The 102,689-nt window shown below is 38.7% G+C and overlaps 3 protein-coding genes and 1 long non-coding RNA gene across 13 annotated transcripts; 1 reads left to right on the plus strand and 3 right to left on the minus strand.

Moving 5' to 3' along the window:
- Positions 1-12,160: 12,160 nt before the first annotated feature.
- On the minus strand, positions 12,161-13,962 carry LOC104610625 (BTB/POZ domain with WD40/YVTN repeat-like protein). The gene has a single exon (XM_010277333.2). The coding sequence runs from the start codon at positions 13,714-13,716 to the stop codon at positions 12,301-12,303; it is 1,416 nt and encodes a 471-aa protein (XP_010275635.1). The 5' UTR covers positions 13,717-13,962; the 3' UTR covers positions 12,161-12,300.
- Positions 13,963-19,975: 6,013 nt separating this feature from the next.
- ORC5 (origin recognition complex protein 5) lies at positions 19,976-36,574 on the minus strand. Of its 9 annotated transcripts, none has more exons than XR_737457.3 (7): positions 36,144-36,574; positions 34,811-35,666; positions 34,283-34,702; positions 33,555-33,870; positions 33,355-33,413; positions 33,143-33,221; positions 19,976-20,253 (listed from the first exon to the last, which is right to left on the minus strand). XR_737457.3 is itself a non-coding variant. In XM_088890773.1 (7 exons), exons 2-5 carry the CDS (start codon positions 35,644-35,646, stop codon positions 33,363-33,365), a joined length of 1,623 nt encoding a protein of 540 aa, XP_088746899.1. In that variant the 5' UTR covers positions 35,647-35,666; positions 36,144-36,574; the 3' UTR covers positions 19,976-20,253; positions 33,143-33,178; positions 33,355-33,362. The 9 variants fall into 9 exon arrangements, 4 of the variants coding, with proteins under 4 accessions (XP_088746899.1, XP_010275639.1, XP_010275638.1 ...); XR_737459.3 differs by having other exon boundaries at positions 33,143-33,178; positions 33,270-33,413; XM_088890773.1 differs by having other exon boundaries at positions 33,143-33,178.
- A 704-nt stretch (positions 36,575-37,278) lies between these two features.
- On the plus strand, positions 37,279-53,728 carry LOC109115708 (uncharacterized). Of its 2 annotated transcripts, none has more exons than XR_016077740.1 (3): positions 37,279-37,457; positions 37,810-37,850; positions 52,943-53,728. It is a non-coding gene; the product is annotated as an uncharacterized LOC109115708 (long non-coding RNA). The 2 variants fall into 2 exon arrangements; XR_016077741.1 differs by lacking the exon at positions 52,943-53,728 and adding an exon at positions 38,690-39,054.
- A 37,921-nt stretch (positions 53,729-91,649) lies between these two features.
- LOC104610627 (uncharacterized) lies at positions 91,650-96,422 on the minus strand. The gene is made up of 2 exons (XM_010277339.3): positions 95,512-96,422; positions 91,650-93,421 (listed from the first exon to the last, which is right to left on the minus strand). The coding sequence occupies exons 1-2, from the start codon at positions 95,602-95,604 to the stop codon at positions 92,150-92,152; spliced, it is 1,365 nt and encodes a 454-aa protein (XP_010275641.1). The 5' UTR covers positions 95,605-96,422; the 3' UTR covers positions 91,650-92,149.
- Between the last annotated feature and the right edge of the window lie 6,267 nt (positions 96,423-102,689).

Below are 102,689 nucleotides of genomic sequence, written 5' to 3' on the forward strand. Positions count from 1 at the left end.
GTAAAAGTGCTTTCGTAAAAGTGCTTTTATAAAAGTACTTCTATAAAAGTTCTTTTTTGTAAAAGTGCTTTCGTGTAAAAGCACTTTCATAAAAGTGCTTTTATGTAAAAGTACTTTTATGAAAGTATTTTCGTAAAAGTACTTTTGTAAAAATGCTTTTATTAAAGTGCTTTCGTAAAAATACTTTCATAAAGGTACTTTTGTAAAAGTGCTTTCATAAAAATACTTTTGTAAAAATGCTCTTATTAAAGTGCTTTCGCAAAAGTACTTTCACAAAGGTACTTTTGTAAAAGTGCTTTCGTAAAAGTATTTTTGTAAAAGTGCTTTCGTAAAAGTATTTTTATAAAAGTGCTTTCATTAAAGTATTTTTATAAAAATACTTTTGTGAAAGTACTTTCATAAAAGTGATTTTGTGTCGGTTTAAGTTTTGATTGGTTTCAAATTGGAGAAGAGTTTGGCCTCATGGTCGGATTCTTAGAAATTTGTTTTAGGTCCAATTCAGACCAATAAGAATATGGACCAATCAGAAGTTCCCTGGACTTGCCTTTGGCTTTTGAATAGGATTAGGGAGCTTTTTGTTATCTTTCCCTATATTAACTTCTCTTTTGTTTCTCGGAACTTTAATGTACCAGCCCATAAGGTATCCCGGCTAGCAAAAACTCATATTTTGTCCTCTTTTTCTTTCTCTTCTTATCCAAGCGGGATACCTAGGGTAGAAGACTTTGTAAATATTGTTTCCTTATAATAATATGCATCCTTTAAAAAAAAAAAAGAATATCGACCAATTTATTTTGGATTGGCTCAATCCAATAATTATAACAAACCATTCAAATTCAATTTGATAAAGTTTGAATCGGATTGGATCCAATCCAAAACCGATCAATTGGCACCTGATGAAGGAAGATTTGGCCCGACCTCGTAATCACTCAACACGTGGCAAAGACAACAGCTCGACACAACAGCACGACCAAGGCGCGAGCTCTGAAAGAAGGAACCAGCGGTTCGAACCCCCTACAAGGAGCCCGAACTCCCCGCAAGGAGCCTGAGCTCTCTCTTAGGTCCCGAGCCTTACAAACACAAGGGGCAACAATCCAAATTGGCTGCCCCATGGCAGTTCGGGACACTCCTCTATCCGAACTCAAGACTTCACCTCGCTCACCACTCCAGCGCTTCGCTTCCAGGTCGCCGAACTGAACAACCGTACCATGCCTGACACCGAGGAAGTCCATATCCAGGGGCGGCGCACCTGACTGACTTGGGATCTGACGCTTGACAGCCGCACTTCAATGGCCACCTGCCACCGCCACCTGCCACCGCCATCTCCAGTTGCAGAGACGGCTCCGACAAAGAGAGCAGTGGCGGTTCTGCCCCAGCAGAGGTGATGACACTCGAATTGGCAGGAGCGCAGAGATAATCATACCCGACCTGACAGAAGTTTAGGAGTGAGTGCGCGGAGTGGTTATAAAAGGCTCCCTACCCCCCAAGAACAAGGTATGTGAACTTTGCGCCATCTAGTTTTATCTTGCCTTTGAGAGAATACTAACTTGAGCTTCGGAGCAATCTCACCGGGTTCCTCCCCGGAGATTCCCCACTTTCTTCTCCGTTTCAGGCCCCCTGTTGCTCCAGTCAGAGACAAGGTCGTTGACAACTAGGACCGATCGGATTGCGCACCATCAATTGGCGCCATCTGTGGGAAACACTTCTCAAAGCCTTTCTCTAAAACTCTCATAACCACCTTTTTTCCAAAAAACCCCAACACCCATGGCTTCTTCCAGCAATGCCAGACGTAGCACGAAGATGAACGCCCCGGGGAGCAACTTCAAGTCCCCGCGGTGTGCATCGGGCAGTTCACCATCCCCCTTCCGGTGGATGGGATCCCCAGCCTGAATGCGCCACGAGTAGTGGCGCCAGTGAACCTTCCCATCGTGAACGTCCCCCTTCCTCTCCCTGTCGAGACAACTTTTACCGAACCAACTGCTATCCCCCTGGCGACTAGTCAGAGCCAGTTTGACGACCTGATGCAGTGCATGCGGGCAATGCAAGCCCAAATGCAGTAGTTCCAGCAGCACCAAGTACTGCACCACCTCTCTCAATATCACTATCAGCAGCAGTTTCCCCAACTGCCTATGAACCAACCGCAGCTTCCACCTCGGCACCCTACTCCAAAGCCGGTTAAGGCTTCCCCTCAAGGTGGACACCATCACCGAGGAGAAGCCTCCCAACTTCAAAACCCCCCTAACAGCCAAGCCTCATCCCCGGGCCGAAGGGAAAGAAAAATCACCCCCGCCTCGCAGCTCGCAGGCGGGTCGGGAACCTCGCCCACAAAGTCAGCACCTCGGCGCTCCAAGCCTGAGCTCCCGCTCAAAGACTACCAACATTTCGGGCCCATCGAGCTCGGCAACACAGAGGCCAGCAGCGCCAGTACCAGGCCTACTCAGCAATGAAGGCGCCGGCGAAGTCGCCGAACTGCCACTCGTGTCCTGCCCAAGCTCAGAAGTAAAGAAGAGACAAGCTCAAACGAGGTAAAAGCTGCCCCTATTCTCTCAGTTCCTTCCCCCCTCTCATCAGAACTCCTTGCAGTCCCCATGCCCAGAGACTTCAAACTCCCCCCTTTAGACAAGTATGATGGGTCCTTCGACCCCAACGACCACGTCGATGCCTTCCAATCCCAAATGCACCTAGCAAGGGCCAGTGAGTCGTGCATGTGCGTGGCCTTCACCACCACTTTCAGGGGGATGGCCCGCACCTGGTACAGGAACCTGGCCCCCGGGTCAATAAGAAGCTGGACCCTGTTCGTGCAGGTCTTCACCGCACACTTCGTTACCAGCAAGCGGTGCTCCAGAATCGAGGAAAGCATCTTCGGAGTGGTTCAGAGGGAAGGAGAGTCCATCCGGGGCTACATCGAGCGGTTCAATGATGCGTGTTTGCAGATACCGCGACTGGACCCCGCGGTACAGCTCACGGCAGCCAAGAGAGGTGTAACACACAAGGAGTTCAAATGGCACATGGTAGCCAGCCAGCCTGCGACCGTGGCCGAATTCCTCAAGTTCGCGGATAAGTTCATGAGAACAAAGGAAGAGATCAACCAAAGAACCGAAGGCGGGGTCGAGAAAAGGAAAAGAGAAGGCGAGCCCTCCAACCCAGATGACAGAAGAAAAAACCCGTCCTGGGAGGCGAAGCCAAGCCAGCCATCCCGAGTTCCCTTAGCAGCTCGGACGGACTACACACCCTTAAACACGAGGCGGACTGAGATCTTGATGACGATCAAAGACGCCCCCATACGTAAAATGGCCACCTCGCCTAAAGGGGAACCCAAACGAGAGAAATAAAAATGTGTACTGTAGTTTCCATAGAGATCACGGTCATAGTACCGAACAGTGTAATAATCTCCGGGATGAGATAGAGGGACTCATCCGTTGCGGGTACTTGAGAAATTTTGTACAGCATAATAATAATAATAATAAGACAGACCGGCAAGGGGAGCACAGAAAGGATGCTCCCGAATCCAGCAGCAAGCCAGCCGAACCATCGCAAAGACAGCCTCCGGAAGAGAGGCCAGTTCGGGGAACCATCCATGTAATAGTGGGAGGTTTGGTGGTAGCAGGTTGTACTTCGGCGGCGGCCCGAACGTCAGTTCGCGAAGCAGCCCGAGAAGAACAGAACCCTCCAAAGAGGACGAAGACAGAAGAACCAATCTTCTTCACGGAAGACGATGCGCGAGGTGTCCACTACCCCCACGATGACGCGCTTGTCATAAAACTAAGGATCAGCGACTTCGAAGTCAGGTGCATACTTATGGATTCAGGTAGCTCGGCAAACATCCTCTTTAAGTCGGCATTTGACCAGCTTCTGTTGTAGAGAAGCAAGTTGAAGCCCGCGAATACTCCTCTGGTGGGCTTCAGCGGAGAGGAAGCCAGGCCCCTTGGGAAAGTAATAGTACCTGTGGAAGTCGGCACATGGTCTTGTGCTGTGAGACTCAACCACGATTTCCTGGTGGTCGCAACCCCCTCCCCCTACAATGCCATAATAGGGTGGCCAATTATGCATGTCCTACGGGCAGTGGTCTCTACCTACTATTTGGCAATGAATTTCCCTACAGACTTCAGTGTGGGGGTAGCGCAGGGCGACTAGCTTGAGTCCCGCAAGTGTTATGTTGCCGCCCTGAAGGGAAAAACCAAGGCGGCCGACGACCTCGAGCTGGAGCGGCCTACGGAGCAGGGCGAGGAACGAGCTTCGCCCACAAAGGAAACGGTCGCAATCCCGACTTCGGCTACGGACCCGGCTCGAACGTTACAGATCGGTGCTTCCGTCAAGGAGCCTCTACGAACCAAACTGGTGAGTTTCTTACTTCAAAATTTAGATATTTTTGCATGGTCCGCGGCCGATATGCCCGGTATTAACCCCAGCCTTATAACTCACAAACTTAATACTGACCCTGTAGTCAGACCCATTAGACAGAAGAAACGCAACTTAGCCCTGGAGCGCTGGAGGGCGGTCGACGAGGAGGTCGAAAAACTCCTCGCAGCAGACTTCATAAGGGAAGTTCATTACCCGAGCAGGGTAGCCAACCCAGTGCTGGTGAAAAAGGCAAACGGCAAGTGGCGCATGTGCGTCGACTACATCGACCTGAACCAAGCTTGCCCAAAAGACTGCTTCCCCCTCCCCAGAATTGACCGCCTAGTGGACGCGACCTCGGGCATGAGTTGCTAATCTTCTTGGATGCCTACTCGGGCTACAACCAAATCAGGATGGACCAGTCCGACGAAGAAAAAACCAGCTTCATAACCGAGTTCGGCCTGTATTGCTACAAGGTCATGCCCTTCGGACTGAAGAATGCTGGGGCGACCTTCCAAAGACTTGTGAATAAGCTGTTTCGGCCCTTAAATGGTATGAAAATAGAATGTTATGTAGACGACATGGTCGTCAAAACACAGGTTTCACAGGAATTAATACAACACTTAGATTCTGTCTTCCAAATTCTGCGTCAATTTAACATGAAACTGAACCCAAACAAATGTGTCTTCGGTGTTACCTCGGGTAAGTTCCTAGGGTACATTGTCAACCGGCGCGGTATTGAGGCCAACCCAGACAAGATAAAGGCCATCCTAGATATGAGACCACCCCGAAAAGTAAAAGAGGTTCAGAGGCTAAATGGTTGTATAGTCGCTCTGAGCCGCTTCATGTCCAAATCGGCAGACCGTGTCTGCCTTTCTTTAAGGCAATCAAAGGCAAAGGGTTCGAATGGACCCGAGACTGCCAGCTCGCGTTCGACGAGCTAAAAGGCTACCTCGCTAGTGTGCCAGTCTTAGCCAGGCCCGAGGAGGGCGAGGTCTTAGAATTGTACCTCTCGGCAAGCGACGAGGTGGTCAGTTCGGTACTAATAAAAGAAGTAGATCGGGTCCAACGATCCATCTATTATGTTAGTAAAATTCTGTAGGGAGCAGAGACGAGATACCCACAGATAGAAAAGCAAGCATACGCACTAATAATCGCAGCTCGGAAACTTCGCCCATATTTCCAAGCTCACACTGTCATCGTCTTGACTGACAAACCTCTGAGGCAAGTCCTACTCAAGCCCGAGGTTTTAGGTTGGCTGACGAAGTGGGCAATCGAGCTCAGCGAGTACGACCTCCAGTATAAGCCGCGAACTTCTATTAAGGCCGAAGCCTTGGCAGATTTTATCGCCGAGTGCACGTTCAGCCTCGAAGTCCCTAGGCAGGTTGAGCTCGAGATCCCCAGTTTGGGTGAGCCTGGAGCTCCCAAGCCAATAGAGTCGGAACCCTATGAAGTAGCAGCCAGTGTGGCATCTCTCCTGGTTAGGCCAAACGCGAACTGGGATGAGGAGCCCTAGATCCTTCACATAGATGGCTCCTCGAACCAGCAGGGCTGCGGGGCTGGAATAGTGCTACACGGCCCGGGTGGCACGAAATTGGAATACGCACTACGCTTTGAGTTCGCGGCATCCAACAACGAGGCGGAGTATGAGGCATTGATAGCCGGGCTGAACCTAGCGCAAAAGGTAAGAGAAAAACACATAGTTATCTGCAGTGATTCCCAGCTTGTGGTTAACCAGGTTACGGGCGAATACGAAGCACGCGAGCTGACTATGATCGCCTACTTGGCAAAAGTAAAGGAGGTTCTGCTCAACTTCCAATCACACTTCATCAAGCAAATCCCGAGGTCAGAGAACACTGAGGCCGACGCCCTGTTCCGGTTAGCCAGCACGAGTCACAACACCATGAGAACTATGTACATAGAGGACTTACCTCGGCCTAGCATTCTCGGTGGGGCAGAGGAGGTCACTCCCGTCCTTGAAGCAGAGTTGAGCTGGATTGACCCACTTGCGAGCTTTTTGCTAGATGGAACCCTCCCTGCGGACCGCAATGCAGCCAGGAGGGTGCAGCGCCAGGCAGCCAAATACGTCATAATAGACGAACGACTGTACCGACAGTCCTACACGCTCCCCTACCTGCGTTGCTTGCGACCTGCCGAAGCCCAGCTCGTACTCCGCGACACTCATGAAGGTCTGTGTGGCGGACACTTGGGAGGCAGGCCCTCGCCCAAAAGGCACTTCGACAAGGGTACTACTGGCCAACGATGAAGGCAGAGGCTATCGAGCTCGTCAGAAAATGCGACTTGTGTCAGAAGCATGCCAATATCCACCATCAACCTGCCGCCGACCTCAAGTACCTCACTAGTCCATGGCCCTTTGCGCAATGGGGCATCGACTTCCTGGATCCATTCTCGCCAGCAACAGGTGGGAGGAAGTTCCTAGTGGTGGCGGTAGATTACTTCACAAAGTGGATAGAAGCTGAACCTCTGGCAGTAGTTACAACCCGAAACGTACAAAACTTCTTTTGGAAGAATATAGTATGTCGCTTCGGGTTACCTCGGGTACTGATCTCCGACAATGGCAAGCAGTTCGAGGATATCAAGTTTCAGGAATGGTGCCAAGATATGGGAATTCGACAGAACTTCACATCGGTCGCACACCCACAGGCAAACGGTCAGACAGAAGTAATGAACAAAGCTATCCTCCGCGGACTGAAAGCACGACTAGATCGAGCTAAAGGGTTGTGGGCGGACGAGCTACCAAGTGTTCTATGGGCTCACTGAACCACAAAAAAAACCGCCACAGGAGAAACTCCCTTTAACCTCACCTACGGCACTGAAGCGGTAATCCCAGCGGAGATCGAAATACCTACACTACGACTAGAAGCATACGACGATCAAACAAACGGAGATGAGTTGCGTACCAACCTTGACCTACTGGACGAGGTAAGAGACCTCGCATACATCCGAACCACAGCTTACCAGCAAAAGGTAGCTCGGTACTACAACGCCAGAGTAAAAAAGTGGAACTTCCGCGTCGGCAACCTGGTTCTCCGTAAGATCATGGCACCCGAGCCCGGTGTGGGCAAACTCGGACCGAATTGGGAAGGGCCCTACCGAGTAAAGAGAGTGCTCGGGGGGGCATACGAGCTCGAAACTTTAGAGGGCAAACAAGTACCCCGAGCTTGGAACGTCGTTAACTTGAGACGATATTACCTATAGATCACCAAGCGAAGTGGATTAAGTCACTACTAGAGCCAAAGGGCTAGAACGTCGAATTAACAAGGACCTCGGCATGGATAAGCAAAGGCAAAAGATGCAAACTAAAATCTCAGGCAAAGTGCCAACAATGAACTAATAGGGGCATCGACATATGGTCAGTTCGGCAATACGGCCAGTTCGGAGGAAAGAGCAACCAACACTTAATCAAAAGAAAATCATTCCATTACAAAATACTTTGTGTACATTTCAAAAAAAAATATATATATATATATACATATACATTTCACAGGCCCGGAGCCACTTCTTCATCATCAAAAGGCACTTCAACGATACCCGAAGGTCCTGCCTCGCCCTCGGAATCCGGCTCACCGTCAGCGGCGTCGGCCATCTCCTAAGTAATGCGCGAAGTGGATATGGCACTAATATCGAGCTCGGGGTACGTATTCCGGATCATCCACCGGCTTAGTTTAAAGCCCCTTCTGTACGAGTCCACCATCAGGTCATCAAAGCTCGACGAGGCGATGTATTCATCGACGGCCTTCTTCTTGGCATCTTCAATACCTTGAGAAAAGATCTGTGTCCTCTCAATAATATCCTCCTGAAGGTATTCAACCTGATGCTGCAAATCCAGCCTCAGGTCCGCCATGTGCTTCACTACAACTCCCATGGCCTCGGCATCTCTCTGAGACCTCGCCTGCCTGGCCTGTGTAGCGCGAGAAGCTGCCTCAGCAGCTCGGGAAGCCGCCTCAGTAGCATGGAAAGCCTCGAGCTCCTTTCCACTTGGGCCGCCAAGGCATGGATAGAAGAATTCACCTACCAAAAGGAAAGAACAAATGATCAAAAGAACAACAAAAAAGATGAAAACAAAGAGCCCGACAAGAAATTTGACTTACCACCATGGCATGAGTGGCAGCACGACAAGCTACCTGGTTCAAAGGAAGCTCGGTCCATGCCGCGACCTCCTCAGGATAGATGGCCTCCCTACTCTTCTGAAGAGCGTGGTTCGAAGACAACACGCTCCTGAACTCGCCTTGGGCTCTCGAGCCTGAGGGCCCAGCTCGCATATAAGCTGGCTCAGAGTAAGCAGGAGCCCCCATGTAAGTAGCCTCGGCATAAGGGGCCCCTGCCGCTTCATGTACTGGAGGGGCCATCTCGGGCTCCCTGGGCGGATCCACTGATGGGTAGTCTGGTACCTCGGGCTCTGCATCTCGGGGCAGCTCGGCACGAGTTCGTTTGCGACTCGCTTCCTCCTCTTCATGCCGTGAAACAGGTGCCCACCACGAGTCTTCTCTGAGTTCATCACACCTGCAAAAAGAGCTTGGCATCAGAAAAGAAAAAAAACGAAAGAACAGAGCAAAACAAAAGACAAACCTCTGAGTAAGGAACCTACCCGAACTCAGACCAGCCTCAATGAGCTTGGCCTCCGTCAGATAATGATGGCATTTTAGCTCCGGAGGCCCTTCGCCGTCTCCTTATCAAGCGTAACACCAGCGTCAGGGGCAGCCATCCCCCACCCGGTTTGGAACGGCCACCCCAGTGCACTTCGCACCCCGAAGTAGTCCCGTTTCCATGTTGGGACCTTGTTGGGAAGTTCGTGTAGAAACTTAAAACCCGGGCGAGGAGACAGGTAATACGCCCGCCTACGCCCGAGAAGGGGACCCACTTGTTTCTTAAGCATTAAAATGGAGGAGAAGATCTCCAGGTCTAAAGGCAAGACCTGTTCGCAAAATAGGGAGATTGTCCCCACCAAGTTACGAATGGAGTTCGGGTGAAGCTGGCCGACAGTAACGCCGAAGTGGTTCATTACCTCGACAAAGAGGGGGTGGAAAGGAAGGTGCAACCCAGCAACGAGCTGCTCTCGGAATATCACGATCTCATCAGGACCGTGTTCCCAAGGGAAAATGCCCGAGGGTATGAAGTAGGTGTACTCCCTAGGCAAGTTGAACTAGGTAATAAGGGAATGAAGCCCCTCAAGCGTCATGGTCGAAGGCCCAAACTTGTCCAACGTCCGACCTCGACGAGAGGAGGACGCCAAACTACCCGAGGCGACTCGGCCTACGGGTTTGAACTCTTCCTCGAGTTCTACCTCAGATTCACTAAGACTGTCGGGGGATGCAACTCGGTTCATAGAACCTGCATCCGACCCCCTTGAAGAACTGTCTGAGCTATCCGAGCTAGACATTGGAAGGAGAATAAGGATTACAAGAAAGTACTCACCCGGAAAAAAGCAAATGGACTACGGGAATGTGAACGCGAGCTAGAGGCTTAGACGCGAGCTGAAACTGGGATGCGTGCTCAAGAAGGAAAACGCAAGACAATGACAGCGACTGGGGTCCCCCACTATTTATACCCACAATAACCGAGAATCAACGGCTCAGATCAAAGACAATCCAATGGCCCGCAGTCGCGCTGACCACACATCTCAAATACCGAGACGTGACTGGCCGCACGTCTCCTGAGACCGAGACGTGATTGGCCGCATGTCTTTCCGAAACTGCAAGAACGCCAGCGCACGTCTCCTCGCATTAAAGGCGGTAGCAGCGCGTTTTTTCAAATTTGAAAAGACGCTCGTTGTCACATCTTCTAGCGGCGCACTTTTTGAATTTTGAAATAAGCGCGCGCCGTCACATCTGTCAGCATTTTTAGACAGATTGGCGCGTTTCCTGTCTTTTTGGCGCTCGAGAAACCCAAAAAAATCCTGACGAACGCGCACTTCGTGCTATTAGTCAAAACCAGTTCGAAGTACGGGACAAATCCACTCGCCACCTCGCCAACTCCTCGCGCCAGGGAAAGTTCCTTAGCACGAGGAGTGGGGGGCAATTGATGAAGGAAGATTTGGCCCGACCTCGTAATCACTCAACACATGGCAAAGACAACAGCACGACCAAGGCGCGAGCTCCAAAAGGAGGAACCAGCGGTCCGAACCCCCTACAAGGAGCCCGAACTCCCCACAAGGAGCCCGAGCTCTCCCTTAGGCCCTGAGCCTTACAAATACATGGGGCAACAACCCGAACTGGCCTGCCCCATGGCCGTTCGGGACACTCCTCTATCCGAACTCAAGACTTCACCTCGCTCACCACTCCAGCGCTTCGCCTCCAGGACGCCGAACTGAACAACCGTACCATGCGTGACACTGAGGAAGTCCGTATCCAGGGGCGGCGCACCTAACTGACTTGGGATCTGACGCTTGACAGCCGCACTTCAACGGCCACTTGCCACCGCCACCTACCACCGCCATCTCCAGTTGCAAAGACGGCTCCGAGCAGTGGCGGTTCTGCCCCAGCAGAGGTGATGACATTCGAACTGGCAGGAGCACAGAGATAATCATACCCGACCAGACAGAAGTTTAGGAGTGAGTGCGCGAAGTGGTTATAAAAAGCTCCCTACCCCCCAAGAACAAGGTATGTGAACTTTGCGCCATCTGGCTTTATCTTGCCTTTGAGAGAATACTAACTTGAGTTTCGGAGCAATCTCACCGGGTTCTTTCCCGGAGATTCCCCACCTTCTTCTCCGTTTCAGGCCCCCTGTTGCTCCAGTCAGAGGCAAGATCGTTGACAGCTAGGACCGGCCGGATTGCGCACCATCAGCACCCGTGCTTAAGAGATTTAAAAAAATCATGATGAATTTAAGAAAAGTCATGATGAATTTTAAATAATAACCCTTTTTTATATTACATATTACACGAGGAAGGGATGGCCCTAGAATAAAGCAGGGTGCATGATATCCATTGACCTTACCACGGAAATCCCACATTACGTGGATTTGATCCCACACCTCTTTGTTCAGGGACATTTATTGATAATGATGGGCATGTTAGATGGGGTTCTAGTGTTTAAACATAGAAAAACTCGTGTTATATTGTTTTACGTGGATTCAAAATTTAACTATATTGTATTAGAGAACTCATCATTATACTTCACACAAACAAATTTAGAGAATAAAATCTAAAGCAACACTAAATCAGAATTTACGCTCAGCATATTTGGACTCCAATACATTTACACCAATGCAAATGAAATTTACACTGAAACTTCAGAATTCTGCATGATCATGCACACAAGATGTTGTGTCAAGGCTCTTCAATTAGGCCCAATTGATTCAATTGGCTAATCACCCACCATACAGAGAGATTTTGTTCCCAACCATGAATTGCTGTATCATGGTAAAACTGCTTAACCTAACAAAAAATTGACAGAAAACTATGGCCCACCGAATTGAAATCAATCCACATCAATTTACCAAATACCTAAAATCGAATTCAACGACAAAAGTAGTGGCAATAATCCATACCCTTTCTTACGTATGCCCAGGAAGATTGCCATAGAACTTGTTTGTAATTTGTAATTAATTAGGTTATGTTTGGTTTGAAGGAAAAAGGTAGGAAAAAGAAGGGAAAGACAGAGAAACTTATACAAGGTTTATAAGCCTATCTTTCCTTTCGTTTTCTTTCTCTACCTTTTCCTGCAAATAATAAAAGGTGAGTACAAAATGAGCGCAAATTTATTGCACCATTCTTAATTTCGTCCGAGTTTTGAACGAGATTTTAGATCTAACCAGACGGAGTCCATAAGAAAGAAAAAGATCGAGCAATAAACGCATAGGTATCTTTCTCTACCAGACCAAAGAACTAAAAAGCTTGCAGTTGCAGAATAGATAGAATTGGCACAATTTTTTTAACATTACATTGTTGCGATCTTTCTCTCTCTATTGTACAATGAATTCTATACAAGAGCAAGACAAATAATTTCAGAATCCCCTGACTGAACTCTGCCAAACCTCAACAGATTGTTGATCCTTCCTTGTAACAACCATCCTGTTACCCCCAAATGCGAGGTTTGTTATCTTACATCCTCCCACGTCCTTGACTCTACCCATTAAATTTCTCCTGAAAACTCTCCCCCTCAACCCATCTTCACTACTTGTTGGAGAACCCATTAGAACCTCTGACCAGAGCTCTACATCCCCTCCTTTACTGCAAAATACCTGATTTCCATGGCTTTCAATCTTACAGCCAAAACCTTCTTTCTTCCCACTGTTCCCCTTTCTTGCATCACCAAGGCAAACCCATGGATTATCGGCATTAAGCTTCCTCATGTCTGCAAAGAACACCTCGCCGGAATTCACACCGACCTTAAAAATTGCAGAGAGAGCATCCGAGACCGTTACATCAGAAAAACAGTCCATCTTCTCCTTCAGTTCCCAAACAACATTGCCGGACCTGATATCCCACAATCTGATGTTACCCAACACCCCAGAAGGCCCTCCATGAGATCCCGATGCCATAAGCATATTGAGACTCGAAACCCACCTCAGTTTGGTCGCCGGGATCGCGGAGTCGATTTCAGCACCATAGATTTCGCAGCGGGCAATTTCCACGACAGGACAAAAACTCCCATGTATATCAAAAACCATGATGGAACTCGAGTTTCGACGGCCGGACTCGAAGCTTGTAAATAAAAAATCGGGAGAAGAACCAATAGCCTGAACCGTGGAACTGGACATGGTCGAATTCTCCCAATTTAAGGTTTCTCTAATAAAACCCCTGTCAAGGTCCAGAATCTGCAGGCCTGAGAAGTCGGTGGCACCGGCCGCGGCGACAGACTGCGAAAGCGCAAGGAGGGAGTCGATAGCGGTGAACTGTGTAAGGATCGTGGATTTCCGACGGAGTGACCAGTCAAATGACGTGATTTTGCTACCGTGAGATACGTGAACGGATCCATAAGGGGTGGTAGAGATGGCAGAGGGGGAATCCCTACCATTGAGAGGCAAAATCAGTGATTTTTCGAGATTGAAGGCTTCGAATTGAGAGGGATTGGATTGAGAGGACACAAGGAGGCTCTCGAGGCCGTAGAATTGGGCTTCAAAGATGAGGTCCTGAAGATCAAAAGCCTTGGCTTTGGAAGGGAGATTACCAGTCCTGAGAAGGGAGAGAAGGATGGAAAAGATCTCAGGGTCTCTGTCTATGAAAGGAACATCCGGCCGAGAAAGAGATGAGGGATTGGAAAGCTTCGAGAGGAGTGAACCGGAACCAGCTTGGGCCAGGGTTTGTTTGGTGGTCTGGAAGAGTTGCCCACCGACATCAATGGTGATGATACTCGATTCTGGTTTCTTCTGGATGAACACATTCGACGAAGGAAGGATGTCGTCTACAAAAGGAGGCATCCCTAACTAAGCACCGAAAAAGGAAAACCCCCTCCGATGAAAAGAAAAACGGAAAGCCGTCGAGAAAGCAAAGGGATGCGTTTTTTCAGGAGCTTCTCGCCAGTAACTCGTCACCGATCACCGACGGGCCGCGATCTCCGAATTTGTGGTTGTCTCTGTTGTTTTTAAGTAAAACTAGGACAGGCTCCGATCTTGAAGCTGAAGGTTGGTTGAGATCGGGTGGGGGTGGGGGAAAGGTCTTCTAGAAGGTCAAAGTTTTGTGGTCATCTAAAGGTCAAAGAAAATTGTGAAGCCTGGTTTCCCAGCGCCGCCCGATCTGGACCAGTTGGAACACAAACAAACGACACTATTTTCGATTTTCGTCATGTGTTAAGAATGTCTCGTTGTGCACGTATGCCCTGAGTTCACATCTGCGCCCGCCCCACTGCATGCCGACCATGTATTTGGAATATCTCCCGATGACAAAGTATGGGAGATGTTCCCAATGCACGCTCACGCTGAAAGGGGCGCATGTGGGTCGCTCATGTGATCTTGTATGGTCTTGGGGTGTGTTTGTCTGATGGGTCACTCATTTTTGCTTAATCGCTTGTACGGTTTGTATCTGTTTGCCTATAAGCAGATTTCTTGAGTCCCAAGGCTATTTCTTGATTAATACTTAGGGTTCGTTTGGTTTGTAGTTGGAATCGGAATCGAAATCAGAATGACCCATTCTTATAGTCTGTTTGGTTCAGACAGGAATGGGATTTCATTCCCAAGGGAGGGGCAAGGAATGACCATTCCCTCAAATGGAGAATGCCATTCCAGCAGGAATGGGAATGGGATTCCAATTCTGCCCAATCAAACAGTTGGAATCGGAACGGGCTATTTCGATTTAGATTCCATACCCCTATTCCCACAAACCAAACAGGGTCTTAGTTTTCACATGAGATGTGGGAAGTTTAGGGCACCTGATCCACCCCGATCTTAAGACCCATTTATCAAAACTATATAGGGTTTGGGTTTTGGCCACATGTAGGGGTGGCCACAATCCGAGCTATTCACAAGCTGTCGAGCTCGGCTGGTATCAATCGAGCTTCGAGCCCAATTTATAGGCTCGATTAATAAATGAGCCGAGCTCGAACAACTCGTGAAAATAATATATATAATAAAAATATTATAATTCTTAATTTTTTAATATCAAATAAAAAATATTTTTATATATAATTTTTTTATTTTTATAAAACATTTTTTTTTGAAATTGAACTCGAGCCAAACCGATCTCGAGCTTATGAGTTTTTGGCTCAAGCCGAGCTCGAGCTCAAGCCTTATACAACAGTGGCGAGCCGAGCTCGAGCCCCATATTATTCGGCTCGACTCGGCTCTAATCCACCCCTAGCCACAGGGTATCTGGTATCCAAATCTAATTATAAACTTCATATATATTATTAAATATGTTTTATAAGAAATAATATGGATAGTAAAGAGGATGGAGAGAGTATTCAAACCCTTGCCATTATATCCCATTATAGGCATCTTTAGCATTGGCCTATAGGTGTTCAAAAACCAAAAAATTCAACCAAGGCGATGTTTGGCATTGATGCCGTTTTCTGAGAAAATGGCGCCACATCGGTGCCACATTAGAAAAAGTTCTTCAAAAAATGGCCTTTTATTTGGCATCGTTTTTTGAGAAAAAACATTGCTCTAGACCACACCTTGAAAATATGGAAAGTGTGGTCTAAAGAAAAGCCAAATTCAATGTTTTCTTAGAAAACAGCCCGTGCAATGACGTGACATTTCACGTCAATGTGGCATCAATGTGACATCATCTTAAGCGTTGGATAATATAGACCAATGCTGAAAACAGTTATACAACACTAGTACCAAACAAAACCAGTGTTGTTTTCCCAAAAAACAGCCTATGTGGCAACATTGATGCCAAACAAAAAATGAGTCATTTTCTGAGAAAATGGTGCAATAGATCCTCATGCATACAGCACCTTTTTCTCAGAAAACATCTCTGAAGCAACGATATCAATGCCAAAAACCTACCAAATCAAGGAAAACAAACCAAAAAATCCGATTAACCAAACTGATTAGTTCGATTTTGGTTTGGTATTTTTTTAAAAGCTGAAGGCACCAATTTGATTTTTGGATAACCTATAAGAAAAACCGGTCGTTAATCAATCCAACCAGTATAAATAATTTTATAATATTATATTACAAATATAAAAAAACTGAAAATAGAACCAATCAATTAACCGATTGATTCAGTTTGGTTTTGATTTTGGAACAATGCAAAAACCAAAGGGCCTGTTCGGTTTAAAAAATATGCCCACAATTTCGTTAAACCCCTATTGGCCTACCACACCATTTCTACTTGATACTTTAAGAGGGCTATCACATTTTACTTGTGTGATGTAAAACCGGGTGCAAGGTTCTAAGTATCAAAAAATGCAAAAAATATTGAACATGCAATTTAAAGAAACATATCTATACACTTAGGATATGCATGGATATGACAAAAAAAAAAAAGATACACATGGGTACAGATCTAATAACTCAACTATATAAAATCTACAACTCTAATAATTCTATACATAAGAAAATGTATAAAGTGTAATTTTACCATAAAAAAGGTAAGTGTAAATTATCAAAATATCCCAAGGAAACGTTGCCTATGCATAATTTAACAAACTAATATTATAAATCTCATTAATGATCATGTAAAAAGTTAAAAATTTTAAATAAACTAAGTTTAATAAATAATTGTAATATGTCATAATAAAAATATTTCGTCCAAAAAAATCTCTTAAGGCTCAGTTTGGAAGGAGTACAAATACAAATTTATAAAGTACAAAATCTTATATTTTGTATGTATTTGCACTATATATATTTGTATTTGTACTCCTTCCAAACTGAGCATAAATAGATAATTGAAATTATAGAGGCAAAAACATTTAGAGATGATTGATTATGGCCCGAACCCGAGTATTTGTAGATATAATATGGTTGCTTTTCATTGCTAATTTAATAAGATATCATGCAATGGTCTAATGGTTAGAATAAGATTCAAGTAAGCAACCTAGGTTCAAATCCTTCTAACATCTTAGTTTTATAGAGGACTGATTTAAGGTAGACTTGAATGGAAATAACTAAGCCAAATGATAATCGTATGAGACGGGTTTAATAGATTTGGGAAAGGACGAATTTTGAAATTTGGGAGGAAAAATTAAAGGGTTTCTAGCATACAAGGGCAACTTTTGGGATTTAATATCAATAAAAGTAATATATTTAAAAAAAAACAAAAATAAGTTAACTTTTTAAAAATAATATCAATAAAGGGCAAAAATACTGTTCATCTTCTTCTTCTTGCCACTAGAGCCGCTATCCACCGTCCGTCGTCTCCGCCTCCGGCAACGTTGCCGGTGGTGGCTGGAGGCAGAGGTGGTGGCGGCAGGGCTGGTGGTTTCTCTGTCCAACGCCGCCACCTCCACCCACCTCCACCTCCGCCTCCGACAACATTGCCGGAGATGGGTGGAGACAGGTGGCGCGGCAACTGGCAGAGGAATGACCGCCACCTCTGCCTATTTGGGGTTTATTGATATTAAACATCAAAAGTTGCCCTTATATGCTATTACCCCAAAATTAAATGGGTTTGGGATCAAGGGTACTTCAACGTGTTTGGGAATGGGATGGGCAATTTTCATGAGTACCCTACTCATTGACCGTTGCCATCCCTACTTTTCAGCATTTTGTATTTTGTAATAAAAAAAAGTTATTGATTAATTGCCTTTAGTTCATCTTTTTATATCAAATATAGGGGTTCGGAAAAACTTACAACTACTCAACTAGGATCATAAAGGTGGTAACCAACAAGTAGGTTTTCATCAAAATTCATTGAGAGTTATGATTGGTTGAAGCCTTTCAAGAACCATGTCTTTCCGGAATCATAGATTTTCCCCTCGTATAAATGAGTTTTGTAAAATTCCCATAAATAGGCAAAGTTAAAATTGATTTTTTCTTAATTTTCAACCATTTCCGACGAAAGATAAATAAAATAAACAATAATTATCTTATAACTAAACCGAGTGGAAGGTGTTTAAGTAGGGGTGTAAACGGTATTCGAGTATCCAATTTCGAATTCGATATCCGATGTAAACGAATCAAATTCAGATTATTCGATTAATTTAATGGTCGAATTCAAATTAAGAATAAATACCGATTAATTTATCAAATCAAATTCAAATATAAGTTGATCCGATTCAATAAATATTCAAATTCGATTAAATATAAATATAATATATATTATAATATAAAATAGATATAAATATATTATAATATAAGATTTGGTGTCATATACATTAAATACTAAGGTGTAAGAGTATTATCAAGACAATTAAAGATGTACAACCCTTTCAGAAAACTAACATAAACCAATAAATGATTCAACATTCAATTGATTTTTATATTATTTTTTTCATCGAGACATGCATAATCCCTCTGTCTTCATCGAACCTCTCCCCACAGTCCATTTATTTTCACTGTTTCACAAGACTTTTCTTCTCCTCTTCTCCTAACCCGCAACCTTTCACTTTTACTAACTTTTCTTCTCCCCATCTTCTAACCTGCAACTATGTTTCTCCCCATGTCCGTCTCATCTCCCTCTCCCTTGGTCGTAGTCGTGTTATCATTTTATATTTTTACTATTTTAAATTTGCAATCATAGATTCAGAGGTAGAAGAGAAAAAAAAAAGAAAAGAGCACCGGATTTCGTCAAAGACAAATGAGTTTCATGGCGTTCTTCTAACTTCTTCCATTCAAATATCAACTTTCTCTATTACTTCTTTATATATCTTTTTTATTTTTTTCTTCTTATTCTAGTCTTTTAAGGCTTTTTCTATTTTACTCATAGGCCACAGCAAAGGGGTTTCTTCTTGCGTAATCTAATTTCTAGATTTAGGATTTTTAATATTTATAGAATCACTCAAATTCGAATCGATTTGGATATTCGATATTTTAATCGAAATCGAATTCGGTTGGAATTTCTGAATATCCGATCGATTTCGAATTGAATTCGAATCAATTATTTTGTAATCGGAATCGAATTCGAACATGGCCTGATTCGATTCGAATTCACTCTGTTTAGAAGCCTATGTTTAAGGGTATAGATCCATGGTTTTTTATTCCAAAAGTACCCCTAACTTTTTTGTATAAAAAACAAAATTGATCAAATAGAAAAAAATATAATGATCGTCCCTGTTTTACTAGGGCAAAATGGCACTTTTGTTTTTAGTTTCTTTTAATTAATTTATTTGAATGGATGTGAGGGTTAAGACTGCCATTTCCACTTTTACCCTACATGTAATATCACCATCACCTCTTCCCATTTTAGGATGCCTATCATGCCTTAATGAAGTTATTATGTAATATCTAATCTGCCAAGTACGTCTATTTATAGGGAGTTTAAATCCGCTGACTACAACACCGCAGTCGCACATTGGAAGCATCTCCCATTAATGAAGATATATGGAGTATGTGGCAATGATTCTGCGGTCAGCGATGTGTTGTGATCAGCAGATCCGGGCTCATTTATGGGTCATAAAATATTAGATGAGTGTGAGTTTATTCGGTTTATGTTTTCTAGTGAACAGTTTAAATGATTTGATCGGATTACAGTTGATCCCTCGTGAGAGATCGGATCTGCTCCTCACAAATTGCGTCTCACACCAATCTCATAGCTCATCGCAGCCGTGCGTTGAGAACATCTCCCGTACACGATGTTATCATTCATGGAAAGATGTTCCGAACGCACAGCTGCGATGCACAGTGAGGATGGTGCTAGAGCAGGTCAGAACTTCCGCCAACTGTGTTACCCATGCTGTTGCTAAAGCAGGTCGGAATCCGTCCTTTCAATTTAACGAGGCGCTACCTCTTCGGTGATCAAGTGCTCTGTGTTCAGAATCAGAAGGCCCTTTTTAAGTCTGCAAAGAGACCTCTGGTTTTTCTCGTCTGTAGTGTTTTTCTGTTGCTGTTTATTTTTTTCTTTGGTGCTGTCATGCTGTGTGGTGTTTTTTGTATTGTTTCCTGTGTTGCTTGATGAATGTTTTTTCCACCAAAAAAATTACAGGAAACAAGGGGGTCAATAGAGTGCAGTGTTCAACAAAATTCTCATAATCAATCATTTGACTTGATATCAAGGGGTCAATGGGTCAGGCGTTGGAAAATGTGTGTTTTGCCACATTAGGAAAAATATAGTTAAATGGAACTAGTCTATTTGAAGTTGAGAAGAAATCTGGTAATAACTTGGGCACGGCGACGCATACTAGGAAGTAGAGATCTGTTTTAAACTTTTGATCAATAGTCTTCAATGGGAAATAGGTACAGGAGATGATCAATTTCTGAACTGACAATTGGATCTCTAGAGAACCTCCACTGACATGAATCCAACCCTAAAACAGGGGGGTGGGCCGGTGGGGGTATCAATCTAGATCTCAAAGTAAATGAAGTAATTGACCCTCCACAAAACCACGGAGATTATAGGCTGTAGAACATCGGTTCCTACAAAATATAATTAATGAAATCAAAGCTAATGCCAATTACCGTATCTGAGAAGATTGATATGGTGGGGTGCTGATATGAAGGGCAAATTTACAATAAAATCAGCTAACCAAGTAGCAGTTAGTTCTTCCGAACAGAATGATAGAAGTAAATTCACTAAAAAATATGGAGTCTCAAATGTTATCTAAAATACAGATTTTCTTGTGGCAACTAATAACCAAAAAATTCCAAATCAAAGAAATGAGATCAAGGCACAAACATTGACCCAGAATGCAAAATAATATGTGGAGATATTGAAGATGCCCATATATTTATAAAATGCATGATAGGAAGATATGTTTGGAAGGCAGTGAGCTTGAGTTTCCCAGGCCCTAGAGAATCTGGCAATGGAATAATTGATTGGTGGAGCATGAAGAATGATGAACACGTTCAGAGAAGTATGATTGACTGCTAAGAATGAGCATCCTTCTTGCTATGGGGATTATGACAAGGAATGAGACGTACTCTTTTTTTTTAATCAAATAAGATTACCTTGAGAACAAACTAATCCAGACTCCAATAATAATTCAATATAGCAAAGCAAATGTTGACTAGATTTAGTGAATACACAAGTGCGAATGATTATAGGGTCAATGGAAATAAGCAAATGCTGATCAAATGAAAGCCACGAAAAAAAAAAAAAACTCGTGACCTAAAAATCAACTTTGATGCTTCAATAAACATGTGCATCAGTAGAGATCAACAAGGTATATAGACACATTCAACAGAATTTACAGGAGTAACATCAATTGATGTGGTTGAAGCTTGGGCATTGGGAGAAGCATATATGATGGCAAAGAGACCAATAACAATAACATTGTGATGATGTCTGTTGGAAAGATTATTTCCCCTTAGAATTTAGAGAACCTTACTAGTGACTGTCATGACATGGTACACAATCAAGGATTCCAAGTTAGCTACAACCACATCTTTAGGGAAGTCAATCAAAGGACTGACTGATTCTCTAAAGCTACAACCAAGTTTTTTTTTTTTTTTGATAAAAAATCTGCCCCCAAGTTTATGTAGCCCTTCTTTCTAAATGAAATTTAAAAAAAAATAGAACTGGTTGAAGGATGTTGTAGAAACCTCTTACCTTTTGCACTATTTTGGGGCATGTACATGGAAAGAAATATGCAGATATTTTGACACGAACAGTACATCCATGGAGGATTACTTGGGAGAAGAGATTGTTGATACAATGGAGTCTGTTCCAATCAACAAAGCAGTGGGCAAAGAGGAGAGAAGGAGAAGAGAAGGGGAGAAGAGAGAAAACTCAAACTCATACTGGCGGCGCCAGTATTTTTATTATATATACTAGGGTGACCGTACAACTTAAAGAGGAAGAAAAAGACCAAAATGCCCCTTGTGGCCTACACCAAATATTACATCACTCCCCCTCAAGTTGGGGCATAGATGTCAATCATCCCTAACTTGTCTCATAGATCATAATGGCGCAAGGAATTCAATCCCTTAGTAAAGACATCTGCAAGTTGTTCCTTTGAGCTGATGTAAGGGGTGCAAACTTCTCCTTTCTCAAGCTTCTCTCTGATAAAATGCTTATCAATTTCAATATGCTTGGTTCTATCATAGAGAACTGGATTTGCAACAATGTTGATAGCTGCTTTGTTGTCACAATAGAGTGACATAGGGTCTTTAGCTTGGAAACCCAATTCACTTAAAAGGTCTTGATCCACAGTAGCTCTGCAACTCCATGTGACATGAGCTTATATTTTGCCTTTGCATTGGATCGGGCAGCCACACTGTTTCCTACTCTTCCAAGTAACAACATTTCCCCCAACAAAGGTACAGTAACCACTCGTGGATTTCCTGTCATCTATCGAGCCAACCCAATCAACATCAATGTAAATCTCAACTTTCATATGCCCATGTTTCTTGAACAATAGGCCTGTCCCTGGGAATTTCTTCAGATATCTTAGTACCCTGTCTACCGCTTCCAGATGTGCTACCTTAGGAGCATGCATAAACTGGCTGAGAACCCCCACAGCATATGCTATGTCAGGCCTAGTCATGGATAAATAGAGCAGTCTCCCCACAAGCCTTTGGTACTGCTTTGGATCCTCCAAAAGTTCACCACCACAGTCCCCAAGTTTATGATTCACATCTATAGGAGTGTCGGCAGGTTTGGCACCAAGTTTTCCTGTATCTTTCAGGAGATCTAGGGTGTACTTCCTTTGAGAGATGAAGATGCCCTGTTGGGAGCGAGCCACTTCAATTCCAAGGAAGTAGCGCAATGGACCTAGATCCTTCACCTCAAACTGTGTAGCTAGGAACCTTTTTAACCTTTGTATCTCTGAGACCTAGTCACCGGTAATGACAATATCATCCACAAACTATTTTCCCTTGTTCCTTCTTCACAAAGAGCGTGTGATCAGATTGGCATTGCCTAAACCTCATTTGTTGAACTACCTGATGAAATCTGCTAAACCAAGCCCTTGGTGATTGTTTTAGGTCGTATAAGGACTTCTTTAATTTGAACACTTTTTGCTCTTTACCCTTAGTTCAAAAACCAGGAGGTTTAGTTATGTATACTTCCTCTTCCAAATCCCCATTCAAGAAGGCATTTTTAATGTCTAGTTGATGAAGCTCCCAATCAAGGTTTGCCGCCAAAGAGATAAGAACCCGAATAGAATTCATTTTTCTACAGGCACAAAAGTCTCAACATACTCAACACCATACACTTGTGTAAAACCCTTTGCAACCAATCTAGCCTTGTATCTCTCAACTGTGCCATTTGCCTTGTGTTTTACAGAGAACACCCCATTTGCACCCTACAGGTTCCTTTCCCTCGGGAAGATCCACTAGCTCCCATGTGCCGTTTTTGTGGAGGGCATTGATTTCTTCCTTCATAGCCTCTGTCCACTTAAGAGAAAGGAGAGCATCTGTGACACTTTTAGAAACTGCGACATTATCAATTTTAGATAGAAAAGCACAAAATGAAGGTGAGACATTTTCAAAGGATAAGAATTGAGCCATAGGATGGTGTGTAGTGCATGATCTAACCCCCTACATTTTTGCAATAGGAAGGTCTAGATCACAATTTGAAGTGTCAATGTCAATGGGTTCAAGAGTTTCAATAAGAATAACAGTACTTGGGTGAGGGCATTGATTCAGTTCCTGGGAGTCCAAAGGCATTGTTGTGTAGTCTCAGGCTGTCCCTTGACTATTGAACTCTGTTGGCCTTGACTTTTATAACGTTGTCTCCAAAAAACACGAAATGGAGGAGGGTCAGGTGGGGAAGGCAACAAGACTGGAGTCTGTTTCTGTTTCTCCTCACCAAGATTCTCCCCCTGAGGGAAAACAGAAAAGGGAACATTTTCAAAGAATGAGACACCCATAGAGACAAAATATTTCCTTGAGACTGGATCAAAACAACGATAACCATTTTGAGAAAGGGGATATCCAAGAAAAACACACTATTGAGGGCCCGGGAATAGGATCTCGTCATAGGTCGGTCCACGGGGAAAACCTCATGTTTTCCCTAGTTCCTTCCTGCTTGTGATGAACCTATCTTGGCACCTTCGGTGATTTGTCCAAGAGATCACCAACTCTCCTAACTCACTCTTGACTGAATAATTTGATATCTCATTCAATAATGGGGTCTCCTTAAATAGGAGATTACAAGAGTCCTAATCAAAGGGAGTCTCCTTGCTGAATAGGGAGACTTCCAGTTTTATCTTGCTAAGGATAAGATAAGCTAATCCTAATCTGATAAGCTACTAACAAGATAAGATAAGATAAGCTAATCCTAATCTGATAAGCTATTAACAAGATAAGATAAGAGATAAGAACAATAAGATAAGAACAAGCAAAATGAGCTAATCTAATCTAGATAAGGCTGCTGTTGCCGAACTGGGTAGGATGAGCATCACTGAATCCTTGCTGCTGCTGGCGGTGGGCCCGGGGCCTGTTGCTGCCGGCGGTGATGGTACGTCTTCCCGAGGAAGGCGTCCATAACATTACTCCCCTCCTGGACTACGAGCTTGTCCTCAAGCTCGAAAGCTGGATATGTGGCTTGGAACTCTGCCAATGGGATCCATGTGGCTTCTGTTGGTGGTAGATCACACCATTCCACCAAGACTTCAAGGATTCCACGATTAAAACGAGAGCGGGTGACAGTTTTAGGCTGGGGGACCAGTTTGCCATCTTTCAAGGGTGGCAGGGAGGGAACTTGGTCCGGGGGAACACCCGTAAATGGTTTCAGCAAGGAGATGTGGAAGACATCATGAATTCGGCTAGTCTCTGGCAATTCCAGCTGGTAGGCCACACTGCCAATCCGTCGCAGAACCTTGTAGGGCCCATAGTACTTAGGGGCCAGCTTCGAGGCAGCCTTGTGGCGCAAGGAGCGCTGCCGGTAGGGCTGGAGCTTCAACCAAACAAATTGTCCTAGATCGAATGATAGTTCCCGGTGGTGCTTATCATAGTGGAGCTTCATGCGGAGCTGGGCCTGTTGTAAGCGAATGCGGACGTCGGCGAGGAGGGCGTCGCGGTCCTGTAAGGAGTGATCGATTGCGTCCAAGCGAGTAGATCCAGGCTCGTAGGACAGCAAGCGGGGAGGATCCCTGCCGTAAACGACGCGAAAGGGAGTCATGCCGAGGGAGGAATGGTAGGCTGTGTTGTAGCAGTACTCGGCCCAAGGAAGCCATTCCAACCACCGTCGAGGTTGATCGCCTACGAAACAGCGGAGATACATCTCGATAGTGCGGTTAACCACTTCCGTCTGACCATCGATTTGTGGCCGGTAAGCTGATGAGTAGGCCAGGGTGGTGCCGTGTAGTCGAAATAACTCTTTCCAGAAGGCACTAGTGAAGACCGGGTCTCTATCGCTGACGATGGATTCCAGCAACCCATGTAAGCGAAAGATATGTGTAAAGAAGGCGAGGGAAACCGAAGTGGCAGTGTACGGGTGTGATAGAGGAATGAAGTGCGCATATTTAGAGAAGCGGTCGACTACCACAAAGAGAACTGATTTGCCCCCTAGCTTGGGAAGTCCCTCAATGAAGTCCATGGAGATGTCGGACCAGATTTGCGATGGGACGGAAAGGGGCTGAAGGAGGCCTACCGGGTGTAGATTTTCCCATTTGTGCTGTTGGCATGTGGAGCAATTCTGGACAAAATCTCGAATAGAAGTCTTCATACCTCGCCAATGGAAATCAGTCCGGACGCGGTATAGTGTTTTTTGAATGCCCTCGTGGGTGGAGTTATGGATGCTGGTGATGATGGTGGGAATCAACGGGCAGTCTGTTGGAAGATGGACTCGTCCCTTATACAGTACCAACCTATCGTGAAGTGACCAATCGGGGTCGGCCGTGCCGGTCTGGATCTTCTGCAGTAAGAGCGACCATTCTGGGGACTGTGGTGCTGCCTTCTTAATGTCGTCAAACAGAGAGATCCGAGGTTGGGAAATGCTACATAGAACCATCATGTCTTCTTCTCGCCTAGACAAGGCATCAGCTACGCGATTAGAGGATCCCGCCTTATATTCCACCCGGAAGTCAAACCCGAGCAGTTTGCTAACCCAATGCTGCTGAGGGGAAGTGGTGAGACGCTGCTCTAACAGGTATTTGAGGCTGTAATGATCAGTTTTGACGATGAACAACTGCCCCCACAAATACGGCCTCCAGTGCTGGATGGCTCGGGCAAGGCCGATTAGTTCGCGCTCATAGGCTGGAAGCTTCAGATGCCGGTCAGCCAATCTGCGGCTGAAGAAAGCGATCGGGTGCCCTTGCTGCTGTAGTACGGCCCCGATACCCACTCCGGAAGCATCGCACTCGACTGTAAATTCGAGGGCGAAATTAGGTAATTGCAGGACAGGGGTTGAAGACAGTGCATTTCGCAGTGACAGAAAAGCTTCATCAGCTGCGTCGTCCCACCGGAAGGAGTTTCTCTTCAACAGGTTGGTTAACGGGGCTGCCAACACTCCATAGTTCTGTACAAATTTGCGGTAGTAACCCGTTAAACCGAGGAACCCGCGTAAGGCCTTGGCGGATTGAGGTTTGGGTCATTCTGTTATAGCCTGAATCTTGGAACTATCAACTGTTACACCCCGCCCATGGATGATGTGGCCGAGGTAAAGAACCTGTCACTCCCCGAAGGAGCACTTGGACCGTTTTAGGAATAAGCTGTGTTGGCGTAGGAGTACGAAAACGGTCCTCAGATGGTGGACATGCTCTACCCATGACTTGCTGTAAACGAGGATATCATCAAAGAAAACTAAAACAAATTTGCGCAGATGGGGCTGGAATACCTCGTTCATTAGTGACTGAAATGTAGATGGTGCATTGGAGAGTCCGAATGGCATGACTAAAAATTCGAAGTGGCCATGGTGGGTGCGAAAAGCAGTCTTCTTCACGTCACCGGGAGCCATGCGAACTTGGAAATATCCGGACCTGAGGTCCAACTTAGAGAAATACTGGGCACCATGCAACTCGTCCAGTAGTTCGTCAACAACAGGAATAGGGAACTTATCTTTGATCGTCCGGTCATTGAGTTCTCTATAGTCAACACAGAACCTCCACATCCTGCTTCGCCACCAACAGAACCGGCGAAGAGAAGGGGGAGTGACTTTTGCGTATGATCCCTTGGTTCAGCATCGTTGTACATTGTTTTTCTATCTCATCCTTCTGTAAGTGAGGGTAGCGATAAGGCCTGACAACGACTGGTGCTGAACCCGCCACCAAAGGAATACGATGGTCGCAAGCTCGGGAAGGGGGAAGGCCCTTCGGTTCCTAGAACAGATCTGAAAACTCGGCGAGAAGTTTTTCCATGGCTGCTGGTTCTGTCTGGAGTGCATGAACCTGCGGTGTCTTTTCTTTAACCCTGCAACCATGCCATGAAACTTGCTTGCCATTCAGGTGGAAGGTCATGGTGAGTGCGCTGAAGTCCCACAAAATCGGGCCTAGGGTAATTAACCATTTGACCCCAAGAACAATATCGAACCCATCCAATGAGAGTACAAATAAATCAACAAGAATTAGTTCAGAATTGACCTGTACTGGGACGTCCTTACAAATCCCTGGACTGTGAACTTTTTCACCATTTGCGACGACTACCTGTAGTCGCGGCAGGAGTTCCATTGGTAGTTTTAACTGCAGGGCTGCATGTTCACTTATGAAGTTGTGTGTGCTCCATGAATCGACGAGAATGCGCACCGGCTGACCTGCGATCTGTGCCTGTAACTACATGGTCTGAGAGGTTTTAATACCGGTGATCGCATGGAGAGAGATCTCTGGTTCGAATATGACGGGTTCCCCTTCCTCCTCTTGCTCATCTATGAGAAGGCAAAAAAGCCTCTTGCATCTATGTCTTGCCGAGTAGAGGTCATCACAATTGAAGCATTGACCTCTCGCTCGGCGCTCTGCCATTTCTGCCCTGGTTAAGCGCTTGATGGGAGGAGTGACCATGTTACTGCCTGTACTTGTCACTACTCTAGAGGTGGTGGTCGTGGGAGGCTTCATTTCCCGGCTGGTAGCAGAAGAGGGGGTCGTTGCTGCTGGTCTTGGGGGCACCCACGAGTTCGGTGGACGACCCACATTAAAAATTCCGCGGCTGAGCTGCAGCTTGCGCTCAAATGCGCGGGCTAAGTTCATGGCTGTGACCAAATTTGGGGGATTCTGCATCTCGACATCCACTCGCAGGGGTTCTGCTAACCCTGCTGTGAACATATCAACTTGTTGGTCTGGTCGCACGGAGGATGCCCTCACGAGGAGGGTTTGGAACTGTCGCTGGTATTCAACAACTGTTCCGGTCTGTTTAAGGTTAATTAGCTCGCCCAGTGGGTTGCTGGTCAATGGGGGTCCGAACCGAAGAAGGCAATAGGATTTAAACTAGGGCCAACTGAGCCCGGGTTCTTCTTGCCCTAACCGATAAAACCAAAGTTGTGCTTCTTCTGTTAAATGAAAGGCGGCTAGGCTTACCTTGTCCTGGTCATTTGTCCGTTGATTCCGGAAGAACTGCTCGCAGCGATACAGCCAGCCTAGGGGGTCTCCGTTGCCGTTGTACGATGGGAACTCCAGCCTGCTGTACTTGGGGATGATGGTTACTCCATGGCCGACGGACTGTTGTTCGCCGGAAGACTCTGGCAGATCTGGCCGGCGGTCGTTAGCTGCTATCCCTCCGTCAGAGTTCCTTTCCCTGCTGGAAAGAAACATCTCCATTAGTCGTCGCAGTTCTCGCACTTCACCTTTGATCTCACGAACTTCAGAGCTGGTCTCCACGAGTTGGTGCTCGAGGTCGTGGACCCTGGAAGGTAGCTGCTCCAGATCTCCCATGACGCCTTGCTCTGATACCAAGTTGTTGAGGGCCCGGGAATAGGATCTCGTCTCGGGTCGGTCCACGGGGAAAACCTCCTGTTTTCCCTTGTTCCTTCCTGCTCGTGATGAACCTATCTTGGCACCTTCGGTGATTTGTCCAAGAGATCACCAACTCTCCTAACTCACTCTTGACTGAATAATTTGATATCTCATTCAATAATGGGGTCTCCTTAAATAGGAGATTACAAGAGTCCTAATCAAAAGGAGTCTCCTTGCTGAATAGGGAGACTTCCAGTTTTATCTTGCTAAGGATAAGATAAGCTAATCCTAATCTGATAAGCTACTAACAAGATAAGATAAGCTAAGCTAATCCTAATCTAATAAGCTATTAACAAGATAAGAGATAAGAACAATAAGATAAGAACAAGCAAAATGAGCTAATCTAATCTAGATAAGGCTATTGTTGCCGAACTGGGTAGGATGAGCATCACTGAATCCTTGCTGCTACTGGCGGTGGGCCCGGGGCCTGTTGCTGCCGACGGCAATGGTACGTCTTCCCGAGGAAGACGTCCATAACACACACATAATAGCCTTAGGATCAAGTTTACCCTGGGTAGGGAAGAGATCATGGACGAAGTACTAGCACCCAAAGACACGCATGGGTATGGGAAACAATGGAGCCTTGGGGAAGAGGAGCTGGTGAAAGGACCTATATCCCAATAACTGAGAGGGCATTCTATTGATAATATGTGGCAGTCATAACAGCATCCAACCAAAATCTTTTTGAAACTTGCATATGCAACAAGAGTCTTCAAGCAACTTCTAAGATGTGATGGCTTTTTCTCTCTGCAACCCCATTTTGTTGGGGAGTCCTTGCACATGAGCTCCTGTGAATAGATCCACAAGACGTAAAGAAGTTGGAGAGATCTCCATGAAAGTATTCCTTGGCATTGTCTGATTGAAAGACCCAAATCTCTATTTGAAATTGGGTATACCATTCGTTGAAAATCTTTCACAAGCTTAGGAACTTCTCATGAGTGCATAGGGTACACCCAAGTGAATCGTGAAAAGTCATCAATAAAAGAAATAAAGTACTTGTAGGCATTCTCAATTGGAACATTCACAGGTCCCCAAACATCAGAGTACACAATATGGAAAGGAAAATCCGATATTTTATTACGTAAAAGAAACAAGGTTCTACAATGCTTGCTTAGTTGACACACTTGACACTGAATATCATTGACAGAAACAGACTTAAATAAATCTGGAAATAAGTACTTCAAAGACTTAAAAGACATGACCCAACCGATGGTGCCACAAAAAAACTTGACTATTACTAGACTGACTCAAAGACTCTAAAACTGTAAGACCAACTTTATTCTCTAGCACATAGAGGCCATCGACCATGCTCCCTCTACCAATCGTCCTCCCGGAAGCCAAATCATGAAAAACACAAGAGTTGGGAAGGAAAGTTACTGAATAGTTCAAAGCATGTGTAATGCTACTGATGGTTAACAAATTAATAGGCATTTTTGGGACATGCAAAACATTTTGTAATGAGAGACCAAAAGGTAAAGATATAGATCCTTGACCAGCAATGGAGGAGAAGGATCCATTAGCAAGTCTCACTTTATCTTTTCCAAATAGAAGGGTATATGACTGAAACAAAGTTGACTTACCAGTCATATGGTTGGAGGCACCAGAGTCAATAATCGACGGAGACTCCGGGGGATCAGTAGTCACATGAAAAGCAGAGGTTAAGTTACCTGAGGAAGAAGCAAATGAGGTAGAAGGTGCAAGTCTAGAATTTGTTTGTCTGATAGCCCTACCATACTGCTCCAAATGGTCACAAAAGGAGCTGATAATATGTTCCTTGGGATCTGAACTAGAGGGACAATCTAGAGACTCGTGTGAGGCAAGATTGGCAAAGGTGAACTTCTTCTGATTTGGCTTCTTGTTCTATTCTGTTGTTGATTTCTTGTTGAGTTCTTATGCCCATTTCGGTTTTCCATGCAGTTCCCAACATGTCTCACGGGTGTGTCTAGACTTTTGGCAGTAAGTGCACCACAATTTATCCTTATCATCCACCTTTTTATGATCTCCCCCCTTCCTGGCTGAATTGGTATTACTTCTTACGGCTAAAGCTATGGTCTCCCCCTCAGGATGATTCATAGCAGACCTCCTACTCTCCTTAGACTGAACTAAAGCATACACCTCTTGGATAGACGAGAGATCCTTGCTGCCCAAAATCTATACCCGAATAGACTCATACATGGGGTTAAAGCCAAGAAGGAAAGTAAACACTCATTGCTGGGAGACCAACTGTTTGTAGGCCTTGGCATCTTTCTAACTTTCCCATTCAATGGTTTGGTAGTAATCTAATTCCTTCCAGACAGATGTGAGAGCAAAGTAGTAGGCTGATAAACTCTTCTCACCTTGCTTGCATGTTGAAGATTCAGCCTGCAGCTGATAAATCCATGCATAGTGTCTCTGTTCTGAGTATGTTGCCTTGGCTTGATCCCAAATTTCTTTTGCTGTCTCAGCCCACATGAAATTTTGCTTGACAGAAGGCAGCATTGAAGTCAAGAGCCAAGACATTATCATGCAATTTTCCTGGTCCCACTTATCATACTCAGCAGTACCAGCTTTAGGTTCTTTTGTCTTACCAGTTATATATCCAACCTTACCCCTGGCAGTGATGTACAGTTGCATCTCCTTGGACCAAGCTAAGTAGTTTCTGCCGTCCAAGAAGGTAATGGTCATAGGAAAGTGCAGGGTCTCATACCCACCAAACATCCCTCCTTGATGTGAGGTAGTTTCTGAAGTTGCAAACTCTTCAGAATTATTGGAGCCAAGTGAAGGCAACAGACACAAACTGATTACAGTCCTTACCCAACTAGGTAAATACAAAAAAACTGCTAAAAAACAGAGCACAGTCCTTGCTATCTCAGATTTTCGCCGACCTAAGAGGTGTCTTCTTAAGGCAATACGAACTACAAAAAACATTTAAAGAGGTTGCTACCTTCTGTCAGTCGAACTAGGTCACTTATGACCTACCAAGATTCCTCAAACATGAAGATTATTGGGTCTTCATGCCCACCAAGAGGGATAAACTCCCTTTATATCATTCGGTCAAGCAGAATAACTTAATCAGTTCTTGGTTTCAACACCAAGAACTAAAAAAAAAGGTGGTTTAAGCTTCTGTTCGTATTCAGTCCAGGGTCTCTGTAGTTTCCAACCCAAGAACAACAAAAAACGCAGGAAGAGAACACCGACCTCTTAGGGAGATTCAGTCAGTCATCCACTGGTCTCTGGGTGTCGTATGAATCAGTTGCAGTCCAAGAAGCAAGGGCAGGACAAGAACGAACAGTCTTCAAATGGAGTTCGTGTGTGTCTCTTCCACTTCTCAGTCCAGAGGAGCAGGAAAGAGTTTCGACTTGCAGGAGATGATTTACAAAGCACTGTCCTACTCTGATACCATGTTCCAATCAACAGAGCAGTGGGCGAAGAGGAGAGAAGGAGAAGAGAAGGGGAGAAGGGGAGAAGAGAGAAAGGGATTGAGAGAAAACTCAAACTCATACTGGCGGCGCCAGTATTTTTATTATATATACTAGGGCGACCATACAACTTAAAAGAGGAAGAAAAAGACCAAAATGCCCCTTGCAGCATACACCAAATATTACATCAGAGTCTAATTTTAAAAAGAGTTTCATGGTTGCTCCCTTTTGACCATTTTAGAAATCAGTTAGGGGCTGATCTCCAAGAACAAGTACAACATTGGGTGAAATATTGTAAATAACCATGTAAAGTTTTGTACCTAGGGGTGGTGCCCTTTTTCCCCTACCTTATTCAGTTAATAATCATATTACACTATTCATTGAAAGATATACAGGATACAAGTAGATTGATTTGATCAATTTAAAAGATCTGAATTATTGTCAGATTGCTTAATATGCCAGTAAAATTATGTTACATATATTTTGTGCCTTCACAAGTTTAATATTTTTCACTTTGGCTTATATCCCAAAAAAGTGCTCAACCTTCTATACTTTCTTATTTTTCTTTTTCAGCTGATTCTTTAGTCACGCAGACTTCTAACATTTTGTTTTTATATATTTTTGGGGCAATATTTTGCTCAACTCAGCTCAACAAACCCTAGAACCATCTATTTGGGGTTGAATATACAAATCCTATTCTACAATTGCACCCTATCAAAAGCCACAACTGAAGTATTCTTGGGACAATATTCTTGAGTCAAAATCAGTTTAACTTCATCTTGTTACATCCTATTGCTAGTAATGACTAATGTGTGGCATTCTGCTAAGAATGTGTTTAACATGAGCAAATATCTTTTATTTTCTTACCCTTTGGTAGGTTGGCATCTTTTACCTTCTTCGTGATATCCATCACATCAGCTGCAAGCTAGAGATTGATCAAAAAAAATACCAAGCTAGAGACAGCCAGATATCCAATCTCAGAGGTGCTCATAACCAGACAACTAAGCTTTCTAAAAATGATAATTATCGATATGAAGTGGTTTACCCATCAATAACTAGTGATAAGAGGTTTAAGTACAGTACCATGTCAGTATGTTAACCAGCATCAATTGGCACTACCTTCAATCAAGAATGGCAAAAGTCAGTGAAGCACCAAAGAATGCTGCACAAATCCAATTCAATATGGTATTAGGACAGTGTACATCATCACCTTTTCCATCTTTTCTTGATAGACAATGGGTGGAGTGAAACATTGAAAGTTAACCTAATAAAAACACATCACAATTTGTAACCACCTTGCATATCAACGTCTGTACAAGTACTTCGATAAAGGGAACCTCAAGCTCCTTGCAACCTATAGCCAGTTTTAAATAAATACAGTTAGGGAGGTGAAGATTTTCAGCCTTTTAAGTTCATAAAATTTTGTTTATACTTCAACAATGAGAAGCTGATAAAATTTTGGTTATACTTCAACATGGGAGAATGAGAGAATCACCTTCAAAGCCATTTCTTCACTCACAGTAGATCGGTACCTAGTAGAACCTTCTAATGGGCAGGTTCCACCTTTCATTATGAAATTAGCATTGCAGAGGGTAGATAATTGCAATAGAACATCAGACATAAGTCCAACATCCCCATCTTCTGCCATAACCCCACCATCTTCTCTCTGCCCTTCCTCAAGTGAACCTTCTCCCACTGATGTGAGACACTGAAATATGGCTAATAACCTCTCCAAAGGGAAAGTTCCAGGTCCTCTCATAAGCAATTCATTCTCTGTGTTTTCCTTCTTCTCCATTGATGTTTGAGAAGCCCTAAGAACAAACCATTTGAAGTAGAAATAAGATGTCATGTAGAGATTAGAAAAGCTTGATGAGCAACAAACAACTTTACAAACAAATAGCACCGAGAAAATCTTTACATCCAACACCAAAATTCCAGAATACTAAGTTCATATGCCTTCAATACCCAGGTCAATAAAAGCTCATAGGTACAGCATTTACAACAGATACAGATGTCATCTTATAATGGAATATGTGCCAAAGCAAAGGCAACTAAGAAAAATCAAATAATTATAAAATCCCTAAAAAACATTAAGTATTAGTTGATGTAGTCATTGTCCATGAACCCTGACTTGGGGTTGAACAAGTATGACACTTACAACCATATAGTACCTATTATCAGTAAACAACAATCAGGTTGTATGATGTCAGACTGAACACTTACTTTCTCTTACGCTTTCTATTATCAGAACCCCCCATTGAATCAAACAGCGCCGCATCAAGTGTAGCTGGGTTTCTTGAAGCAAGAAATGCAGAAATAAGAAGATATTTTGCGGATATAGACATGTGGAAATCAATCTCATCTAGAGCATCCTCAATTCCCAATTTTCTTATATTACCCTTCCTCCTGACTTTCTCCTTGGCCTTGACATCAACACGAGATTCATATTGAACCCTGAATATCTCATTGAGAGAAGGTGCTATGTGGGGTTGGAGGTGACTGAACAGTTTCCTCTTCATGTCTTCAGTTGGAGCAAGACCTAAATCACTTAAAGGTTCGCAATATTTTTTAAATAGTAATGGAAAAGCGGCAGATAGTTCATCAACCCGTCTAGTCATTCTACAGAAAGGCCTTAGAACAACACTGCAAGAACATAGACATATTAGTGAAGCAATACCAAAAGAAAAAAAAAACTAAAAAAATAAATAAATGAGTCAAGAATGAATGTTATGAAAAAACAAGTTTACTTACTCAAGAAAAGAGGAAAAAAGCTTGGGATTTGCCTGGTTTCTCATGAATATCTGACATAGATTGTCTTCTGTGTAATCTGGAAAGTAAACAGGAATGGGTTCTACATGACCAGTATTTGAGTAATAGGCATCAGGGGATACATTGCTGATAAATATCAGACCCACTTCAGACATCTTCAGGATATCAAAGAGGTTGAACAACAAAAGTATAATGCCAGAACTCTTGTCCCACTCTTGGATAAGTTCCAAATGATCAAAAATCAAATAAATCATCCTCCCATGTCCTGGTTTCAACAACTCCTTTGAGCTTGCTTTCTTTATAGGCTCCTTGAGATTATTTACTACATCAGTCAAGGCTTCTCGAAGAAAGTTAACAAAATCAGCAGGCCTTTCACAGCGTTTCATGCTGGAATAACCATTGCCTGCATTCCTCCTATGAAGCAACAACTGATTTAACATGGATTCAAACAAGATACGTGGACTGTAACAAGTACGACAGCTTGAATAAACAAAAGGTCGGTTGAGATGCTTGAAAACTTGAAGAACGACACTGCTTTTCCCAGTAGAAGCACCACCATAGATGAAAAGAGGAAACATGGGAGAATTCAGGGGACCTATCAACTGCAAAAGCTCAAGAACCTGAAGTCGTCTACCGGGAAAACTAGAAAGTAGAGCATCCAAGCTCATTGGCTCTTCTCCAAATGTGAGATCACTGATTATCGACGGAGGACGGGGAGCATTGACTGTTTTTGTTGCAATTGCATTACTGGAATCTGCAGTGGAAGAGGAGGATCTGGTCGTTCTCTTGGTAATTTGTGGGGTTCCCTCTTTACCCATTTCTTCAAAAAGTTCTCAATCTGTGTTGTTTGGACTGGGTGCTTAGAAACAAAATGTGAAGTAATAAACGTAACCAAAAAAGAAGCAGAATTGAAATTTTGATATCAAATATAAAGAGGCAGAAAATAAGACAAAGATCATCCATTCAGAATAGAAATTGAAGCTTTTAAGTTACTAAACTAATCAAGCATCCGGAATAAAAAGAGCAGACCAATCATAACTCCATAGACAAATCTAAACAAGAAGTCGCGGAAAGGGAGATTAGTAAATTTGTGCGGGTTTAAAAAAAAAAGTATAACATTATAAATCATGAAAACCATGGATATCTTAGCGGGAAAATTAACAAACAGTTGATGTGCCAGTTCTGCAATAATTTTTCACGTACCAGAGTCTTAGACCAAGTAGAATGTTGATATAAAGAGAAAAAAAGCAACCCTAATCCGCATTTCAAAATAAAAAGAAGAAGAAAAGAGAGTTGTAGAGAAGATTGTGTGCACCTGACAAAGAAGAAGAAAGCCGAGTATTTCCTAAATGAAGATCGAAGAATGAACAATGCCGATGCGAAGCCTTAACCCTGGAAAATCGGGTATTTTCCCGCCCTTTTCCTTTTCCAGCGAACGAATTGGGAATGTACGTTGTGTCGTCGAGACCGGATCTGCTACTCACGCAGAGCGCCTCACACCGACCTCACACGCACATCCTATCATGCATCGGGAATATATCTCGTACTTGTAAGTGATTATTCACGGGAGATGTTCCCAATGCACATGCACGGTGGATGTGCCTATGAGGCACCCTTGTGTGAGGAACAGATTCCATTCCTGTGTTGTCCGAATTTGTTTCTCACAGTTCTCCTCACACTGACCTTATGGCATGTACCAGCCAACTCCAAATCTCCTGCCCACTAGAACTCTGTCCACATCTACCCACAACACACTACCTCTGTGCATTACGAACATCACCTCGTGCATGATGCTCTCCATGTGTGACTGCAAAGCTATATAGGTAGAGGTGGGTAGAATTCTAGTGGGTAGGAGATCTAAACTTGTACCAACCACACATTGGGAACATACATCTCCTACACTCCTAAGTCCTATCTTATTATTCATGGGTGATGTTCCCAAAACATGGTGGGATGTGTCTATAAGGCTGGTGTGAGGAGCAAGTCCCAATTCGTATTTCATACCATTGCCTATGCCTGTCCCATTTGGGTTCTAAGGTCTTGATCAAGTTCTAAGTCTAGACAAATGGCCCAGGCCCACTCGTGTGGTTTTTGATCAATCAAAACAACTGAGTAAATAAACCCTCATATGCAATGAAAGTTTGATGAGTGATCAAATATATTGTCCTTTCGGCTATGTTTGGTTTGAAGGAAATGAGGGGAAGGGAAAGAAAGGAAAAAGAAAAATTTTCTCTATCCATTGTTTAGTTAATCAATGAAAAATAAGGGAAATTAATTTTTCCTTGTTTGGTTAGAGAAAAAAAAAACATATGGAAAATTAGGTAAGGTCTGTTTGATTGTTGGAAATGGCATGGGAAAAGAGGAATATTCTTAAATGATCCCCTTTTCCTGTGTTTGTTTGTTATATACAGTGTTTTGGGATGAGAAATGAGGGGATGTAGGATCCAAAAAACAAGTGAGCAATATCGCACCAAAACAATGTGACCCCAAAGGGAAAAGAGAAGGCTAAGACACGTATGAGAAAATTTATCAAGCTTTTTTAAATCAAGAACTTGACAGTCTCATCTACCTTGTAAGTGCATCCCAATGGCCATATCTTCTACAGCTTCTTTGTCCATCTCTTTGACAGGTAAGACAAGATCCATGAACAACTTACTTTGACGATTCTATTCTACCCTTTTATGGTTTTTTGGTCCATTATTCCTTCTTCCCTATCTTCATTTTTTCCCCTTAATATGGAAGCTTAATTGTTGCTTTTATTGTCTTTGACAAAGGTTTTGTCGAATTGAAACCCCATTCTTCATGAACATGTATCCATGTCCTTTTTCTTCATTTTTTCATTCATTTTAACCCATCGGTGAGATTTGGTTGCACTAGGGTTTTTGTCATTCTTTGTGGTTGCCCTACGTATGATTTCCCTTTGTAAAACTTCCAAATACACATGGTTTTCCAAATCTAACAATTTCACCTCGTTTGTGTAGATCTGTGCGAAATCCAGGAATGTGTTTGTTTTAAACTTGAGGTAATGCCCCTACTCTCTCTATCCCATTGTTTCTCATGTATTTTCATTCTATTTTGGTTGTTGTTAGTTACTAACATTTTTTTAGTCAAGATGCCATATTGTGATTTAGTTTCCAAATACGATGTCTATGATTCATGGCTTCTTTTAAATAAAATTCCTTGATAATCAACTTTAGATACCATGTTTTCTTTTCTCTATTTTTGTTTTTATTCCATCCAATCTTTGTAAAATCAATAATAATTTTTGCACAAGTTAAATATAATCTATAAAAAATACTACAATTTATTTTCTTCAATCTTTCATGAACAACAACCTAAACCAATAGCTTGAAAAAAATATTGCATTTTCTACTATTATGAATTTTTTGTTCTAATAAATTTACTGGGCTTATGTTTCGAAGCCCATCATTCTACTTTAGGCAATATTTTCTTTTTCTATGCTACCACATAATGGTCAACTACATTCATTTTCTTAACCTCTAGGAATTTCATTTGATACCCTTTAGACAGCCTAGATCATGAGATCTGAACTGCTAAATTGATATAAGAAAGTCAAGTTCAAATTGGAGATATCATATGATTAGTAATGGAAATTACCATGTTTTATTCCTTGCATTAGTAGTAGTATCTGACTCTTTGTTCTACTACAATATCTTTTTTTTTTTTTATTTTTATGCTTTTTTTCGTGTTTCAGAATCTATATTGTGAAAGACATATATCAAAAAATTTATTGTTGTGCCTAGGTTAAGTAAAAGTAGGAGCCTAGGTTACTTTCTCATTTTTCTTTTTTCATTTATAGAGTTCTAGAATATTTATGGATTGTTTCATGTTTTTGTTTAGGCAATTGCTATGATGTTAGAAGGGTATGACAATGGTGTTGGAAGAACTTTGACCAATTAGACCCTCTGCTCTCATGAATTTTGATAAATAATGGTTGAGTGATTACCATTTTTATGGTACCAATAGATTAGTTACTAGTTGTTACGGTATCATGCCTTTTTGGTATCATATTCACACTCTTTGGTTTATTGAGCCTACATAAAAGTTAAGTAAATTGTATAAGAAGTTTCTATGCAGCATACCTCAAGTCCAACTAAAATTTAGGTATTTTCCTAGCTTTTGCTCTTTGGCACTTCAAATCATATTTAACATGGCAAATTAAAGTCTTGCAATGTCATATGCCACTTTCACAACATATTGTGATGTTAACGCTTATTCAAGTATATGTTAAATTCCTTAACCTTATTTATTTAATAAGGATTAATTAATGAAGGGTCAAATGGAGGAAAAATCAGATATATGAGAATGCAAAAGAAAATAACAACCCAACCCTACCCCTGGTTGACTCAAAACTTTCTTCATTCTCAAATTTGTCATATTATCTTTTGAACTTGATGACATATTCTTTGCTTGATTCTTGAATTTTGTTATTATTCATATAAATTTCTCCATGCCCAAGTCAACCAACATACTTTCATATGATAGAAATCCTTTGATCCCACTCTACTCCAACCCTATGTTCTACTCTAAATCAGCAAGTAGGCATTTTTAAATTGCATTGTCATACATCATATTCTTTATGTTGTAAAAGGGATGGATGTATATTCATTATATATGAACAAGTAGAAGAGGTTAGTCACTTCAAAATAACAAATGGCATATAGTAAAAAATATGGCAAAATGCTAGCCACAAATCCCCTTTAGTTTTTCCGGATTAGACCCTCCACACACTATCATGGATGAGTAAAGTCAAAGGATCCTCAAACCTTTTCCATGTACCCTATTGGTTCAAGAGTACCTTCATCTAAAAAATCTTAGAATATAGCATGCCAGCAAGTTCAAAAGGATTAGTTATGGAACATTTCCCCTATAAAGGCCTTGTTACATGAATTAGTCACCAAAAAGGCAAAAAAAAAAAGTGATGAAGAGAACTGGGTTTTTTAGTTTATGTTGATCTATAAAACACAAGTTTAAATGAATTTTCTTACCATTGTCAAGGTCCTTTCTTCTTAGGTAAGCATTCATCTAAAGAATATTAAAATCAATATTAGAACCACGCATGCAACAACAATAATGCCAACAATAGCTCCAACAGATAGCCCAGTATCAGGTTGAAGTCTACAACATGAAAAATATCATTTTGAAAAATTTTTCTAGAGAGCAAGGGGGCCCAACAAGCAAATGTATATACATACTTGGTGTCATTCTAATAGCTGAGATAAGAGGTCCATAGACTATTAAGGTAAAATATTGTAATATATTATTGAAAAGGAGGGAGAGAGTTCCTCAAATTTGGTACAAGAGAAATATATAGGCCTCTACTCTACAGAAAGTGTACTTAACATTATGACTAAGGCTAGCAATCTTGACTCCAATCCATTTGATCCACCCAATCCACCCACTTTGGAACCCACCCATTCCATTGGCGGGTCAATATGGATCAAGTAACCCATTAGATCTTGACTCCAACCCATTTGATCCACCCAATCCACCCACCTTGGAACCCACCCATTCCATTGGCGGGTCAATATGGGTCAAGTAACCCATTAGGATCAGTGAAAAGGGTCATGGTGGATTGGGTCGCGTGGGTGAGGATGGGTTGGGTCTATACCCGCGAAATCTCAAAAATACAACAATTGAAGTGACTTGAACTCAAGTCTCTTAATGCGCACACATCTCATTATAAATCCAAACCACCATGTCACATCTCATTTTATGATTATAAATGAAATAAAATAGATTTTATTAACTTTCGTGCTCAAATACAATTTTACACAAAAACACTTTTACCAAAGCAATTTTATAATGTAATTTTATGAAAAGTACTTTTAAGAAAGCACTTTTACAAAAGTACTTTTACATGAACACATTTTTATAGTACTTTTTACAAAGAACTTTTACACGAAAGCAATTTATGAAAGTACTTTTATGAAAACACTTTTATGGAAGCATAAAAGCACTTTTATGAAAACACATTTACAAAATTACTTTTACACAAGCAATTTTATAAAAGTACTTTTATGAAAGCATAAAAGCACTTTTATAAAAGTACTTTTACAAAAGCACTTTTACGAAAGTACTTCTATGAAAGCACTTTTGCAAAAGTACTTTTATAAACTTTATGCATTTTCTATAGTTTTGGTATTTTTCTGCATTTTCTACAATTTTTGGGTGCTTTTATGCATTTTTTTGGTGTTTTCATGCATTTCCTGTAATTTTCTAGTTTGTTTTTACATTTTTTCTGATTTTTTTGAAAAAATTCTACATTTTTTGCAATTTTCTAGTATTTTTCTAAAATTTTCATAATTTTTTGGTATTTTCTGTATTTTTCTAAATTTCCTACAATCTTTTGGCATTTTTTTTTCATTTTCTACATTTATCTACAAATTTTGCATTTTTGGGTATACGGGTTGACATGACCCATCTTTTGTCACGTGGTAGTCTTGAGAGAGATGATTCTCTCAAAAATGTTTTTTCGAATATATGGGTCAACCCAACCCATTTCTGTCATGTGGCAGTCTTAAGAGAGATGATCTTCTCAAAATGTTTTTTTTTGGGTATACGTTACGGGTGATTATGGGTCGGGCCAAGCCGGGCTTTGCACTTATGATAAGAGCTATAGCTTAGGCCCGAGCCGGGGGTTTTGGGCCTGAAACATAAGCCCTAGCCCAGGTCTATATGGGCCTGGGCAGAGCTGGGCTTGATTTTTGGGCCAATGTCACTCATATATAAAACATTACATATCTATATATTAAATGACAAAACATGCGTATAAACTTATTTTATACATTATATAATATAAAATATTACATATAATATAAATTATACATGTCATGTTATAATATTTATATATAAAATATATAATATAATGTAAAATAACATGTATACATAATATGTATACATTATACACAAAATGTGTAAGTTTAAATATATGCGGGCCGGGCTGGGCTGAAATGATCACCCCTAGTACACGTGTTAACCTGGCCTGGTTCTTTCATGTGGCATCCATGAGAGAGATTATTCTCTAAAAAAATGTTATTTTCAAGTATATGGGTTGTCCAGACCTATTTCTGCTACATGGCAGTCTTGAGAGATGTTCCTCTCACAAATTTGTTATTTTCGGTATACGGGTCAACTCGACCCGTTTCTACCACATGACAATCTTGAGAGAGAGATGTTCCTCTTAGAAATTATTATTTCGGGTATATGCACCATCCCAACCCATTTTTGTATTTATAGGTGAGGGTAAGTGGGTCAATGTGGGTGAGGGTGGTTAAGGGTCAATATGGATGGGTTATGACCCTTTAATAAGGATTGATGATGGGTCATGGTGGGTTGGTGGGTCAATATGGGTGGTTTGGTATTCAACCCTTACCCGACCCAACCCAACCCAACCCACCCATTTTCCATCCTGACTATATCCACTATTCATTCATTTACAAAATCATTTTCCCATTGATTTACAAACACCTCTTTACTAATCCATTACTCATTCATTTCCAATTAACCACTCAAGTTCTACCCCCACCTGATTGAAGGCCCTATTCTTACACTCCAACCAAATGGTCTAGCATAGAGTTCCAACTAGCATCTACCATAATCTCTTTTCCCTTCTACTAAAAACCTATGATGGTCATCAAGCCACAACCAAAGATTGCAAGTCACCTAGTGAATAACACCAAATATGATATGAGACTAGGCACCAAATCAAGAGATGAGCAACATCTTCAACTTCATCTTGGCATAAGATACACTGATTAATAATTGCTAGCAATTTCCTAGAGGTTGATTCTATAACCATTTATCACTCCAAAAAGCAATTTCATCACCCTTACCTGGTTTGAAAATAACGTTACTCCATATCATCTAATTTGGCTTATATGTGCCCTTCCATATGCTAACCCCATAAGAGTATCTAACCTCAGTTGTGGGCCAAAATTGATTTTCCTCTCCATGTTTCCCTTGGATTATTCAACCTTAGCTTTGTTTACTTCTTTAAGAGGTTAGTTGCCCTACCCCCTTGTAATTTTAGTAAACAAAGTTGGTTTCAAACCACAAGATGCAAGTACCTCTTACCATCCAATCCATCCCAAAGGAAATCTCTTTGGATCTTTTTTTCTAAAGATTTTAGAACTGAAATAGGGGTTGTGTAAAGTGAAAAATTATAAACCATTGATAGACCCCTATTGGAAAACACCAATCCAATTTGAAATCAGGATGGGATGAAGCCTCAAGTGATGCAACATAGTCCAAGTATTTTTACCAAAAAAAGAAAGAAAAAGAAAAATAATCCAATCCTGATGTGTTGTACTTGTATGTATTTTTTTCTCATATGTTATCCATATATTAGGTGAATATAAGTAAGAATGAGGGAAAGAGAAAGGGGAATAGGGTGTTTTGTGTCCAAATTTGAGTTAGAAACCTCTAACTTTTAAAAATCTTAGATTTATAGATCGACATTTATTCCAAATTTAAGATAAAAAAGTTAAAATAAAAATTTAAGAGAATAGTACACACTTACACTTATTCATGGTTGATGATTGCTTTATTTTTCTCCTTAACTATTTTTTCCAGCATGCAAACTATATTGGCATTCTAGAATGCATCCTCTAATTTATATATTTATTTATTATCTATAAATACATGGACCGATATTTGCTTCATGCAATTGTTGGGGCTGCAAGTGCCACTGTCGCAATTACACTCTCAATGCTGCAAGAATTGTTGCAATTACACTCTTAATAGGGAATCATCGGTAAGCTTAGATATAGAATGAAGGGATTTATTAGATAGACTATATGGACAAAGAGAAATAGATTGTTATAAGCAATTAAGGGGAAAACTACAATGAAGTACACGGGAGAAGAAAAAGTGGTAGGATTCCTACACATACTAGCACACAATGTTAGGAAGAAAACAATGGGCTTTTATTTTAGTTGGTTTGGTGAGACTATGAACCACCATTTCAACAACATATTGAATGCATTGTTGAGATTGGAGGATATGTACTTGATTCAACCAAGGCCCCATTCGCTTTTCGGTAAATCACTTATCTGGATAAATGCAATTACCTGGGTAAGTTTTTCTTGGGGAACACTTATCCGGGTAAGTGGATATCCATGTTCTTTTATTTCCCAGGTAAATAAGCGCAATGACCATTTTAGCCATAAAAGTCTACTATTAAAGGGGCCATTCTTGTCTTGTTCAAGTATTGGAAACTTTCCTCCTATGTGGGAAAGTTATTTACCCACCTGGGAGATGGGTATCACTTACCCGGGTAAGTGATACTCAGGAAAATAAACTTTCCCTAGTCTCCACATAAATCTGAAAAAAGAACATGGGATTCTTGGTCAATGGGAACCAAAATCCAATTGACCAATTTTCCCCCCTCTCAAAATCCTAAAAAAGAACACCCCCAAGTGGTACTAAAACACCCCCAAAAATTAGAACCCGACTTCATTTACCATATTTCAAGGTAACATAAGTGATAATGTCTTTTGTAGCACATATACACCCATAATAATGCATAATAAAATACATAAGTCTACTAGCATGATTGTGTTGGGGAAAATAATGGCTTACACTTCCTTGTAAAAGACCCTTTTGCTAGTGTTGCTAGGTTTTGAGGTCGTAAATCTTACCCCACACAAAACATCCTTGCTACATGACTTTAATTTGTGGTTCACATATGTATTACTTGGTTGGGAAGGTACTACATCAAACTCTTACATGCTTAACAATCTTTAATGAGAAAGCATAAATTAGAGGTCCCTCAATGTATTAATAAACTCTCACAAGAGACATTTTATTTAATAGGTAAGTATGTATGTGTTTCTAACTTCTTATATTTTAGGAAAAATTCCCAATTAGTACCCTATACTTTGGGCCTAATGCCACTTTGGTCCCTAAACTTTAAAATGCGACAATTTAGTACCCAAACTTTCAAAACATGACAATCCAGTACTTGTTGTTAACTAATTGTTAACCAGCCATTAAGTAGCATTTGAAAAAGACACAAATGCCCTTTGAGTGTCATTTAATTTTCTTTATTAGCCATCCAAACATTGACAAAAAATTAACAGTCTCAAATCCTTGCCTCTTCTATTCAAGAAAGTTGGGGTCACTAGAATGTCCATTCAAACGTGACCCCAACTTTCTTGAATGGAAAAAGGCAAGGATTTAGGACTGTTAATTTTTTGTCAACGTTTAGATGGTTGATAAAGAAAATTAAATAACACTTGCAGGGCATTTGTGTCTTTTTCAAATGCCATTTAACGGCTGATTAACAACTAGTTAACAACAGGTACTAGATTGTCACGTTTTAAAAGTTTGGGTACTGAATTGTCACAGTTTAAAGTTTGGGGACCAAAGCGGCACTAGGCCCAAAGTACAGGGTACTAATCGGGAATTTTCCCTATATTTTACATAGGTAAATATTATCTTGTAGACGTAGGATTTTCATTAAAGACAAGATTCATTACACCATATCGAAACACATGATACCATCTAAAAGAATGTGGTGCACATCAACTTAAGAACCCAAAAGAACTGTTTAACCTTTGGTAGACATCACTTATAAATGTTGTCGAATGAATCTTTGGGGTATTGAAGAAATGCTTTCCAATTTTGGTATCTCAAGAATATTATCCTTTTAAGTCTCATGAAAATTGTATCTACATGTTGCATCTTACACAACCATGTCATGGGTGTAGAACCATATGATTTTATCATGCATTAGTATGACCAAGAAATAGTTGATATTGAGGATGATGTAGGAATGGATTATTTAAATGATGACAAAGCAAATAATACATAACTCTTCCAACATTCTTAGTCAGGTAGTAAAAATGAAAAATCAAGGGAAGGAATTCGTCTCAGAGATGGTAATTTCTTCATGTAGCCTAACTTTTTCTCTTTGTGATATAACTTTTATTGAACTCTTGTTGTATAACTTTTTTCTATATGCACTCTTTTTTTAAATGATTATTGATGTAGCGTGATCTGGTTGCTCCTTGCTGGAAGGCATCTCAAATGTTGAACTGCTACATGGCCGGGTCGAATTGCAAGACAAGTAGATTAGAGGTCATGGGGTACTTTACCCGGTGTGGGCACTTCGATGTTTAAGTTAGCGTGGAAGATTTGTGAGAGAGTTGATAGCTTAGAATGCCAAATTGAGAGCTAAATCGCGTGTACCTTGTAAGGCTGGAGATGATGCCTTTATATAGGCGAGCTGCCATAGGCCTCATGAAACATGTCTGACATCACATGCCCATCTAATTCGAAGTCCATTCCACACCTGAAGATGGACTCCGCGTAAGCTGATAAGGCTTATCTATGACTGTCCGATTTGGGCAGGACAAAGGCACAACCCATTGACTTGTAGTGTGATCCCGAGGAGATCAAAGACAATTGGCTTGCTTCTAGGAGGCTGTGTGGCACCTCGGTAGGTCGATGGGTGTCACAAGATGCTCGGACTCCGGTACTAGATAAGTGACCCAAGGTGCCCAAGGTGAGTTGGACTACTGACTTGGACTCTATGTGTCATCATGTCACTGGTCGGGCCAAATTATCCCTCATCAATTGCCCCCCACTCCCGAGCCTGAGGTAATCAACTCGAAGTGGGAGTTTTCGATGAGCTGGATGAATTTGGCCTGGTCTTTGGTTCAACAGAGGTCTAACCAACAGGTTAGACCAGAACAACCCCACTGGCTCGACCTTATGGGGTGAGGTCGCATTTCGGGTTTGCACGTCATGTGATCTATAAATTCTACGGACATCAAAAACACGTTCAACTGAATTCGTCCTCAGAATATGAACAGTCGCACCCTTGGGAGCCATCGGATCTGTTTGATCTGGATCGTCCATGATCGGTTAAGGCGGCTATAAGTAGGGCCCCTGGGGACCCATTTTTCTTTGTCCCATTTTGATCTCTCATGTATTCGGAGGTCATAGATCATGCTGTTGTCAGTGTCTTCAATGTCATTAGGTTGGTTTTTCTCTCTTCTTGGTAAGTCATCTTCCTTGCTCGTTTCATTTCTCTCTACTTTTCCTTCTAGTATGTCAGGTAGCGAGTCCAATGGGGAGAGGGTTGAGTCCAATCAGGCCGAGGAGGGCACCTCGGTCCGAGACTGATGAGGTTCCCATAAAAGGGCCTTGTCTTCCCATCGTCCAGTTAGGCCTAGAGAACCGGACCACTTTGGTCCTACCTAGCTGACTACCGATGCCATTTGCGGTATGGCAGCTCAATACAAAATTCTAGACACCTTTGGTTATTCTCTTCCATTCATGGTTTTCCTTGGGAGAACGAGGAGAATGAGGTCGCAGTCTTCGAAGAGGCTCTAAAGGTTGGCCTCTGCTTCCCACTTCACCCCTTCATCCCCAAGATCTTAAGCTTTTATGATATCACCCTCAGTGAATTGTATCCAAACTCTAATCGTACCCTGGTCGGTATGATTTCCCTTTTCTTCCACCTCGGCCTTCCTCTAGATATCAAAACCTTCACCACCCTCTACAAAATCAAATGAAACCCTGCCAGTAGCTCAGTCATGTTTAGCTATTACTTGTCCGACCAGCCCAGATACAAACTTCTCCACGGGTTTCCCTCTAAAGTTCTAGCTTGGAAAAGCAAATATTTTTTTGTCACCCAATCTACTAGGTGGCCCTTCCCGACACATTGGAGAAAGGGAATCAAAGTCGTTAGGGAAGAGTTGAGTGAACAAATGCAGGCCAGGATGTGTGACCTGGTAAAGCGTGAGCTGAAGCTAGATGACTTTTTAGCCAAGGAGGAGCTGATTCAAGTTGGGATGAGTCCTCTAGGATGGTCATGGTCTTGGGTACAGGTGTTTAACTTCTTTGCTTCATATTGATCTAACTAACTCTCAGTTTTCTTGTAAATGTGACATGTCAGGTGTCGCGACTCCGGGGTTCCTCACTGACATGAGGGAGAAAAAGAGGAGGAAGACGTCTCACAAGGATGCACCTTGGGCATTCATTCCTAAGCCCATTGCACTAGCCATAGTAGAAGAGGTCTCGGTGGTCGATCTTGTCGAGGAAGATTGGGCGAAAAGGCCTACGCAGGAGATCAAGGTGAACCATTTGTTTGAGGCGTACCCTTTGAAACCTAGAGCTCCAATAGTCGAGGAGGCTCCCAAGGAGAGACGGTCCATCATGGACTTTAGGACGGCCTTGATCAAAAGCAAAGAGTCCATCTTTCCCGAGGAGGTCTCCAATATGGCCGAGATGGGGCTTGCCGAGCTGGGCGCCAAAGCAATGCGCTGCGTCATAGTGGTAAGCTTCTGAACTCTTCATTATGTTGCTTTCGAGCTGCTTCCTTGTACTAAGCCAATTTCTTCTCTTTTGCAGATGAACTCTGTGGTCCACTATCTTGTAAAATAGTTTGAGCGTCATTTAGTGAGGGCTGATAATGCCAAGGCGGCAACAAATGAATATAAGTCCCAACTAGAGCAGGCTGTTGACTTCATCATAAGTTGTAAGACGAGCTGGTGTTTGAGAGGGACCTCATCAAGGAACTGGAGCTCAACAACATGAAGTTCAAGAAGGATCTCCAGGAGAAGGAAGCTGCTAAGGCTCATGCCGTCGAGGCGTTCAAGGTCTTGTCAGGCTGGTTGGAAGAGAAATGGGAGTTCGAAACTACGACCTTTTGTCAGGGCTTCAAACTCTACCGAATGTTGGTGAGGTCGGTGTGCCCCGAGCTCAACCTCGTACCCATCAAGTCTTCGGCTTGCACCAAAGAAATGTCCGACTAGGTTGATTTGGAGCTAGATTTCAAAGGGAAGACGATGACGCCAACAAGGGTGCTACGGAGGAGGAGGCCGACGTGGAGGCTGCTAGTGAGGATGCTATCGAGGAAGAAGCCACCGAGGAGGGCGCTTCTGTAGTTGCTGGAGTTGGGGACAAGGAGCCCCGTGATATTTAAAACCTTCACATCTTTTCTTGGACCCCCCTGTAAATATGTACTACACCGAGCCTCCGAGCTCGGTCTAAAGAACCTTTCCCCCTTTTTCTTCTTTTCTCTTTTCTTTTTATGATGATAACAATGTAATTTTGTCAAGCTTCAATGAATGAAACTTATTTTTTGCATACCTCACATCTATTATCTCTTTTTAGCACTTCACAAAACCTGAAACTTCAAAAAATAATCTAAGTGCAAGTTTATCCCGAGGTGCCTAGATCTCAAAGTGGCTAGACATAGTATGGGATTAACCCAAGGTATTTGTGTGTCGAGGCGACTAGGCATAGTATGGAATGTAACTCGAACTGCCTATGTGCCTACTGGGCATAATATGATATGTTACTAAACTACCTATATGCCGAAGCGACTAGGCTTTATTGATATGCCAAGGTCGTTATCATGTCGGCATAGGGGGCCTTTATGCTTAAAGTGACTTGGCATCCCCTTTAAAATGTAGTTTAGCTGACGTGTGCTCTATGCAGGGCAGTTTGATCAGGTCGTTGAGGCGGGTGGTCTTCTATACTTGGTGAAATTTTTGAACACTTGGTTGAAGTCACGAATGCTTGACTCTTGAGCTCATAGGTAGTATTTTCTTAGGTTGTCTACGTTCCAGGCACATGGCACCTGCCTCCCTTCCAACGTATTGCATTGGTCTATGGAAATGATTAAGTGATTAAAAATGGTGCCTTTACAGACAAGGAGTTGAATAAGAAAGATGTATTTTTTGCATCTGCCACTAGTGCAACACTGAATGTTGAACATGTTTTTGATGATATTGATGATGTTGAGATTTTTGGAGATCCCCAACCTTTAGGCAAGGCCATTAGAGGCAAATAATTATCCAAAAGGAAGAGTTTTAGGAAATCAAAAGTCATATGCTTCAATTGTTACTAAACAAATGCAAGACATTGTTACATATCTTAAGAAGCTCACATTTATAATTGAGAGAGGGTTTGGTTTGTTTAGCAAGGAGAAGATGTAGGTATATGTTATGAGCATAAAAGGATGTTCAGTGGCATTTCTGATGAAAGCATATGATTTCTTAATTGAATCTAAAAGTTGAGTTATAACATTTTACGAAGTGGAGCCACACCTGAGGAAGGCATTGCTTCAAATAAAGTTGGGGCCTCCATATTGAAGGGAGGAATGAAAGACTTGAACTATTAGAACTACATTTACTAACAAATTAGATACTAACTATATATGACAAAAAACTTGTTTCGATAGTTAAGCCTTTATACCCATTTTGTATATTTTCATGGGATGCATTGGCTATTTAATGGTTGTCCCTTCTTTTGCAATGGTCAATCTACTTTCTTTTGATGATCATTAAACTATACTTGTGTTAGGTGGATTGTATGGATATATTCTACATTAATGGATTTATTGGTATATGGATGATTATAAGTGCATGGAATGAACAAGTTAAACTAGTAGTGTCAGCACCCAATTTTTGCATTGTCCCCACTCCAACCCACTTCTCACACTTTCTAATGTCCGATTCGACCTCACCACTTTTTTTAGAACGTATCAAAACCATAGGGAACCAAATTTCAGCTAAAATACATTTAAATTGACAAGATTCCTTTTCGACAATAACGATTGTGCTTACACCACCACACACACCTGCCACACGATCAAACTCTGCCACATGAAGCAAATCCTTTAAACAACCAATCACATCAAATTTCAGCCTTAAATTCTTTGATTTTGTCATTCATCCATCAAAGATTCCATTTTGACATACCTAACACTACTTTACATTTCAAGCCTAAAACCAATGATTAACACAATTGTCAACCCCCAATTTCTATTCGGTTTGCCACTTGAACCCACAATTCCCGCCAAATTCCTTATCAGACCCTCCCAATCTCTTCACAACACCCTAAAACCCAAGAAACCTAACCTTTAGCCCAAAACCCTTCAAATCCATCGTTAAGTTTACTCATACCAATATAATGCCCTGATCAAGCCTTGTCTACACTTTGACCCTTAGATCAAACACCACCACCAGACTCAAGACCTCCAAAATACTTATATAACAAATTTTTAACTCAAAATTCCTCTGTTTACCCTCTCGTCAAGTGAAGATCCCATTTCAACTCCTTGATCCAAACACATCTGAGCCAATCATACCATATGATTGAGCCCTAGATACATCAAAACACTTGCCCATAAAGTTTCAACCCAAGATTCTCCCATTCACCCCTCTACCGAACCAATATTACATTTTGGGTCTTCTTGTTGACTTAAATTCCTATAATCTTGATTTCCTTGAACCAATCAGACAATATCGCCAGTTCCTAGATACTCTAAAGTACCCACCTATAAAATTTCAACCCAAAATACCCTCGTTTTCCCCTCAATCACACAAAGATTTCGTTTCAAGACCCTAGATTGACCAAACCACTACTCTTCGAGATCTGCCTGATCCGAACTCAATTGACCCAATCTAACTTCCCTAATCAACTTAGGGCGTGCAAGAGTTCTACCTTGCCAAATTTCAAATTGAAATACCCACCATTCATTTAAAAAGATTCCATTTCAGCTAATTTCATTAGCCTGTACATGCAAAACCCCTCTATGTACCTATAACCCATTTCGACCATCTAATCTTTGTCCTAGAACACCCACCATTGGATTAGAATCCCGGTTAGACCTCCTTAGATCTGGTTTGACCCAAATTTCCCAAAATTATGAAGTTACCCCTCTGAATCCCCAAAATTAGCAAATTGCCATCGTACCCTACTATTTAAACAAACCTAACTTTCTCATTCCAATAGAATTCGAAATCCTCACTGTTCATCGTCTTCCATTTCAGGCCGAATAGGGCAACAGCTGCGGTGAGCTCACTTCGATTTCCATTACGGGCCCCCTTTCTTTTACTCATCCACTCTCTTTCTTCCTCTCTTGCTTTCCTTCCTTTTTTATTTTTCTTCCTTCTTCCACTTTTTGACACTCTGCTCTTTCCCAATTGTTGTTTACTCATTCCTCTTCTACTTTTTCTCCCTTTCCTACTTCTTTTCCATTTCTTCCTCCTCTTCTTCTCGTTGTTGCCATTCAAATCATCGCCAACTCTTCATCTCTATTCTCAGTCGTCGGAAAACACTTTATAGCGGTGATACTCATTTGAATTTCTCCATTTTATTGGGTGGTTTCGTATCGTTTCTTTAGGTTTTTCTCATCCTCCACCATTTATACCAATACCGTTCACCATTTAGGCACTCCAACCCATCGTTAATCTCTACTATGCCCGCCGATTGAACAGAGCTGACTACCAAAAGCCCATTGAAGCTTCCCTATCGAGTTTGGACATGATTTGCACTGGAATCATCCCACCTCATCAATGATCTCTTCGATGCATCCCTTAGCCCGCATCACCCTCTGAAATCAATCCGCCGAACTGGCATCTCTACAGCTCTTTGGAATCTGCCTAGATATGCTACGGTCTTCTCCTTGTGTTTTGATTGTCCTTTATTTAACCATTCAAAGAGAGAAGACCGGTTAGGATTTTGTACTTAAATGCATTGCTGATAGCAATAGTGTTGGTTTCATTTTGATCTCCTTTTTCTCTCATAGAAGGTCGAATTTTGTTTGAATATGGTAGCTAATAAATCAGGCATCCTATTACATCCTTTTCTTTTAGTCATTTTGTTACATCAAATTGTTATGTTTGTTTTGCTCCAAGTTGATCTGAAGCTAAGATATGATGGGTTTTGCTAGTTAGAATCAGATTGTTATATTGCAGATTAAGTACTGTTTAGTTCTTCATTTAGGTTGTTTAGATTTGTTAGAATCGGATTATTTTTTAGCTTTTTTTTTTGGGTTTTAGCTTCATGGTGCTGAGGTGAAGGATTTCAGCTTTGCTGGTGTCGACACAAATTTCGTGCAAAATTTGGAGCACGACAAATTCAAAGAAATTTATTTTATTTTTTTACAAAAATGTAAATAGGATTCAAACTCTTTTTTTTTTCTTTTTGTAAAGAAAATCCTCTAATTCCCTTGTCTTGGACAAAATCCGAAACTGTGACTAGAACTTGCAATTATGAGAAGCAAGTAACAATTTGGTGGCAGCTTCCTTGGCTACAAGAATTTGACGAATAATGTCTTTTTTATTGCAGAAAATTGAAAGAACCCTTTTTTATCACAGGAATTTGAAGCTCCAAATTCCCCTGGTTGATGTGTAGCAATTTTAGTGCTTTGGCAATTGAAAAGTTGGAGTCTTTGTTCTTTCTTCCTTGATCTTGGTGCAATTGTCCCTTTATGGCAGAAGGCGGAAGAATTGAGGAGACGAAATATGAGAACCAAAGGGAGGTGGGGAGCTCAAGGAAGAGAGCCAAAAGAGGGCTAGAGCTTTCCTCTTGTTTTCTCCTCTGTTTATAGAAGTTTACCATTAGACGATGAGCTGGTTTAATGATTTCACATGACAATAATCACCATTTATTGCTTTCCATCTATCTTTATTGCAATTCAATTAATCACCATTTATTGCTGATTGACATGACAAATTTGATGATTCGATGATCAATTTATTAATCCCCAACATGCCTTATTAAAGTAAGTTGGTTTGATTAAGATCCCAACACTTGGAATCAAATGCTATTTGGCAAAGGGGTTAGGCCCACATATCATTCAGCCCATTAACCACCCTTATTTCCTTCCATATTTGATCCATTAAGCCCATATCAAATACTAGGTTGCCTTATAAATGGGACTTACCAACTCATAATTAAAATTTTATCAATTTGCCATTTAGTGACAAATTCCAATTTGTGATTTTCTTTCCAATTTGATCTCTGCATAAGACCGGTGTACATGGAAATCAAGTGAATAAATCATTTCCTTTAATTGGCCTTTCTATTAGACCCTGATAGTATCTCCTTGGGCTAATAAGCCAACACATTGGGTCCCACTTAAAAAATCTCTCCTCTTAATGGGCCCAACAACCCCTTTCAGTTTGATTTCATGTTGGGCCCTACTTAACTTCTTGGACCAAAAAAAATTATATTCCAATAGCTAATTATCTCATCACCTAAGCTGTGAAAAATAATATAATAAAAAACAAGGATAAAAAAAAAGGGAAAGAAAATAAAGCATGAGGACGGGGTGAAACATTGAAGTAGAGGCAATCTTTTAGTATGTTGATAGAATGGAAAAAGTGGCAAGTCAAGAGGAACAAATTAGTCCAATCAGCAAAGAAAATATTGTAAACAAAAAAGAAGTAAATTGGGTAAAGGAGAGGTAGTGTTTAGTTCAATAAATTCAGCTATACTTAGGAGACGGGGAAACGAGTTAGTGGAAAGTGATACAATAATAAAAAATGAAGTGTATATAAAATCTAAAAATCAGAAAAGAAAAAAAAAGAGAAATAAGTAAAAGTAATTCTGTAAAATAACTATACAACTTGGGTTCCATAAGAGAATAACACAAACAAATGATAAAAAAGTAAAAAAAAAAGATAAATAAAAATAATAATAATAATAATTAGGGAAATTCCCTTGTGTTGATTTGTTCTTAGCTTGTTTTGCTTCCCTTTGATGTTTCTAGTTTAATTAAATGATTGCTTAATTGTGATTGTGTTTGTTTGGATTTCCATGTGGGCCTCACCTATTGGACCTAGGAGAGGGGTGCCTAATCCCTTCTCTCTCCCATCTGATTCTTTATCTAGACTAGCTAGTCGGCGCCTCAGATGGAGTCGCTATTAAAACAAAAACATTTTTGAAATTCATTCCTGGAGGTTTCATCACATTCATTTCCTAAACTAATGGGTGGTGACTCCAATTCAGTCCAAAGTGAGTCATTTTCCAACACTTACAATGATCAAACCTTCCAAATGGCCTCATGATTCAAACCCATTACATCAAGATTCCCTTTTAAGCCTTCTCATTAGTGAAAATACTTGCAACTCAGATTCCTGTGATTCCACCACCTTTAGAGCCAACAACCATTCCCACTAGATTCTAAATATACTAAGACACTCATCCACCAAAATTCAGACCCAAAAAATCCTAATGTCACCCTCCATCAAGAAAGATCCCAAATCAATCGCCGTTGTCACCTGTTACTCTCTAAATTTAAAATCTCCATTGCAACACACCTTTTTAAACCTCTCAATTGATAACCCATCAAATTTTAGACCTTAAAATAACCATTTTACCCTTTACTTAAAAAGATTCTAAATAAACCATCCACGTTGCCTAATACTATCCAAGTTCAAGATCACATCGAAATACATAATTCGATGCATCTAAACCCCATCAAAACATCTTGATATAGGAATTTTCAAATTTCAAAACTTAAAATGACCATTTTACCCTTTGCTTGAAAAGATTCTAAATAGACCAAATCCCCATTGCTCGATACTCTCCAAATTCAAGATCACCATCATATTGCATTATCTGACACCTCTAAACCACATCAAAACTTATCGATCAAGGATCCATCAAATTTTAGACCTCAAAATGACCATTTTGCCCTTTATTTGTAAAGATTCTAAATAGATAATCCACATTTTTTTATACTTTTTAAATTCATGATCACCATAATAACACATCATTTGATGCCCAAACCCCATTAAAACCTCCCGGTCAAGGATTCATCAAATTTTAGACTTAAAAATTACCATTTTACCCTTCGTTTAAAAAGATTCTAAATAAATTATCCTCGTTGCCCGATACCCTCCAAATTCAAGATCACCATTGTATTGCATTATTCGAAGCCTCCAAACTCAATCAAAACCTCTTGATCGAGGACCTATCAAATTTCAAACCTCATAATGACCATTTTACCCTTTGCTTGAAAAGATTCTAAATAGACCATCCTCATTTTTTAATATTCTCCAAATTTAGGATTACCATCGTATTGCATCATTCGATGGCTCCAAACCCCATCAAAGCCTCTCGATCAAGGATCAAGGATAGTGGGTCCCCTTGCCGCAAGCCTCTGGTAGACTGAAAATATCCTGTGATTCCTCCATTCCATAGAACAGAGAACCAACAGTTATCAACCATTTTTCTAACCAGCTCAATCCAAGCCTCACTAAAACCGAATCATCTCAAGACAACGAAGAGAAAGTCCCAATATAGTCGATCATAAGCTTTTGCCATATCCAGTTTAAGAACCACATTTCCCCCCACTACCTTCCTTTCAATATCATTAACAATTTCTACACCAGATCCAAAATGTCCATGATGTGTTGCCCCTGTATGAAAGCACCCTGCTCTTGTGAAATTAGCTTAGGTAAAATGCCGACCAATCTTTGCAAGAATTTTGTAGCAAAACTTACCTAAGCTAATGGGATGAAAATTTGTGAAACTTTCAAGAACCTTGCATTTAGGAATGAGAGTAATAAAAGAGGAAGTGTAACTCATCGGGAGCTGGCCACCATTAGAGAAATATTGGACAACCCCTACCACATAAGCTCCAACAATACCCCAACACGAAACAAAAAAATGCCCCGTGAAGCCATCCGGTCCTAGAGCACTGTCTCTGTCCATGGCGTGAACCACCTCTTGAATCTCTATCTCAGAAGGAACGACCAATAATAGATCATTGTCTCCCTGATTTATCACATAGGGAATGACCTCCAGCAAATCATCATCGCAAATTGCCCATTCCTCCGATAAAACATTGCGAAAATAGTTCACTGCACCCTGTTTCATGTCCTCTGAGTCAGTAATCTAATTTCTTGTAGAATCTTTGATTTTACAAATTCTACTTTGCATTCTATTCAGTTTAACAAAAAGATGAAAGAATTTTGAGTTTCTATCACCCTCTCTTAGCCACTTAATTCTAGATTTCTATCTCCAGAATATTTCCTCCAGTATGTGAATTTCATTTAGTTTCTACCTCTCCTCTTTGAGCTCAATGAGACTAGCAGCCGAATTCATCTATAAGTGATTCATTTCTGCATGTTGAACACTGCCTTTTGCCTCCTTCACTGCCTGATGAGCATTCCCAAATAGAGGTGTAAATTGGGCCATGCCGCCCGTGGCCCGACACGAACTTGGATCGGCCCGGCACGGCCTGACACGATGGTCTACGGGCCATTCCAGGCCCGACACGACCATGCGGGTCGTGCTGGGCCTGGGATTTTAGGTCCACGGGCTGGCATGGCATGACACGACCGAGCGGGCCATATCGCTTGCATGTTGGCACGGTCCAGCCCGCAGCGCGGCCCAACATGGCCCATGGCACGACCCATATATATATTTATTTATATATATTATATATATTATAATTATATAATAATATATAGTATATAATGTATTAATAAAATAAATATATTTTTTTAATTTTATTATACTAATTTATTTAATTATTGCATATATAAGCAATTTTATACACACAATTCATATAAAATTAAAATTTTAAGTTTTTTTGTCAATTTTTTAAATAAATAGCTTTGGCCCGATACACGGCCCAACCTGGCCCAAGGCTCGGCCCACGGGCCAGCCCGACTCGTGGTATGGCACGGCATGGCACATGCCCACATGGGCCCAGGCCGACCCCCAAATTTTTCATTGGGGAGGGCGGCGCCATGCCGTGCCGGCCCGACATGGCCCACTTTACACCTCTATTCCCAAAAACTTTCCAATTTCATTGCTTGGGCTTATTCCTTAATTTATGTAATTTGAGAAATAAACTTATCAAAGGATTGGCATGAACATCCTTATTCCAGCAATCCTAACAGCTGTGTGAAAAGTGTGATGAGAGAGCCACATCTGCTAAAATCTGAAAGGCTTGGGACCAGTCTGTCTTTTCTCCTCAATAGAAAAAACCAAGGGACAATGATCTGAATAGGTGCAATTGAGATGATTTACTGGCTTTAAAGGGAAGGATTGAGCCCAACTGGAATTAACCAGAACTCGGTCAAGTTGAGCCCAAACACAACCTAACCCATCTCTATTATTGCACCAAGTGAATATGCTTCTAGAGTAACCCAAATCTATCAAACCCGCAACATTTATCATATCAACAAAATCCTCCATTGCGGAGACATCAGGACTTCTCCCTCTCACCTTTTCCTCTCTACAAGCAATCACATTAAAATCTCCAACTAACAACCAAGGGTCGGAAATACAAGAGGCTAAATTCTGAATTCTGTCCCAAAGAATTGTTCTTTCCAGCTAGTTACATTTAGCATAAACCATAAAAGGAAAAAAGATCTCATTGGCAGAGGTGGTAATTTTCACAGTTAGAATTTGATCACAATCCTCTATCAATTATACAGAGAAAAAGCTATTCCAAAACAAAACAATTTTGCTACTAATATTAACCAAGAACCCAGTCATGTTAAGTCTCTTGGAAATCAAGGATAGTCTACTATCCCCAATCATGGATTCAGCCACTGCTACCACACCTAATTTATGCAATTTGCAGAGTTTATTTAAATGAGTGATAGAGGGATCATTTGCAATCCCTCGGATATTCCAGAAGAGACCATTCATTGAGAACAACTAGAAGTAATCTTACCTTGGCAGGTCCGCGATCTAGTAATTGGTCTGTTCTCGCTTTACACATATTTCTTGCGAGGCCTTTTCTTGCGAACCACCTGTGTCCAGTTCGCCTCCACCTCTAACCTAGCTTCATCCTCATAGAGAGCGTAGGAAGAGCCTTCCATTCTTTCAGTAATTTTGTCGAGCAACTCAGCATGTAGAATTGTTGACAATTTTGTGCCCTAACAAGAAAATCTTTCAACTAGTTCCAGCTTGGACTTTCACAGATCCTATCTGGCTTCCTAGAAGAGAAAGGGATCGTCTCCGGATTAATTGGTCAAATAGGCTTCAAGCTAATGTCATCTTTGGATGCAAATGATTTGCGCACCCCTTTAGTAAGAATCGCCAGTTGTTCAGGAATTTTAGTTTGTTGAATCTGGACCTCCTTCGTAATTGGAGTTTCTATCACTTCCCTTTTTGTAATAATCGCAGGAGCTCTACGAACTTCTTAGTAAACCTGCTTCACAATTTTTTTTCTGGGGGCTTGTTCATGTTCTGCTGGCTTTGAAGTTGAAGTGGTATTGGTCTTGGTGACTTCTCCCTCTGCTTTTGAAGATCTCTTCAGTTTCAGTTCACAATCACCCTCACCGTGATCATGTTTGAAGCAGAAAGTGCAGTATTTGGGAAGGTTCTCATAGACTATTTTCTTCTAGAAGCCCTCCTTGCCGAGTCCAACTCAAACACGACTAGGGTTTTCTTTCAACAGATCTACTTCCAAGCAAACCCTAGCCGTCGTTGTTCTGGTTAATCGAGTTGTTGTCAGATCCACTTTTAGGACTCTTCCTGTTACCTGCGTAATTGATCGCAGATATCTGTCATTGTACAGATTAATCAACAACTTTGGCAATAGATCCAAAGAGGAACGACCGAAGGTTCCCACCCTAACTCCAAACCAGGTGTCCATTTTAGAAATCTTAGTAGATAATCCTTGACAAAAACCACCTCTTGCAGCAAAACCCTAAGATATTCCTCTTCACTTTCAAATTTGAGAAGCACATGCCTAGGATCCAGGGTTGTGACAACAAGAGCTCTTTGAAGTCTGAAAGTACCTACCATAAATTCCCTAATTTCAGCAAGGGAAGGGTGACCATACGAACATTTTCCAACTAGTGCGAATTGAAGAGGGGAGAGAGATTTCTCAATATCTTCTTTTGAGAACACCACAACAGGTTCTCCCCACTTGATCGGAGGCACCTTCATGCGAATATCCACCACTGGTGGATCAAGAATAGCAGGAAAGGGGTTCGCAAAGGCAACAACCATTGAAGCAAAAGGAACATCTCGAGAATACCTAGGCGGCTCCCCCATCTCATCCAAAAGAAAGCCCAATATGTGAACTCTCTAGGGTTTCTAAAAGAGATGTTAATTGTATAAAATCCATTTGAATAAAAAAACAAAAAGAGGAGGGGGGATCCCTATCTTTGCTTCAAAGGGAGATTTTGAAAGGCCTATGAGAATCAATCTTCAAATTTTGCAATTTAGTAATGATGTTAATTGTATAAAATCCATTTGAATAAAAAAAAAATAAAAAGAGGAAGAGGGATCCCTATCTTTGCTTCAAAGGGAGATTTCGAAAGGTCTATGAGAATCAATCTTCAAATTTTGCAATTTAGTCATGAATCTTGTCTTTTCAGTGGAATTAGGAGAGTCTTCTCCAAGAGTTAGTGGAAATGTCATTGTACACAAGTGAAGGGAAATGAGTGCTTGATACCTTCCCTCTCCCTCTCATTAGATGTACCTACTTTGGGTACGAAAGTATTCTATTTTTAGAATTTTTAACATGAGAGGTCCATCACTCCCATGTATTTCATATAGATGGGTGGTGGCTCCATTAAAATTCAGCCATGATGTGAGCCCCAAATAAATTGGGTGCCCATAAGTGACATTGAATGAATACATAAACTTCTTTGGTTAATGAATAAGTCCAAATAATGGAACACTTATAGCTCCTAGTATAACTTTTTTATGAATACATTAGCAGGTTTTTTGATGAATGAACAAACCTTTGGTGAATGTACGAATAGATTTTTTGATGAATGAACAAGTTCAAATAATGGAATATTTATAGTTCTTTGTAAAATTTATTGTGAATGCATGTATAGATTTTTTTATGAATGAACATATCTTTTATGAATGCATGAATCGATTTTTGATGAATGAATACATCCAAATAATGAAGCATTTCTAACTCTTAGTAAAATTTTTGATAAATGCATGAATAGGTTCTTTGAACAATGAATATAGTCCAAATAAAAAAGCACTTCTAGCTCATAGTAAAAATTTTTGGAATTCATAAATATTTTCTTTGATGACTGAGGAAGTTTACTAACACAACTATGCCACATAGTAAGTTTAATTGCATGTGTCATGCTTTTGGGAATACAAGTTGTCATACTCACACCATGTCATCAGAAAAGTAAATTACATGCATGTTTATAGTTAAACAGTTTATTAGAATGATTTTCTCGTGTAAATTTTCTTGGAAAACAAGTACTGGAAAATGGATTTTCTCACAAGATTTTTCTCAATAGACAAACACATTATGAATAATTGAGAAAATAATTTTTCCATATCTCAACCCAATTTTCTAGCAATCAAAGAGATCCTTAATAATCAAATTTTGATGGAAAATAATGAGACAATTATATTTTAAATACTCTGACAAATACATAGCCAAAACATATGGAATCCACACCAAGAAATCTAAAATTAACGATGTAAGTCTCACATCAATTATACATGAAAATATGCTCTTCTTTAGTCATTTGTTCACATAATCTCCATTCCAAAATGACCTAGTAAAAATATATATACAATATACCAAAATTATCATGTCCATAGTCAATTAAACCAATTTCCTGTGGAGCATAGTTCAAACTAGTAAAAAATGTATATTAAAATTACTATGTTAAATTATAAGAAAAAATTCACTAAAGTTCACTTCATAGATCTATATCAATTAAGTATAAAATGACATGTTAACATAAAAAAATGCCTCCTAGTTTCATTATCAACCGATCATTCCTTAAATTTAGCATCATTGCATAGAATATCAAGGAGTGAAATTTGTGCTCAAATAAGAAAGGAAATGCCTTTAACAAGAATGAGGTAGATATTTCTTCCAAACTCATAACATTTTGAAAGAGAACATCTCTATCAAACAATCCATATCCACATTCAATAATCTTTACAAGCTTTTACAAGTTTTCAACAACGTTTTTAAGATTTTTCTTATTTTTAATTTCCTTTTCCCTTTTCCTTTAGATGACAATAATGGATCTATTGTTCCTACTTGTAGTATAAGGGAATAGACTTATATATCACAGATATGATAATATAGAATAATCATGGATACATCACTACAACGACTCCATCACGAGATAACTATGACTGTTAACTAGAAATTGACTGGGGACATCTCGTTCATCCACAAAAAACTACAAATATTTTTCTTAGAACATGATCTTTAGACACTAGACATAAACAAACACTAGGCCAAAGAAAAGTACATTGTCAAACCGTGGCAAAAAAGTAAAGCCTACAAACAACAAAACTATTGTATAAGCATGTAAAACATGTAAAATGTTTTGCGCATGACATGTGGTAAGATAATAGAGGTGAAGGCCATTGCGGTCTATGCAAGCTGAAAACTTATTCCCACAAAAAAATCCAACACATGTCTCCTATCAAATCAGCCTAGATATGTGAGATAACTACCTTGAGAATATTTGGAATATCTTATTCCATGCACGAATGAACCCACTTTCTCTTCTCTACCTATCAGTCCCCTTGATGGAGAGGTAGATCTTTTCTCATTGATTCCTTCCTCGCTTAGGTCCTATTCATATTTCTATTGAAACCCTTCTTAACCGAATCCTAATCTTCACCTCCTCAAATTTGAAGCCTAGACCACCACCACCACCGCATTACATGTATAGAGGAATCTCCAATTTTCTTAACTCCTTCCTTACTTTCTCTACCCTTCTTCTTCAAACCAAACACAACCTTAGTTAGTTAAGTTCTCTCATTTATATTTTAGCCTTTTATTCTATTATTCTTTTAAATTTATTTATTTATTAATTATGGCTTTAAGGCTACATCTGGTGCAACTTAAAATAAGCGCTTCTAGCGCTTATTACGTTTTATAAGCCAAAAGCACCCCCATTTTTTGTTTAGTGAAAAATCCATAGACAAGCTTTTTTTCTATGAAAAAGCCCAATTGGTAAAGCCACAACTGAGTGACTTCTTTCATCTTGTGTTTTAAAGAAGTGTTTATTTGTAATTTCTATCCCATTTTTCCCATTTAAAATGTCTTAATATCAAAAATACCTCATTGAATCTAAAACCCTTATCATATCTTCTTCTCAACATTTCTCTTCCTATTCTCACTTCTCTATGCTCATAATGTTAGTAATATACAATGAAGTATGATTTCCCATTGTTTTACTTGGTCTTTTTCCTTAAAACATTGGTTGAATATCAATTTCCACTATTTTATAATTTTTATCTCTTTTCTTTATTTTTTCTCTTTTTTTATCATTGTTTATTTTGAATGAAAACGCCTCCAATAATGTATTTTTAGATGAATCGGTTATGAATCCTATGTTATTTTGTTTTATACAAACAGCATGCATAGCATAATTGAAACACACTTTCCAATGAAACCATTATTTTTTTTAATGTTATCAAATGTGTATTTTGGTTAATAGTGGCTATTTGATGTCTACGGAATCGACTTGATAATACAAATACTCAAACATGAATTTTAAACACATTATATTAATTACCATAAAAACTGAATAAGATAATTATTTTAGTGTAACCATGTTAAATTAACTATCATGGTTCCACGAGTTCACTATTTTATTTAAGGGATTTATGATAATTATCATGATTTCATTAGTTTTTATCTATCTACAAGTACCCTATATACTATCTACATAGTCATCATAATAACCAACTATCATATGTATTTATCATATATAGAATAATCACTACAAAAAAATCAGTTTTTGGTGACGTTACCTAAACGTCTCCAAAAGCCACCCAAATGTTACAGAAACTTTTTGACGACATATGTGCAAAGATCGTAATCATTTGTGTTACGGAAACTTTCCACGACGTTTACAAAACAATTGGCGATGTTTGACAAATGTCACGAATCAAAGAGTTTTCATGACGTTTATAAACATTGTCGAATGTATTACTTTCTGTGACATTTATAAACGTCGTCAAAAGTGTTACATTCGATGACGCTTATAAACGTCACCCGAACTCACTTTTGGCGACATTTGTCTAAAATGTCAATATATTATGGATTTTGCTTTTCATGACATTTAATTAAGTGTCGCTAAAAGTTTTATAGATGGTTTAATAACCATCCATCATATCGCCTATTTGTGCAATTTGTCCAATAAGGTTTTTATCAACTTATAAGCCCAATAAAACTTTTATCAACCTGTAATTTGAATTCACATTCATACATAATTCAAAATTTAAAAAGAAACTTAAATATTAAAATTTCAATAATCTTTAATCCCAACAATCTTTTTTACAAGAAAATGTTTGATAGTTGTATGTTCAAAAAAAAAAAAAAAAGAAATATACATCATCTAAAAAGAACTTTTTTCTTCCCCTTCACATTCTTCCTCTCCCTCTCTTGACTTGTTTGATGTACATGAGATAATCCTTCCCCTCTCTCGACTGGTTTGATGTGCATGAGATGATCCTTCCCTCTCCTGACTTGTTTTATGTGCATGAGATGCTTGTAATACAAGTTGTTAGGTCTCTTGTAAAAGACAATGAAAATAGAATATTATTTTCATGCCAAAAAATAAAGTTGAGATGGCTTACAAGGTTTACTAGTGAAGCATCATGAGAGGTATAGAGATAATCTCCACCTAAAGTAGGATTGTTTTCCAATCCATGACTCTACACAAAATATATATTTCTAAAATTCAAACAATAACTTATTATTCTAAATGTTAAAGTCACTATAAATAAACAAACTCGGGTTCTTTTGAATTTCATAACGATTATGTTGGTTCCTACTCCTACATGGAAAAAAAACTTGTGCATTAATTAAGAAGAGAGGGTCATAATTTAGAAGTATGATTTATATACCTTCCCAGCCATTGTTGAAATAACAACTTTAATTTTTCACAATGAGTAACTTATGTTTAGTGGTAAAAGGGGTTCTAGGTAGATAGCTAAGTCAAGAATTACCATGCACAGAAGACTTTAGCATTTGATTGTAATATATTAGTATAGAAGACTTGCAACATGTTAGTTCATACTGATGTAGACAATGGTTGTCCATTTCTTGGCTAAACTAGACCTGTTCATGGGCCGGGTGGCCCAACGGGCCGGCCCGGCCCGGCCCGACTCCCGGACGGGCTTGAACAGGAATTTTGGCCCACAGGCTTAATCTTGGGCCAAAAAGCCCAGCCCGCATAAAATTCGAGCCGGGCTCGGGCTTTGCTAAAATAGCCCGGCCCGACTTATAGTTAAACTTAAGTAAATCCGGCCCGACCTATAGTTAAACCTAAGTAAAAACCCTATGTGATGTCTATTTGAATAAATTTTTTGATTTGAGGTCATTGATTCACTTGTAGATCCATTGTTCATTTAAATAGGGGAAAAACATTTAAATTAAAATAGAAAATGTCAGAAAATTTTGAATTTCTTTTATTAGATCGGGCTTCGGGCTCGGGCTCGGGCTTCAGGCTTTTCATCAGGGCCGGGCTCGGGCTCGGGCCTAACAGTTTTCTGTTAATAAAGAGTCAAAGCCCAGCCCGAGCCCGGCCCGGCCCGGCCCATGAATAGGTCTAGGCTAAACCATCTTAGCTGAACTTCTCACATCTTGTTATCTATTGATAGTGGTACAAATTGGTATCCAATTAATTTAAACAACTTACAATGCACTAGGCTCAAGGAATTCCATAAATGACATGTCTAATTCTTAACTATTTTTAGTTTTCATTTTTTAATTTCTATGAGAAAGTAAAGCTTAATAGACTTTGAAGGAATTTCCTTTATTTTTTTAATCTTCCTCTTCTAATTTTGAACCCTAGTTTAAATTTTAAAAGGCTAATCCAATTCCATACACCATCCTATGACTATTTAGCCATCTTGAATTTTTTAACTCTATAGCAATTTGATATGGTATACAATTAATGGAAAGAGGAGCATTGTTTGATAGAAAAATACGACAGAAATAGAAAATTGATGAAATGTTTAAGGTTATTTTAGTGGGGTATTAGCTGAATTTGAATAGTTGTCTTCAAACCGATCAGTAAAACAGCTACCACTCAATCTCTAGCTTGTATTTATATGACTATTGTGGAACAAAATGATTAGTCCCATTGCCAGTAAAACAATTATCAAATTCAGTTAATCCTCTCTAAAATAGATAAAATCAAAAGTTAATCCTTTCTCAAATTATTTGAGAAAGGACTAATTAATTAGTTGAATTTTATCTATGCTTTCTCTAGTTTCTAAGTCTCTAGTTGTCTTCATACCGGCCTATAATTTGCAGAACAAATGCTTCAATCTCAAATATTCTAATTATTTGGCCGTATGTGGTGTTGGCAGAGCGTGTTGTTAACCACTTCGAAACACCAGTTTAGAAATTTATAAATTTTTCCAATCCTCACGTAACCTTAAATAACGTAGTACGTGGTGAGGAAGGGGTCGAACCCACAGGAAAGCGAGGGAAAAATTATTATTTTCTCATTCCGGACAAATAAAAAGAAAATGGAACTGGGGATTGCAGAAAACAAGAAAATAAAATTTATTAATTCTGAAATTAAAGGTTTGGAATTAAACAAGACAATAATCAAAATTCAGAAATAAAAGAATACTAAAATCAACAAAAGAAATAAATAAAAGTGATCCAAAATTCGGATCCAGTGGCGGTAGCTGTAGATTGGCTGGACGACTTGCAGGAACCCCTCTTGACAAGATCTGGGCGTCCTTCCCTTCTTCAGCCCTCGAACCCCTCAAGACACCTTAGCCTTGAACTGGATGAATTCGGATCTGCAAAGCACACAAATGAACATAAATTAAATCTAAAAGATTGCTGAAATAAAAATAGCATGAAAGAAAATAAAATGATGGCTGATCAGATCCAGTGGCGGTAGCTACAGATTGGCTGAACTGCTTGCAGGAATCCCTCCTGACAAGATCTGGGCGTCCTTCTCTTCTATAACCCTTGAACTCCTCAAAAAACCACTGGGTGAATTGACCAACCCCTTCTATAGGGCCCTTGGGGTCCTTTTTATAGAGAAGGGTGGATAAAACTGGGATTAGAGAGAAAGAGGGGGCGACAGCTGGGTTTTTGCAGAAATATGGGTGCCCTACGATTTAGAGTGGAGGGTTAGGATTGTTCTAAGGAGATCCTATGACTGAGAAGAGAAGGAGAGGGCGCCCAATATTTTGTAGGGCTAAGATTTTGGGCACCCAGAATTGGATGGTGGAGATTTAGGTGCCTAGGGTTGAAAGGTGGAGATTAAAAGGAGTGGGTGGCGCCCTAGAGTGAATGGTTGAGATAGAGAGTGAAATAGAAAGCTGAGATCTAGTGGCTAAAGGCTGAATGGCGAGGAGTAGTAGTTAGGTGGTGCCCTAGGGTTAGAATGCACTCCAAAGAGGGTGCCCTAGAATGGAGGGTAGAGATTAGATGTTAGGAAGGGATGGAAGGTGAGGATTTAGCAGTTAGGGGTGGCTAGGGTTTGTTAGAGATGAAAAGAATGAGTGGAGAGGTGCCCTAGGGTTTGCTAGGGAGAGGGGAGTATGCTAATATAGTAGGAGGGGCACCATTCTGGGTTTAGCAGATAGGAGGCATCCTCCTGTGCTCAGTTTTTCATAAAAACACCCCCTCTCTTAACTATAATTCACACCAACTTCCCAAAAATTGCATTTCAGCCTTGAAACTTCCCCAATTTTCCCCAAGATTTGCATAGAGACCCTTAGAGGTCATAATATTGAATTTAACTGGGAAAATGGGACATTTTGACTATTCTAAGCCCTAAAATACCCTTGAAATGATGCCCTTAAGGCATCAAACTACAGAATTATCAGCGTGAAGACAGTTTCTAAGTCCTTTCTAAGTCTCAAATCTGTCTTCAGCTCAAATCAGCCCTTTCTCTAGTTTCTAAGTCTCAAATCTGTCTTTAGTCTCTAGATATCTTTAGTCCTTTCTAAGTCTCTAGTCTCAAATCTAATTATTTAAGACTTGGAACAATCCCTCATTTGATTAATTAATAACCCAACCATATACAATGAATATGTTGGCTGGTTCATAGATTATGTTATTCCATCACCAGATGATTTTTAGATGCCAACAGAGAAAACTTGACACATTTCAGTGATTCATTATTCTTGTTCTTTTTTAGAATTTCTGTACAAGTTTGAAGAGGGATCAATTTCAAGATTATACCTGGACCGAACGAGTGGCAAACAAGGCATCCAGTCCTTGATGGTGCGCTAACAGCTCCATTACGGACTCCAATCGTGCTATTTTTCTTGAAGATCACCCACCTGTCTTCGAAGCATTTGGTTTTCCTTCTGTAACTTCGAATCGCATGAGGTGGCTGTACTACTAGTGGTGCTTTTGGACCCTTTAGTTTCGAAAGCACGCTTTGGGTTCACCCTGAAGCCTAAGCAACAAACATGTAATGGATGATCTTTACCCAAAATCACCACTGCATCATAGGCACCAATGGGCTCGACTTGGGTGCCCTGTTCTGCTTGTTCATCCACATATGCTTTCATCTTTGCCTACAACAATTTCAAATAATATATTTATTTAAAATGGACCATCACAAAACCACACCAAAAATGATTAAATGGATAAAAATAAAAAAATAGTTACAGCAAGGTCCCTCGTTCGAGGGTCACAAAACTCCCCTTAGGAATTTGTATGGGCCTTCCTGAACAGGTCCTCTCTCCTAGGTGGGGTTATATTGTTTCGCCTTCTTTCTTCCGTCTACAACAAACCATTGAGAGTCAATATATAAACTAACAAAATAACCAAAGGTATAAAATGCATTAGCTTTCTCACCATTTCATGGAGATAAGCAGTATAGGATTTCCGATCCATGTGGTGAGGGACCATATGATGTAACTTCACTTCGGTCTTCATTTCACAGTTTGCCTATAACAAAGGCAATTTAGTGATATTAATCAAAAAATTATATAATTACCATATCCTAAAAAGACTTACCAATATTACTTTCAACTTATACCTTGCTCCTTGGCGTTTTCCAATGGTCAAAGAGGTGTTGAAGATCACCACGATCAATATTTCTTTGATGTTGAATTTCCTCTGAGAATGCTTTCTCACGATCAAGAGCATATTTATCAAAATATTTCTTCTTCACGTGACATTGAAAGCATTGTTTGCCAATCAGTGGTGCAGACTGCGATTATAGAACAATCTCTCACTAGCATACCTATGTATGACATCAATTACTGCCTTACTTCCTCAACAGGCCAGTCATAATGATCAAACTCCACGGTTGGAGCTTGATCTGTCTTCCTTTGCTGGACATGTGGCAACACTGTGTTGCCACGCTTCCCTGGCCCTCTTTTTCTACAAGAGGGCCTAGGCGCTTGGGAGGATGAACCTCCAACCTCCTCACTAGCCATTTGTAACCACACCAAAGGTTAAAATAGTTAACACATATGGATTAATTAGATTTATAAACACATATGGATTAATTAGTTAACACATTTGTAACCCTACATGATTATTCAAGATTCCATCTACCATATTGAATTATCATAATAGCTATATGATAATTGGTTTATATGATTGCTCTACTTAGGATGATACTAGTCTCTAATGTATTTTTGTATGCATGGTTCCATATATGATAATTATCATGATATGCATTATGCATTACTTTATTGCAAGATAATTGTTTATGATAATTATTTATAACTGATAATGCATGACAATGCATAACTATCATGACTCCATTTGTATAGAGGTTGCCACTTATTAACAGTTCAAAATGTGTCCTCATTGCATGCTCAAAAAAAATGATGTGAGTTGTGAGTGGCAACACAAATATGAAATGCAAAAAAAGAGGAGGGAAAATACTAATATGCAATTCTTTCCTCTAAGTTGACACCCCTAGAATACTTCAAGAAGCATAATGTTCCTCTTAAGAAAAAAAAAAGCAAAAGAACTAGTGGGTTTTCATAAAACAAGATAGTGCTTATGCAAGTGAGGCTTCCCAAACAACATAAACTCAACCCATTTGCTAAAGAGTGACTATGCATATACCATTTTTATTAGCAGTCCCTAGTTAGTTTCAAAACAACATCAAAGATTTGTACATGAAAATAAATAATTCTTCATCCTAACAAGTATCTCCACATTGAAATGCATTCAAAGTCAAGCAAAACAAGCTATCATAATTACATCCTATCAAAATGCAAGAATGCAAAATTCAGATTTCCCATTGGCATTCCTATCATTGTGAAACATTGCATGTAAAAAAAAAAATAAAAAACTAAGAGGAGGAGTCATGTTTCTTTTTCTAAACCCACATTCAAGATAAAGGAAGAAGGGGAAGAGTGGTTCAAATTATTCATTAACAGTCCACATGCATTAAAACAACATGCTAACATCCCTACAAGTAAATTCATCCACTGACCTGTATAATATTCAATCATGGCTAGATGAAAGAGGATACCCATGCATTCTAAACATAATTCAAGCCTTGGATCCGAAAACAAGAACACTCCTGAAAAGTAATTTAATTCAGCCACCTATTAACAGTTTTATCATTCAAACCATTCCCAAGCACAAAATCAAAAAGAAACCTTCAAGAAGAAACCAAGAGACTAGTCATATTGAAAAGGCAAAGAGGACAAAAAGGTATTAACAACTTGAAAATTATCATAAATAACTACTTGCATATTATGTTTCTCATTTGGAGAATCTTGGATTTCTTCCCATATTTCTAGCTACAAGTGTTTTGGGCTGTTAAAAGGTAAGTATCTATTACCCAAAGGATTCTTGTTTAATATGTGATTTGCTAGTATGATGTGAGACTTTCCATGCACCAAGTCAACATGGGTTTAAGGATGTTTGTATTGATAGGAATGAGATATTCCATTAACATTCATAACTTCAAATCCATAGTGACTTGATGGTTCCCAATTCCTCACCATGATTCATGTTCATCATGTAAATGGCATGTGTATGCTTACTTAGATTGCTTGATTTGTTTATATGGTATGGGGTTTTCTTTTCCAAATGTTAAGTTAGCATGGTTTAAGGTTTGCATGTCAATAGGAATGTGACATTCCATTGGTACTTGGAGCCTTGAATTCTTGATAGTTTAATTGTTGGAATTCCCTTACTAAGCATTTAGCATGGTCATTTATGAATAAAAAGGCATGTTATCTAGGGTAGGCTAAGAACATGACTATGTTAAATTGCAAATTGATGTGAACGATATGATGGTTTACGTTGAATGCTCTTGTGCTGAAATCATGCTTACACACCGCCATTTGAAGTTCATATGTAGTAAGGTATAATAGATAGGATTTGATATGTGCGGAAATGTGACATGACATCTTGTGTGTGAAATTGATAACATGAAAACACAGTGACATGTAGGACTGAATTAGTCACACATTTGAAATTAGTTCCCTTGAAAACCCATTTTGACATGTTTAAGGCTGAAGTTAACTAGAGAATATGCAACCTAGGGAGATTAGAATGAAGCAAAAAAAATGTATATAAAAAACACACAAAAAAAAAAGATAAGATATAGGAAGAATTGAAGAAATGGGAATAAGAGCTTCAGGTAGTTATCTAAGCTAGGTTAGGAAGATGATAGAGAAAAATAATTCTGCACTAGGGTGATTGATCAAACTTGAGGATGTAGGTTCAAAGATGGAAGAATAATTCATTAGGTATAACTTAGGCCCAAGAAAATAATTAGTTAACTAGGATGCTTCAAACAAATAAATAATCCAAGTTAGGATACTAGTTAGCTAACTTTTTGGTCAAAATGTATAAAATAAAAGAAGAGGTGTCAATTCAAATTAGATTTGTTAAAAAAAGAGAAGAAAGAGAGAGAATTTTGAGGATCAGTCTTTGGTTTAGGAAGATATGAAAAGAGTCTAAAATGTATTTTCTCTTTGAGGATGAGTAATGTCAAATGATGGGCCATGTGAATGCTTAGCTCATGATTCTTTTGGGCCATGTAAATAATTCAATGTTGATTGTAACATAAAAGATAATAGGTTGGCAAAGGAGGAAGTAGGGAATTCAATGTTGATTCCCTAGGATTTCCCAAAAAATAAGAATGAGAAAACAAAAAAAGGAAATAAAAATAAAAAAAGAGAAAAAAAGAGGAAAAAAAGGGAAAGAGAATAGGAAAACCAAGAAACAAAGGGGTACAAGGGTTCTATGGAAGGAGCGAAACCTAAGCCCAATTCGTCCAAGGCTAAGAAAGCTTAGGCCTAAGTCCATATCAGCCCATCGCCAAGCTATAGAAGTGCCAAAGACGCTTAGGCCCAAGTCCATTTCCTTTAATACCCAGCTAAGCCTAGACTATTGTAACCTAAGAGCCTCAATTATGCCAAGCCCAAGTAAGTTTTGGCCCCAACCTATTTCACCCTAGCACTTAATTGGGATCAAGTCCCAACCCCATTACCACCTAGAAACCTAATTCGGCCTGGGCCTACATAAGCCCAAATATGACCCCATTCAATTTAAGGCCCAACCCAAATTCAAATAAATCTAGGTCCAAACCTATCTCCACTTAGTGCTTCACTAAGACCTAAGCCCATTCTATCGCAAGCCCGTTTCAGCCAAGGTTAGGAGGTCGTAGGCCCAAACCCATTTCTAATTAGAGCCTAACAAACCATAGGCCTCCAAACCAGTTTAGGCCCAAGCCCTAGACAAGGGCCCAACTTAGCCCAAAATCCAAGCAAACCTAGACCCAAGCCCACCCTAGCCTAGGGATCAACTTAGCCTAAAATCCAAGTAAGCCAAACCCAAGTCAATCCAAACTTAGGCCCCAACTTAACCCCAAATCTAAACAAGTTTAGATCTAAGATTGTTAGATAGTGTATGCCCTTCGATCCAATCAGATTGATATACATTAGACATTTATTGTAAATGAATAAAAATGCATAATTGATTCATGTTATATCTGGTATGTTTCTGTGTAATTACCCTTAAACTAGACATTTATGAGACTTGTGTTAGTTTAGAATGTTCTCAGTCATTGGATAAACCGGGGGAGGTTTATTCTGCGAAGGCTGACACTAATGTGCTACTAAGTCGGTTGGGGTAGGTTGTCTCAGCTGCTAGAGTTAGACCCGAAGCACATGTAGTGTGTGTCTGCTTGAAACATTGAACCCGGACCATTTTCCAGTTATGCCCTGGACCTTGGAGATTGGTGGGCAAAACTGGAAAGTTACACCTAACCCCTAGACTTTATTATGGCACTACACTGGGTGTTGGATTGGACTGTCTTAGTGGGAGTCAAAACCTGGGTATGTTGGAGCAGTCTGAGAATTCACTCGAGTGGGTGACATAGTGACAAGATCAGCCCCTTTGATGGACAAAGTGAATGATCGGGGACTGCACTCTCTCTGATGGAAACCAAAACTATCAGTAATCGATTTCAACCGTGTTTGAGATTTGTTTTGCAAAATATATTTATATGAATATATATATTATGTTTTATGAAAAAGGTTTGCAAGAGGTTTTAATTCTCGGGATCCATCCGAATAGAGAGAGTGCAACATTGTACCTTGCAGCCAAGGGAAAGGTCCTCTCTTGTCGGGTAGTGTTTGATCACTATGGGCTGAGAGGTTAAGTGTAAGACCATTTATGGCTTTTATACCTGATGGGCTAATCTCACTTAAGAAACATAGTCCTTAGGCCTTCATAAGGTGGTTGGACTCAATGGCCATTTAGTGTAAATGTTTGGGCCCATTAAGAGCCCATACTGATGGACTCAGGGGTTTGTTGTGTACAATAGTGAATTCAGCCAAGCCTTGTAACAAAGGCTAGGTTGAATCCATATGCCTTTTGTGAGATCAATGTTAGGGTCCTATCCCATACAAAGAGAGCCAAGTTAGCCAACAATTAAAAGGGGAGGTGAGCCCGCTTACTTAATGAGCCTATGGCCCAAAATTAATATGATTAATCAGGGTGTCACATGACAACTTAAGCAATCATGTGACATGGGGCGAATATGGGTATGGATCTGGGTTTGGATCAATAGATAAGATAAGGGGATAAGCCTTATCACTTAAAGTCTAGATCAAATAAAGATTTGGATTAGGAAACTCCTAATTGGATTAGGAGAATTTGATCCTTAAAGCTTATAAATAGAGGGGGCTGATTGCTTCAATTTAACATTTCTTTCTGCTCTTAGTTTTCTCCCTCTGATCTTGCTGCCCCACCCTATTCGATCTCCAGTTTCTTGGACTGATCATGATTCGATCTTGATTCTGATTTTTGCAAGAAAAATCAGATTTAATTCATGCTTACCATCCCTTGCTTGATCCTTGCTGAAGGATTGCAGTTATTACTGAAGGATTGCATTGTTGAACCTGCTTCATCTCAAGCTGTGCCATCTTTAGTGGAAGTGGGTTTTGGTACCCTCTTTGGGCATGAACACCTACGTTGGGAGCTATACGTGTGGATTCTGTATCAGGTATTGCTCTCTCATTCTTTTGGTTTTAGATCTGGTCCGGTTTGGATCAAGAATAATCCTTGAAAATGCAGTTTTTCAAGGAATACAATTCCCAGAAGGGGGAATTTTTCTTTTCGAAATTTTGCCCAACCACCCTACATGGTTCGACCATCCATATGATGGATCTCCCTTCCCTTTAGTGGTATCAGAGCCAGGTTCAAGTCTTGAACCAAATTAGATCAGATCTGAAGCAACACAAATCGGCAAAAAGTGTTCTACTCTATTTGCGCAAATTAGCAGTTTTCTGAGAATTCGGTTCTCAAATTTGGGCGTTTGATATGAAATTAATTCTTTATTATTCTACAAAAATTTTAGAATGGTTCTATGATTATTTTTTGAATATTTGGGTTGTTTGTGTGATTGAGATCGAATTCTTTTGTGGCGCCAATGTTTGCGCACCCTGCATTTTATTCTATTCAATTTTGGTTTGTAAATAATTTTTTTTTATTTTTAGACAAAATGTATAGGATCAACTGATGTAACTAATAGAAAAATTAGGCTTTCTATTTTTTTTTGCATTGGAAGATTTGTTGGAGCGCGCGGAGGAGAAGAAGATTTTTATAGAAAATAAATCTGCAATCTGCGATTAACCTTTTTCTTGCATGTTTGCAATTTGTCTGGATTAGATTCGGACCATCACACTTGCAGCCCTAGTTCTTGTGTTTTCTCGCTGTTCTTGAATTTCATACTTGGTTGTAATTAATTCAGATCAAAATTTTGATAATTGCATCATGTATTGGACACCAAACCTAGGCCAAATTGACCTAGTTTGGTCCAAATTAGTTGGAACGAACCCATGGTTCGATGGGGTCTATTCTCAAACCCATGAGTCATGTTTTAGGTGGCCCAAATTCAGTTATGGGCCAAGGGTTTGATGGCCCATCACATGGTGCAATTCAGCCCACCCCTGTAAAACCCTGTTTTGCTAAGTTAAAGTAGAATCAACCCATTTTCAGCATAAGAACTATATGGGTCGAACTGCTTTTTGTAGTTTAGCCCATATAGCTAGATGATATTAATTGATGATACATGGACCTTAATGGGCTGATAATGTGTTAATTTTAATTAATTAGGGTTTTATAGATTATTTAATTGATTGGATCAATTTATGCATGTGAATGTGTGTGATGTGTTGAATGGTTTTTGTACATGGGCCATAAGTACTTGGCCCATGTTTAATCGTTAGTGGTTCTCTACGAATACCATGGCTGAATGCACATCATTGCCATGGTGCCCTAAAGATCATTGGATGATCTCCCTTCTCAATGGCCCCCAAATCAACTTCCTCCTCAAGAGGAACCGTGCAGAACCCTACCCGTTTTGGACCCATTTGAATCTGACCTTATGAAAGTTAGTGGAAGCTACTTTGGTTTGACCTAAATCAGATCTAGAGATGTTTTAATTTGTTCCCTCTAGTTAATATAAGTGCAAGTGATAGGTAATTTCATATGATGAATTCTCTAAAGGCCTTCCATCATTAGCATGAAGATGGGCTGAATTGGCAATGAGGAAATACACCATAAAATGGGCTATCCATTTGTTGGTCCAGTTTGTTGGATTGCTTCATAAGATGATAGGGGCGTCATAGACCGATGTGGGTGGGGCCTATCCTAAAATGGAAGACTCTCTCGCAGTGCCTTGGGGTCCACAATATGACGGGTTAGCACTTACTAGACAGAAATGTTTAACCTAAAATGACAATGAACCTTGTCTGGTAGAGGCCAAAGGGAAAGCTCATTTGATGAATTGATGAAATCCTTCACAGAAAGTGGTGGGGTTTTGCAGCTGAAACAATTGGTTCCATGCACCTATGTGATTTCCCACATTTCCAGAGACATAACCGCGTCTTCGTCACTGAGATAAAAGAAATGGAAATGGAAATCTCAGAGAAGAAGAAATGGAAATGAAACATAGATAAAAAGACCTTTCTATGTGGATAACATGAATCAATTTTATGTCGTGGACTAATAATTTTTAGTGTCTTTTATTAGAAATGGCAAACGGACAATTCGCCAAATTGTTGGATGACAATAAGCTTAAGGGACCTAATTATGTTGTCTGGTTTCGTAACCTTATGTTGGTTCTGACATCTGAGAAATTGGACAAGGTTGCCAAAAACCCTACACCGGAACGTTTGGGTGACAGGGCTTCTGAGGCCCATAAGAAAGAGTATCAAGAATGAGAGGAAAAGAGCTCTCTTGCCCGGTGTTAAATCATTGCATCTTTAGACAATTTGATACAGAGACAGTTCGATAAGATTGAAGTGTCCAAAGATATCATGGATAGTCTGAGGACAATGTATGAGGAGCAGAATCGTTCTGCTCGACAGAAGGTCCTCAAATTGTTGATGACCACATAGATGACTGAGAGACAACAGGTCCATGATCATTGTTTAAAAATGTTGGGCTACATTAACAAACTACAAGCTATTGGTTTTGGGCTAGATGATGACACTAAAACTGATGTGATCTTAAACTCTCTGCCTCCCTCCAATCAGTTTATCATGAACTATAACATGAGTAAGCTAAAAGTTAGCCTTCAGGAACTCAGCAATATGTTGTAGAGGGCTGAAGAACTGATAAAGAAGGATAAGCCGATAGCCATGCTTTTTAAAGGTGAAAAGTCAGGCAAGAAAAAGAGGAAGGCTAAGAAGAAGCCTTAGAAGAAAGCTGGCAAGCCTAAAAAGCAGAAGAAAGACAAGGCATCAGATGCATGTCACTTTTACAAGCAGACTAGACACTGGAAGAGGAACTATCCTCAGTATTTGGAGACCAAGAAGAAAGAAGGTGATTTCGAATCTCTTGTCATAGAGACCAATATGTTAGTTACTTCTACATCCTGGTGTATTGACTCTGAGTCTTCTACTCATGTATGTAACACATTGCAGGGGTTCAAAATAAGCAGAAGACCGAGTGACGACGAAGCAATACTTTACTTCGGGACTTCTACAGCAGTTGTAGCTACAACCATAGGAACTGTAGATTTATTTTTCAGAGAATGAATTGTTAGGCTTAAATATTATCTTTATGTACCTACTTTAAGAAGAAATTTGATTTATGTTTCAAAATTGTATAAGGATGGTTATTCTGTTTTGTTTAGTAATATGATTACGATTAAACTGGATAACAAATTCCTCACTTATGGAGAACTTGAGAATGATCTCTATATCCCCCGTCCTTCTCTACAAATATCTCTTTGACAAATTCAGGGACTACTTAAAGGACAACGGGATTATATCATAGTTAGCACCTCCAGCTATACCACAATTAAACGGTGTATCAGAGATGAGAAATCAGACTCTATTAGATATGGTCTGTTCACTTCTTGTCCACTCATAATTACTTATATCCTTTTGAGGATACGCATTGGAAATTGCGATATACGTGCTGACCTGGGTTCCAACCAAATCTGTTCCTAAGACTCCCTATGAGCTTTGGACCGGTAAGAAACCAAGTGTAAGACACTTAAAGATTTGAGGTTGTTCAGTATATGTTAAAAGAACAAGTGTTGACAAATTGGAACCCAAGACCAGTCGTTGCCTATTTGTAAGCTACCCCAAAAGCTCTATAGGATATTTATTCTATGACCCAAGAGAGCAAAATGTGTTTTGCAATCGAAATGCCTATTTTTTGGAAGAAGATTACATCATGGACAATCATCGTCAATAAATTGTTCTTGATGAGGAAGGCTCAGAAATAGTGGGAGATGTTCTACATGCTCCAAATAATACCCAACTTAGAAGATCTACCCAGGCTTCTAGGACTCTAGTTCGTTATGGTTATGATCAAGAAAGTTACTTGATGAAAGCCATGATCAGTAAGGAAGATCCCTGACTTATACAGAAGCTATGTTGGACATAGATTCCTTGAAGTGGATAGATGCCATGAAAGCCGAGATGGACTCGATGGAAACCAACAAGGTTTGGACTCTCATAGCCCCACCCCCTAGGTTGAAAGCAATTGGTTACAAATGGATCTACAAGAGGAAGAAGGGCCCTGATGGGAATATTAAGACCTATAAAGCTCGTCTTGTAGCGAAGGGATACACTCAAAAAGAGGGAATCGATTGTGAGAAAACCTTTTTGCCAGTGGCCATGCTTAAATCCATGATCCTGCTAGTTGTAGCAGCACACTATGACTATGAGATTTGGCAAATGGATGTCAAAACTGCATTCCTGAATGGAGATCTTACTGAAGATATCTATATGCAGCAACCGCAAGGTTTCATTGCTGCAGGTCAGGAACACATGGTGTGTAAACTTAACCGATCTATCTATAGACTTAAGCAAGCTTCTAGAAGTTGGAACATCCGATTTGGCTCTACCATTAAACAGTTTGACTTTGAGCAAAATACGGATGGACCCTATGTTTACAGAAAGGCATTGGGAGATAAGGTTACGTTCTTGGTTCTGTATATAAATGACATTCTACTCATTAGGAATGATATAGGAATGTTGACTTTGGTGAAGGTATAATTTTCATAGCAATTCTCCATGAAAGATCTTGGAGAAGCCTCCTATATCTTGGAATTTCAACTCTACAGATCGAAAAGGATAATAGGATTATCCCAATTTACTTACATTGACAAGATTGTCAAAAGATACAGCATGAAGAACTCTAAAAAGGTATTTGTCCCTTTCAAACACGGAGTCACTCTCTTTAAGGGTTTGTCTCCCAAGACTCCCAAGGAGATTGAGGGCATAAGAGAGGTTCCCTATGCCTCAGCCGTAGGGAGCATCATGTATGCCATGCTATGCACTCGGTCAGACATTGCTTAGACTGTGAGTGTGGTAAGTAGATACCAATCAAACCCAGGACAGGAGCACTAAACAGTTGTAAAGGACATATTCAAAAACCTTCGAAAGACAAAAGAGTTTTGTCTAGTATTCGATGGTAGTTCACTACAGATCTTAGGGTATACTAATATCAATTTTTAGTTAAACCCAAATGATAGAAAGTTTACATCTGGTTACATCTTTATGATGGGGTCCTATGTTGTAAGAAAAATAGTCCACGACCCAAGCCAAGCACATTGTCGTAAGTGAGGCTACCTAATGGATAAAGTTTTTCATTCTGGAATTTAGAATCCTACCATATCAACCATTCCACTGTTGTGTAACAACATTGGATCTATGAGAGATTGTTAGTAGAGGGGATATCTAGATTCAGAAGGTAGCATCAGTGGAGAATGTGGTTGACCCATTGATTAAGCTAGTGACATAGAAAGTATTTGAGAAACACATGGACAGTTTGGGATTGAAGCTTGTACCCGATTGGACCTAAGTGCAAGTGGGAGACGTTAGACAATGTATGCCCTTAGCTCCAATCAAATTGATGTACATTAGACATTTATTACAAATGAATAAAAGTGCATAATTGATTCATGTTATATGTAGTATGTTTCTGTGTAATTACCCTTAAATTGGACACTTATGAAACTCGTATTAGTTTAGAATGTTCTCAGTCGTTGGATAGACCTGGGGACCTTCTTCAATCCTTGTTTCCCCTCTTACCACATCATTAAAGTCCTTCATGAGTTGTCCAATCATCAACGTGTAATAGGGCTTTCTTAATGTCTTGAAAAAAGTCTTGACCATCTCTTCTTTTGACATGAGATCTTTAATTTTTGAAGCCACTTCTATCCAATAGTAGGCATATTGTAGAAAGGTCTCTCAAGTCTTTTGAATCATTGATTCTAAATCTGACTTCTCAAGTAGAAATTCCATGCTATAAGAAAAATGGCCGAAGAAAGCTTTAGAGATACTTTTCCAGTTCTTTTTCTTTTCCACATCCATTGAGGCAATCCAAGTACAAGTGCTACCGGTCAAACTCTTCTAAAACCATTTGTATAAGAGTTTTTTGGTTAAACATGCACTAGAACATGTCTCTGCAAAAGGTCTTTAGGTGGGTCTAGGGATAGCCTTTACCATCGTACTTCCCGAAGTCTGGGATTTTAAACTTCTCCGACAACTTAGCATCAGGATATAAACATAGCTCCTTAAAATCAATGGTTCCTAAATTGTGTACTCCTTTCACCCTCCTTATCTCCTGTTTCAATTTCTCTCTTTTTTATCTTTTTTATTTCCCTTTTTATTATTATCTATTTGTACCCCTTAGCATTGAATTAACACAAAGGATACCCATAGCAAAAAGAGGGTGGCAACTTTTATTAAATAGATAAACAAAAGTAAACATAAGAGAAATATCAAAATGTGGGTTTGCATTTAGTCCATTGTGTCATCAATAGTAGTGCTTAAGTCTTGGTAATCTTCCCATCTTCTAATCCTCACAAAGAAATTTCGTTCATTTGATACCTCATGTGGTTAAGCTCTTCTTGATATGTCATTGACTGGGTATGAACCTCCTACAACTGCCCCTACAAATACTCCACAATCTAACCTCTCTCTACCTCCCTTCAAAGCACTCAAACCTCAACCACTGCCTTCTTTCTATTTTTCTCTATGGTTCAGACCATTGATTTGGCATTATCTGCTTGTTTGGCAATATTATATTCTCTAATATGATTCTCTCTCTCTCTCTCTCCCTTAGACAAGTCAATGGCAGCTTGCATGAAACAATCAATGTGAGGTTGTTTCATTCAAGAAACACAACGTCCTTTAAGATGGTGGCCTAACAAGAGTGGGAAACTCTGTCGGCAGTGGAAGGAGGAATTTAATTTCGTCCCCTTGGATTCAATCGAGGTAGGTGCTATCACAAAAGGGGAGTATGGTGGCTGTTAGGTAAGCGAACTCTTTCCTAGCAGATCTCCGTTGCCCATCGTACCTTGTCTTTGCACATTTATAAAAAATTATGAAGTCATCATGATCCTTGTTGATGTCATCTATGAAGGGGAGCATTTGCTAATAGCCAAAATGTTTAAGTATTCGGAAGGGTACGTATGGCACAAATCCTGTCAATCTAGTGAGCATGATGTTGTAACAAAAGTTACTAGCCAATTGAGGCTGGTCATAGTCAGTCTGAATAAGGAGTCCAATCTTCCAGATGATACTAAGCTCTTAGAGAGAGGTGATGCATTGAAGGTGCTGCTTCGAGGTACCCCGGGTTGGCTAAGGTCGAGAAGTTATCATGTTAGAGATGCAGTAAGACATCCACCAGATTAACTGCTGGAGGGAAACTACTATAAGGATATGCAATATCAACCAAAGATAGTTGGAGGGACCCTTAGAAAGGCCAAGTTTGTCTGGTATGTAAGTGTGTGAGATTGTAGAGGATCTGCACTAGAATCAGTGGAACCATGGTGCACTTTGTTTCCTCAAACTGTTGTAACATTGACACCCATGTGGGGTGCACTTAGTTTTGATTAGGAGGGGCAAGTGAATGACCTACTACTACAAGTAAAATCAAATTCTTCCTACCCTTCCAGGCTTTCTCTGGGTTTTCTCTTGGGTAAATAGTATGGTTCCTTCACAGTAAATATCCCAAGCTAACAAATTGTTCATCTGGCATCTGGCATCTCTATCATGTTCTTTCTACATGCAAGGAATTCTGATAAATCTATCTTATACCCATGTCAGGTGATGGGAGAAATTATTTTGTCATGAATTCTCATACGTAGCAAGAATGTGATTTCCTCTAATGCTAGACACATCTGATGTGGGCGAAACCTGAATGCCATGGCCTTAGGGTACCATAACGAGAAGGTTGCCTTTAGTAGGAGCCAATCTAGCTCGATCTTTGAGAAACGCATTGCATTTTCCCAACAAAGTTTGTCATATAATCCCGAATATTATCTCCTTTTTCTTTGATGATTTTTTTGAGATGGTGATTACACCCAAGATACTTTGAAAGATCTTGAAACATCTGCAATAGGAAAGGAAGAAGAGGAATAAGTGTTTTTCATGTAACAAATGAGGTTTGTATAAAGGATACTTTCTCTATGATTTCTTTTTGCCTTGTTTTCCCTTTGTATTCCTCTTTATTTATTCATCTTCTTCTCTTTTGTGTATCATCTTTTCTTTTTCATCCTTTTCTCTTTTTTCCTGTCTTCTTTCTTTTTCTTTCCTCCTTTCCTTGTATATATTCTTCGTTTCTTTTTTTCTTCTTTATTTTTCCTTCTCTCTTTTTATATTGTTTCTTATCCATCATTTTCTTAATTTCCATTTTAAACCACTATTTTCTTTCTTTTGTTCTTCTTTCTTTTACTTTTGACATATTCATCTTGTGAATCCTTTATTCTCCTCTCTCTTCTTCTTTGTTTCTTCTTTCTTTTTGTTTTTTTTTCAACTTTCAGTCTTTGGTTAGGACATTTCACCCCCTGTTCATTTTCTTGCTTGACTCCTTTTTTTTCTTTTTTCTTTTTTCTTCTTCGTTTTTACTACTTTTTTAATTTCCTTTATTTTTTATATTTTCTTTATAATTCTTTTCCATTTTTATTTTTTTTGGATTTTTTATCTTTTTGTCCTTTTGTTTCTTTTATTCATATAATGACTTTCTTCTTCTTCTTTTTATTTTTTTGGATTTTCCTCTTTTATTTATACATTTTACATTTTTTTATCTTTTTATGCCTATTTGTTTTCTCTCATTTTTTAGACTTTTCCCTCTTTTGATTATTTCATTTTTGATAAACAACATTTGCGTACAAGAAGAAGGTCATAGGTGGCTATACACCTAAGCTAGGGTGGACATGCAAGATGCCATGCATGGGGTTGGGGGTGACACCTAGACACAAGGTTCTAACATGGCTGCTGACCTTCAAACATCCACCCACTGAACAAGTGGGCTTCTTAGGTTGGTGGCTAGTTTTTGGCTTTTCAAGCGTCCATAGGGTACATTGGTCCTAGTGGCCTACTTGTACAAGTCCTCATGTATAGGATATGGGTCTCTAACAATCTAGTATGATATGCAATGCAAGTGAATGCACAAAGAGGCAAGTAATGAAAAACCACATCCACTAAGGAACAAACCACATATTCACAAACAATAGATTGCAATAATCATAATAAGCACTTAATGCCTAACACTAAGGGTGACCAAGAGAAGTGGGCCTATGGAGTGGCCTAATAGGTCATATGTCATGGATCCTAAGACATGGGTCATGGGTCTATGCCTATTTGGCCTTGGACTAAGTTGGATTCTATGTTGGCATGGTTTTAGGCTCAAACCTCCCTTGGTCTTGTATCTAGCTTGGCTTAGGTTAAGGGGAAGTTAAGCCTTGGTTTGTTTAGCCTGGGTTTTCATTTTAGTTCTAGGCTAAAGTAGGGTTTAGCCTAAGTCTACTAAGGCTTGGGTCAAATTGGGGTTCTAAATTAGGGTAAGTTTGATCTAAGCTTGCTTGGGTTTGGGGGTTAGGTTGAGCCCTAGGCTTAGATGGGCTTTGGATCTAGGCTTGCTTGGACACTAGGTTAAGATCGACTTGGATCAAAATTTGTTTAGATTTAGGCTTACGTTGGGCCCTAGGCTAGGATGAATTTGGGTTTAGGCTTGTTTGGATGCTAGGTCAAGGTGAACTTTGAAGGGAAGGGAGATCCATCATATGGATGGCTAAACCATGTAGGGTGGTTGGGCGAAATTTCAAAAATTTCTTTTCTCCCTTCCCGGAATCGTATTCCCAGTTTTAGAAAAACTGTATTTTTCAAGGATCGTTCTTGATCCAAACTGAACCAAATCTGAAACCAAAAGAATGGAAGAGCAATACTTGATACAGAATCCATACGTGTAGCCCCCAACGTAGGTGTTCATGCCCAAAGAGGGTACCAAAACCCGCTTCTACTGAAGATGGTGCAGCTTAAGATGAAGAAGGTTCAGCAAGAACTGCAATCCTTTAGCAAGGATCAAGCAAGTGGTGAGCACAAATTAAATCTAATTTTTCTTGCAAAAATCAGAATTAAGATCCAATCTTGATCAATCCAAGAAACTGGAGATCGAATAAGGTAGGGCAGAAAGATCAGAGGGAGAGAACTGAGAGCAGAAAGAAAGGTTAAACTGAAGCAATCCACCCCCTCTATTTATAAGCCTTAAGGATCAACTTCTCCTAATTCAATTAGGAGTTTCCTAATCCAAATCTTTATTTGGATCTGGACTCCTTAAGTGGTAAGGCTTATCTCCTTTTCTTATCTGTTGATCCAAACCGAGATCCATACCCATATTCGCCCCATGTCACATGACTACTTAAGCTGTCATGTGACACCCTGATTAATCATATTAATCTTGGGCCTTAGGCCCATTAAGTAAGTGAGCTCACATCCCCTTTTAATTATTGGCTAACTTGGCTCTCTATGTATGGCGTAGGACCCTAACATTGATATCACAAAAGGCATATGGGTTCAACCTAGCCTCTGTTACAAGGCTTGGCCGAATTCACTGTTGTACATAGTGAACCCCTGAGTCCATCAGTATGGGCTCTTAATGGGCCCAACATTTACACTAAATGGTCATTGAATCCAGCCACCTTATGAAGGTCCAAGGACTATGGTTTTTAAGTGAGATTATCCCATCAGGTATAAAAGCCCTAAATGGTCTTACACTTAACCTCTCAACCCATAATGATCAAACACTCCCCAACAATAGAGGACCTCTCCCTCGGTTACAAGGTATAGTGTTGTACTCTCTACTCGGATGGATCCCGGGAATTAAAACCTCTTGCAAACATTTTTCATAAAACATAATATATTTTATATTGTAGATATAGATAAATAGATAGATAGATAGATATAGATATATTATATTTTAAATATAATTTTGTAATATGAGGAAGTGGAAAAACTTTCATATTTCATAGTCTAAAATATTTTATATTGTAAATTTAAAATTTTTAATTTATTTTTTCGATAATACCACTACAATTTTTTAAATTTAAATTTAGTTTTTTAAGTTCAAATCTTTTGAATTGACCGACCAAATCGAGAACCGACCCAAACTGATGTAACCCTAGTTGGTCAATTTTCACTAATGCTCGGTCGATTCGAGTGACCAACTCCCTAACACGACCAAGTCAATTTGGTTGGTCAAACAATTTGCAACCAAACCAACCCACCTCATGAAGACTCCTAATTTTAGCTAAATTAATAGTTAAATCTCTAATAATTATTTGTAGTGAAAATACACAATTATTGGAAAACTTATAATGAAAATAAAATAAATAAATAATAAAAATACAATAAATAAAATAATAACAAGATAAATACAATAAAATATTTAAATTTTGAATTATTTAAATTTTATTCATTTGAAAGTTATTACATAATATTAAATATTTTGTTATATAATTATTTAGATATTTTAATATTTTTATTTAAAGTATTTAGTTATTAAAATACTTAAATAATGTTTTAATTTTTTAATTTTGTTACTAAAAACTTTTAATCCATAAAATTATAACTTATATTGTCATTACATCATTTCATTATAAATTTCATAAAAATATAAAATTATTAATAATTTGAACATTATTAAATCTATTATAATTATTTTTTTTTGTTTTTAATAAATGCTTTAAAGTTATTACATAATTTTGTTACAATATTTAAATAATTAATAAAATTTTCAACAAATGAAAAGTGGAGGAGAGGATAAATAGGAATTAGAGATAATTTATGAGATAAATATGAACTAAAGATAATAATATATAATTTAGGAGAAAATAGGGAATAGTGGTGCCACATGGATAGATTGGTTATGTAAGATAGATCAAGAGGTGTTTTAGGAGGAATTTTAGTTGGGAGATATAGCTTAGGAGAAATTTTAGGAGGTGATCGACTAAGTGGTTAGGAATGTAAGAGAGAGAGAGAGATGCCACGTGGCCACATGAAGGGGTTGGAAAGGGAAAAGGGAGGAAGGAAAGAGAATTAAGAAAAAGGCAGAATTGGGGTAATTGATCAAGGAGAGGGCTGCTAACATGGCCTATATCGCTATATAATAGTATAGATAGAGAAATTATGTAATAAGAATATAAACTATAATTTTATAGACTATTCAAGTTAATAACTAAATAATAATTTCAAATTTAAATAACAAAATTATTTAAATGTTTTAAAATAATAAAATTTTAAAAATTTTAAAAAATTTAAATATTATTTAAGTATTTTAATGACTAAATATTTTAAATATCAAAATATTAAAATATCTAAATAACTATATAAGAAAATATTTATTAATATGTACTAACTTTAAATTAATTAAATTTAAATAAAAAATTACTATATTTTAAATATTATTTAAATTACAAAAAAATAGATTAAATAACAAAATTTTATAATAACTTTAAAAAATTAATTTGAAAAACAGAAAAATAATTATAATAGATTTAATATTTGATAATACCAATATAAAATATGAATAATCCAAAAAATAAATATTATTGAAATAATAAAAGATAGATTAAATAATTTTGTGGTTATGAAGTTTCGGATTAACAAAAATATGTAATAACTTTCAAAACAAGTATTTTTTTTCAATAAAACATTATTTATCTTATTTTAATTAATAATTATAAAACATAATTTTCATAAAAATTAATATTTATTAGTAATAGTTTGAAAATATTTATCTATATCTAGTATATATTTATATATACTAAAATCTATATTTATTGTAGTTTTGTAATTATTTTTTATGTTTTTGTTATAAATGTATTTTCAATAATTATTGAAGATTAAACTATTGTTATTTAACTTTCTAAAATTTAGTTTATTGTACTTATTGGATTTATTGTATTTTTTGTTATAAATTTATTTTTTGTAATGATGTATTGTCACTATAATTTATTGATTAATATTTATTAGAGATTAAACTATTATTGGAGATTACACATTTTATTGATTAGTGTGATATATTCTCAGTATTTATTGCACTTTTGTAATTATTGTATTTATTATTTTTTTATTAGTTATTATTGTGATTTCATTATAAATTTATTTACAATAATTTTTTGCTATAAATTTTCAATAATTATTGGAGATTTAAATATTGTTATTTATTAGAGATTAGACTATTGATTTAGTTGAAAATAATTTTTTTTATTTATGTATTATACACAAAATATTATAAGTATTATATAAAACATAAATAATTATTAATTATTTAAAATGTTAAAATATAAAAAATTCCCCATTTGTATGTGTTTTATTGTTTAACATTCGCTTAACAAAGCCCATGCATCGCATGGGTCCCTACTAGTTATTTATGTAAATAACAACTTAAAACTTGATTTTATATAATATAACCTTGATAAAAATATGAAGTAGATACTTATTTATATGTTTAATAAATTAAGTGTTTCTAACCAAAAGTTATCTTATATATTATCTATCTAGTTTATCCTTTCAAACACAAAATATAATAAAAAGTATAAGAAAAAACGAAATCCTAATCCTTTATATATTATTAGCAAAATAACTGATTTGGGTTTGATTTGATTTAACAAGCAAGAACAAAAATAAACCCAACATTTAATCAAGACAAAATCACATAATGAAACTTAACAGAAATGGTACACACAATGGTGGAGTTTTCCACCATTGTCAGTTAGGTAAGCAGAACTGATCCATTGACATCTTTAAGGCTCTTTATCTGGGTTTTGATTGGTATAAGATCAATCTTTGGGGCATTAATAAGTGGATTAATGTGTGGAGTTTTCCTAAGATGAAAAAATCTTACTGATGACAAATTAGTTTCCGATAAAAGACTTAAATATACCTTGAGTTTTCTTAAATTGACTTAAATGAATCTTGAGTTTTTTTCAAAAAGACTTAAATATACCTTATGACTCTTACCCTAAATTTTTCAAGCTCATGCATGGTGGACTTGTTGTAAATCTCTCTCTCTCTCTCTCTCCTTTGTAAGGCCAATCTATTGGGTAAGCTATTCAATTCAGAGGTTCCAACCATGTTCATCTCATCATGCCATCATGATTATGTAAGGCCAACCTATTAGGGAAGTTATATTGATCTAATCTCTGCACAGTATTATGAAATTGGGCATCCATTTAGGTGTATAGCTTCTCCAATGCTGAAATTCAATGAAAAAACTAGTTACAACTTGATTTTTTGCCAAGCTTTCTCAAGGTCTATGAATTTAGAAAGCATTGCAGCATTTTTTTAAGAAAAAAACTAGTTAAGCACCTTTTACCATGTTTCCTTTGTTAGACAATGTATGCCCTTAAATCCAATCAGATTGGTGTACACAAACATTTATTAGTAAATGAATAAAATACATTATTGTTTTATATTTGAATTGTTGTGTTTCTATGAATTACTCTTTAAATTAGACAATTATGAGACTCGTGTTAGTTTAGAATGTTCTCAACCATTGAATAGACTTAGAGAATTTATATTGACAATATTAACATTGGTATGTTGTCGAACTAGTGGAGCAACTTGCCTCAACTACTAGGGTTAAACCTCAAGCACAACCAGTGGGTGATTAGAAGAAACACTAAACTTGGACCTTGGAGATAGATGGACAAAACTGGAAAGTTTCACTTAACCCCAAACTTGATTATGATATTGCACTAGGTTTTTGGATTGAACTGTATTTGATGTGCCAACTAGTGAGATCCATCAAGGGTTAAATATCTAGGCATGTTGGGGTAGTTTAAGAAATTACTTGAGTGGGTGATCGTAGTGATAAGATCGGCCCCTTGGTTAGACAAAATGAATATTTAAGGTTTATACTCTTTCTGATGGAAACCTACACTACCAATAGTGGATTTCAACCATATTTCAAATCTAATTTACAAAATGTATTTATAGCTATACTACTATTGTATGCAAAAGGTTTCTAATCCCGGGATCCATCTAAGTAGAGAGTGTGACACTGCATTTTGTAGTTAGGTAATTATGGGCTGAAAGGTTAGGTGTAAAAGATTGTTACAGGGTAAATTACTTGATGGACTTTATCTTACATAAGTCTATTGTTCTTAGGTTTTCATAAGGTGGCTGAATCCAATGATCATTTATGTGTAAATGTTTGACTCAAATTGAGCCCAAGTTGATTAAGTCAAGGGTTCATTGTCCTTGAATAGTGAATTCAGCTTAACCTCTTCCAGAGCTAGGGCCAAACCCTTATGAACTTATGGGAAATTTTTGTGGGTCCTATGTCAAACAATATTCAAGCCCAAAGTGGCCATGTGACACTTTGGGACAACTTAAGTTGTCATGTGATTTGGGTTGAAAATGATCATGGATTTGGGTGTGAAGCACCCATTCTCTTAAGAAGATAATGCTTATCAATTAAAGACAAAGTACTAATACAAATTTGATTTGGATCAGCTCCTAATTAGATTATGAGAGTGCTCTATATAAGGAATTGAGAAGGGGGGGGGGGCAAATTTACTAGTTCTCTCCAATCTCTTGCTATCTTCTCTTCTCCCTTGCCTCCTAGAAAGCCCAATTCTACCCAGTTATGATAGGGATTGATTTCCATTAGTCCTCTAATGTGTTTTTGCAAGAAAGATATAAGAGGATATCAGGTTCACCTACCCACTTCGATCCAAGCAAGTTGGAGACCGATTTTGCTGAAATGGTGTTATTGAATTGATTTCTTATACATACTGCACCATTTTCAGTTGAAGGCCAATTTTGGGACTGATATTGGGCATGAACTACCACTCTAGGAGCTGCATATTGTAGTCTCTGTATCAAGTATAATCAATTTTTAATTTGGTTTCAAATCTGGTTCGCTTCAATGCAAGATCAATCCTGAAATTTCAGATTTCAAAATCACTAGGAAATCAGTTTCCGGGTGGGGTTAGAAAAATTTTAAAAATTCAACTAACCACTAAACCTGGTTTGATCATGCTTAATCTGATTTCTAACCCTTCAACATCCTTTATATTTGCAAGTTTTTCTATTTTTTGGCCTAACTTTCTTCTTCCACTTCATTTCTCTTTCTTTCCTTCCTACCTAGAAAGGCAAAATAGTATTTTAGAAAATTTAATTGAATTATTTATTGATGGACGGTATATTTTAGTCCAATGGGTCAACCTACAAGGTATATTTAAATCTATTTAAAAATCTCAAGTACATTTAAGCCAATGTATAAAAACTCTAATGTATGTTTAAGCCTTTTACCAATTAGTTTAAAGATCAAAAAAAGGCTTTAAGTTCTTTTCCCCATCCACACTTCAAACTAGAGAATGACCCTCATACTAAGTACAGGGCCAATATTCTAATATTTTAATTTTTATTTATGTATTCTAATAAATCTTGTTTAACACCCATTTTATATGTTGTAAGTTTAGGTTATTATTTTATTTAATATTTTATGAATAAATTTGTTATTCAAAATGATTTGTTTTTTAGTGGTAGTAATTACACAACTTTTTTGAGAGTGGAGGTAATTATCATGGGTAGACACACATCCAATAAAGGAATTACCACTTTTGATATGCTCTTTCTTGAGAAAATAAGATGGTACTTGTTTGAAGAAAAAGCTCTCTAGCTTGAGGGTTTTCCTTCTAGATTTTGGAAAAATCTATGATGCCGAAAAGACATGATATTAGAAGAGTTTTAACCAATCAAAATCCACCTATAAATTTTGATAAATACCACCTAATTGATTACCATATTTATGATACCTGTTGATTGGTCACAAATTTTTCGGATAACATGTCTTTTCGGTATATAAATGACCAACTTAAGATTAAACATGGTTGACCTAACATGAAAAATGCAACTAATCTAGTGGATCCCTTATCTGTTGAAGGATTTAAATATGCCTCAAGATCCCTCTACATAGCAGAAGTGTGTGGGTTCGCATAAGAGTTTTCTACTTAATCTGATTAATGAACCTTCATATAAGACCATCAATCGGATAGAAACTGGACAGAAAATGAAGGTTCAAAGAACTGGACTAGGCATAGAATTGAAAATAGGAGAAATTCACAGGTCAAGGTTCAAAGTAAATGACCATGGTTCAACTGTTACCATTAACATTTTGAAACTCCATTCATTTGGTGACTTGGCGGTTGTATATATATATATATATATCAATAGGTTTATTATAATCGGGTCCATCGGGTCAAATCTGATTGTCCCAAGAGCCAATCAGTTCAGTTTTTGGTCTAAAATTACAGATCCTACCGGGCCTGATTCGATTCTGGGTCCTTAGTAATTCTTACCTGGTTGGTTCCAGTTCTACCCAGACCCGACCCATCGACAGCCCTTACTTCTTAACATATGACTAAACCGGCTATGGCCCTAACTCACAGTTCAACCGATCCAACCAGCCGATCTGATCTGGTTTCTAAACAGTGAAACCACAAGATATATTAGCCCTGTACCCACCTTGTATTGGTGGCTTTCACAACTAATTTTAGCCCTCCAAAGTCCTAACTTTTAATGTAAAATTTACTCGACAAAGCTTATTTTGCACACATGTTAAGGTGTTTTCTGAGAAAATCTTTTCCGTCAATAGAGAGTGGGTTGAAGAATTTAGAGACTCCTTTTTTAAGCTTTAAAGTTGCCAAATGCAAATTTCCCTGCCACTTGTAAGATTCCTTAATTGTTTATGACATCCTGGTAAACGACTCAAGTATAAACCTTGCCACATGTCTACTATAAGCCCCTCTTTGCTAGCAAAATTTGTTTTTAAAGTTAAAACTTTCAGTTAGAGAAATCACCAATACAAGGAGGGGTATTAGTCTGATGTGGACTGAGATTATTAAATATGTGACCAATCCAAAGTATATAGAGGACAGTTTCAAACAGCCACACCATTCCTTAACATGACCAGAGATGGTGAGCCTTTCATTCCCAAATTCCTTTGACTCAAAATTCTTCACAACAGAATGTGGCAAATGACTGAATTTTCACTTTGTTTTTTAGTCAGAGAATATCAGCAAAGCTAATTTTACAGTACCCTACCTGAGGCTATCTATTCTCAGAATCATTCCCCCGTGTAATCCTTCTGGTCAAGATGCACCCAGGGAACAAGCCTCCTAGTTCAGATCGATGGTGTATAATCAGTTGACCAATCACAACCCCCCAGATCATCCACATTCACCTAAATGTTCACTCTGTTTGACTTTGATCTTCAACCAAGTTGGTAATGGTGTCAAGGTTTGGATCCATTCAAGCCAAGCTGTCAAACTCCTTCATGGTGAAAGAATCGGATAGATTGACAAGGTGTTCATTAGATCAGCTCAGACCTGATTGCATCATAAAAAAGGCCCAATTGTTACAGGGTCCAGCCTCCTTTTTATTAACCCACCATTCAGAGCTTACGGTGGGCTTATCAGTTGCACCTCCATCGGTATTATCAAATTTGAATTCTTTTACTGAACCAAGCGTGAGAGAAGGATTCTTCTGATGATGATGAAGCTGCCCCTTTCCATCCTCCATGGATTTCTGGGGCTTGTTGCTTGATGTTTCCCCATCATGACACTCAATGCTATTCTCTGTTTCACTTGAAACCATATCCGTTCTAGTTGTTGGTACAGTTACTGTTTCTTTATCTACCAGTGATTCTGACAGGTATTCAATGGTAGACACGTTTTCCAAACAGCTTGAAACCTCTCCGGGGGGGAGCTCAAACGAGACTCTGTGACTGATCATAATGTCACCATTTTGTGACCCAGTGTCTGAGTTTACAAGAGATGCAACCCCTGACATTTTATCCAGTAGGAAGTTGTCTTGAGAGACCAGTCCTACAGCATCTGGTGTCAATGACCCAGAACCTTGTCCTGGTGCCCACTTACGCATAGAAAGCCGATCAATGCTCATGAGTTCTGGTGGGTTGCTGGCACAGAACTCGAGAAAAGAATGTTCACCAGAAATGAATTCACGATCTGGGAAAGGAGAGGATGTGCCGGAACCTGAGATTGCCGAGCTTGGCGATATGAGGTGGCCAATTGGGCTTCCAGGGTACAGTTGATACGATTGAAACTCATAGTGGGATACTGGGAAATTTTGACAGGCTTCACTTGTTCTGTGGTTTGGGTCCAGTGATGATGTAAGGAGTTGAGCAAATGGAACCTCTGGTGATGAAGGTGTAGTCAGCTGCACAGGTTCAGGAGGAGGAGTAAAGGGAGCAGTAGATGGTTCTGTTGTGAAGGTTGAGAATACAGGGGGTGAGACCAACTGAGTCTCATGTGCATATGGTCCAATAGCAAAAATAGAATGAGGTCCACCTGGAGAGTAGACATCAGCAGAAAACGAGGTGAAGGATAGAAATCCAGCAGGTGATTGAGTGGCAGATGGAGGTTCTGATTGAAGGAAGGAAACAGGAGAAGAGGGAGGAGCAACAAATGGCAGTACTATGGTTGATGAGTGGATTTGATTTTCAGCTCCGGGAGCTGCAGTTCCTGGGATTGTTGGTTCAGGAACAAGGACAGCATGGCTAATTCGTTTCCCGTGTCGATGAGACCCAAAACACCAGTATAAACTCCACCAGCTTCCCCATCTTCTTTTCTGCATGTGAGGTAACATTTAAGTGAAGCTCAAAATAGGAAACAATAATGGGTTTCTTCTGTAGCTAACAAAAAATACATGTAATAGAGAAGGTACTAGGATAACAGGGGATAAGCTTTACTTTGAACATTATCCCAAGGACAAAAATAAGAAAGCTAAAGCCATGTATATATGTAATTAACTCATCCTTAATTCCAACTATTTGGATCAGCTACATGTATCTGACTTGCCATTGTGCCCCATCAAGAGCCATGTTTTCTATCAAATTGCGAGTCCTTAAATAATTTTTTACCACTTCAGACAATGTTTTCTTTGGTTTTCCCTTGCTATATTAGAGCCTTCCACTATTATAAAACCATTTAGTGATGTAAGATGGAAAATGAAAATTTCATCAATCCTGGCACAACCCATTTGTCATATTAACACACGAAAGATACATAATTCAACAACAACCAAATCCCAAGTAATATTTCACCAAAGAAAGAAGCTTTTTATTCTAACATAGAAAGGCACCAAGAAGGGTTCCTCCAAAATAAAGTATCTATTATGGAACCGAAAATCAAAGGTCTACAAGAAAAGTGACAAAGATCACCACAAAAAGCTTACAACAGTGATAACAAAGATTTCCTCAGCCACTCTATTTCATATTCAACCAACGCAATCCATAAGCTGTAATCAATTATATCATTCCTACACCTGTTAAATTAGCTTAACTTTTGTTTGAAAGGTCACCATCTCCAAAGATTACTCTGTCATTTTTAAGTGAACAAATATTTTCTAATGCATAAAAGTCATACTTCCCTGCATTCTATCAATCACAATTTTGGACATCTCCGGCACTAGAACTCAACCATACTAGAAAACCCTGCATCAAGAAGCTATCTCAACTTCAGCTGTTTCATATTCTATCTTTCACATCATCAAATTCTTCTACATCTTGCCACCTCCATTGTGCATAACAATGACGTTCCCATTCTAGGCACTTGATTGAAGGGAGATACTAATAAACAATGACTTCTGATGAAGAGGATATTTAGACAGATGTCTTCACTTAAGAACCTGGAAACATAACCATAAGCAAACTGATAGGGAGTTCCTGGGGTACCCGAGTCTGACATTCCAACATGATAACTGAAGCTCATTTATGTATTTGACCAATTTATATTAAGCCAAAATGCACTTAACACAAGTTGCATATAGCCTTTTAAGTTTACTAACATGTCATCCACTCTTCAAATAGGAGTGGATCCATTCATTTTGGCAGTCTCTGGGTTAAGAAACTTAGACAAGAGAAAAAACAAATAGGAGTAAAATCACACTGCTATTGAATGTGGAAAAAGACAATAACTAACACACTGCATCATCAGGTACCTGTGAAAGGAAAATCATTTCATGGATAACTATGACCCATATTTACTAAATATTTTTAGAACTCCCCCCTAATCTAAATTCTAAAGTTCACAAACTTGCAAGTGACTTTTAAATGCAGGTGTCAAGTGATTGCAAACACGAATTCACAGTAATCCAACTACGACAGGGAAGAAAACCCCACAAGTACCTCACAGATTCTCTGTAGTAGCGCATAACAGGTTAAAACTTCTGTTCTCTACCTACAACAATGGCTTCTTATTATATTATAGTTTCAATTTTATGTAAAACTATCTTGATAACTCTTCTAAAGTTACCAAGGCTCAGCTCGCAAATACCAACTGCAGAAGATCTAAATCTAGTAAAACTAGTTTTGTAATTTCTGAAATCAAGGCAAGTTTTAAGTCTTACAAAGAACTAAAGAAATTGAGAGTGAAAATGCAACGAAAACACAGAAACTGGTAAAGGAAGATTCCAAATTAATTACCAAATTCAATTCAAGAGAATTCTCCTTTTCACCTCCAAATTAGAACCCAAATTCTCAAACGAAAATGCAGAAGAAAATCAAATAACGAAAACAAGCTTAAGTAATTCAACAGATCTCGAGCCTGGGAAGCAAATCACAAAGTTCAAGAATTTAAATTCAAAGAACTCAACAAAAAATATTATTAATTAGAAACCGAAACAAGCACATAGTATTATAATCAGTCAAGAAATTTTACCTGAACTGTAGCTGGCTGAACTCGAGCATCAGCGGTGACGATCGCAGACGCAGCAGCACTTATAGTGTCCATGGTGTTATTGACGCCTCTCATGTCTCCTCTCGTCGATCAGAATCACCCTAATTTTATCCAAAAGCAATGGTTCTTCCCTCGCCAATAATGACCCTAAATCCAGCTACCCTGGTTCGTACTTACGATTCCGGTAAAACCATAACTTTCAGATCAAGAAAGAACTCAATCACCGTAATCCGAATTTCGTACTAAAACCAACAAAAGATAAAAAGAGAGAGAGGGGGGAGAGTAGAGGAGAAGAGAAACAAGCAAGGAACGTTAATCCATAAAAAACCAGAAAATATCAAAGCAATCTCGGTCTTGACTCGTGGATGTCAAACACGCAATAACTTGGATTTGCAATTAACTATTGAGCTGAAAAGCGGATTTACAGAAAAAGCCCTTCATTAGACTCCTAATTTCTTGCTGCAGAGTGTAACATGCCGAATTCACAAAGGTATTCTTAACAGAAATTTCAGTAATAATTAACAACAACCCTGAGGCCAATTTTATCAACCAAATGTAGGTTGATTTGGATTGGAGAAGTTTTCCACATACCATACCAGAACTCCATCTCCATCCTCGTCGCTGCCTTTTCCTTTTGTCAAATGCGCGTGCACGTGTGTTGATGCAACGGATGAACCCTCGTGCACACCCTCTTTATTATTATTATTATTAATTAACTCCCACGGTTGCTTTGATTCACCTCTTGGTTCTTCTCTCTCCTCTCTCTTTGATTTGTCCACAGCTATCTCTCTCTCTCCTCTTTCACTTTTTAACTATTGATTGCATATCCATCTGTCTATCATCAGATTTTCACTCGCTTTCTTGGCTTCTAAAGCTGGAGGCCGTAGCCCGTAGCGACGGAAAGAGAAAAGAAAAAAAAAAGGGGGTCTTGAAAGTTTTGAAACCCTAAATCTTTTTTCTGTTGGTGACGGTCCACGTGGCAAAGAGCCGGAGTTTTCACGCACTGCCCACTCTGGGAACCGGGTTAGTGGGTCCCACCGAACACATCCCTCACCAGCACACCACATGTTAAAAGTCGTTGAGTGGGTGGTGGTTCCATCTGAAAAAGAAGAGGATGGATGAACACATTTATTATTTTTCTCTCGGAGCTTCTTCTTCATTCATGTTGACTTCTGTCAATGGGCCCGATTCTGGTCCAATCCGGATATGGGTCCAAGTCCAATTTCATTGAACCCAGTCCATTTATAATAACTTTGGAGAGTCTTTTTGAACTTCAAACCACCAACTTGCCACGTGGAAGATCTCGGGGCGCTGTTCATGGACTAAAGTTTAGCTCAAAACGTCTGCCACATGTTTGGAGAAATGCCGCATCTAGAAAGATTCATGGTTGTAACTTGTAAGTAGACCTGGGCCGGGCTTTTACTATTCATTAACAGAAATATGTTAGGCCCGAGTCCGAGCCCGGCTCGACCAACGGGCCTACAATTTGGGCCCGAGCCCGGCCCGACCAACGGGCCTACAACTTGGGCCCGAGCCCGGCCCTAATAAAAAGCCCGAAGCCCGAGCCCAAGCCTGAAGCCCGACCTAATAAAAAAAATTAGAAATTTTCTCTATTCAATAATCAATATAAATCAGAATTTATTTACATTAAAAAAATATATAAATTCAAAATTTATTTATATTAAAAAATATATATAAAGGGAAAGAGGGTGTGGAGAAGAAGAATTTGGTTGGAAAAAGAAGGGAAAGAGGTAAAAAAAAGAGGGGTATTCAACTAGGTTTTCTAGGTTTATTTATAGGTCGGGCCGGCTCGGGCTCGGGCCGGGCTATTTTGGTAAATCCCGAGCCCGACTCGAATTTATTGCGGATCGGGCTTTTTAACCCGAGGTTAAGTCCGCGGGCCTATATACCTGTTCAAGCCCGTTCGGGGACTGGGCCGGGCCGGGCCGGCCCGTCGGGCCACCCGGCCCATGAACAAGTCTACTTGTAAGGATACAGGACTACTATTCCATGTGACGGTGAAAGTAATAGTTTGGATTGACTAGGGACTAGGTAGCTCCTCTCTTATTAATGCAGTAAATATTGATGTTTGGCAGATAAGTTATAATTCGTTTTATCAAGTTTGGCCGTTTGGATCTAGGGGTGAGCATGGTCGGTTTGATTTGGTTTTTTGATAAAATTTGGAATCTACCTTGTAGGGGTCAGTTCCAAGTAGGGATGTAAATGAATTGAATTTGAATCGAATAAGATAATATCTAAATTTGAATCCGATTAAAAAGAATCTGATATTCGAATTCGATTCGATTCAAATTCAACCAATTAATTATTTTATCTAATTAATAAATATATAAAAATATTTTATTTATTTAAAGTATTTAAATATATATAAATTATTTATATAATTTAATTATATATATATTATACAAAACATTTAAATATTTTATATTATATATAGGAATTAAATAATCGATCGAATTCAGATATTTATTAAATCAAATCAGGTCAAATCCAAATTCGAATCCGATTAGCTATTCTATATGAATAGGATATCCGAATTTGACCGGTTAGATATTTGAATTATCCGAATTTAATTCGATTATGTCAAATCTCGAATTCAAAATCGGATTTCTGAATACCATTGACACCCCTAGTTCTAGGTTTTTGGAACCGGAACCTTCCCTATGAAGATCAGTTCCAAGATCAGTTCTAGCCTTGGTAGTTTCGGAGTCTACTTGTAGAACTTGTTCTTTCTTTACTCTCCCCCTTTAAAAAATAAAATAAAATAAAACATATCCTTCAAAAACTTGGTTTTCAATAATGATATATATATATATATAGCTTAAAACTTATATTATCTTTATTCATTAAATTGAAAAATTTAATACAGAAATTATCATAATATATTAATATATGGTTGAAAATTTATCATTATAATTTAAATATTGTAAATATTACCTTTTACATTATTTATCATATACATACAAATATTAAAATAAAAACAAATGATCTAATCACTTAAGTAAATCGATGGTTAAGTGACACCATGACTTTTGTAAGCACGAGTATTTGCCTCAAATCTTCACATCCTTAAAAATATTTTGGGGTTTTTTTTTCAAGATAAATTTGGTTTCAAGGCTAATTTGGGTAGGGTAAATCCCTAGCTAGACCCTGGGATCGACCTGGATGGGAATCGATTCCAAGAATTTAGAAGTAGACCCTAGCCTATAACAGATAACAAATGGAATAGGACTGATTCAAGGCACATCCAGCCCATTACTAAACCCATCATGCATCAACACTACACTGGGTCAAGTTGGTCATAAGGCATATCCCTTACAATGAAGAAGAGTGGAGCCCGGAGCTATTGCTAATCACGATCATGTAACATGAAGAGCAGCAGTCAGCAGAGGCTGTTGGTTCAAAGTTCAAACTGTAGATAGGCAGGCTCTCCACGTTGTGTCAGTGGGCTCTGCATCTGCTCACTCTGCCACCAATTAATCCCACTAAGGTTGAGAAAGTGAATGAATCTGCTTAATTTCATCCTCCCCACCTCCTTTTCCAGGTTTGCCTACCAAAAGTGCAAGAGTTGGAAATTTTCAGAGGACGAAGCCTGAGTACTGCCTGAGGGTTTCAGCTCAGTACAGGAAAAATCTTCAAACCGGGTACTGAGAGAGTTCAGACTTCTTACTCCTACAACTACAAGATGTACGTTTTGTCACGTTTTTCTTCTTCCGAGAAGAATTCAAACACCAACTGTTTGAAGGTTGAATGTTTGTGAGAATTGTGGGGATGGGCTGTAAGCAGTCAAGAAGCATGGCTGCCTGCAGTCGGAAGGCTGTCCATGTCAGACTCGTTCAACCCGTTATATTGGGCTGGCTTTGGGCCGTGAAGAATGGCACATGTCTTTGGCCTTATAGTAACTTTTGTCCAACTCCTCTTACATTATTGATTTAGTTACGATGAGACATCGATTGGTCACGTAACCAAGTGGCATGTGCAATATATGCAAAATGACAAAAAGGATAATTAATGGAATGAAATTTTATATTTTCAAAATAAACATAGAAATGAAATATTTTTCATCTAAGTGGTAGGTAAGTAGTTCAACCATTTGGGTCAAATGGATAATTCCATGATATCATAAATAAATAATACAAATTAATTTAGAAATATAAAAAATACTTTGCTTATCATCATTAAATTCCACTAATAAATCCATACATAATTATTATTAATAGAATGAAATTCTGTATTTTTAAAATAAACCTAGAAATGAAATCATATTTTCCATCTAGGTTGTGGGTAAGTACTTCAACGATTTAGGTCAAATGGATAATTTCATGATGTCATAAATAAATAATACAAATTTAGAAATATAAAAAAAAGATTTTGAAAAAAAATTAGACACGCTTCTATTCTTATATATTTGTCATATTAAAAAATAACTATGATAAAATAGACATAATTTTATTAATGATGAACATCAAATATACAACTTAAAACCGATGGGAAATTAAACTATCTTCCTATCTAGGGGTGGGTTAGTGATTCAACCTTTCGGGTCAAATAGGTTAACCAATGATGTATAATTAAAAGTAATTTTTTTTAAATAGAATAGTACAAAAAAATATGAAACAATTTAGGGCATATCTATAATATTATATACTAATAATATAAACAAAAATAAGTATGATAAATAATAATTATTTTATCAATGATATAAATGAAATGCACAATTTAAAACCACTTTGAAAATGAAATAATTTCCATATATAGATGGTAAGTAGGTCAATGATCTAACATTCTGGGTCTAATGGGTCAATCTATGATGTCATAAGTAATGAATATTAAATACATACATACAATTACATTGTAATATATTCACCATATTAAACAAAAAAAAATATGAAAATAAAAATTACTTTTGTCGATGATGAAAATGGAATACATGATTTAAAATCAACCAAAAAAGCAAAATGGTTTTTCAATCCAAGTGGTGGGTTAGTGATTAAACTATCGATGTCAAATGGATGTTATTATTAAATAATAAAATACATAAAATTCTAGAAAATGTAGAAATTTGTTAATAATTTTGGGTACATTCTATAATATTTTATATTAATCATATAAAAAAGTGTGATTAATTAGAATTATTTTCACTAATGTTAGAAGTGGGATAAAAATTAGGATAAAAAATGAAGAGAATTAATATCTAACACATGACCCGACTAACCATGTCAAATGGTTCAATAATTTAATTAGCTAGGTTATCATAGGCAAGTGGTTTGGTAGGGACAAAAACATATCAGATCAATATATTCAAATTTGATCAGATCCAAAGATTCGATCGGATCTCATAAATATTGATTTTAATCAGAATCCGATCAAGATGTCAGATATTCAAATCTGATGCAATCCAATTTAATCTTTTAAAAAAGTAATAAATTATTAAAAGAAAAAGGAAAATATAATAGTTAAAATAAAAAACAAAAAATATAAGTTTTTTTCAACTATTTCCATCATATAAAAAGTTTACAAAAATGTAATATAAATAACATATTTATAAATAAATAATAAATAACGTATATATTATATATAAATAATATAAATACTATATATATAAATAATTGATTTGACCACAATATTAAAAACCAATGTTCAAACAATATATTAGAATTGCATTTTCTCTTGGTAAATAAGTAATTTTTATTATCTCATAAATTAAATAATAAAAAATAAAAATATAGATTTTTTTATAAATTTTATAAAAAAATTTGAGCATGCATTAATATTATATATTCTTCATATTAAACAAAAATATGTTTGAAGAAATGAGAATTATTATTAGTAACGATAGAAATGGCTAAAATACAAAGAAAAAAAATGAATTAATGTCTTAAACATGGTCCATTTTCCAAGTTAAATAGGTTAACGATTCAACCAGTAAGGTCCTTTGGTTACTAATTATTATCATCATCATCATTTGATAATGCCACGTTCAAAAATAAATGCGAAAATAAGATTTACTTTTATTGATGATGAAAATGTAATACATGACTTAAAATCAACCGAAAAAGAAAAAATGGTTTTTTCATCCAAGTGGTGGGTTAGTGGTTCAACTATCCATGTCAAATGGATCAACACATGATGTTATTATTAAAAAATAAATACATAAAGTTCTAGAAAACGTAGAAATTTGTAGATAATTTTGGGTACATTCTATAATATTATATATTCATCATATAAAAAGTGTGATTGGTGAGATTTATTTTCATTAATAATAGAAATGGGATAAAAATTAGGATAAAAAATAAAGAGCATTAATGTCTAACACATGACCCCACTAACCATGTCAAATGATTCAATGATTTAATTAGATAGGCCATTGTGGGCAAACGGTTTGGTAGGGATGAAAACAGATCAGATCGGATTTGAATCAGGGTATATTTAAATTCGATTCGATTCGAAGATCTGATCGGATCTCATAAACATTGATTCAAATCTGAATCCGATCAAGATATTGGATATTTGAATCTAATATGATCCGATTTAACTTAAAAAATAACAAATTATTAAAAGGAAAAGAAAATATAATAATCAAAATAAAGAAAAAAATAATTATTTTTTCAACTATTTTCATCATATAAGAAGTTTACAAAAATGCAATATAAATAACATATTTATAATTAAATAATAAATAACACATATTATATATAAATAATATATATATAAATAATTTATTTGACTACAATATTAAAAATCAATATTCAAACAATATATTGGAATTGCATTTTCTCTTAGTAAATAAGTAATTTTTATTATCTTATAAATTAAATAATAATTAATAATAAATAAAAATATAGAATTTTTTTATAAAGGTTATAGAAAATTTTGAACATGCATTAATATTATATATTCTTCATATCAAAACAAAAAATATGTTTGAAAAATAAGAATTAGTGTTAGTAAAGATAGAAATGACTAAAATACAAAGAAAAATGAATTAATGTCTTAATCGTAGTCCATTTTTCTGGTTAAATAGGTTAATGGTTCAACTAGTTAGGTCATTTGGTTGCTAACTATTATCATCATCATCATTTGATATTGCCACATGCAACGCACATACACTTTTACTAGTACTAAAATAAGGTTGTTCGTGT

This window comes from Nelumbo nucifera, chromosome 6 (genome assembly GCF_055504915.1).
Source record: "Nelumbo nucifera cultivar China Antique chromosome 6, China Antique-T2T, whole genome shotgun sequence".
In the NCBI taxonomy this organism is placed as follows: Eukaryota; Viridiplantae; Streptophyta; class Magnoliopsida; order Proteales; family Nelumbonaceae; genus Nelumbo; species Nelumbo nucifera.

Excerpts from the sequence above, each read along its gene's own strand:
- LOC104610625 (XM_010277333.2), bottom strand. The coding sequence starts at position 13,716 with ATGCCTCCTTTTGTAGACGACATCCTTCCTTCGTCGAATGTGTTCATC.
- ORC5 (XM_088890773.1), bottom strand. The coding sequence starts at position 35,646 with ATGGGTAAAGAGGGAACCCCACAAATTACCAAGAGAACGACCAGATCC. Across the intron at positions 33,871-34,282 it reads AATAGAAAGCGTAAGAGAAA|GGCTTCTCAAACATCAATGG; the intron begins GTAAGTGTTCAG and ends GTTTGTTCTTAG. Across the intron at positions 33,414-33,554 it reads GTGAAGAAATGGCTTTGAAG|GTTGCAAGGAGCTTGAGGTT; the intron begins GTGATTCTCTCA and ends AACTGGCTATAG.
- LOC104610627 (XM_010277339.3), bottom strand. The coding sequence starts at position 95,604 with ATGAGAGGCGTCAATAACACCATGGACACTATAAGTGCTGCTGCGTCT. Across the intron at positions 93,422-95,511 it reads TTCAGCCAGCTACAGTTCAG|AAAAGAAGATGGGGAAGCTG; the intron begins GTAAAATTTCTT and ends CCTCACATGCAG.